Source organism: Ahaetulla prasina, chromosome 8 (assembly GCF_028640845.1).
Source record: "Ahaetulla prasina isolate Xishuangbanna chromosome 8, ASM2864084v1, whole genome shotgun sequence".
Lineage (NCBI taxonomy): Eukaryota > Metazoa > Chordata > Lepidosauria > Squamata > Colubridae > Ahaetulla > Ahaetulla prasina.
Genome location: NC_080546.1, coordinates 56,498,869 through 56,643,047, shown reverse-complemented (window position 1 = coordinate 56,643,047; position 144,179 = coordinate 56,498,869). Strand labels below are relative to the sequence as shown.

At 40.3% G+C, this 144,179-nt stretch overlaps 1 protein-coding gene and 1 long non-coding RNA gene across 5 annotated transcripts; one reads left to right on the top strand and one right to left on the bottom strand.

The window, feature by feature from the left end:
- Positions 1-47,014: 47,014 nt before the first annotated feature.
- Positions 47,015-81,350, bottom strand: LOC131202975 (uncharacterized). Of its 3 annotated transcripts, none has more exons than XR_009156265.1 (4): positions 81,227-81,350; positions 53,209-53,240; positions 51,701-51,824; positions 47,015-48,166 (listed from the first exon to the last, which is right to left on the bottom strand). It is a non-coding gene; the product is annotated as an uncharacterized LOC131202975 (long non-coding RNA). The 3 variants fall into 3 exon arrangements; XR_009156264.1 differs by having other exon boundaries at positions 51,701-51,821; XR_009156266.1 differs by lacking the exons at positions 47,015-48,166; positions 51,701-51,824; positions 53,209-53,240 and adding exons at positions 66,776-68,270; positions 74,833-74,912 and having other exon boundaries at positions 81,227-81,276.
- Positions 81,315-102,063, top strand: NEIL3 (nei like DNA glycosylase 3). 2 transcript variants are annotated; one of them, XM_058192704.1, is made up of 10 exons: positions 81,316-81,561; positions 87,907-88,025; positions 88,846-88,980; positions 90,747-90,960; positions 91,551-91,625; positions 92,310-92,476; positions 93,591-93,757; positions 97,246-97,612; positions 99,880-100,054; positions 101,423-102,063. In XM_058192704.1, exons 1-10 carry the CDS (start codon positions 81,415-81,417, stop codon positions 101,603-101,605), a joined length of 1,749 nt encoding a protein of 582 aa, XP_058048687.1. In that variant the 5' UTR covers positions 81,316-81,414; the 3' UTR covers positions 101,606-102,063. The 2 variants fall into 2 exon arrangements, with proteins under 2 accessions (XP_058048688.1, XP_058048687.1); XM_058192705.1 differs by lacking the exon at positions 88,846-88,980 and having other exon boundaries at positions 81,315-81,561.
- Positions 102,064-144,179: the final 42,116 nt, after the last annotated feature.

Here is a 144,179-nt window from a genome sequence, read left to right as displayed (position 1 = left end):
GCATTTTCTAAAATGGATTATTTTTGACAAGAAACAGTCAAGTGCATATTTTATTCCTAGCTGTAAAAATTTCCACTTAGCCATATTAATTACATGTATTTTTCATCGTGTAAAATTATAATAAAACACTGTGTTATGAAGACATTTTAATAAACCAAAAATAATGTATTGATTTATGTACCAATCTAACATTGTTTATCTATTTCTTTTGCAATTCCTCAGACATGTGACCTGTTATTTATTTAATAGTTTGCCCATTTTGACAAACACTTTAACCTTTTAAGCTTTTTTTTTTCAGATTTATTAAGCGGCTTCCTCTATTTGGGTTTATTAATTTATTCCAGCTGTTTTTTTTGTTCACTGACAGAGACTGAATGGAAAGAATTTTAAGGTTCGGAGCAGTTCAAATGATATAGGAATAAATATTTTATTATATTATTTTACAATCTCACTGTCAAATGAGTCTGAGAGGCTTATAAAGATCATAAAAACAAAGGTACAAAATATAAAAACATTAAATATTAAATTTGTTGTTGTTAGCTGTGAAGTCGTGTCCGACTGATCGCGACGCCATGGACAATGTTCCTCCAGGCCTTCCTGTCCTCTACCATCCTCCGGAGTCCATTTAAACTCATGCCTACTGCTTCAGTGACTCCATCCAGCCACCTCGTTCTCTGTCGTCCCCTTCCTCTTTTGCCCTCAATCTTTCCCAGCATTAGGCTCTTCTCCAGTGAGTCCTTCCTTCTCATTAGGTGGCCAAAGTATTTGAGTTTCATCTTCAGGATCTGGCCTTCTAAAGATCAGTCAGAGTTGATCTCCTCTAGGACTGACCAGTTTGATCGTCTTGCAGTCCAAGGGACTTGCAGGAATCAAATATTAAAATAAGAGAGATTAAATAAGTTAAGAACTAGAGATGGGATCGTCTTCCATGTTCACAATAACCACTTTCAACACGGAATGCCCCATTGAGGTCCCATTGATGTTCAGCAGATCTCATCCTATGTGACAAAAGCCGTCCCTCTAGGACCTACCAGCTGGAATTCCTGGACCAATGGGATATGTGGCATGCTCCTTCTGCTGGAATGAGTGAGGCAGGGCCAATTCCATTGCAGTAAGATGGTTCCCCATGTAACCTATACCCATGCTTTAAAGGTAATAACCAGCACCTTCAATTGGACCCAGAAACAAACCAGCAATCAGTACAGCTGCACAAGAGAGATTTTTCATGGGCCACCCTATGAGGCCCTAGTACCGCTGCAACTGCATTCTGTGCCAGCTGTAGCTTTCAAATATTCTTCAAGAGTAGTTCCATGTGAAAAACAGTGCAGTAATTCAAATTTGAGATGAACAGGAAACGAATGACAGAGTACAGGACTCACATTTAAGGAAAAGGTACAACTGACACACAACACAAATTTCTACAAAGATTCTCCTAATCATGACTGACACCTGCTCTGAAAAGAAGTTGTGAATCTAAGAAGACACCAAGCTGCACACACAGACTCTCTGGGGCAATGCAACCCCATCTAAAACTAAAGTTATGAGTCCTGGAAGCCCAACATACCTATAACCACTTGGTTTTACCAAGATTCAGCTCAACCCTGGTTTCCACATGCAGATCTGCAAAAGAGTGGCTGTGGACTGGACTTTTCACTCCCTATTAACACTGATGGGGATCAGCCTTGGAAAAAGTAGGCAAATAGTGCAAGATTGCACTGCCCAGCCCAAAGATGCAGCCAACTGGAGTCCTTATATGGATTAGTTCTTCATTATCATTATCTGGTCCAGTTAACATCTGGACTACAGATTAACCAACATGAAAGAAGTTTATATTCCTGAATACAGATAGTCTTCCCTTACTGATTATTCTTTAGGCAACTGTTCAAAGTTATGAAGTCACCTAAATAATCACTGAAAAATAACTTTATGGCCCATTTACAACCTTCACAGCATCCCGTAGTCACATGATCACCATTATAGTCCTCTCCTCTGCCTGATCTGTTTTTTTCTTCTCTTTTCTTCTCCCCTTCCCTTTCCTTGCAGCAGATTGTTTGGAAAGAAAGGGATTTCAAGAAAACAAGTTGTTGGCTCTTCTACAAATCAAAAGCAATGTGATTGGGCTGGGAGCCAAGGGTGCATTCCATATACAAATTATTCTCTTGACATCCCTTCCTTACCAGTCTCTCTGTTCTGCTTTTGGGATGTGGGGTAAGAGAAAGAAGATTAATTTCTATAGAGTCTTTCCTTTGTCTGACCTCTTGTCCTCCCTGGGATGTGGCATGATCACATTGCTTTCAATGCATGCAAGGCAGTAAGCAAACACTAGAGTACTCCAAATGATGGGGGAGTGATTGGGAAGCAAACAAAAGTCATAAATGTGAAACAATGTGTCTTGTCTCTTTCCAGATAGGAAGCACAACTGTAGTCAGATGATTTCTCACTTAGCAACGGCTTGCTTTGTGCTAGAGTTGCTGGTCCCAATCAGGATCATTAAACGAAGACTACCTTGACTTTTTCATTTAACATCACCTTTAAAAATAATCTAATCTATTTAAATGACTATAGAAATATACCTGTTATTTTTCTCATCAACATCCCTCTTCCTCACAGAACCATAAAGGTAATCAGCCTAAACAGATATATGTGTAAGCTATTTTTTCATAATCTAACTTCCCCAACTTTAATATATTTAGATAGGTGAACTTTAACACTCAGAATTCACTAGTCTGCCATTGTTAAGAACTTTGGCAAGTTCACATACCTAGAACAAACCAGATGGAAAAGGCTGCCATGGCATAAAGAATCCTAGAACTCCATAGGAGAAATAAATAAACACTTCTCTAGGCCAACATTAGTGATAGAAATCTTATTCTTATTCTGGAGCTTTTCACATCTAATGATTCTTATGGAATTATTTGGCTTGTTGTTTAAATCAGTTAGCAAAAAGTTAAAAATTAACTAAAAGAAAATAGGCTATTCAAAAGAAAATATTCTATGTGGCCATGGTTTATTGCTTTACTAATATTATGATACCTATGATAACCATGGTTATTGCTTTACTAATATTATGATATCTATGATAACCATGAAATGATAGTTCACTTGAATTAACTGAACAAAAAAAAAGATACTAAAAATGCATTATTTTAAAAGGCTTACGGAATTGTATCCAATTGGTTTCACAATGCATAATTATTTACATGCTGCAGTGTTATTTTTTTAAATTTGAAATATGGTATAATAAAAATAATTATTCTGAACAAGGCACATTCAAAAAGAAATCTGGTGTGGTAAACAAAATACCACACGTATGCTTAAATATCTAAAGATTTAAAATATTTTAAAATATTAATCAATTAAGATACAGTCATATAACTGCCAAATAAACAAATCTTTATTTAGTCTTTAATCCATCAATATACTCTAAGAATTCAGCTTATGACTTGGCTTCGTTGTTAGGAAGGGAATTTGCTTCTTAAGGCTTTTGGTGGGACTGAAGCAATCCAGTTGTAGATATTGGCTCCAGTGCTTTGACAATTTAGCCAATTGTTAAAATTCTGTATCAGTGATTTGTTTTTAATCAATTCATTCTACTTACTCCATCCTTTATCCAAGAACTCAGTTGTTTAAGATAATACAGACAGTAAGTCTTTCCATGTAACTTAATGCTTGTTATGCTTTTATGCTTGTTAACCACATTCCAATCACGGGTATTTGTTTTTGCAACCATAGTGACAACATATATTTATTGGCTGCAGATATAAGGGATTCTAAACAAGTATCTGTCTTTGTTTAATTTCAGTAAACTAGGACATTTTCCTAACACCATGGTAATATGAATTTGAACATTATGTCTGTGAAATAAATTATTCCCCAGTATTCTAATGACAGGCTAGAATGTTTTCAGATAGGTATTACCCACATATATTAAACCAGATTTTCCCCACTCTTGAATACTATACCTATCAACTTTTTGTTTTACATTATTTCACTTAGTATGCTGGTTTAGAGCAGGAACATATTTTGAAATTGTACAACTAATGGGGTACTTTAGAGTGCTATCCCTTAGAATTTGTAAATCAAGCTATTCTTTATATGGACTTCTGGAAATGGGATTTGATTTGTCTTTTGTAACTTCTAAGAAAGCACGCCTTCCACAGTATGAAGCTGTCTTAATATCATATCCAATGCATACACAATTATGTATTGCATATATCAAGGAGGAATAAGGAATTAACTTAATTTTTACAGAGAAATACAAGTAATTTTCTTTCTATGTCACTATTCCTTGTTTCTAATTTTGATTTCAAATTGATGAAAACTATGCCTCAACAATGGAAAGATGGAATGAAGACTGGCAAAAACAATTTCTTTTCAATTTGCTCTTTTTGCTGTTAATTACAACCTAATCATTACTAAACACATGTTTATTCCTTGATGCCTAACCTAGCTTTCTTTTATAATTTAACAAAAAAGGGAGAAATGTTCATTAAATGTTCATTGTTTCTTGCATTTGTTCTCTCTCACTTTAACTTCATCAGACATAATTTTATTATGCAGCACAGCTTGCTATTAGGGAATGTCCAGCCATTTACTACTGTCAATGTAACAGGATACTAACTGAAGCCTTTTGGCATTTTCTTAACGGAAATCTGAAGGCCAACAATGAGAGCAGAACAACAACAAAAAAGGGTAATTATAAAAGCATTATTATCACTGGGAAAAAATGTATCACTAAACAAAGTTTGCTACAGTAAAAGAATCCCCCAATCTTCTTGTATAGCTTTCCAAGTTAGATCTGGCAGCTTTTCAGGTCTTATATTTCAAGGATGGGATAGATGCTGTAATCCATATTGGATTTCATGGGACATTGCTCTTGGAAAAAACAATAGGCCAAGTAAAAGTCTTCATTTATTAATCCAAATTGAAATGAATTAACCTTAGCTTCTAAATTTTACCCAATGAAGATGCAATCCATTCAAACCTTTAGTAAAGTGATGGTTAAGAATCTGTCTAAGCAAGATAATATGTTTGTCATAGCAAGCATGAAATTTGAGGATCACATCATTTTAACCTGTTTCACACTTAGTTTTGTAAGCTGCAGTGAGAAAAACTTGGGAGGGGGGAATTGCATCTTTAATATAGATGAAATAATATTATTCCCCACTTTTCTTTCAAGATTAGGAATTCTGACTTTATTAAAGATGGGATGTTTTTCCTGAAAAACTTCAACTCCAAAGAATAAATTATGTGCTACCTTTGAAGCCTAATGAGTTGCAGGTGTTTTTTTTACAGATGTGTTGTAAAAGTAGAATCTTTTCTTCTTCTCTTATATAAAATCTTTCTCCGTGTCCCATTTTACTACTACTAGGTATAAGGAGAAGAGCACATTTTTGCCCCAAACTCTTCATGGTTTTTAGGCTGTGTGGAAGAAGGCAAGAGCATCCATTCTGAGAGCAATTAGGGATGAATGAATTTGCCAATCCGATATCATTCTGCCTCTCACTTTTCCAATGTTAAATTTATTCAGACCAGTTTTCTCCTCGGTTTGTACATTTTAAGCAATCTTCATGAAAGCTGGGTAAAATTTTGTGCATACTTTTTTTAAATTTGCATTTATATCCCGCCCTTCTCCGAAGACTCAGGGCAGCTTACACTATGTTAGCAATAGTCTTCATTCTATTTGTATATTTATATACAAAGTCAACTTATTGCCCCCAACAATCTGGGTCCTCATTTTACCTACCTTATAAAGGATGGAAGGCTGAGTCAACCTTGGGCCTGGTGGGACTAGAACCTGCAGTAATTGCAGGCAGCTGCTGTTAATAACAGACTGCATTAGCAGTCTGAGCCACAGAGGCCCTAATATATAAATTGTTTTAGGTTCACATAGAAATTAAGAAAGTTTCCATTGCAATGCAAATTGAAAACAATTCTTGACTCTAATAACAATAGTACAAAAATTGGAAAAAGAAATATCACTAACCTGTGTTGTGCTGATGACACTGCTCTGTTAACTAGAAATGCAAAAGATCTGTAAGCTGTAGTAGTAAAAGTCAAAGACTACAGTGATAAAAATGGAACCAAATTAAACACAAAAAGACCAAACTAATGACAATTATTACAACTTCCTTACAACTGAAAATGTAGATCAGAGGTGGGATTCACTTACTTTCCCTACCAGTTCACAAATGTGAGCATGCACATATGCATGCATACTTCACTTGAACTACCTCTGTGCATGTGCACAGCCTTCTACGCATGCACAGTAGTTGCGCATTAGTCCGGGTGAGTGGGCGGAGCCTCCTGCAGTTATCGCTACCATTTGTGCGATCCGGAGAGAACAGCCTGGATCTCACCACTGATGTAGATACTAAAATAGTGGATAGCTTCTGCCTTTTAGGATCAACCTTAATAGAAAAGAAACAAGCAGTCAAGAAATACAGTGCAATCAAGTGCCCTGATGCTTTTAAACTTTGTGCAGGAGAAAACTCCTGAGAATATTATGGAAACCAAGAAAAAAATAGATCATTGTACAAATCAATCCATTTGAGCTACACATTACATGACTTGAATTATCTACTTGGGAAACTTTATATGAAGATCTAGCTCTCTATAGAATACTCTAATACTAGGGAAAGTGGAAGCAAATGTATTTATTTATTTATTTATTTATTTATTTATTTATTTATTTATTTTGTTGAATACATATTAAATAATATATATAAGTATAAGCATGAATTGAACATATAAAATGAATACAATTAAAGGGAACATTAGGACAGGGATAGTAGGCACACTGGTGCTGTTATGCACGCCCCTTACAGACCTCTTAGGAATGGGGTGAGGTCAACTGTAAACAGTCTTAGGTTAAAGTTTTGGGGATTTTGGGATGAGACCACAGAGTCTGATAGTGCATTCCAGGCATTAACAACTCTGTTACTGAAGTCATATTTTCTGCAATCGAGATTGGAGCGGTTCACTTTAAGTTTAAATCTATTGTGTGCTCGTTTATTGTTGTGGTTGAAGCTGAAGTAGTCATTGACAGGAAGGACATTGTAGCAGATGATTTTATGAGCTATGCTCAGATCATACCAAAGGCGGCATAGTTCTAAATTTTCTAAACCCAGAATTTCAAGTCTGGTGGCAAAAGGTATTTTGTTGCGAGCAGAGGAGTGGAGGACTCTTCTTGTGAAATATTTCTGGACGTGCTCAATTGTATTAATGTCTGATATGCAGTGTGGGTTCCAGACAGATGAGCTGTATTTGAGAATTGGTCTAGCAAATGTTTTGTATGCTCTGGTTAGAACATATGAACAGGACAACCAGTAAAAAAGTAGATGGATTCAGTTCAGTAGTCACGGTTCCATTATTCTAAAGCCTGAAAGAGCAGGTTAGGGGCAGATCATCATGGAAAATATCTATGTGGCTGCTAAGAGTCATAAGAATCATAAAGTTGGAAGAGATCATCAAGTGCAGTTCCTTACACATTTGTATGATTCACTATACCAGTGTTGGTGAACCTTTCGCATTCTCGCGTGCCGCCAGAAGTGGCACGCGAAACCGTCACATGGCAAATGCGCGGCCTCACCGGCTCCCATCGCGTTCCTGCGCTGGCGAGCCCGGAAGTGCAGCGGTCCATCATGCATGCATGTTGGCAAACCTCTGGCACGTGTGCTGCCTCGCGCATGCGTGTTGGCGAACCTCTGGCATGTGTGCCGCCTCGCGCATGTGCGGTCCGCCGACATCGCATGTGCATGACGGCCAGCTGACCAGCGTGCATTTGAGCACAGGAATGTGACGAGGAGCCGGCGAGGGCGTGCATTTTCCTCGGGATGGTTTCGCGTGCCGCTTCCAGCACGCCTGCCATAGGTTCACCAACACTGCACTATACCATCCCCAATAATAACTTTCTTGCCTTTGTTAGAAAACATTCAATGAATGAGAAGAAATCACTTCCTCTGGTAACCAATTTCACTGATTGATATCTGTTATGCCAAAATAATGTGTAATCTATATTAATATTTTTGAAATGTCATCCCGTTAGTTCAAATTGTATCCTCTGGACCAAGTGAGAATAAGACTCATTCTTCTACAATATGCTTTTCAGATATTTGAATATGCTTTTCAGATATTTTCAGATATATGTCCTCTTAGCCTTCTCTTCTGCAAAATAAATATTCTTGGGTCTTTTAGCTATAGGACTTGCTTATCAGTCCTTGCATCATCTTGACAGCCTTTTTCTTTTTAAAACTCGTTATACAGAACTCAACACAATGCTCCAAGTGAAGCTTAACCAAACGAGTAAAGGATAATTACTTCTTGTGATTGGGACTCTGTGTACCTCTAGATCAGTGGTAGTCAACCTGGTCCCTACCGCCCACTAGTGGGCATTCCAGCTTTCATGGTGGGCGGTAGAGGTTTTGTCCGATACTGAAGCACTTTCCTTTTTTTTTTATTTAATTGACTTTTAAAAAAAATTTATAGCATTATTTAAAAATGTTTTCATTAGGTGTTCATAAAATTCTCTGTGACAATTTAAATTTCTAAAAATATACTATTTGTATCGCCCATGTTAATTCACTTTACATAAGTGACACTAAATGGCGCTATAGTGCGACCGCAAACAAAACAGCCTCGTCCCAGAATAGCTCACGCATCTCCCCCCACACCACCCACCTGTAACAGACAAGCAGAGCTGGTAGCCGGCGTCTCCCCCCCAGCCCAATCCACGATGCGCGAGAGGCATGCGCAGATGACGATACACTTTATAAATCACCATTACTGTGGAACTGGTGGGCGGTTAGAAAATTTTACTACTCACAGAGATGCAAAAGTGGGCAGTATGTATAAAAAGGTTGACTACCCCTGCTCTAGATATTCATCAAGATGTTGTTGGCCTTCTTTATACCTGCATTGTACTGTTAAGACATGCTGAGCTTGTTTTCATCAAAACACCCAAGTTTTTCTCTGTTGGTTTTGTGCCAGATTATCTACATCCTATACTTTTGTTTTACTTAGATGCTTGATTTTATATTTCTTCCTTTAAAATGTCATTCAATTTGTTTCTGTTCACTGTTGTAAATCTTTTTGAATGTTTTTCTCGACTTCAAAATTATAATCCATCTTGCTAGCTTTTTTTAATTGAAAAAGTTTTACAAGATTTTTTCCCCATACATCCCCCCCTCCCCCCAACCCTAACCCTTCCCCTCCCTCCTTCCCCCATCCCCTCTCCCCCCCCCCGACTTCCCAGAGCAAATATAGGGTATCGTATCTAACAATCATAAACTAAAATATGCTAATTAACATAAACTTCCATCCCTCTTCTTGAACTTCAACTCCCCTTTTCCATAAAAAAGAAGAAAAAGGAAAATATTAATAGTAATACAATTACCTTCTATTCATTTAAAAGCTATTTAGTATTTTGTTATTTCAATCTCCATTATATATATCTTTCAAAAATAATCTTTCAAATATGGTGATAATTCTACCTTAAATTTAAATTTAAAGTCCAATCTTCTGTAATAAACAATATCCCATCTTCCAATGTTGTAATATCAAAAATTATTCCTCAGTATACCTTATAATCCATCATATTTATATCTCCATCATACTTAATAATAAACATCATCTTTCCTTATATGAATTTAACATTTACCTCATATTCGTCCCCATATTCCCCATACCATAACTTTCTAAACAATTTACACCCCATTTATCATACAATCCATAACTTCTTTCTATTTTTTCTATTCAGAAATATCGCTTATAATTTATCCTATCCCATGAAAGGAAAGTCTTTCATTTGAAAATATTACTTCTTTACTCCTTGCTGTTTACATTTAGTAGTTACAATCATACTTTGATTCTTCCCTACAGCTTTCTGTGTTTCTTCTCCCAAATTTACAGCCCCAATTTTAGGTTGTATTTGCTTTGCTTCCTTTTCCCCGTTTTTAAGCATTCCCACCTCTCCTTTCATCTTAACTTCTAACAATGACAAACTTCCAACCTTCAATACTTTAGTATAAAAATCTCTTGCTTTAAAAACTGTATTAAGACAATATCTCCCTCCCTTATAGTTTACTGTTAATCCAGCTGGTACATACTGTATCTGGAGATTTCTAAGCTGATCCACCAAAAAAGCATATTCTTTTCTATTGCTTAACATTTTAGGAGGAATTTCTTTCAGTACCAATACCTCTTGTCCCAATATTTGAATTTTATTTTTATAAGAAACTTATGAAATCTCATTCCTAATCTTCCTAGATGTAAAATAAATTACTAATTACTTGGCAAATGTCTCTGCTTTGCAACCCATGAATTAACACGGTAAATTTTTTCAATTTGGATTTCAAAGTCCACTGGTTTCTGTCCAATCAGCTGTGCAAAACCCTCTGCAAAAAATTTTTCAAGTCCTCTAGTTTATTTTCTTTCAAACCTCTTACTCTCAATGCAAATTCCATAACTCTGTATTGCAATATAACCTGCTCTTCTTCAGCTCTCTCTGCCTTAATCTGGAGCACCTCTATTTTATTTTTTAAGTTCAAATTCACTTGATTAATTTCTTCAACTCTATCATCCAACTGCTTTATATTCTCTGCCTTGGTCTGAAACTCCTCTATTTTGCTTTTTAAGTTCGAATTAACTTGATCCATCTCTTCCACTTTTTCACCCAATTGTTTTGTGTATTCAACCAGAGTCTTAAATGCTGCCAGCACTTCTTCTCTTATCTCTTCATCCTCAGCTGCAACAAAGTCTTTAATATTTTCTCCTCAATTTCCTTAATTTTTTTATCCCGAACAGAAATTTGAGCCTTCAGAAATTCCTTCAGCTCCTCTTGTAATTCATATAATTGAACTAACGGCACTCTAACTTCCTTGAAAACAGCAGGTTGTATTTGTACAGAAGCCATCTTACTTTAATTTTATAATTTGAAACAAAGTCAATGTCTTTCCATAGACACAGTAGTTAAAATAAATTAGATCAGTTGTATAATCCTTCCAGCTTTCACTTTATAGTTTCTTCATATAAAAGTATAATCCAGCAAGTTTAAGCAAAGTTACAAACAGTAACAATGTTAATAAACACCTCTTTGTCTTTCACTTTCACACCCTTTATACTCAGACGCCATTTCTTTTCTTCTCAAACAGAATCCACACAGGGGGTTGATGTCTGGTACTTACATCTACCTTGCTTCCTGACATTGCTCTGTCTGGTTAAGTCAAAAATCCATTTAAATTCATTATTAATCACAGATGTGGATGTGGCGTTTTGCTCTGCCAAAAAAAAAGACAGAGGCGTCCTGGATCCGGAGCTCTTCGGGCTACCAAGGGAGCTCTTCCCTTCAAGCCTCCAGGATCATTCCTGGAGCTTTGGGGGGAGCTCTACCTCCACCCGATCGCTCACCTTTCCCTCTTCACCCGAGGGAAAGGTTTCCAAGCTGCTAGACAGCTGATTTTCACTGTCTTAGCGGCTCTATTCAATCCAGGGCTGGCGGTCTAAAAAGACCATCCTCAATGACCAGTGGAGCCACAGGAAGTCACCCATTTTACTATCTTTTTAATGTCACCCTTGGCTTCCTCATGCATATTGATAAAAACTTTGAATAGCCCCAGAATTAGGACATAGCTCTGTGACACCCAATTTAGGATGTCTGTCAAGGTAGATTTGATGCTACTTATAGTACCATTTGAATAGGATCCTTGAGCCAACTGTTGTTTCACCTAATGGTTGTGACCATCTTGTTAACAAGGATGTTGTGAACGACTTTGTCAAAAGCTTTGCTGAAGTCAAAATAAGCTATATCCACATCATTTTCCCAGTCTTCCAAGCTAATAATTCTATTATAAAATGAAATCAGGTAACTTTGCCATGGCATGTTGTTCCTTATAAATCCATGTTGGATGTTAATTAATTAATTCCTAATCAGAGTACCACAGAAATGCTGATTCATAATCCGCCCAATTACCTTCCCCATTAGGCTTACAGGCCTGTAGTTTTCTGGGTTCTGCTTATTTCCTTTTTTAAAAATAGGAATAATGTTAGTTTATTCCAATCCTGGGACATTGCCTGTTCTGCAGTGATAAGGGACCCCAATATCTATACAACCCTAAAATACCAATAAATTCTGTATGTACCTTTCCTGCTCATATGATTCTGTAAGGATTTTATAATGCTGATGGAAAAATTACTTCTATGTGAAAGCAGAAGTTATCTTGCTTGGCGGAGGCGTGTGTTGCAAACTTAGGGGAATATTTCTACATATTGTAATGTTTACTTCTTAACTTTTTAACCCTGAAATGTACTGAACAAGAATAGGATACTGGAAGTGACTAATGACACGTGTCAGAAGATGTCTCATGTCATGAAAGGTGACATAAGGTGTAAGATAATTGCCATATATGTATATATATATGTTAACTGTAAACCAATTATGTACCATTTCGTATTTTCCTGCTTTCTACTTTCTGTACCTGAAGCTATAAAAGTATAGGCTTGGGTGGTGCCAGGTGTTCAGACTTTGTTTTTCCACGCAAGTGGAGGTCTGTGCCTATTTGTGCAAATAATTAAATAAATACTTCCTGTTTCTCTAATCCTTTGTGGTATTTTCTCCTTCACCGGAAAAGGTGGGCGTCGCCCCATATCAGCAGGACTTTTCAAAGGTTACAAAGGCTCAAGTAGTTCTACAAGCATCTGCTAGTTCAATACCCTAGGGTGTAGTTCATCTGATCCTAGAGACTTTAACTCATTTGCTCTTTGCTTATTTGGAGCCAAAATTCACTCCCCACCCCACCCCAGTGGCACAATGGAGTCAATCAATGGAGGGTTCATTTGCCTTTTGAAAGAAAATGGATGCAAAGTAGGAATTAAGAATTTCTCCCTTTTTATTATCCTCCTTAAGCATTTTACCATTCTCTTTCTGCAGTAAACTTACGATCTCTTTAACTTTCCTTTTGCTTCTGACAGACCAACAATTCTGACAACAGTTCTGACAAGGATGATAATGCGTCTGAAGGTTAATCCATACAATGGATGGTTGCGGAAACTAAGTTGTCTAACCAAATGAAAAAAAAGATTAGGGGTGGTTTTAAGTTTTGTTTTAATGTGTATATTGTGGGGTTTTTACTATGTTGGCTGTACACCGCCCTGAGTCCTTCGGGAGAAGGGCGGTATAAAAATCTAATAAAATAAATAAATAAAAATAAATGAGAGCAGTCCTCCAATACTTGAAAGGATCTCACAAAGAAGAGGAAGTCGACTTATTTTCCAAAACACCTGAGGGCAGATCAAGAAGTAATGAGTGGAAGATCATTATGGAGAGATCCAATTTATAACTAAAAAGTAATCTCCTGACAATAAGGAATTAATCAGTGGAGTGGCTTGCCTCCAGAAGTTGTGGGTGCTCCATCACTGCAGGTTTGAAGAAGAGGTTGGACATCCACTTGTCTGGAATAGTATAATACAGGGGTGAAATCTAAAAATTTTCCCTACCGGTTCTGTGGGCATGGCTTAATTGGTGGGCGTGGCTTGGTGGTAAGATGACTGGGTGGGCGTGGCCAATAACAATAAATAATAAAAATAATTAATGAAGTATACAAAACAATAAGAGGTACCAAAAACCAACTTTCACACTTTACACACACACAACACAACACAACACAACTGACTCACACACAATGTAAAAGCAGCTGCACTTCACCCAAAATGGCACCTGCAACAAGCAGGAACCTCACACTTTCACATTTTACACACACACAACAAAACACAACTGACACACACACACACACAAAATGCCACATGCAGCTTTGTGAGATTTTGTGTGTTTGTGTAGAGTAAAACACTACAGGAACACACCAAATCTCAGAAAGCTGCACAAATTTTATTGTATTGTACTGTATTATATTGTATTGTATTGTATTGTGGACTTCAAATCCCAGAGTTCCTCAGCCAGCAAAGCAGGAAGTCAAAGCAAGCTTTTTTTTTTCCTCTATGAAGAAAGCATAGTGTTGCCAGCCCAAAAGAGCTGTAATTATAGGTAAGTGAGGAGGGGGAATTGGCTGGGCATGGGTGGGGGCTCTTGTAAGTGGGGGCTGTTAAAAAGTGAGTTTAAAAGCCTGCTAGGATCAGGAAACTCCTCTGGGATCGCCAGAGGAAAAAAGTTTTAAAGTCAGCTCCTCTGATGATCTCAGCTGAAGTTCCCTCATAGCAGCCCAGAACCTATTAAAATAATTGTTTTAACATGTAGAAAACATGTTTTTAAGGTTCTGATGATGAGGAACTCAGCTGGGATGGCCAGAGGAGCTTTTTAAAGCCCCCCCTTTTCCTTTTTTCCCCCTTCGGCTGAAGAGGTTTTTTTAAAAAAAACTTTTAAAGTGTTTTGATGATCCCTGCTCAGCCCCTTGATCATCAGAGGTTTTGTTTTTTTTACTTTTAAAGATATGTTTTCGGCTGAAGAAAAACTTTTAAAAGTAAAAAAAAACCCTCTACTCAGTGCGGCTCAGCAGAGGCGGGGGGCGGGGCCAGGGATTTTTGCTACCAGTCCTCCGAACCATCAGCTACCATCGCTACCTAATTGGGAGAGCCGGGAGCATTTCACTCCGGTATAATACCTCCTGCTTGAACAGATGGTTGGACTAGAGGACATCCAATGACTCTTCTAATGCTGTTCAGACCTTTAAAAAGTTTTGTTACTATTTTGGTAGCCTAACCTCGTACTGGACTTTAGCTTTTCTCATGCTAAACTTGCATTTATTGTAAAGTGCTTTGTATTCTTTTTTGGATATACTCCCATTTCTTGGGCGTACATGTGTCATACGCCCGTTGAAGTCTGAACCTGTGGAGGAAGATGAGCTGGAACAAGAGGCGACAGAGACCAAGAGGGCGACTCCGTTGGCCTTGGAGGAAACTGGGGAAGGGCAGAGTCAGTCCGGGCAAGGCTTTTCAGGATTAGAAAGGCTTGCAGACAGGGAGGAGCAGAGAGACAGAGCTCAGGTAAAGAGCAAGGACCACCCCTTCCTGATCCTAGAACATGGAGAGAAGAGAGAAGGTGAGACCAGTGCAGAATGAGCTGGCTATGAGGGAGGAGAGTGCCCCTCCCCCATCACAAGGCACACCTGGGGACTGAGATGTAAGGAGGTGTCGGTGGGAGGGGCATTTGTCAGGAACATGTGTTGAATTTGTGTAGCCTTGTGTGCACTTTCTGATGCCTGGAGATTACTATGCTGTCTTGTTGGGCTTGCCTAGTTTTCCTGGCTTACTGGACTGCTGGTCCTGGTTACTGTTTGGCTAACCTGTCTTACTGGCTGCTGATCCTGGTTCAGAGGTGAGGTTCAGCAGGTTCTGACCAGTTCTGGAGAACCAGTAGCGGAAATTTTGAGTAGTTTGGAGAACCAGTAGTAAAAATTCTGACTGCCCCCACCACCATCTATTTTCTGCCTCCCAAGTCCCCGCTGACCGGGATGAAATAGGGATTTTGCAGTAACCTTCCCCTGGATTGAGGAGGGAATGGAGATTTTACAGTATCCTTCCCCTGCCACGCCTACCAAGCCATGCTCACAGAACCAGTAGTAAAATGTTTTTGAAATCCACCACTGCCCAGGTTACTGTTTAGCTAATCTTGCTCACTGGACTACTTGCAGCCAGAGGCTGCTGAAGGTGTGTGAGAGAGCTTTGCTCCAGGACTTGTAAACGTGGGGATATTTGGGGACAAAGTTGGAGCAATAAGAGGGAGTTAGACATGTTCTCTGGCTGTGTTGCTTTCATGCCACGCCCCGGGTCATCACACGTTTTTTCCAGTGAACTGGTCTATCAGGGCAACATGATCTACCCAAATACGGGATGGAGCATAGTGCTTCCGCCAAATAACTTGAAATAGATCTATACTAGTCTCTGTTTATTTCTTTGTTGGTAAATACAAATTCAACACTTTTTCTTGTATATTTCTTTAAAAAAATCTATGTATTAAGTTGATTAAAGCTGATTGTGAATTCAGTTTACTTTACTTAGATGTTTTCCATTCTTCCTTCTTGTATAAATTGTTTAAACTTGTGCTTCAATTGCCTCGTTTCACCAGAAACAAGCCTTCTTTCAGCCTTCTTGGAAATTTTCTCCTTTAGGATATCAAGCCATTGGAATATTCCTATTATTCTTCTGAGTCCATCAAAGTCTGCTTTTCTTTTCTTTTCTTTTTTTGGTTATAACATTTGTTTTATTAATATACAAGGACATGATCATTTTCAACATCTTTCTGAAGTCTAATATTGAAGTCTGAGTGTTTTCACTTTCTCTTCTCCATGCTATCTGAAATTCTAACTTTGTGGTTGTTTCCCAGGCTTCCAGTTACTTTTACTTTTTCAATCATTTCCTCCAGGATTAGGACCACAATCATCTGATTATATTAACACCAATGTGATGGCACGTAATTGATTTTCTATATAATCAACATTCACAAATCCTGTCATCCTCTGTGATACACCATTCAACATTCCTGTTCTTTGCAACCCTGATCAGATACATTTTAACAAATTGTTGTTTGCTACCTATGATAGCAGTGCTGTTTAGTTTTTTAATAAATCAGTCATCTGTCTTTTGTTATGGTCAGGAACCAGTAACCAGAATTCAACTTAAGTAAGGAAGAAAAATAAAAACATGCAAAATAAGATAAAAATCAACAATAACTAACAAATTAATGATTGGTTATAGCGGATTTTACAAGCAATAAAACAAAATTTGTCCACATTTAAACAAACTGCATCATATTGACTGGCTAAAAGCAACTGTAGACAAAATAAATTCAGATGACCCGTACATTCAATTCATAAAAGGGAGGGATAAATATTTAACCATATGAAGACATTGCAGGAGCCAAGTGGAGGTAATTTGTAATTCAATCAATTTGGGGTGATTATTATGGAGTTTAAACCTAATATACCTGGTTACATGGTATATAGAAATGGTTACATCATAGCTCTATTAAATTCAAAATGCAGATGGGTTAGGGCTCATAAGACGTCTCCAGGGTCATGTGGCTGGCATCACTAAACACCAAAGGCCCACAGAACACTGTTACCTTCCCACCAAAGGTAGTCCCTATTTTTCTACTTGCATTTTTTTTATATGCTTTTGAACTGCTAGGTTGGCAGAAGCTGGAACAAGTAACAGGAGTTCACCCTGTTACGTGGCACTAGGGATTCGAACCACTGAACTGCTAACCTTTCAATCAACAAGCTGGCTCAGTGTCTAAGATTGACATTGTGTGCTCAGCCCCCTCAGTAGACTAGGTCTCTGGGTTGGCCGATAAAGCAGATCTTGCTTAATGTCAAGCCTGCCTCCATTCAAAACCCAAGAAAGAAAACCCCTGACTCCATTGAAGAAGAGATGTCAGCTCTGGAGACCAACTTTTTCTTTTGCTCTTCATATCATATCATATCATATCATATCATATCATATCATATCATATCATATCATAACATAACATAACATAACAACAGAGTTGGAAGGGACCTTGGAGGTCTTCTAGTCCAACCCCCTGCTCAGGCAGGAGACCCTACACCATTTCAGACAAATGGTTATCATTTTCTTAAAAATTTCCAATGTTGGAGCATTCACAACTTCTGCAGGCAAGTTGTTCCACTTATTGATTGTTCTAACTGTCATGAAATTTCTCCTTAGTTCTAAGTTGCTTCTCTCCTTGATTAGTTTCCATCCATTGCTTCTTGTTCTACCCTCAGGTGCTTTGGAGAATAGTTTGACTCCCTCTTCTTTGTGGCAACCCCTGAGATATTGGAACACTGCTATCATGTCTCCCCTAGTTCTTCTTTTTATTAAACTAGACATACCGAGTTCCTGCAACCATTCTTCATATGTTTTAGCCTCCAGTCCTCTAATCATCTTTGTTGCTCTTCTCTGCACTCTTTCTAGAGTCTCAACATCTTTTTTACATTGTGGCAACCAAAACTGAATGCAATATTCCAAGTGTGGCCTTACCAAGGCATTATAAAGTGGCACTAACACTTCACGTGATCTTGATTCTATCCCTCTATTTATGCAGCCCAGAACTGTGTTGGCTTTTTTGGCAGCTGCTGCACACTGCTGGCTCATATCTAAATGGTTGTCCACTAGGACTCCAAGATCCCTCTCACAGTTACTAATATTGAGCAAGGTACCACATATACGGTACCGGTGCATTTTGTTTTTTTGGCCTAAATGTAGAACCTTACTTTTTTCACTGTTGAATGTCATTTTGTTAGTTAGCGCCCAATGTTCAAGTCTGTCAAGATCCTTCTGTATCTTGAGCCTATCTCCTGGAGTGTTGGCTATTCCTGCCAGCTTGGTGTCATCTGAAAATTTGATGAGTTCCCCATCTATCCCCTTGTCCAAGTCATTGATGAAGATGTTGAAGAGTACTGGGCCTAAAACAGAGCCTTGGGGTACTCCACTGCATACTTTCCTCCATGTGGATGTAGTTCCGTTGAGGACTACACGTTGAGTTCAGTTGGTCAGCCAGTTGCGAATCCATCTGGTGGTGCTGCTGTCTAACCCACATTTTTCTACAATATCTAGTAGTAAGTTATGGTCTACTTTATCAAATGCTTTGCTGAAGTCCAAGTTAATTATATCGACAGCATTCCTCTGGTCCACTAATTTTGTCATTTTGTCAAAGAATGCAGTGAGATTAGTCTGGCATGATCTGTTTTTGACAAACCCATATTGGCTTTTGGTTATTACTTTGTTTGCTTCTAGGTGTTCAATGATTCATTGCTTGATTATCTTTTCCAGAATCTTCCCTGGTATTGAGGTCAGGCTGATAGATCTGTAGTTTCCTGGATCTGTTTTTTTCCCCCTTTTTGAAGATGGGAACTACATCAGCTCTCTTCCAGTCCTCTGGCAGTTCTCCTGTGCTCCAGGATCTTTATTATTTATTTTATTATTTTGATTTTTATACCGCCCTTCTCCCGAAGGACTTAGGGCGGTGTACAGGCAAAAATAAAACAGGCAATAAAATGTACAATTTAAAATGCAAATTAAAAAACTTATTTTATAATTAGCCTAAAAAGTTTAAAATATATAATAAACTAAAACCCCATTTAAAATTATTAATAAAAAATTTAAAATCAATAAAATTTAAGCCAGCCCCGCGCGAATGAAAAGATGTGTCTTCAGTTCGCGACGGAAGGTCCGAAGGTCAGGTATTTGGCGTAAACCCGGGGGAAGCTCGTTCCAGAGTGTGGGAGCCCCCACAGAGAAGGACCTTCCCCTGGGGGCCGCCAGCCGACATTGCTTGGCGGACGGCACCCTGAGAAGTCCCTCTCTGTGAGAGCGTACGGGTCGGTGGGAGGCATGTGGTAACAGCAGGCGGTCCCGTAAGTACCCAGGCCCTAAGCCATGGAGCGCTTTAAAGGTCGTAACCAAAACCTTAAAGTGCACTCGAAAGGCCACAGGTAGCCAGTGCTGTCTGCGCAGGAGCGGTGTTACGTGGGAGCTACGAGTAGCTCCCTCTATCACCCGCGCAGCTGCATTCTGGACTAACTGAAGCCTCCGAGTGCACCTCAAGGGGAGCCCCATGTAGAGAGCATTACAATAATCCAAGTGAGAGGTAATGAGCGCATGAGTGACTGTGCACAAGGCATCCCGATCAAGGAAGGGGTGCAACTGCCGAACCAGGCGAACCTGGTGGAAGGCCCTCCTGGAGACGGCCGTCAAATGATCCTCAAACGACAGCCGTTCATCCAGGAGGACACCTAAGTTGCGCACCCTATCCTTTGGGGCCAGGAACTCGCCTCCAACAGCCAGCCGCGGCTGCAGCTGACTGAATCGGGATGCCGGCATCCACAGCCACTCCGTCTTGGAGGGATTAAGCTTGAGCCTGTTTCTCCCCATCCAGACCCGTACGGCTTCCAAACACCGGGACAGCACTTCAACAACTTCATTGGGGTAGCCCGGGGTGGAAAAGTACAGCTGGGTGTCATCAGCGTACAGCTGGTATCTCACCCCGAAGCCACTGATGATCTCACCCAACGGCTCCATATAGATGTTGAACAGAAGGGGCGAGAGAACCGACCCCTGCGGCACCCCACAAGTGAGGCACCTCGCGGTCGACCTCTGCCCCCCTGTCAAAACCGTCTGCGACCGGTCGGAGAGATAGGAGGAGAACCACCGATACACGGTGCCTCCCACTCCCAATCCCCCCAACCGGCGCAGCAAGATACCATGGTCGATGGTATCAAAAGCCGCTGAGAGGTCTAATAGGACCAGGGCAGAGGAGTAACCCCTATCCCTGGCCCTCCAGAGATCATCCACCAATGCGACCAAAGCTGTCTCCGTGCTGTATCCGGGTCGGAAGCCGGACTGGAACGGGTCTAGATAGACGGCTTCATCCAGGTATTGGGATAGCTGTCGCGCCACAGCACTCTCTACAACCTTCGCAACAAAGCGAAGGTTGGAGACTGGACGATAATTGCCCAAAATAGTTGGGTCCAGGGAGGGCTTCTTGAGGAGGGGTCTCACCACCGCATCTTTCAAGGCGGCAGGGAAAACCCCTTCCAACAAAGAAGCGTTGATAATCCTCTGGAGCCAGCCTCGTGTCACCTCCTGAGTGGCCAGTACCAGCCAGGAAGGGCACGGGTCCAGTAAACATGTCGTGGCGTGAAGCCTCCCCAACAACCTGTCCACGTCCTCGGGAGCCACAGGGTCAAATTCATCCCAAACAGACTCGACAAGACGTGCCTCCTCTCCCTCGCTTGGATCATCCCAATTTCGGTCCAGGCTGTCCCGGAGCTGAGCGATTTTATCGTATAGATAACCACTAAACTCCTCGGCACGTCCCTGCAAAGGGTCATCCCGCACCTCCTGATGAAGGAGGGAGCGGGTCACCCGAAACAGGGCGGCCGGGCGGTTATCTGCCGACACAATGAGGGTGGAGGCGTAAGAACGCCTCGCCTCCCTCATTGCCACTAGGTAGGTCCTAGAATAGGACCTAACTAGTGTCCGATCAGCTTTGGAACGACTGGACCTCCAGGTGCTCTCTAGACGTCTTCTCCGGCGTTTCATCTCCCTCAGCCCCTCGGAGAACCAAGGGGCCGGACGAGATCTGCGCCGGGTTAGAGGCCGCAAAGGCGCGACACGGTCCAAGGCCCAGCCGCAGCCCGTTCCCAGGCCACGACTAGTTCCTCAGTCGTGCCGTGGGCCAGATCCTCATGGAATGGCCCAAGCTCCGTCAGGAACCTCTATATCTTTGAAAGATATAGTTCAGTGGTTCTGAGATCTCGTTTGCCAGTTCCTTCAGAACCTTGGAGTGTAATCCATCTGGTCCTGGTGATTTGAACTCGTCTAGGGTAGACAGATGTTCACTTACCATTTTTTTCCTATTTTAACTTGTGTTCCTAATCTGTTTTTTGTGGTGCTGTTTTTGATAGGTTGGATTGTTTTTTCCTTTTGTGTAAAGACAGATGCAGAAAATGAGTTAAGTAGATCTGCTTTCTCCCTGTTGCTTGCCACCTTCTTGCCACTTTCTCCCAGCAATGGGTCAATTGTTTCCTTGACTTTTTTCTTGCTTTTAACATGTTGAAAGAAGCTTTTTTTGTTATTTTTTACTTTTGTCGCTAGCCTTTGTTCGTTGTGGCAAACCACACTTGGTGCTGTCGGAAATTGGGAGGGGGATTGCATGGAGCTATAGAGATATCTAGCCATAACAACATTCTTTTTTCTGGGAGTCAAGGATGTTCAACTTGCACTTGGAGAGGCATGACTGGGAGGCATCTCCAGTTCAGACAGTGTATTGATTGGACCATGTAATGAACATGTGGGTACAGGGGAAGGGACTTTGACTTTCTTTTGAGTGGGGAAAACCCGGAAGCTTTCAGATTCGGGTTTTCGCAGATATGCCAATATGACATCTCTAATAAAGTGGAACTTTGAGGAAACTTCTAGCCTCGGAATCCTTTTTTGTTGGGGGTGTTACATGGAACCCTGACAAGAAAAGAAATACTTTTACTGAGTTTGAAATGATAGCAGCAAAAGAAAAGCAAGATTTGAGCCAAAAGGCACAAAAGTTACCCAAATCCCTCCCCCCCAGGGATCCTGGCTGAATGTCCAATCCATGTCCCCCATAGAGTCATGTGGGAGACATCTTCAGGTGTTTTCGTCCATCTGGAGTTCTAGGATGGTTAGCCTTGACTAGGTGTAAACAACTCCATTCAGGAGCACAGTAATTCTTGAAAGCAACATTCACATGGACCTTTATCACACCAGCACACTTCCCAAATCCCAATGTCATGCCCCCTGTAATGTATTTGAATTTCAGGAGGGAAAATTGGGCGGGAAATTGCACGTTGCTGATTGGTTGATGCCTCAGCCTAAATACTATATAAAGAGAGGTTTTTGCCTGTTGGCTTTTGCTGGGATTCACAATAAACTAAAGAGCTGTTGTCACTTGAATCGTCTCCTGTCTCTTCATTGCCCAAACTTAACATTGGCGACGAAGGTGGGATATTGAAGGCAGTGAGACTAGGAAAAGAGCTGAAGGAGCAACTTAGTTTCAAACCCAGCCAGTCATCCAGAGCGGATACATAGCGATGTCTAGCTATACGCCGTCAGCGCCAGTCGACCCAGCCAAGGAGAAATGGGGGTTGTACATGGCTCGTTTCGAGTGTTTCCTCGAAGCCAACGAACTGCAAGGAGTATCGGATAATCAGAAGCGCGCTTACTTCCTGAGCCACTGTGGGCCAGAAGTCTTCGATACCGCCGAATTGCTGTCGGAACCAACGCCTGTCCAGTCAGTGCCATGGCCAGTGCTACAGACAATGCTACAAGCACACAAGCACACTATGCGCCGGTGCCATCGAAGTTCGTACAACATTTCGAGCTAAGGCAAAGAGTTCAGCGAGAGGGCGAATCAAGAAGCGTGAACATGGCCGCATTAAGGAAAGCCGCAACCCACTGTGAGTATAGGGACTTGGAGGACACTTTATTAGAACAACTCATTTGTGGGGTCAGGGACATCTGACTTGTAGACTGCTGTCAAAAAGCAACCTAACCCTGGCGATAGCCCTGGATGAGGCCAGGGCGCACGAGATGTCCACCAAAGCGGCGGAAACCTTACAGAAGCCGAACGCACCAAATTCCTCAGCGAAAGCAACGCCTGTCCACAGCGAAGAGATCTAGGCAGAATGGGAAGATGAAGAAGAGGAAGAGGCCAGAAAGAGGTGACTGTGATGAGTGCGTGAGTTGCGGAGGCCAACACCAACGACAGAATTGCAGGTTCAAGGACGCAATTTGTCGGCGGTGTGAAAAGAAAGGACATATAGCTCAGGCCTGCCGAGCCTCCCAACCTTCCCGCCAAAAATTCAAACCGGCCAATCAACAGGGTGCCGGTTCCGCGAAGCAGCCAGGGATTGGCCAGTTCAAATAAGGCGCGAAGTCAAATCACACCACTGTGCGAATGGGCCACGCATCGACACGGCTAGAAAAGAAAATATTCACTCCTACATCGAAGGAGTGCAGTTTAAAATGGAGGTGGATACCAGCTCATCAATCACAATTATGTCTTGGCACACAATCGCGAGGGATCTGCCAGAAGTCGCGAAACGCCAGCTGCAACCCCAAAAGCTGAGAGTGCAAGACTACCAAGGAAACCGAATCCCTGTTCGAGGAGTCACGTCGGTCAGAGTGAGATATGGACATTTCAAGAAAACCCTGCCGATCACCATCGTAGATGGAAACCTGCCCAGCTTACTAGGTCTGGACTGGTTCCGAGCCTTGGGAATGGGCATAACTGGAGTTCACAGAAGTGGCGTCAACCTGAAGGACGAATTGCTGAGGGAATTTGAAGACATTTTTCAAGACAGCCTGGGCAAGTACGTGGGGACCCCCATTTCATTCAATTTAGACCCCCAGGTAGCTCCCATTAGATTAAAAGCTAGGAGGGTTCCGTTCGCTCTCAAACCCAAGATTGACAGGGAACTAGATAAATTAGTAAGCCAGGGAATATTAGTCCCCGTCGACCATGCAAAACGGGAGACACCAATAGTGACCCCAGTCAAACCGGACGGATCAGTCCGTATTTGTGCTGACTATAAGGCAACGCTTAACAAAGCATTGCAAAAGAGTGCTTACCCCATCCCCATAGTGCAACATTTGTTGCACTCGTTAGGGCAGGGACAGGTCTTTGCCAAACTCGACCTGGCTCAAGCCTACCAACAATTACCAGTTGACAACGAAACAGCCGAAGCACAGACGATTGTCACACACCGGGGCACTTTTAAATGCACTCGACTTCAGTTCGGAGTTAGTGTAGCCCCTGGGTTATTCCAAAACCTCATGGAACGGCTCCTACAGGGTCTACCGGGAGTAGTCCCATATTTTGACGATGTACTGATATCAGCAGAAAACTTGGAAGAATTAGGGGTCAAATTGCGGAAGGTTTTGGGCATTTTCAGGTCTGCGGGCTTAAGGTTAAATTCAACAAATGCCAGATAGAAGTTGAATCTGTAGAATTCTTGGGTTACCGGATAGATAAGGAAGGCATCCACCCAACTGAGAGCAAAGTGTGAGCCATTAGAAAGGCTCCAACCCCAAAAAACAAAGCAGAATTACAAGCATTTTTGGGGCTTGTAAACTTCTATGCGGTATTTTTAAAAAATAAGGCAACGGTAGCCAACCACTACATAAACTGCTAGCGAAAAAATCTCTATGGACTTGGGGCAGGGTTGAAGCTAAGGCATTTGAAGGCGTTAAGAAACTTTTGTCCAGCGATAGCCTTTTAATTCAGTATAATGGGACATTGCCATTAGTACTAGTTTGTGATGCATCACCCTACGGGGTAGGGGCTGTCCTCAGCCACAAGTTACCGAACGGTTCGGAAGCCCCTATCGCATATTTTTCCCGCACGATGTCCGCAACGGAAAGGAACTATAGCCAACTAGACCGGGAAGCGCTTGCTATAGTCTCTGGGGTTAAAAAATTCCACGAGTATCTGTTTGGGTGGCGATTTGAAATAGTCACAGACCACAGACCTTTATTGGGACTCTTGGCAGGGGACTGTCCAACACCGGTTGCATTATCACCCAGGCTGACCCGTTGGACTATTTTCCTGGCAGCATATTCGTACCAACTGTCTCACCGACCGGGCAAGGACTTGGGACATGCGGACGCTTTAAGTAGATGCCCATTGCCAGAGACTATTGAAGACCCGACCCCACGGACACCTGTCTTGTTAATTGACTCTTTCGACTCTGGCCCGGTCACATCCACGGAAGTGACTAGGGCATCCTACAAAGATATTATTGTAAGGACTGTGATTGGTTGGGTGCAGAGGGGATGGCCCACTGCACCGGGGGATCGTTTTAAAGAGTTTACAAAGAAGCGTTCGGAACTGTCGGTACAAGGGGGTTGTCTGTTATGGGGGGCGGTTGTGATTAAAGAAAGTCTGGAGCTGAGGGAGTCCACTGTTCCTCAGATAGCTGGTTGTGAATCCCTCCTTGTGAAGTGGGGCCACCGGAATCAGATGGGGCTGTTGATCACGTACCTGGCTCCTTGCTGCGTGACTACAGCCGTACCTGAGCTACTAGAGGTGCTTGCTGGCGTGGCGGTTGAGATTCCCAGACTTCTGGTCTTGGGGGATTTCAACTTGCCATCGGCCGGCTTGTCATCAACGGTGGTTCAGGAGTTCCAGGCCTCCATGATGGCCTTGGACCTGATTCAAGTAACTGATGGCCCTACACACATCGGGGGAGGCGCGCTAGACTTGATTTTTATCTCTGGTCAGTGGGTTAATGATCTGGTTTTAGGAGATATAGTGAAGGAACCGGTGTCATGGTCAGATCATTTTCTTCTTCGCCTAGACTTTCAGACCGCCGCTCACCACCGCAGGGAGACGGAACCAATGCGTTGGTTCCATCCCAGGCGCCTGATGGACCCGGAGAGGTTCCTGAGGGAGCTTGGGCCGTTTCCTGAGGATCTTACCCACAGCACGACTGAAGAACTGGTTGCGGCCTGGGAACGGGCCGCGGCTGGGGCTTTGGACCATGTCGTGCCTTTGCAGCCTCTGACCCGGCGTAGACCTCAATTGGCTTCCTGGTTTTCCGAGGAGCTGAGAGAGATGAAACACCGGAGTAGACGTCTAGAGAGCACCTGGAGGTCCAGCCGTTCCGAGGCTGATCGGACACTAGTGAGGTCTTTTATTAAGACCTACCTAGTGGCAAAGAGGGAGGCGAAACGTTCTTACGTTTCCACCCTCATTGCATCGGCAGATAACCGCCCGGCTGCCTCGTTTCGGGTGACCCGTTTCCTCCTTCATCAAGAGGGACGGGATGACCCCTTACAGGGACGAGCTGAGGAGTTTAACGGTTATCTATATGATAAAATCGTTCAGCTTCGGGATAGTTTGGACCAAGACTGCGGCGATCCAACCGAGATGACAGAGACACGTCTTGCTGATGTTATTTGGGATGAGTTTGATTCTGTGGCTCTCGAGGACGTGGACAGGTTGCTGGGGAGGTTGCATGCAACTACATGTTTACTGGACCCGTGTCCTTCCTGGTTAGTGCTGGCTGCTCAGGAAGTGACACGAGGCTGGCTCCAGGGGATTATAAATGCTTCTTTGGTGGAAGGGGTTTTCCCCGCCGCTTTGAAAGAGGCGGTGATGAGACCCCTCCTCAAGAAGCCTTCCCTGGACCCAGCTATTTTGGGAAATTATCGTCCAGTCTCCAACCTTCGCTTTGTGGCGAAGGTTGTAGGGAGTGTGGTTGCATCTGGAGGAAACTGTCTATCTAGACCCGTTCCAGTCCGGCTTCCGACCCGGTTATAGCACGGAGACGGTTTTGGTCGCATTGGTGGATGACCTCTGGAGGGCCAGGGAGAGGGGTTGCTCCTCTGCCTTGGTCCTATTAGATCTCTCAGCAGCTTTTGATACCATCGGCCATGGTATCCTGCTGCGCCGGTTGGAGGATTGGGAGTGGGGGGCACCGTTTATCGGTGGTTCTCCTCCTATCTCTCCGACGGTCGCAGACGGTGTTGACAGGGGGGCAGAGGTCGTCCTCGAGGCGCCTCACTTGTGGGGTGCCTCAGGGGTCGATTCTCTCGCCTACCCTGTTCAACATCTATATGAAGCCGCTGGGTGAGGTCATCAGTGGTTTCGGGGTGAGTTATCATCTGTACGCTGATGATACTCAGCTGTACTTTTCCACCCCAGACCACCCCAACGAAGCGGTCGAAGTGCTGTCCCGGTGCCTGGAAGCTGTACGGGTCTGGATGGGGAGAAACAGACTCAAGCTCAATCCCTCCAAGACGGAGTGGCTGTGGATGCCGGCACCCCGGTACAGTCAGCTGCATCCGCAGCTGACTGTTGGGGGCGAGTTAGTGGCCCCAAAGGAGGTGGTTCGCAACTTGGGCGTCCTCCTGTCCTTTGATGAACATCTGGCGGCTGTCTCCAGGAGGGCCTTTTACCAAGTTCGCTTGGTCCGCCAGTTGCGTCCCTTCCTTGACCGGGATGCCTTATGCACGGTCACTCACGCTCTGGTTACATCTAGGTTGGATTACTGCAATGCTCTCTACATGGGGCTGCCCTTGAGGTGCACCCGGAGGCTACAGTTAGTCCAGAATGCGGCTGCGCGAGTGGTAACGGGAGCCGCTCGTGGCTCCCACGTAACACCACTACTCCGTAGCCTGCACTGGCTTCCTGTGGTTTTTCGGGTGCGCTTCAAGATTTTGGTTACCACCTTCAAAGCGCTCCATGGCTTAGGACCCGGGTACTTACGAGACCGCCTGCTGTTACCACATGCCTCCCACCGACCCATACGCTCTCACAGAGAGGGTCTCCTCAGGGTGCCGTCCGCCAAACAGTGTTGGCTGGCGGCCCCCAGGAGTAGGGCCTTCTCTGTGGGGGCATCGACGCTCTGGAACGAACTTCCCCCTGGCTTACGTCAAGTGCCTGATCTTCGGACCTTCCATCGTGAGCTAAAAACACACTTATTTATTCAAGCGGGACTGGCACAATAGTGTTAAATTTTAATTCGGGGTTTTATTAATATTTCTAAAATTTTAAAACTAAATTTTTAATTATCAGCCTTTTTGTAATTTGCTATGTTTTAAATGTTTTAATTGTATATATTTCGTGTTTTATCTTTGGCTGTACACCGCCCTGAGTCCTTCGGGAGAAGGGCGGTATAAAAATTTAATAAAATAAATAAATAAATAAATAAATAAATAGAGTGGTTATTCCGGAGAAATTATGAGGGCATGTTTTGGAACTATTGCATGTGGGCCACCCAGGGATCGTGAGGATGAAAAGCCTGGCGAGAAGTTATGTGTGGTAGCCACAAATGGATAAAGACATTAGCGACCGGGTAGGGAAATGCCAAGCTTGCCAGGAATCAAGGCCACTACCCCCAACAGCCCCCATAAGGGATTGGAAAAACCCCAGGGTCCTTAGTCCAGGATCCACATAGATTTTGCCGGGCCGTTCCATGGGCAGACCTTCTTAATTGTGGTAGACACCTACTCGAAGTGGTTAGAAATTATACTCATGAAAACCACAACAGCTGAAGCTGTAATCACAGTTTTGAGGCATTTATTTGTGACACACGGGTTGCCCGATACCATAGTGTCTGATAACAGCCCACAATTCACGGCCACCCAGTTTGAGGGGTACTTGGCCAGAGAGGGCATCTGGCATGTCCTCTCGGCACCTTTCCACCCGGCGACGAACAGACTTGCAGAACGTTTCGTGCCAAGGAAGCGCTATCTAGAATTAGCCCAGGAGATTGGCAATCCAAAATTGACACCTTCCTGGCAATCCAACATAGAACTCCCTGTGTGACCACTGGCCGCAGCCCATCGGAGTTATTAATGGGTAGAAGACTCCGGTGCCCCCTAGATCGCTTAAACCCAACATACTCCCCTGATGGGTACCAGAGCATGAAAGGAAAAATCAGAACAATGACAACAGGTGACCCGGTATGGGCACATAACTATAATGAGGGCCCAGCGTGGCTAAGGGGAACAATTGTAGGACTGACGGGCCCAAAGTCATACTTAGTGGACCTGGGGGATGGCCGAGTGTGGAGACGCCACATAGATCAATTACGAAAAAGAATGCAAAACGATCCAGAAACCAAACAGCCAGACCCTGACTTCCAAATATGTGAACCAACAGCTAGCTCAATCCCGAGGCGATTGGAGGACTTAGCTGATTCAGAGGAAGTCCAGCGACGCCAACCGGCTCCTCCAGAGGACAGCAAGGACGACTCTGCCAATAATCCAGGGCCGGAGGTCCCAGAGGAGGAGCTGGGAGGAACAAACAGTCCCTCCGACCAGCTCGACTCACTCCCAGGGAATGATTTGCGCAGGTCAGAAAGAGTTAGGAGACGCCCTGTCTACCTGCGTGACTACGTGGAAAAATAACATGCAAATTTTATGTAAATATGGCTAAATGTGTTCTGTGAGGGGAGGAGTGTAATGTATTTGAATTTCAGGAGGGAAAATTGGGCGGGAAATTGCACGTTGCTGATTGGTTGATGCCTCAGCCTAAATACTATATAAAGAGAGGTTTTTGCCTGTTGGCTTTTGCTGGGATTCACAATAAACTAAAGAGCTGTTGTCACTTGAATCGTCTCCTGCCTCTTCATTGCCCAAACTTAACATCCCCCTTCCCCATTACTATGGCAGTGGATAGCAAGCAAGCATCAAAGGGAAACCCCATGCTGGAAATCTGGTTTACAGGCAATCTGGTATAGTGGTTAAGGCATTAAACCAAAACCAAGAGACTATGAGTTCTAGTCCTGGTCTAGGCACAAAGCCAGCTGGGTAACCTTGGCCCAGTCACTCTCTGCCCTAGGAAAAAGGCAATGACAAAACATTCCCTAAAATTCTGATAAGAAAACTGTAAGGATTAGTCCAGGCAGTTGTCAGGAGACTATATTGAGCCAAAGATATTCCCTCCACCCAAAAAAGTTATTTAATAAGTAGTGCAAACTTAGTCATGCAAATGCAAAGCAGAACTGTTTCTGTAGCAATATTTCTCTTACTCTTATTTGGATTTTCACTTGGGGGTCTTTTTCCAAACAAAAGGCCTGGCAGAAGTACCACAGTAACCTTCTCCAGCCATACATGGTTATTCCACTCACATTTTATACACACACATACACAGATACACACACACACACACACACACACACACACACACACACACCCCTGCGAAAAAAAGGTAGCCAGAGTACCTTTAAAATTGATTTGAAACCAACTGAAAAGGAAGATAATCATGGGTTATATTATCTAACTTAGGTGACTGCCTTAACCAGGATAAACATTAAATCAGTGTTAAAATACCATAGCATCCTTGTTCTCACATAACACCAACCATGAAGCATGCTTTAAAAACTCCAATGCATGATTTTCACTTTAATTAAGCCAAAATCAAATAAACAATATTATGACCTAGCACAATACATGAACCCAGCCAATAGGTTGTGCTATAGCAGGGGTAGTCAACCTTTTTATACCTATTGCCCACTTTTGTATCTCTGTTAGTAGTAAAATTTTCTAACCGCCCACCGGTTCCACAGTAATGTGCCGTGTATCGTCGTCTGTACATGCCTCTCACGCATCATGATTTGGGGGCGGCGGTTACCAACTCTGCTTATTGGTTAAAGCTGGATGGTGTGGGGGGAGATGCGCAAGCTATTCTGGGATGAGGCTCTTTTATTTGCAGTTTCACTATAACGCCATTTAGTTTCACTTACATAACGTGAACTAAACTTATGTGTGGGTATTTAGTATTTATTTAGTATTTATTGAATTTTTATACCGCCCTTCTCCCGAAGGACTCAGGGCGGTTCACAGCCAAGATAAAAACAAAGATAATATACAGATAAAACAATAATTAAAAAACTTATTAGATGTATGGCCAAATTAAAACATTTAAAACCTTAAAAACCCCATAAAATTTGTATCAAATATTAAAATATTAAAAATATTAAAAACTATTTAAAATTCCTATGCCAGTCCTGCGCGAATAAACAAATAGGTCTTCAGCTCACGGTGGAAGGTCCGAAGGTCAGGCAGTTGACGACATCCAGGGGGAAGTTCGTTCCAGAGGGTGGGAGCCCCCACAGAGAAGGCCCTTCCCCTGGGGGCCGCCAGCCGACATTGCTTGGCGGATGGCACCCTGAGAAGTCCCTCTCTGTGTGAGTGTACGGGTCGGTGGGAGGCATTCGGTAGCAGCAGGCGGACCCATAAGTACCCTGGCCCTAAGCCATGGAGCGCTTTAAAGGTAGTAACCAAAACCTTAAAGTGCACCCGAAAGACCACAGGTAGCCAGTGCAGCCTGTGCAGGAGTGGTGTTACATGGGAGCCACGTGCGGCTCCCTCTATCACCCGCGCAGCTGGATGATACAAATAGTATATTTTCAGAAATTTAAATTGTCACAGGGAATTTTATGAAAACTTAATGAAAATGTTTTTAAATAATGCTATGAAATTTTTTTAAAAAGTCAATTAAATTAAAAAAAAGGAAAGTGCTTCAGTATTGGACAAAACCCCTACCGCCCACCATGAAAGCTGGAATGCCCACTAGTGGGTGGTAGGGACCAGTTTGACTACCACTGTGCTATAGGACCCCTTGTAACTTTAACTTGTCAGTACACTGCATACAATTTGCCAAAGTGTATGGAAAACTGAAGGCGAACAAACAAGTCAGTCCTAGAGGAGATCAACCCTGACTGCTCTTTAGAAGGCCAGATCCTGATGGTGAAACTGAAATACTTTGGCCACCTAATGAGAAAGAAGGACTCACTAGAGAAGAGCCTAATGCTGGGAAAGATTGAGGGCAAAAGAAGAAGGGGACGACAGAGAATGAGGTGGCTAACTGGAGTCACTGAAGCAGTAGGTGTGAGTTTAAATGGACTCCAAAGAATGGTAGAGGATAGGAAGGCCTGGAGGAACGTTGTCCATGGGGTCGCGATGGGTCGGACACGACTTCACAACTAACAACAAATGGAAAGCTGGTCAGTGGCCAAAAGAATGGAGAATGGAGAAGGTTAATATTTATCTCAATACCAAAGAATGGTACAGCCTTGATATCACGTGTGAGTAAAAGTCTGGCTGTGAAACCTGGACTCTAAAAAAAGCAAATAGGAAAAGAGTGGACCCTTTGAACTGTGGAGCTGGAGGAAACTACTACTATGCATCCAATGGACTGCAAAATAACAAACAAAGAAGTTCCAGACTGAACTTCATCAAAAGTATCACTTGAAGCCAAGATTGCCAAACAGAGGCTATCATATTTTGGTCATGTCATGAGAGCTGACTCACTAGAAAATTCTATCATGCTGGGAGTGATCAGCAGAAAAAGGAGAAAGGGCTGATCTTACATCCACTGGCTGTAAAGGATGACACCGGAATTACCATGGTGGATCTGAGGGAGTGATGTGAGACAGAGGGGCATGGAAGTGCTTATCCCTAGAATGGCTGAGGGTCAGACATGACTGAATGGCTGACAATGATGACACTGCATATACTTCATGTTGTAAGTGAAGGAAAATAGGATACTAGGATGCAAGGTATTGAGAGATTGTAACATGCAAAGAATACTATGAAGGTCCTGAAGTTCGCAGATGACACAACAGTGATCGGTCTCATTCGAGACAATGATAAATCCGCATACAGATGGGAGGATGAATGATAGCCTCGTGGTGCGACCAGAACTATCTGGAACTGAACACACTCAAAACCGTAGAAATGGTGGTAGACTTTAGAAGAAACCCTTCCATACTTCCATGTCTCACAATATTAGACAACACAGTATCAACAGTAGAAACCTTCAAATTTCTAGGTTCTACCATATCTCAAGATCTGAAATGGACAGCTAACATCAAAAACGTCATCAAAAAAGGACAACAAAGAATGTTCTTCCTGAGCCAACTCAGAAAGTTCAAACTGCCCAAGGAGCTGCTGATCCAGTTCTACAGAGGAATTATTGAGTCTGTCATCTGCACCTCTATAACTGTCTGGTTTGGTTCTGCAACCCAACAAGACAGACACAGACTTCAGAGGATAATTAGAACTGCAGAAAAAAACAATTGCTACCAACCTGCCTTCCATTGAGGATCTGTATACTGCACGAATTAAAAAGAGAGCTGTGGAAATATTTACAGACTCCTCACATCATGGACATAAATTGTTTCAACTCCTACCCGCAAAACAATGCTATAGAGCATGGCACACCAGGACAACTAGACACAAGAACAGTTTTTTCCCAAACGCCATTACTCTGCTGAACAAATAATTCCCTCAACACTGTCAAACTATTTACTAAGTCTGCACTACTATTAATCTTCTCATCATTCCCATCACCCATCTCCTTCCACTTATGACTGTAACTTTTCTGCTTGTATCCTTATGATTTATACTGATATTGTTTCCTGATTGCTTATTTGTACCCTATGACTATCATTAAGTGTTGTATCATTAAGTGTTAAATCCGTACCCTATGACTATCATTAAGTGTTGTAAGTGTTGTACCTTGATGAAGGTATCTTTTCTTTTATGTACACTGAGAGCATATGCACCGAGACAAATTCCTTGTGTGTCCAATCACACTTGGCCAATAAAAATTCTATTCTATTCTATTTAATATTGCCAAAAATTAGAGGACACTACTGTATGTCATTAAGAACAGAAAGTAGGAATGAATAGGTTTGTGAAATTACATTTCAGTGAAATGCATCCAAAACTGCAACGACTTGATAATATTCTGAATGACTATAATCCAAGGGAAGGAAGCAGAGTTTCATGAATGAATCAATTGAGATGAAAAAGTATACAGTATAGTCAGGGATCCAAGAATGGATGACAATTGTAATTATTTGATGAAAATCTACTTCATCTATTCCAACGATATGATTTAAAGATTCATGAGTAGTCTTGGGGGGAGGAGTGAATGATTCCAAAAGCATGGTTGATTCAATTGTTTACAAGAAAGGCTGAAATAATTATAAAAGTGAGATAAGAATTTCTGAATATAAGACTGATAGCTTGATAGTATCAGGAGGGCAACTTGGAAAAAAGAGGTCATGGAAGAAAGAAGTAGTAGACACAAGAAAAATGTTTTTCTAAAGGTGAGAAAACAGATGAAGACATTTAAGTCACATAAAATAATACTCCTCACAAGAGGAAGAAGAATATGTATAGGAAGAATATGTACTCAAAACAAAACGCATACATATTAGAAGTTTTAAGAGGCTGGACTTTTAGCATATTTCTGTGACAAGTGACAACATAGTTTGTATAGCCACTGGTTGCATTCACACAGAGTTACTGGAAGTTTGGTGGCATACAAATTGAATAAATAATAATGCTAAATCAGGATATCCTAATCTAGATTTATTTAATAAATCATAGAATTTGGTTCACTTGAAATCCCAAAACACAAAATTTGTACATTAGTGTAATTTGTGAAAGAAGCTACTAGAGCAAATGTCAAACATGCAAAAATATATAAAGCTGCAGCCCTATGAAGGCTTATATAGAAATAGGTCCTACTGAATTCCATTCCGATTTCCTTATTCACTTAAACTATTGTCATGTTGTTATAAAGATATTGAAATATTAGTTTTTCAAAAAGTAGGCTTTAAATTTTAATTTGCCATCAGAGTAATGAGAACAAGAGAAGTCCCAAGGGGATAGAAGAAGATGAAGAAATCAAACTAAATCTAGTGCAGAACAAATTATTAATTATATTTCTCTATATTTTTCTATAGTTGCAAATTATCTTTGCTTCCACTACATTTACTGTATGCGCCACTTCAAACATTTTCTCCTCATGTACCTCTCTATCAATTCCAGCTACCTATCACTGTTTCAGTTTTATTCTTCTCAACTTATTCGCTCGTTATATATTTAAGGACTGGATTTTTATTTATTATCTTTGGTATATATGACCAAATACTTAAATAATTGGTAACTACCCTTTGGATTCAATGCATATTCATTTTGTTATATATTCTTGATCTTACCTTTTCTTTTTTGACTACATATATCTTAACTAATCCAGTGTCACTGTTTTTCATTTGCTTTTTACCTTTTCCCTGACATATTGAAATCTTAGTTCCATATAGCAAGGTGAATTTAGCTTTTTGTTTCTATTGGCACCTTAGCATCTGATTTCCACTTTCTTTCATAGTAGATCTTTTAATGAACCAATGTTTATAACGCTATCATACCTCACCGAGTTTAATGGCTATAGTTCCATAAAAATACATATAGGATTCCAATCTCATACTGCCATTTCTAATTAGATGCATCTCTCATTTAAATCAATGGAAATTTGTCCTAGATAAGTATATGATTACAGTCTTAGACACTTTGCTTCCCTTGTATCTAAATTCCAAAATTCCCAGGCATTTCCTGAACTATAGTGTTTTAAGATTTGAGTTATGTTTAGCAATTCTCAAAGGGTCATTGTAGAGTCCCACTGTACTTCAAGTGAAGAGTGTTGATGTACAGCTTATAATAATATGTAATTTTATCCATTTGTCCATATTAACAACTTCACACATGGTTGCAAGTTGCTCAAATAGGAAAATATAATATTTCTTAGGTCATTTGTTTCTCCTAAAGAAATATTTGTATTTCGCAACTAGTATTTTTCTTTGGTAAAGAATACTCTCTAGGTGCTTAAGCATTTGTCAATATAATTCAACAGGGTTTTTCTACTAGTGTAGCAAAATGCCAAGGCAAAAAGTCACACAAGCTGCCACAGTCACCACAGGTTCTTTGTTGAGTACATTTTCTTTGCTGCGTTCTATAAAGATGAAGAGGTTTTCTTCCCCAGCGATGTAAGGAAATGCTAAATGACAAGTCTTTCATTTTGCTCTGTCAAATTGAGAAAGAGTGGGTCATTTTTGTGCATCCTATCTGGTTAATGTTTCTCTGTCATTATAAAAAGTTAAAATGAATGATGTTGCATCTAAATGTCTTCTATAAATCATTAGAATTGTCTGTTTTATGTACATTTTATGTACATTCATTCACACTTGATCACTTAGAGTTGATGTTAGAAATCAAGACAATGTATGTAAAAATTGGGCAAATAAAATACATCAAGAGCAGATTCTCCACCTTCATTCAACTTAACATTCCAAAAGGCTTTGCAACCTGCTATTTTTTCCCTGTTTCAAATAAAAAAGTTTATCTTTGAAAGGAAGAGGATGGCAGCAGGTCAAGGGCTCTCAAATAGAGAAGAAAGTTGAAGGTACTATACTGTTTAAAAATAAGGAGGTTATTCAAGATTTTTATTTTTTTTTATTCATGCTTTGTTTTCTTGCTGCTGGTGCTCAGGGTACTCAGTATAACTGCTTGCTGTCTTTCCATCCAACTGTATCTTTAAAAACAGGACAAAACACTGCTCTATTTCACAGCAAGACACAAAATAAGGGGGTGGTAAGCAAGATCACCTACATTGTTCCTACTGTATACAATTATATGAAATCCCTAGAAGCACTTCTAAAACGGCATTCTGTCTCAGTTCAAATGCATTTATTTTTATTTATTTATTTATTATTCAAATTTTTATACCGCCCTATCTCCCGAAGGACTCAGGGCGGTTTACAGCCTTATAAAAACATAAAAAACATAAGAATAAATACAAGTTAAAACAACATTTAAAAAAACTTATTACATTAGGCCAAATTTAAAAATATCGATTAAAATAGTTCAAAACCCCATTTAAAACTAATTTTTAAAAACTAAACCCTAGGCCAGCCCCGCACAAATAAATAGATGTGTCTTAAGCTCGCGGCGGAAGGTTCGAAGGTCAGGAAGTTGGCGCAGTCCTGGGGGGAGCTCGTTCCAGAGGGTGGGAGCCCAAGTAATCCAAGTGAGATGTGACGAGCGCATGAGTGACTGTGCATAGGGCACCTCGGTCTAGGAAGGGGCGCAACTGGTGAACCAGGTGAACCTGGTAAAAAGCTTTCCTGGAGACGGCCGTCAAATGATCTTCAAAAGACAGCCGTCCATCCAGGAGGATGCCCACGTTGCACACCCTTTCCACTGGGGCCAATAACTCACCCCCAACAGTCAGCTGCGGCTGCAACCGACTGTATCGGGCTGCCGGCATCCACAGCCACTCGGTCTTGGTGGGATTGAGCCTGAGTCTGTTTCTCCCCATCCAGACCCGTACGGCCTCCAGACACCGGGACAGCACTTCGATAGCTTCATTGGGGTGGCCCGGGGTGGAAAAGTACAGCAGAGTATCATCAGCGTACAGATGATACCTCACCCCAAAGCCACTGATGATCTCACCCAGTGGCTTCATATAGATGTTGAACAGGAGGGGCGAGAGAATCGACCCCTGCGGCACCCCACAAGTGAGGTGCCTCGGGGACGACCTCTGCCACCCCATCAACACCGTCTGCGACCGATTGGAGAGATAGGAGGAGAACCACCGATAGACGGTGCCTCCCACTCCCAATCCCTCCAACTGGTGCAGCAGGATACCATGGTCGATGGTATCAAAAGCCGCTGAGAGGTCTAATAGGACCAGGGCAGAGGAAAAACCCCTATCCCTGGCCCTCCAGAGATCATCCACCAACGCGACCAAAGCCGTCTCCGTGCTATAACCGGGCCGAAAGCCGGACTGGAACGGGTCCAGATAGACAGTTTCCTCCAGGTACCGGGGTAATTGACATGCCACCACACTCTCTACAACTTCGCCACAAAGCGAAAGTTGGAGACTGGACGATAATTTCCTAAAACAGCTGGATCCAGGGAAGGCTTCTTGAGGAGGGGTCTCACCACCGCCTCTTTCAAGGAGGCAGGGACGACCCCCTCCATCAAAGAAGCATTTATAATCCCCCAGAGCCAGCCTCGTGTCACCTCCTGTGCGGCCAGCACCAACCAGGAGGGGCACGGATCCAGTAAACATGTGGTGGCATTCAACCTCCCCAGTAACCTGTCCATGTCCTCGGGAGCCACAGGATCAAATCCATCCCAAACAGTCTCGACAAGACGGGTCTCTGACATCTCACTTGGATTCACCCAATTTTGATCCAAACCATCCCGAAACTGAGCGATTTTATCGTATAGCTAACCACTAAACTCCTCGGCACGCCCTTGTAACGGGTCATCCCACACACCCTGTTGAAGTAGGGAGCGGGTCACCCGAAACAGGGCGGCCGGGCGGTTATCTGCCGACGCAATGAGGGAGGAGATGTAAGAATGCCTCGCTTCCCTCAGTGCCACTAGGTAGGTCCTACTAAAAGACCTAAGTAGTGTCCGATCAGCTTCCGAATGGCTGGATCTCCAGACACTCTCTAGGCGTCTTCTCCGGCGTTTCATCTCCCTCAGCTCCTCAGAAAACCAAGGAGCTGGTTGAGACCTACACCGGTTGAGACCTACGCCAAGAAATGCATCTCTTGATCTTTGTAATCCTGCAGCCTGACTAACTTTGGCAACTAGGCAACTTCCAGCTCAACTAAGGTAGACAAAATTGTATTTTTGCAGAGTTTGCACACTTTATTCCTTTCTTGAGGAAAATCTTGTCTCACACCTCTTCCTAGAGGTGTGTCACTCTAGAACCCTTTAAGTGGGATTCTGCCTTGACTCAGCAGGATGCAATTAGAAAAAGATCTGTTTCCCTCTTTTTCCCAACAGAGGATAATTGGTATGCATCAGACCAGACCAACATTGTTATTCTTTCATTTTTTGTAGATTGGTGGTTGAGGGAATTTGGGATTTTCCAGTGCACTGGGAAAAGCAGAATACCAGTGCTATAGCAATTGATTTCAGTTCCAGTAGCTATGCATTTGCTTGCAATGTCTTCCCTCCCTTCAGCTACTGTTATAAACTGTAATCATGGTTAGACATGTTAGAAAAAACATCTGGTTTTCAAATAATGACACAATATCATTTAATATTTATAGATCTTGCAAAACAGGTGAAATTGTTATTTTATAGGCTCATCCTACTTCAAGTGATTATATACAAGGTAGTCCTCAACTTATAACCATTCATTTAGACCATGGGTGTCAAGCTCAATCACGTCACAGGCCAAATCATGACATTTTTGCCTTGCGAAGCCAGGGTGGGCGTGGCCTGCACGTGATGTATCCGGCCTGCAGGCCGCCAGTTTTACCAGCCTGATTTAGAAGTGACAATAGCATTGGGGAAAAAAATGATTTATGATCGTTTTTCACACAGCTTTTGCAGCATCCCCATATTCGTGATCAAAATTCAGGCACTTGTCAACTGGCATATATTTACGACAGTTGCATGGTGCAGAGATCATGTGATCCCCATTTGTAACCTTTTAAGACAGTTTTCAACAAGCAAATGAGGGAAGCTGGATTCATTTAACAATGTGATTCACTTATCAACTGCAGCTTAACAACTTTGGTAAAAAGGTTGTAAAATGGGGCAAAACTCATTTAACAACTGCCTTGTTCAGTAACAAATTTTGGGCTCAATTTTGGCCATAAGTCGAGAACTATTTGTAATTTGCAAGTTAACAAATGCACCAAAGTTGTGTTGAAAACTTAGAAGAAGAATAATCAGTAATTTCTTTTTGTCTGAAATGATATAGGGTCTCCTGCTTGAGCAGGGGTTGGGTTAGAAGACCTCCAAGGTCCCTTCCAATTGTATTCTTTTGTTTTTTGTATGGAATAGAGAAGAAGGACTTGATTCAGACTGCACTGACTGAATGAAATTTCTGTATCCTTCTATTGGCACTGATTCATTCATGGTGTTCTCAGCAATTGTAAGGGGTGTGCAGAAGAGCACAAGCGTGCCTACCGTTCCTGTCCTATTGTTTCTATTCATTATATCCAATTAATATAGTTATTACATACTTATGCTTATATATATGCTTATATATTGTATAATTATTTCATGCTTATGCTTATATATACTGTGTGACAAAATAAATAAATAAAATAAATAAATTGTAAGATTATCAGGAAAAAGATTGTACTGTCCACTTCATGCTGTTTAGAGAAACTGGAAATACCATAAAAAATAACCTCCCTCAATGGAAACCTGCAAGGACAAATTTATTAGATAGCAAATAATTTTTGAAACGTAAATTTTTATTCAGTTTTTTTCTGCGCCTTCTGAACTATTTTATTTGGTGATGGGAATATTTTAACCCAGGAACATAGGTTAGTGTTCTATGGTTAAATAATTTGAAGAGTAATCCAATGTACAATTTAGTTTCCTACTAAAATGAAATGGCAAATAAAGATAATTATTTAAACTCCAGCAATCATGCATGTATTATTTAGTATATCACCTAGGAGTAATTAATTGGCACTTGTCATACAAATGTTTCATAGATGTATACTGAGTTCTGTTGGAACTGTAAGAATAACACTAGTATATATTATTTTTTCTTTCCAGTGTAACTCCTACATATTTAGTCTTTGTCAGAAATGTGAGAGACAAACTTGGTTCAAAGCTAATAATTACTCTTATTTTTAAAATGGGAATGATATTAAAATGAAATTTAATTAATGTTTTATTAAAACCTACCATCTGAGAATATATTTGCATGGTCTTACAAATCACAATCAATATTATGATATTGATTTATTCAATCTGTATTATGCACGAGCATCAGAGTAGATACCTGTAAGTCAAAGGTTGTCAAATTATTTGTATTATCAAATCAAATAAAACCTTTATTATAATAATAGACCAGTGTATTTTGTGTATTATGAATCTGAAGATTGACATTTAGAATATTATGGACTGTAATAGTACTAAATAGAAGCTTATTGTGCCTTTGAAGGGATGAATAACAAAGAAAAGCATGCAAGCACTGGGGATGTAATGCAAGATGATGAGGGATTAAAAACAATGTTGGCAGAGTTGGAAAAAAGTATAAGAAAGGCCAGTAAATTGGATAAGGTTCATGTATGGGACCAATGAGTTCATATGGAGGTCTTAGAAGAGATAGAACATTATTGCTGGAAACATTGCAATGACAAGCTTTTGTACATGCGGACAGCTAGGGATCAAATCCAACTCAGTAGCATCTCACTAAGCTAGACATACATTGGAATTTCTCCAACAAAAATACACCTTCAACTGTCAATTCCCAAGTTTAGAAGTTGTTGGGAAAGGGACTTCCTGAAAATCAAATCCCAACCATGTCCTGAAAATTAAGGTCCAAAAGGATAAATTTATTTCTAATGAAGTGCAGTTTATTTCTTTCTTGATTTGTACAAGGTCAATGGATCAGTGACATAAGCCAAACTTAAAACATGTTTTTAGAATTCCTTCCTCCTTTCTTTACATAATTAATGGAAAGTCAGGAGGTATAAACATTAGTTTAAAGAAGTGGTTCTAAATATTTCACACTTTGTGTAAACCTGAAGTAGCCCTGGGAAACTGTCTCCAGTAACTGATAGTAGAATCAGACTCAAAGTCATTTCCTCCTATTAATGATGATCTCTTCTCTCACATCTCCTTTTAAACATTTAAGATTTACATATTTGCATTCTCTCTAAACACTCTTGAGAGGGAGAAAGTAAGCAGATCATCCTAATCATTACATGGGGGACAAAGGTTCTGCTCATTATAATCATTTTCTAAATAAAACGTTTTTAATCCTTGGTTAAAACGAGCAAGTTAACTGCATACAAATGATATTCCTTCCAGCTGTGAACCAAGTAGATGCTACTCTTTTTACAGAACTCAAGGGTTAGCATAATTATGCTGGAGAGACTCTGGGTCACATCCACTAATTAACTCTGTTAATGTAACCAACATGTCTAAATGATGCTTCTGGGCAGCCAAAATATTCTCTCCATCTGATTCTTCATATCCCAGAAATAATGAATTGGTGGCTTGCTATAGTGTCTCATTTCTCTTTTGTACTTATCATCATTAAAATAAACAGCCTATTCAGATCCATCTTTGTAAAGAAAAAGCATGTAAATAAAAGACATTGATGAAGACAGCCAGATACTAATTTGTCCTAGAGCTCTCTAAACCTGCTTTTCAATACAGTTCAGGCATGCTTAATCCAATTGTTTTCAATAGGCTTGGATGTCTCACACAAGCTATAAAACTACTAAACTGCTACTTATTCTTTTGTGAGTATTAATTTATGTGTTAGATCAAAGAATAATGGGGATGCATATCTTAGAATTACCTTCCTCATCAGTTATTTCTGATGGGAGAAGCTTACAGCTTCTATAATGTTACTCTGTGATAAAACTATCTTGTGACTATATAGTGGAATTCTACTGAAATAAGTGAGATGATAAGCCAATCTTCCCAGAACATTGATCAATAAATACCTCATGCTTTCATTATCTATATGGTAATTTATTCTAGGTTAGTATGTTTTCCATCCACTATGAAGGCAGGGGTGATATATGCTACCCAAGCTCTTCTAAGAAGTGTATTTATTTAGAAATAACATAAATCAACAATGAAATCTAAGTATAATAAACTTGCTATAATAAACATGATTTGGTTCCCTTAAGTATAATAAATGTGGTTTGGTACCTTCTCCAAGATAAAAGCTTAGATCTAATTCAGCTCTGTAGACAAGAGTTCTGAACATAATATAATAATTTGCCTGCCTTGAATGCTGAAAGGGTATATCCCTCTCCCCCGTTACATGGAATCAGATCGTATGTCTGGAATACTGTTTAGCAAACATGAAACTGCAATTTTTGCACCATCTACAAGTATTATCCATAATTTGACTCTAATCCACCTTATATTTCTTTTATAAAAGCATAGGTAGCAACATACTGCATATCTAAATCAATAGCTAAAACACAGATGTTTTGTTGCAACAGCTTGTCTTAAGGTATTTTTCTTTCATCCTTTCTTGTATCTTATTGCTGCTCAAATAATCACACTTTCAGGAATAAAAAATAGCCTAGCCTTTTTTTTTTAAGTTTGTTTTTGTTTTTGTACTGGAAGTGGATAATCACAGATACTGACATAGCCTTTCTAAAATAAGTCTAACATTTCTGTTAAGATGGTGTAGAGCAAGGCTGTTAAACTCCTGGCCCATGGGCCGGATGCTTCACGTGCTGGCCACACCCCTGCCCAGTTTAGTGAAGGGGGGGAAAGTCCCAATATGTCACATGATGCTGCCGTGATGTTTGACACACCTGGTGTAGAGAGCAGGGACATGAATGGATTGTCTTCTTAGTTTGATTGGCACTAACCTGAATTAAAAATGTATTTGATTGGCCTGAAGTCATCCATCACCATGGTGTAAGATGTAATCAGTATGCTCATGAATCCTAATTACATACCTAAGCCTGTGGCAAATTAAACAATGCTGACAGCATTTAATCCTGGTGCTTGGAGTCTATGAAGGTCTGGATCCTGATAAGACTGAGTAGCTTTGAGTTTGGGACTCTGTTGGCTCTATGACTATGCCATCTTTGGGGCTGGATAGGTCTATATTGCCCCAAATAGATTTTTTGTGCAATCTAGAGGCTCTCCTTGACTCACAACTCATACTCAACAGCAGGGGGAAGACATGGCTTGAAGAGCTTTTGCAATAACTTCAAGTTGAACTAGATCAGGGAGTTCACTTACAGTCATTCATGTCCTAATCACCACCAGGTTGAACTAGGGCAGAGTTTCTCAATTGTGACAACTTGAAGAGGTGTGGACTTCAACTCCCAGAATTCCCCAGCCAGCTGTGCTGGCTGGGGAATTCTGGGAATTGAAGTCCATACCTCTTCAAGTTGTCACAATTGAGAAACACTGAACTAGGGTAATATGCTCTACATGGGGTTTCCCTTGAAAACTATCCAGAAACTTCAGATGGTGCAAATGCATAGGGAGTTATGCGTGTTTCTAAAACAACACACATTACCCCTTTGCTTCATTACAAGCTGGTAACAAGCTTCATTAGGTACCAGTCTGGGTCAAGTTCAAGATGCTGTTTTTGACCTTTAAAGCCTTACATGAATGACATGGAGCCAGGTTATCTGAGGGACTGCCTCTCCATTTACATCTGCATTAGATCAAGCAGAAAAAAGTACCCTACAGGTCCCATTGGCTAGGGAACTGCATTTGGCAGGTCCTAGGTAGCAGGCCATTCATGCTATGGTGCCACTGTATAGAACATTTTCCCTCTTGAAGCAAGGATGGCTCTATCCCTGTTGATTTTCTGGTGCCATCAGGCCCAGGAACCCCAGGGATCTGGTGAGATATTGAGGTGGGTCCATTGTTATTAATTTCTGCTGTTCACCTAATATTTTTTTCCATTTTTTAGATATGTTTTTTTAAAAGTTATTTAAAGTTTTTAATAATAAGATCCTATAACAGTACTTTTAACACCATCAAACATCAACACTTACTTATTCTAGAACCTTAAAAAGGACTCGATAGGTGGATAATAATGCCAAATCTAGTCTAAACATCTGGCTAACATGGCAATGAACTATAATGTATCAATATTCTATTATATTAACAGTATATTGTAATAATATCAATTGTAATAGGCATATTAGATGCAATCCCAAAATAACTGAAGCACTACTTGAATATATCAGCATTGACAAGATCACCCCAGTCAACTGCAAAAGGCAGCTTTACGTAGAACAGCTTACATGCTGTGACATTACCTTTAACACTATCACACTATCATCAGATATCCAGAGTCTTTGAGAAAGACTGAATAGATGGATAAAACTGCCAAATCCAGGCTAAACTTGGATGTGCGACCAACCATAATATTTGTGTGTGTGTGTGTGTGTGTGTGTGTGTGTGTGTGTGTATATATATATATATATATATATATATATATATATATATATATATATATATATATATATATATATGTCTTTGGTTATATATATATGTCTTTGGTTATTCGGGTTTTCTCCCGTGTAAAATTAGAAGTGTCTTGGCGACGTTTCAATGAAGTCTCATTCGTCATCTTCAGGCTTCAGCTTCGTGCCTCTAGGAGCAATGTGTGATCGCAGCTGTTTCTTCCTTTTAACTGCTAGTGGGGGTTTGAACTGATTGGGTGGGAGCTTGGCTGTGCTCTGATTGGATGGGGTTTTTGTGCTCTGATTGGCTGGGGTGTGTCCTGTTTGGGTGGGGGCTTGGTTGTGCTCAAATTAGACTGAGTTGCAGGGGGATTTGAGCTGGTGAGCTGCACTGCTGCTGTTTGGCTTCGTGTTCGTGGTCGTGCTACATCTTCATAGTGGGTGTCAGTCTGTTGCATGTATGGATTGGAGGGGTTTGAAATGGCTAATGTTGCAGCTGCGGTCTGGCTTCTGGTCCTTGGTCGTGCTTCCTGATCAGTGTGGGTTTGGGTCTGCTTTCTGGGTGGATGTGTGGTGACATCCTGTGTGGACCTCGTGAGTGTGGGTCTGGTGTCATTCCTCGTGTTAGGGACTCGTTTGTCAATAAGGGCAGGTTTCAAATGGCTGGTAGGCGGGAGGTATCATCTCGTTTGTTCATGCTGTGTGGGCGTTTTCTATCTCGATGGCTTCTCTGATTATTCTGTTGTTAAAGTGTTCAGTTTTGGCGATAGTTCTGGTCTTTTAAAGTCAATATCGTGTCCTGTGACTTTAAAGTGTTGGACCAGGGAAGAAGTTGGTTCCTCTTTTTGAATGAGTTCTTGTGTTCTTCAATCGTGCACTTATTCTTCTGTTGGTTTGTCCGATGTATGTGGTGGGGCAGGCGGTGCATGGGATTTCATATACTCCTTGATTTTCTAACTCAATTTTGTCTTTGGGGTTTCTTAGGATGGTGGATATTTTTTGGTTTGTGCAGAATGCTGTCTTGATGTTATGTTTGTGGAGGATCTTGCTGATTCTGTCTGTGGTGCCTTTTATATATGGGAGGAGAGCTGTGCCGTTTTCTTGTTCTCTGTCTTGGGTTTTAGTGGGGGGTTCTTTTTGGATTAGTTTGGTAATCTTATTTCTCTGGAATCCATTGGATGTTAGTACGTTTGTGAGGGTGCGTAGTTCGGTTTTTAGGTGTTGTTCGTCAGCTAAGCGTTTTGTTCTAGAGACGAGTGTCTTGGCTACGGAGTTGATCTGTGCTGGGTGGTGGTGTGAGAGTGCGTGCAGATAGCGGTTTGTGTGTGTTTTCTTCTGGTAGATGGTGTGTCCTAGGGAGCCATTGGGTTTCTTGTAGACTAAGACATCTAGGAAGGGAAGTTGGTTGTTAACTTCTGTTTCCATGGTGAACTGTATTTTGGGGTGTAGGCTATTGAGGTGTGTGAGGAAGTTGTCAAGTTTTTCTTTCCCGTGTGGCCAGATTATGAGGTGTGTGAGGAAGTTGTCAAGTTTTTCTTTCCCGTGTGGCCAGATTACGTATTTGAGCCAGAGTTTGGGTTTGTGATCAGATTTTTCTAGTGCTTGGGATTCAAAGTGTTCCATGTAGAGGTTGGCAATGACAGGTGAGAGGGGTGATCCCATGGGTGCGCCTTCTATTTGTTTGTATTTTTGTCCGTTATAGATGAAGTATGTGTTGGATAGGCAGTGGTTGGTCAGATCTAGGATGTGCTTGGGGGGGTCCAATTGGACCCCCCAATTGGACCCCCCCAAGCACAATCGATTGGATTGGGGGGGTCCCCCATCCAATCAGAGCACAGCCAAGTTCCCACCCAATCAGTTCAAACCCCCACTAGCAGTTAAAAAGGAAGAAACAGCTGCAATCACACATTGCTCCCAGAAGCACGAAGCTGAAGCCTGAAGATGACGAATGAGACTTTATCGAAACGTCGCCAAGACACTTCCAATTTTACGCGGGAGAAAACCCGAATAACCAAAGACCTACATACAAACACCCGTGAAAACCTCAGAAAACATATATATATATATATATATATATATATATATATATATATATATATATATAAATATATATATATATATATATATATATATATATATATATATATATTAGCCTTGTACATGGGACCCACAGTCCCGTGCATTGTGAAATGAACAGCCATATAAGATTCACAATAAATATATAAAAATACACTTGCAAACAGTTTTATTCATTGTGCAGTTGTGGATAGCAGTTCAGAGTAACAATCAATTTAATTAATAGGCTTACTGATTGAAATACAACAGAAATATAAGAAGAAAGAGGTACTCTAAGGAAAACTTCCAGAATGATTGAAGATGAATATTTATGTAGGAAGTTCCCAACCAACAAGAGAGCACTGTGAGAGATTTATGTACAAGCATCACACTTGAGAAGCAGAATTAAAATTATCTTTAACATCTGAAGGGTTACAAAATCTATTCTAGGCAGCTCAAAGGCAATCTTCTCCCTCTTTTAGAAGAGAAAGAGCCATTAGCTCTGGGAAAGGGTCACCACTCCCTTAGGGATGTGGTATTTTTGCAAAATTTTCTCCTGACAACATGCCTCTATGAGGAACATGTTTGAGTTTGGGTATATGCCAGTCATTGTTCACTTTGGAATAAATTAGTTTTGTGGCATTGAGATAATGGATTCTCTTTTCAAAGAAAAACATATCAATGAGAAAATGATTCCATCCTTCTGAAATTATGATTAAATGCAAATGTATTAACCATCTAAAATTAATCAATAACTTTGTAGCAATACAGAATTTAAGAGCTGATAAAACACATCTATAAAAAGCACATAGAAAAACAGCATGGTTTTCTATTTGAATCTTAAAGGGACCATTTTTCCCCCAAGCAGAAAATTTTGGGACCTGTAATCCAACAGAGCAGCATGGATGAAAATGGATCATTAAATAGAAAAATGAAAGAGCATCTCAGCTGGATCAGGCTAAAGCCTATGTCATCAGTTGGCAATACACAGCCAATGGGCCATTAATAGCTCTAGCACAGCCACCCCTGAGATTATACGCTTGAAATTCAATAGCAAAATGTAGAAAATCAGTGTTGTGAAATTTAAAATACTTTTCAAAAGGAGGTTCAACATATTTTCTTCTTTCAAAAGCCCCTGACAACCCATATCTAGCTTAAAAAAATCTAAGGCTGAAAATGAATGTCACTGCCAGACACCCTGCAATATCTGGAATAGTTCCTGCCGCCCTCAACAAAATTTTTTTTTGAAAAAAATGCAAAATGTTTTGCCACAGAAAGCCGGGTTGCCCATTCTTTTTGCACTCACAGTGGCCAATCCGATGTCCACAAAAGCCTCCAAATGCAAAAGTCTTCTCAATCTGTCTCAGATCCTAAAAGAACAAGCTGTCATGATTATGTGGCATTGTTTCTAGTTTCTATTGACATTTGGCACAATTAATGCCTAAGTGATTATCATGCAATATACTTGTGCTTCCCCCAACATCTATTATTCATTATGTATCAATTTACTCCTGTTTATGTTAATAGTACAGACTAAAATTCAAAAAAGCTGCTTAGCATTTTGAGAATGTCCCCCAAATGATCAGTTCTTCAGAGAGCCAGTTGTACATTCAATTTTCAATTACAATTAATTCATCCTAAAAATGCCCAATATGTGGTAGTTTTTCTGAAATATAGCCTATATGAAGGTGTATTGATATTGGAATAGAGGCTATATTCCAACCAATAGAGCGAGCATTCCATCCATTTTCAAGCAAGTCTGGAATAATATTTTGCAGATTTGAATTCTGTAAGAAATTTATATAGTATTTGCTACATGCTCTGTTTTTTACTGAGAGCTGAAGAAAACAAACGCTGGTAAAACAGAGATCTTCATGAAATCAAATACACAGCTGTTATATATTTATGCATAGCTGATAAAAGAATATGCAAAACAAATATATTTATCCCCAAGCATACATTAGGCTTTTTGGAGTATTATAACAATATCTACAATATTTCTGGAATTGAGGGAGGGAGGGAGGGAGGAAGGGAGGGAGGAAGGAAGGAAGGAAGGAAGGAAGGAAGGAAGGAAGGAAGGAAGGAAGGAAGGAAGGAAGGAAGGAAGGAAGGAAGGAAGACTTAGACTTTGCCAAGATTAGTTTTATGCTATTGTGTATGCTATTTTAGGATGGTTGTTTGAAATCAGGAATGCTTATTGAGACAATTGCTTTACCAAAAAAAAAAAAAGAGAGAGAGAGAGAGAGAGAGAGAGAGGAAATTTTCAAATCTGAAGCAAGAGCTCCCTCTGTCTTTATTCTGCTGCCTTTTCAAATAATTCTAGGAAAACATGAAGATATAGGTTAATATTCTTTAAAAATGTTATTATAAATGTCTTGCATGGTCTAAATGGTCTAAAGACAAGCATGGTAAAGATACTACACAGAACAGCTGCATTGAACTTGGTGGGAAGTAGACATAGGTGGAAAGAGACAACTCAGAATATTTTTGAATGACAGCTGCTGGTATCCCTAACTGCTTGAAGTTGATGAGAGTTCAGAAAATTCTGGCAAAGTTAAGTTTCTAAGGGATCATATCACTATTTTGATTAATATAAAAAGAATGAATATCAAGTATTTGGAGGACATCCACCAAATAATATATTGGGATTTAAATGTAGCAAGAACCACTGGCATCAGGTTAAGATTTTGGAAAATTTCAAGTTGAAAAGATTTTGAAAAAAGATTTTAGGACTAAGATCTTATAGGACTTTAAGTGTCGAAGCATCTTGAAACACAATCCAGTAAAGTGAATTGAGCTGAGAGAAAGTGACTGAACTAAAGTTACCCAACTGACATTTACTCAGTTTCCTGGTTTCTCGACCACTACACCAAACTGGGTCACATTTGTTGATAGTTCAAAGTTATCTGCTATATCATGGGTGTCAAACTTGCAACATCATGTCATCACGTGATATATCACAACTTTTCCCCCTTCCGCTATACTGGAGGTGGGCATAGCCAGCATGAGGCACATCCGGATCATACGCTGCAAGTTTAATATCCCTGTTCTATATAGTTTTACCTAACACGTCAAATAGCATCTTGAAAAATTGTTTATTAATCTTAGTCTGGTAATGCTGCTGCAAATCTTGATCTCTAGTTTTCTTTCTGACAAAATACACAAGAATATATTTTGGTATATTTCTTAACTTTGCAAATTGCATATTTATTCTATTAACTTTTTCAATTTCTACCTCCCTATCACTTTCACCCAATTCCTGTTCTCAAATTATTGAGATTAAGATGGATTAAGAACATTGAATGCTATTACATATTTCTGAGACCTTAACAAACTAAATATTAACCACTATCATTTTTAAGTCCAAAACATTGGGCCAGTTGTTATATCAATTACAGTTGGCCTATTAGTTAATAGTTTATAGTTCCACAGACATCTTTTCTTTTGTACATTAAAGTCGGTGTTAACTCCTGGTTACTATCTGGGCTACTCCCTGCAGTTTTTTCAGGAAGTGGCTTACCATTACCTTCTTCCCAGGGCCACAACATCCGTTTCTATACAGGTGATTACCAGTATAAGGTAAAGGCTCCCCTCGCACATATGTGCTAGTTGTTCCCGACTCTAAGGGGGGGTGCTCATCTCCTTTTCAAAGCTGAAGAGCCAGCGCTGTCCAAAGACATCTCCATGGTCATGAGGCCGGCATGACTAAATGCCAAAGGCGCATGGAACGCTGTTACCTTCCCACTGAAGGTGGTCCCTATTTTTCTATTTGCATTTTTTATGTGCTTTCGAACTGCTAAGGTTGGCAGAAGTATTACCAGTATACTACAAGGCTATAAGAATCTATAGTGAAAAAAGGAATGTAAACTAAGCACAGAATATAAACGAAGCTGATGTTGGCCTATAAAGTTTGCTTAGAGAATCGGAGCATGCCAAAGAATTGTCCAAATTCAATCTAAGGTTTTAGTGTGAGTCAAGGTTGTCAGTCAGTCCAAAGGAAGAATCTACATTTGAAGGTCCTGCATGTCAAATGTTTTCAGCAAAAAGAACAGACACAGAGCAGATTCTTATATAAGCTGTAACCAGCTGTCATTAGCCAGGTTTATTCCTTTGCTTGATGAGAAGCCTAACAGATCTTTCCTGTTCCGATTTCCTTTCTACTCATGTGGGTTGGAGGTTTTACATGTGTTCTTCTGACTCTTACAGCTGCTCAGGTATTGCCTGTGTTTAATCATCATCATATGATTTCTCCTGAGGCTGATGTTCCACAGGTTCAGTTGGATCTTCTTTTTCAGCATCAGATTCAGACTCAGAATCTAAAGTAATAAGCCTTGGCCATAACAATTACACTAAGCACCTGGAAGCACCTTCTCCTCTTCTTAATGGATGATATAATAAAACATATAATAAAATGAAAGTCTATATATGTGATTCCAGAGAAATACAAATAGTCAAACATGTTTTCCTTTAATGTATTTGCTATAGAGATTTCCAAAAGTACATATAGCATTAATCCTCCAGTAATTCCCAGGTAAAAATGATATGATTTATACTAAACTATTTTAGCAGACACAAACAACATATAAGAAGATTCTACTTGTTGGGTGATGGTAGAGACAACATTATCAGCTGACTGCTTCAATTAATTTTAATTTTGCTCTATTATTTATATTTTAAACTTTAATTTTCTGATCTATGATCATAGTAAACATATTTATTGGTTTGGTTACTTCAGGAAGAAATATACCTAATGGAATAATTAGTTGTATTAGACATATTATGTATAATCTTATACAGCACTTTCAAAAGAAAACTCCTTATAAATGGAATAACATAAAGACTGCTTATCAACTCAGCTGTTCCTTTTTATTTTTTTATGTACAATTAAAAAAAATTAAACTCACCTTCAACATGGAAGCTATCACTGACGTATTTTTTCCCACGAATTCTACTTTTGACTGCAATATGTCCATAATTCTTATGACCTGGACTTCTTTGCTTTTGAACTCAACAGGTTCCAGTGGTCTGCTTTTAAAGAAGGTAAGAAATGTTTGATATTTAATTGGGCTTTTTGTAGATATTTGTGTTTTAAAATTATCTGTGATTCTGTTAAACTTTATAATTTTAGGGTTGGAGGTGATATTGAAGTCCTGGAAAAACTATATTAAAATCCTGGAAGAAAAAGATGTCAACATTCTTGAGTTAGCTGAAAATGTTTCAAAAACCAATTATAAAGACTATTCACAAGAACTGGTGCCATGGAAATGATTTAAAATGAAGATTCTTAGACTTATAGAGTTGGGATGGCTTATTTAAGGCATTGAATTTATCCCCTGATCAGTACATGAATCAAAACAAAATAATTCCCTATAGATGGCAGTGCAGCCTCTCCAGAGAACAGGAACTTATTCTACTGTCAACCTGTCCTAACACAGAGAATCTTCCTTTCTGTAATTTAAGAGCAGTATTTCTTGGTGTCCCAATTGTCTGAATTACTGGACCACATACAAAGAACTTTATTGTATCTGCTAACTTCATGAATTCAGATTACAATTTTCTGAAAATAAACTCTGACTTTAGACATGACCTTAATACAACTGCACAATTTCATTACATCACAAATACCAATATCTGTGCAAACTAAAAAATGTGTAGTAGATGAGCCTTGTCTCTCTAGGTTACATTGGAATTAGAAAGAGTCAGTCTGTAAGGTCTTGCTTCTACTCCCCAAATCAAGACAGTACGGACTCTTGAAACAGCAGCATTTCAAAAGGAACCTTTTAATTCTGTTAGGATAAAGGCGTTAGAAACCACTCCCCTCAGTCCGATGTTGAATGAGCCAATCCACAGGTGTGAAGATGTTGTGAAAACATCATCCTGGGAAGGAGATAAGAGACTGTTCCCAGGCGCTTCTTTCAGGAGGCTTCAGAACTGAGACAAAATAAATGGCCCTCCCCCCTTACACATTCCCCAAAGGTAAATCAAAGCATAGAGAAGATAGGTGTCAGAGCTAGAGTTATAAACTAAGGGATTACAGGATATGTGGGAAACAGGAAGAGGGTAATAAGTGAATAAATGATTCAGGCCCCCCTCTCCACAGAAATGGCAGTATCATGATCTGATACAGTCTCATAAATTTTGGAGGAGTAGAGCTTATTACCACATGGGGTCTAGAAATGGTAGTAGCATTTATATTCTTCTTAAAATCAAGAAAGACATTCTCAAATCATCCAGGTCATTTTGTCCCAAAGGTGCATTTCCAAAAAGCAACTGGATTTTCTTGGGGTTTTTTTCTTTGAAAGCATTTCACTGTGAGATATGAAGTGCAACACAGTTAGACATGTACAGATCTGTACATTGGGCAAACGAAACAACTGCTTCATAAATGCATGGCACAACACAGGAGACTTACCACAACAAACTCATCAGGACAGGATTCAGCATCTGAAAGACAAAGACGACTCTTATGAAGACAACAAAGCTCATATTCTGTACAGAAAGGACCACTATTTGAAAGAGGGGTCAAATAGGCCAGCTATGTTAAAATTGGGAAGGATACAACACCACCTATCTCCTGTCTATAACACATCCTTTCAGAAGTCCCAAGAAGGTTCCATACGCATTTGCAGTCTGATTCAGGTGACTCTGAATCTAAACCTCCAAGTGGTCTCAACAATTCTCAGAGAACTGATGAGAACAATTCTCAGAGAACCTTTAGAGTGATAACGACCAGATTACTGCTAAGGAATATAAATCCTTTCATTTCCCACCAGTCAAGTAGAGCTGAAGAAGCTTCTTGGATGAGTAGCAAAATATTTTCAAAGAAAAGAAACCAAGAAAGTCCAGTTGTCTTTTAGAAAAGCACCTTTGGGACAGGTAAATTGAATATTGTGGCAACACTTTCTTCTATAGGGGTCTGTAGTGGACAACAACTGTAAGCAAATGAACAAAGCTAAATAAATTACCATAATTGACTAACTCATACTTGCTTTCATCTATTAATTTCCATTTCATTTTTAAATAATGAAGACTTTATATAGAGTATGTCAAATCTATTTTTCCACTCTTTTCATAATCTTTTGTGCCAATATCTATTAGCATATTTTCAGACTACACACACCTATTTGCCACATTAAAGATTCCTTGATAATGTAATTGTAAATGCTTATCTGCACTTTCTGTCATTAAATCAATGTTACTGTATATTAAGCCATTTATTACTTTGTGGATTAGATAATAGTATTGAAAGTTTAAATAAATATGAATTCAAAGGATACTACAGTTGTCCTATGTGATTTTATTTAGTATGTATCTCTAGAAACACAGGGATTGCCAGTTATCACACCAAATCATCGTTTAAAAATGATAATTACTCCAAACTCCTAGCTTCATCTGGTTTTCATTTTAATCCATTGTAGCATATGAAAATATGACTAGACAAAAGTTCACATTTTTAATAGGAAGACAAAAATTAACCCTGCAGCTTATATTAAATCACATGCCAATTAAATTAATAAGCCAGATAGTTTGCTTCACACATTTCTTTCTTCAGAAATGTGTAAATCACCAACTGTCTCAGGCTAAGTTCCCGATCCCGGGGATTCTTTGAAAAACAGTTTTATGTTCATAAATTACTGACTTGTGGAGGAGTTTATAAATCATTTATAGGATATCTGTTTATAGAAATATATGAAAAAATAAAACCTCAATGAATTCTGCTAATCTATGATTATGATATTTTGATTATACATAAATGTGGTGATATAGAAAATAAGTTAAATGTATTTTCATGAATTAAATATAAAATTAAAATCTCAATCAGTTAAAATGACAAATGTCCACAATTGTTCAGATAAAAATACTTTGTATGTGGGTTTAAGATATAGATAATTATAATAGTTGGTCAGAGAAGGATGTTATTAGGAAAAATAAGCATATTCCAAAATATACCTATGTGTACAGTATTTTTTAGTAATGACAAATATTTCATTCATGTCATATCTAATGCATATTTTTCTGTTCTGTGTCTTAGAGTGAATAACGAAGTGTTATTGACATATTTATTGCTGTTACATTGACTGGTGTCTTTAACAAACAAACAAAACCAAATATTCTATGTTTTTTCCTTACATTTATAATGGTTTGGAATTTATACTTCTAGTATTTTGGAATCCTGTTTTTAGTTGCTTGGACTCAGCTGCCTGAATGGCCCCTTTCAAAAAATGACTGTATTTTCAATTTCATATAATGATTAAATAAAAAACATTTCAACACATTGTCTCTCTTCAGTTAAAATCATTAAAATAAGAACTTAAGACAGGACAAGTATTGCACACATCAGCTATTATTGATTTCAGTGAGGCTTAAGCAACTTGGATCATAGCCTTTGTATCCTACAGTGATTTAGTTTTCTGCTGGGTTTTATTGTAATTCATAGAATTCCGATATTTTGGGGGGCTGCCAAGTTTTCTAAAGAGCAGCTGACATAAAATATATTGAGCAATTGCACTGATTAACAAGGCAGTTGTGTTTCTTGATAATTCCTTTCCAATTTAAATGTGTTTATTAACCAGATCTATTTTGCTCATAACTGCCTCACAAATATATGCACTGAACAGTTTCAGCAGATACCCAACTGTATGATCTGAAATTAAAAAGAACAGTTTTATCATTGTTTAGGAATACAAGGCCACTGATGTAAAATTCCTAGCTGCCCTGAAGGACTACCACAGAATCATAATGTTGGAAAGACCAGTTAAGCTAATTCTCCATTCAGTGAACAAATCTAGGATTAAAGCAACTCAGACAGATGGCTCTGTAGCCTTCACTTGAATGCATCAAATGAAAGGATCCCATTAACTCTCTGAATAACACCTGTCCATTTGTCAGCTGCTCTTTAAGGTCTCTTATAATACATACTCAAGTAACACTAATTATAAAAGACTAGTATTAATGGATTTTTTTCAAACTCTGGATCACATATACAATCCCATAGAAATTTTGAGAATATAGGGTTCCCCCATATGCAGCCTCATCCAACTAATACGGTTTTGTTGGGTACACCTACATAGAAGTTTAAGCTTAATACAAATAAAAAGGCCCTACTTGAACTATGGTTGTGTACTGCTATTAATAATATTAAATTTTTCACTTGAAAAATTAATATAAGAGATGCTGAGCTTGTCGATCGAAAGGTTGGCAGTTCAGTGGTTTGAATCTCTAGTGCCACGCAACAGGATGAGCTGCCATTACGTGTCCCAGCTTCTGCCAACCTAGCAGTTTGAAAGCATGTAAAAAATGCAAGTAGAAAAAATAGAGACCACCTTTGATGGGAAGGTAATAGTGTTCCATGCGCCTTTGGCGTTTAGTCATCCAGCCACATGACCACAGAGACATCTTCGGACAGCTTTGGCTTTGAAACGGAGATGAGCATCACCCCTTAGAGTCGGGAACAACTACCACATATGTGCAAGGGAGACCTTTACCTTTAGAATAGAATATAATTTTTTATTGGCAAAGTGTGATTGGACACACAAGGAATTTGTCTTGGTGCATATGCTCTCAGTGTACATAAAAGAAAAGATACGTTCATCAAGATACAACATTTACAACACAAATGATGGTCAATATATCAATATAAATCATAAGGATTGCCAGCAACAAAGTTACAGTCATACAGTCATAAGTGGAAAGAGATTGGTGATGGGAACGATGAGAAGATTAATAGTAGTGCAGATTTAGTAAATAGTTTGACAGTGTTGAGGGAATTATTTGTTTAGCAGAGTGATGGCCTTCGGGAAAAAACTGTTCTTGTGTCTAGTTGTTCTGGTGTGCGGTGCTCTATAGCGTCGTTTTCAGGGTAGGAGTTAAAACAGTTTATGTTCTGGATGTGAGGGATCTGTAAATATTTTCACGGCCCTCTTCTTGATTTGTGCAGTATACAGGTCCTCAATGGAAGGCAGGTTGGTAGCAATTATTTTTTCTGCATCTCTAATTATCCTCTGAAGTCTGTGTTTTTCTTGTTGGGTTGCAGAACCGAACCAGACAGTTATAGAGGTGCAAATGACAGACTCAATAATTCCTTTACCTTTATAACACTATGGATAAAATTCTAATAAGTGAGTTTGAAAAGTTTTAGCCTTGCAATTCAGATATGGATCAAGATGTGATTATGGTTTCAGAGGTTTTTAGCTACTGAAGACAGCATAAATATCAGAATACTGTAAATATTAATAGTAGGTTGTAAAGCTTATTTTAATTAGGACCTAAGTAATAATGAACACTTATAAAGCAACCAATATATATTTTCCACTCAAGACATTTCATAAGGAAGCTTCCCCTTTATAAAACAAGGATCAGACAGAATCAGTTCAAATGTGCATCTATAAATTCATACATAAAAAATTAATTGCACCAAATCTTTTATCTCTCGGTCATGTTATTCCTTCAGTTCTATAGATCATCTCCAAAAGTAATGCCATTTCCCCTTTAAAATTATATCTATCTGCCATGTCTTGAGCAGAATACTCATTTGTAAACAAAATGGTGATTCATTATTGAAGCTGAAGGGCATCGTTTTACCTAGATGTAAATTTATCATTTTTAATGCCTCACAGCTTGATGCCTGAAAATCTCATCAAGTACTCGGAAAGCTTCCTTGACACAGATTAATGATCCAAACAATTAACTTAATAAAGGAAATGAACCAGCAAGTACAGGTTGGAATCAAGTATAAGGAAACCGTGGGCCAAAAGTGATCCTTAATGCAAATAAAATTTTAAAAGAGTTATATGCAGGATCTGTCATTTCATTTGCTTTGTAGAAAATGATGACTTAAAGACTACTATGCCCATGTTAAGATTATATTTTCCTTAATATATTCATATTTTGGAGGTAACTCCATTCTCTAAACTCTTGTTCCTAAAATTGTAGAAATGTTGCACAAGCCCACCAAGCATTTAAAATGGAAACATAATTTCAGGTATTATTTAGCGCAGTCAGAAGTAAATTCACTCTGATACTAAACCATATAAATCCAGAGCTGATTATGGGGTACCACAAAGTTCCAGTGTGGAAGGGCCCCAAGAGGCTGAGAGAGACTCACTGGCCCAAAGTCCTCCAGCTGGCTTTCATGGCTAAGGCAGGACTTGAACTCACAGTGTCCTGGTTTCTAGCCTGGTATCTTAACCACTATATATCATAGTATCTTCTACCTTCAAGAGACAGAAAATTACTTTAAATTGGTAAAAATGAAGCCCACAGTCTGTCTGTCAGACCTGGAAGCCATTTTTCTACATTTGTGCCTTCAGGCTTCAGGCCTGCCACAAATCCTACTGTGCGAAATTGGGAGGGGGGATTGCACAGAAGGAAGAAGATACGTAGTCAAAATAAAATTCTTTATAGAAATTCAAGGCTAAGGTACCCTGCAGCTGTGTTGAGAAGAATGGGAAGGTATCTTCTGTTCTGGACAGCACCTGATGGAATGTGTGGTCGACATGTGGGAGAAGGGCAAAATCTTGAACTTTCTTTTGGGTGTGGAAAACCTGGAAGCTCTCAGATGCGGGTTTTCCCAGATGTACCAATATGACATCTCTAATAAAGTTAGCTTTGAGGAATTTCAAGCCTCAGAGTTTGATTTCATTGGGGGTGTTACTTGGATCCCTGACACTATCTTCTGTTGGAGAAACTTGATCATGGAATTTTAATAATGGGAATGAGATACACTTTTTCAATGTAGCAAAAATTGTTTGTTATGGTGTGGGTGGCAGCTGAAGCAAACCTAAAAAGGTTACAACTTCTTTATAGACTTAATGTAACTAAAATATGCATTGGATTAAGTAGAGCAAAACTAATGGTTGAATATAAAAACGCAAGTTGATTGGATATGCCTGCTAATTATGATAAGATAGTAATTAAAGTGGAACTACAAAAAATATTGACAAAGATAGTGTTTCTTTTAATAAAAAATACTATTTTATATTGTTTTCTGTATTAACTCCCAGTGGCTTTTCTTCCCAGGGTTCTGATCTCCTGTTATCCCTATTTATCCCTAATATCCCCATCCACTTGTTTAAAAGTGTTATCCAGGAGCTGACAACTTTTTTTGGGGGGGGGGGCTGAATTTGGAAAGGTGTAATTTATTTTATTAATTACATTAATTAATTAATGCCATTTCCCCTTCACTTCCAAATGATTAGGAAGAAGATGCAGTCTCTACTATTTTCAATATCTTGTAAAACTGCACATTGAAGCAGCTGGAATCATTCATCCTTCTTAGACACCACCCCCACAGGTGCCTAGTATTATGATGTGCAGGAATACCATGCAAACTATGAAAAAGTCAAGATCATCTTCCTGCCACATTCCAAGCAAAATCAACTTTCAAGATAACCAAAGCTAGATTTGAAGCTGGACTGAAATAGATATTAAAATATCTGCATCATTTAAAAATTCCTGGAGCTAAGATGCTGTCAGTTATTATTATTACTTCCTAATAATAAAGTCTGGAAATTGATTAACAGTATGCTGATGATCAGTAAAGATGCGTTCATCATTGTTCTTATGCATTCTGCCACTCGTTTTGTGTTTACATTTAGAAGCCAGAAAGGGCAACTCTATATATACACAGTATAAGAGCCAAATACCACTCACTCATCACGAAATCTCCAGAATGCTAAAGCCTACAAGCTTGAAATTTGGCACATATGTTCCTCTTGGCTTCTAGGTGCTCGCTAAGAAAGGATTTTTAAAAATGACCATCAGATCATTAGTATTTCATATACAGTATTACATTCACACACTCTGATGCTAAGGAGTTAGACGTTCTACTCCCTCTCCCCACCTGAAAGGAACTGTGTCGCAACTGCCAGTTGCCTCACATTCCGTTACCTGTTCCACTCCTTCACTCAGGGGCTCCTTACAATACTAAATGACACTACCTTGCCAAAATATCTATGCCTTCCACCTATGGAACTGCTTCTGAACTCAAGGTGGTAGGAGAAATATTCCCTTATGAGTTTCAATCACCGACCACCACTGAGCCAATGGATTGTGAATTGAATTTCTCCTGCATAGTGTCCCAGTCCCAAATCATTTCTTACACTGACCTCCTCTGTTCAGAAAAATCTGCTCCTTCTACTGTAACAACAGTTAAAGAGAAAAGAGGGAAAAAATGCAGGAAAAGATTTACAGATGTGATTAGGAAAACACAAGTATTTATTTATTTATTTATTTATTTATTTATTTATTTATTTATTTATTTATTTATTTATTTATTTATCTAACTAATTAATTAATTAATTAATTAATTAATTAGATTTTTATACCGCCCTTCTCCCGAAGGACTCAGGGCGGTGTACAGCCAATATTAAAAAAGCCCACAATGTACACATTTAAAAACAAAACTAAAACAAGCATATTACAAATGGCCGAGAATTTAAACAATTTAAAATTTTAAAATTATAAATAGCCCCAATTAAAATTAATAAAACATTTAAAACTCTCAAGCCAGTCCCGCTTGAATAAATAGGTGCGTTTTCAGCTCACGGCGAAAAGTCCGAAGATCAGGTAAGGGAAGAAGTAAGGGAAGCTGCAAAAAAGTATCATCAAAGTCATCCTGAAGTCAACAGAAAGACTGTAAAAAAGTATGCATTTAATAACCTCTATGTTAATCAGGCAGCTACAGCTAAATATAATGAAAAGATCAATGCCTTGGACTAATAAGTATTTGACTGGTTTTAAATATGAACCTCAGATTGATTACTCCAGGGAAAAGGTTGTTGATCTCGGACCTCAGTTACCGTGCTTGGTGCTGTGCCCTGAAGTGGTGGGATGAGACTCCCGGGATGTGCTACAGTGACGGTAAAGTCCAGCTCCCTCCCCTTGAGACCTACCCTGAACCTTTACACGGCCTTCTCATCCATCAGCATCCAATGGCAGAGCACTTTTTCTGCTGTCCGGAAGTATAATGGATGCTTCCAAATGACGTCTTTTGGAGCCAGAGAGGTGAAGGACGGAAATTTTATGCCAACATTCAAAGTGCAGGGGCAGGACTACCACAGGATAGGGAGTATCATGGCGGGGCCTCAGCAGCAGCCTTCATTTCTCCAGATATACTTTGTCAATGATGATGACAATGAGAGGGACATCCATAGTGTAATCTGCCCTGTCGTTAATCCAGAACTGATTAGCCAACTGCAGAAGTTTCTGCGTGAACACAAGAAGTATCTTCTAGAACTTAAGGCTGCTGTTGATTCTGTTCCTAAGGGCCACAAGGCCTTCCAAGTGGTGATTAACAGCTATAGGAAGCCTTCTGCAGAGCACCAAGGTCGTTTCAATGCACCCATGACTACAGAAGTAGTATGATTATGCCCGTTCGTAACTATGCATTCATTTTCAAGCTTTAAGTGTCGTTTTATGAAGCCTGATCATATAGTTTCGTAGCGAAGCACAGATATCCAGCTACTTTTCTTCTTTTCTTCTGCGCATGCGCGTTATGGCGGCGTTTTGAAACTCGCGGAGACCGCGGCTGGAAAATCCTTGGGCCGCGATGCCGTTCTGCCGCTTGCCTAGCTGCCTGCACTCTGGCCCCGGTTTTGTGATCTTCCCGGCCACCGAGAGCGAGGTCTTCAGGCTTCATTGAACTCTCGGCTGCCGAGTACGGAGCCGGAGGATGTTTCCGAGCAGCGAACGGCGGCGGCCATGTTGGGGGGGTTATGAGGAGACGCCCGGCATGATTCAGCTGTTTTTCCAGTCGTTTGACCGTGGATACTAACGGATACCTACAAAGGATACCAACGAAGGCTGAGGAGCGTCCCGAACACCGACGGAGGGCATCGAAGGTGGTATGCTGGATACCGGGTGTTTTTGGGTCGCTGTTAATTTTGGTTGCTGGGGCGGAACTTGGATGGACATGAACATCGCCCCCCCTCCCTCCCTTCATGGACTGGAACATCGTTTTCTCCCCACTGCTGACTTTTGCCATGGCCTGCCAAAATACCGCAATTGCCATCAGCAGCTTACCTCTCTTTGAGTTGCTCTTTCCATCAGCGATGGAGAGGTGGCTTGGCCTAGACAATTTTAACAGCGGCATAGCGGCACGCTGGGGCCATATTGGGCCCAGAGGTTTAATTTGCCAGCTTAGTGGTGGAGGCATGGACGGCATGAGGGCACCGGCGGTGTCGTTTCAATTATCGGACTACACGGGTTGTTGTCCCGTGAATGGTGCGTTCGAGGGCGTTCGAATGGGAATTCGAGGGAGACCTTTTTTATCCTGTGGTCCCACGGACTCCTACGGACTAGGACCCACATGGTTGACCATCTAATGTTGGGTCTTGGCGATCTTTGGACACGATGGTAACATCTCCGACGGCTAAGGATGGACATTTTTACCGCGATTGTACGGACTATTTCTCCATGAGATATTCATTTGCCGAACTACTACGACTGTGAGGTTCCCCTGCCTCGCAGGAATGGCCCTCCAAGCTATCGAGGGCTTACCTTAACGAAGGGTCTTGGGACCCAGAGAGGTGGCATGTGGCCAAGAAGAATTTGTGGGGCTTTTTAAATAGATTTTTAAATAAGGGTTTTTTAAGGGGGGGGAGGGATTTGACGGGTGGGGGTGAGAACCCGTCGGGGAGGGATCCAGCCCCTGCGCTAGTTCGCGACACTATTCTATCTTGTCCGAAGGCAGGGGGGGAGGACGTTGTTCCAGGATTAGAGGGTTGTTCAATCTGTACGGTAAGTGGGAGAGGCAGATATGGCGGGGGGGCCGTATCGAGTTTTGGGAGCACGTGTTCGATGTCTGAAAGCGATCACGTGCTCCGGCCCCTCAGTCCCTACCCGTTCCTCGGGTGGCCATGATCCTCAGAGCTTGGATCTTCGGCTGATGTTATGTAATGCCCGGTCCGTGGTTAACAAGGCTCCCCTGATTTGCGATCTTATTCAGGGGGAGTCTGCGGACCTTATGGGCATTACGGAGACCTGGTTGGGCCCAGATGGGGGGGTCCCCCTTGTTGAGATGTGCCCTCCAGGTTTCCGAGCATTTCATCAGCCGAGGCCCCAAGGTAGGGGTGGGGGGTGGCGGTTGTTATTAAGGAAGATCTAGAGCCGAGGGAGACCACTGTTCCTCAGATTGCCGGCTGTGAATCCCTCTATGTGCGGTGGGGCCATAGGAATCAGTTGGGCTTGGTGATCGCGTACCTGGCTCCTTGCTGCGTGACCACAGCCCTGCCTGAGCTGTTGGAGGTACTTGCCGCTGTGGCGGTTGAGACCCCCAGACTTATAGTCATGGGGGATTTCAACCTGCCATCAGTTGGCTTGTTATCGACGGCAGCTCGGGAGTTCCAGGCTTCCATGACGGCCTTGGACCTGATTCGAGTAAATGATGGCCCTACGCACATGGGGGGAGGCACGCTGGATCTGATTTATATCTCTGGACAGTGGTTAAATGATCTGGTGTTAGATGATTTAGTAACAGAACCAATGTCATGGTCGGATCATTTTCTCCTTCGCCTAGACTTCCGAACCGCCATTCACCATTGCAGGGAGACGGAACCTATACGTTGGTTCCGTCCCAGGCGCCTGATGGACCCTGAGAGGTTCCTGACGGAGCTTGGGCCATTCCCTGAGGATCTGGCCCACGGCACGACTGAGGAACTGGTCGTGGCCTGGGAACAGGCCGCGGCCGGGGCCTTGGACCGTGTCGCGCCTTTGCGGCCTCTGACCCGGCGCAGGTCTCGTCCGGCCCCTTGGTTCTCCGAGGGGCTGAGGGAGATGAAACGTCGGAGAAGATGCCTAGAGAGCACCTGGAGGTCCAGTCGCTCCGAAGCTGATTGGACACTAGTTAGGTCCTATTCTAGGACCTACCTAGTGGCAATGAGGGAAGCGAGGCGTTCTTACGCCTCCACCCTCATTGCGTCGGCAGATAACCGCCCGGCCTCCCTGTTTCGGGTGACCCGCTCTCTCCTACATCAGGAGGTGCGGGAAGACCCTTGCAGGGACGAGCCAAGGAGTTTAGTGGTTATCTATACAATAAAATCGCTCAGCTGAGGGACGGTCTGGACCGAATTTGGGATGATCCAAGCGAGGGAGAGGAGGCACGTCTTGTTGAGTCCATTTGGGATGAGTTTGACCCTGTGGCTCCCGAGGACGTGGACAGGTTGTTGGGGAGACTTCACGCCACGACATGTTTACTGGACCCGTGCCCTTCCTGGCTGGTACTGGCCACCCAGGAGGTGACACGAGGCTGGCTCCAGAGGATTATCAACGCTTCTTTGTTGGAAGGGGTTTTCCCTGCCGCCTTGAAAGAGGCGGTGGTGAGACCCCTCCTTAAGAAGCCCTCCCTGGACCAAGCTATTTTGGGTAATTATCGTCCAGTCTCCAACCTTCGCTTTGTTGCGAAGGTTGTAGAGAGTGCTGTGGCACGACAGCTACCCCAATACCTGGATGAAGATGTCTATCTAGACCCGTTCCAGTCCGGCTTCCGACCCGGAGACAGCACGGAGACAGCTTTGGTCGCATTGGTGGATGATCTCTGGAGGGACAGGGACAGGGGTTATTCCTCTGCCCTGGTCCTATTAGACCTCTCAGTGGCGTTCGATACCATCGACCATGGTATCTTGCTGCGCCGGTTGGGGGGATTGGGAGTGGGAGGCACCGTATATCGGTGGTTCTCCTCCTATCTCTCCGACAGTCGCAGACGGTGTTGACAGGGGGGCAGAGGTCGACCGCGAGGGGCCTCACTTGTGGGGTCCCACAGGGGTCGATTCTCTCGCCCCTGCTGTTCAACATCTACATGAAGCCGTTGGGTGAGATCATCAGTGGTTTCGGGGTGAGAAACCAGCAGTACGCTGATGACACTCAGCTGTACTTTTCCACCCCGGGCTACCCCAATGAAGTTGTTGAAGTGCTGTCCCGGTGTTTGGAAGCCGTACGGGTCTGGATGGGGAGAAACAGGCTCAAGCTTAATCCCTCCAAGACGGAGTGGCTGTGGATGCCGGCATCCCGATTCAGTCAGCTGCAGCCGCGGCTGGCTGTTGGAGGCGAGTTCCTGGCCCCAAAGGATAGGGTGCGCAACTTAGGTGTTCTCCTGGATGATCGGCTGTCGTTTGAAGATAATTTGACAGCCGTCTCCAGGAGGGCCTTCCACCAGGTTCGCCTGGTTCGGCAGTTGCGCCCCTTCCTTGATCGGGATGCCTTATGCACAGTCACTCATGCGCTCGTTACCTCTCGCTTGGATTATTGTAATGCTCTCTACATGGGGCTCCCCTTAAAGTGCACTCGGAGGCTTCAGTTAGTCCAGAATGCAGCTGCGCGGGTGATAGAGGGAGCTACGCGTAGCTCCCACGTAACACCACTCCTGCGCAGACTGCACTGGCTACCTGTGGCCTTCCGAGTGCACTTTAAGTGTTGGTTACGACCTTTAAAGCGCTCCATGGCTTAGGACCTGGGTACTTATGGGACCGCCTGCTGTTACCACATGCCTCCCACCGACCCGTACACTCTCACAGAGAGGGACTTCTCAGGGTCCATCCGCCAAGCAATGTCGGCTGGCGGCCCCCAGGGGAAGGGCCTTCTCTGTGGGGGCTCCCACACTCTGGAACGAGCTTCCCCCGGTTTACGCCAAATACCTGACCTTCGGACATTCCGTCGCGAACTGAAGACACACCTTTTTATCCGCGCGGGGCTGGCTTAAATTGAATTTTAATGTTAAATTTTAATAATTTTAAATGGGGTTTTTAGTTCATGGCAAATTTTAATTTTCAGGCTAATTTAAATAAGTTTTTAAATTGCATTTTAAACTGTATATTATATTGTTGGTTTTATCTTGCCTGTACACCGCCCTGAGTCCTTCGGGAGAAGGGCGGTATAAAAATCAAATAAATAAATAAAATAAATACTATAAAAGATATAGCAGGTCTCACCATACCAAGGAGGCTATCCACTTTGTGACTATGAAAAATAGGTAAAATAGATACCAAAGTTACATCTACTGAAACTATCAATTTTGGAATCCAGATTTGAATGTATATTAAGCAATGTAAGCATTTCTTTCATTCAGAAATTATTGTCCTCCAATAGACATTTAAGATAACAAGACACCCTGGAATTGGTAGAAATCCATTAAGCATACAGTATATTATCATTCAACAATTAATCATTTGAACTGTCCATCATCATAAAGGATACTGAACATATTATAGCATAATTAGTATACAACTGGGCTGGTACAATTTTTGGAAATTGAAAATCAAAGTGAAATAATGTAGAATGTCACATACTTTCATCTAGAAAGGAAATATGGAGTGATAAATACTTGGCACCTAACTGATAGCACTCAGGAGATTCTTCAACAGATGTTTCTGCAAGCAAATATATACTTTGTCTAGTCTAATTATACTGATCTTGAGAATTTCTGATTAAATTTGATACTATGACTGTTACATTAAAAAGAACGCAACAGTTCTGAATGTTTCTTTATAGTTGAAATTTGCCCATATTGTAGATTTTTTAGTAAAACTACATTCCAGAATTCTTGTATTCAGACACTAAACTGTAATTAAGTGGATAATAATATCTCTTTAATTGCTTCAAAGATACTATCACATTTTTCTGTCACTGAGAAAGCCAATTTTGTTGAACTGGCCACAAGCCATTGTAAATAATTTTCTATGTACCCAGTTGCAATGATTTATGACAAATCACTTTCACACTTATTTTATTAGACAAGAAGTAGAATGGTATTTATTAGTTTTGGATACTTTAATATGAGATACTCTTGCTAGACGAGTACCTCTATGTGAAGATTGATAGCATTAATCGATATGTTCTAACATAGACTTTCTAATTTTGCACTTTTAGCAAAGATGCAAATCCAGTGGAGAATATTGGATGAGAGCTTATTATATATAAGGTGTTTTTTCACTGATATTGTCCATATTGGAAAGTTCCATTCAATATTAATAAAGGACCAACAAATCTCAACTTCTGTATGCCATAAAGATTTCCTGCAGTACCTAAGCTAACAATTTCTCGGTTGAGTAATAGTATGGATTGAATTACAAATAACAGCACTGAGGCTATATTTTTGTTTTGGAACCAAGAATGATGGATAAATTGGATGGGAAGTGAAAGTGTATGTTGCTCATTCCTACTTGGACTCTCTCAAATTCTTCTGTATTAAAAATATAAAACTAGGGAAAATATTATGAATGGCTTAACACTTTTTAAAATTGCACAAATACTTCACATATTTAGGATATGAACTTAGAAATATTTCTCCTATAATACATGAATTAGGGAAATGCCCATGGTTAACTGTAGACAACATAGTTACATTTGGTCAATGACTTCATTTCATTTGGCTTAATTATTATATGCAGTAGTATGTCATGAAAAGCTCATTATTAATCTATGTATCTTATTTTTTTAAATTAGGAAATTATCAAACTTTCCTTGCTTTATAATAGAGCTGTTTTCCCAAAACTTGCATAAAGTGAATTTGCATAAAGCAAGACACTGAATTGGTAGAAAAAGGGGATTATGAAGAATACACTGACAAATGTGCTTGTAAATTCCAAAAACTTATGTTCTTCAAATGTATTTCTGTCATGTTGTAGATTCTATGAGTGAAATTATTGTCTCCATCTTTTTTCATATCCAATATGCATGGTTATCATGGCAGATAGGCAGTTAGAATGCATCACAACACTATGATTTTTTGCTCAGCTTTCAATATAAGCTCATCCGAGGGTGAGGTTCTTTCACCAAGGTCATGATTAGAGAGATCCTTTTCTTTTTAAGTATGGTGTTTACACAAAATGTTGATGCCCATTTTGATATCATGGCTATTACAGGTTCAGATATGGAAGAGGATATACAATTGGCACAAGCACAGTAAATAAGGATAGTGAGGGCAGAAAAGCGATTTTGTACAAGAAAAATATTCAACATATTCAACATATTCATTTTTTATGGAAGAAGTTTTGACATGTTTCTGCACACCCATACAGAATTATTGGATGAAATAATAAATTGCCATATTGAATTTGCATAAAGCAAATTTGTATAAAGTGTAGCGAATTTATGTCATCTAAAGTCAGTCCACCTTTTCTTTACTTAAAAGACATAGCTTCTCTTTGAAGGGTTTTTCCTCTAGCATAACTGCAAATTTGGAAAATGTGTGGTGTTCCAAAAAGGCATGAGGAAGACCAAATTTTGATAGGATGCTGCTAGCTATCTGAGGCCTGACAGGATCAGATGTGAGTTGGAGTTTAACATTTGAAATATCACATATCACAAATATTACTCTTCCCTTTACAGATATGTATATGACAATTTTCCATTTTTAAATGATTGCTAGTCTCCAAAGTGCTGGAACAGACAGAAAGATCTCTGTAAACAGGGAAAACCTTCTAGTGAGGTTGGGTTTCTTTGTGGACTCAACATTGGAGGAAGAAATGTATAATTGAAGTTCTGAAAGATAAGAATGATATATCATAAATAAATAAAGCAAGCAGACAAGCAATTTTTAAATGTTTCATAAAATACTAAAGTACTCTCCTGTTGTGCATCCATCAGGCTAATCTGTTTTTTAGATCAGATATTTCTTTATTAATATCTTACTTAGTGACATTAATACTGGAAAGTGTTCCAAGTATGTTCCAGATCAGTAAGTTTCTAGCTTGAGCATAGTGAAGCCAATGATACAATCAACAGATAAAATAGTCAATAAGCAAGAAATCTCACAGAAAAAGAGCAAGCAGCCTAAGATTTAAAGAGGAATCAGAGAAGAAAATTCTTAATTCATTACCCATTTCCCCTTGTGGTCAGTAGACTATGAAGAAGTGACACTATTAAAACTTACTTTTAATTGGATGAAAAGTACTGTTTAGTTAGTATTATAGCTGGCAGCTACAATTAGGAACAGCTACCGTATATACTCGAGTATAAGCCGAGTTTTTCAGCACATTTTTTGTGCTGAAAAACGTCCCCTCGGCTTATACTCGGGTCTATACGGCTTATACTCAAGGTTGTTTTTTTTTAAGCCCCTCGGCTTATACTCGAGTATATACGGCTTATACTCGAGTTTTTTTTTTTCACATTTTACGGACTGAAGCCCTGCGGTGCAGTGAGAGGGCGGGCGGGGAGCCGCCAGCCTTCTCAGCTGAGGGAGGAGGGTTTCAACCGGTAGGTGCCTCATTTCCCACCCTCGGCTTATACTCGAGTCCCCAGTTTACCCCAGTTTTTGGGGTAAAATTGGGGACCTCGGCTTATACTCGGATCGGCTTATATTCGAGTATATACGGTATTTGAAAATCATACTGATCATTCTTTACTATTATGAAATCCATCAGTATTAATGTAAGTAATTAAGAACTGGAAATCTAAGATTGTGTTATTAAACATGACTCAGTTTAGAAAGCTACAATTAGTTTTAATGCCTGATTCAAGTTAACAGATATGAACTTATCCTAAAATAAAGAATCATGATCTTAAATTTCAGAAAAGCATTTTCTGGTGGACTATCCAGAGCAGTTTGAAAGCACAATCAATTATTTAGAGCAGATGGGGCCATTCTTTTGCTAGATGTGTTCAAAGCAGAGGCTGGACAGACATTACCCAAGGATAATTTAATCTATACCCAAGGATAATTTAATCTGATATTCTTCATGGAGTAAGTAATTTGATTCACTGCATAATAACCTGTTCCAGTTCTATGATTCCATGATTATATTGAATATGTAGAACTTTAGTACCGGTACATTGTATGACAGGAACGCATATAATCATATGGGTTCAGTTTTCTGCAAGTATCTGTATACTTTGGATAGACATTTATATAATATTTATAATTTGATAAATATTTGGCATTTAAATAAAAAGTAAGAAATTAGTGTTTGAGGAAGGTAAAACTAACAGAACTGCAGCACCATTACCATTATCTAGTTTGTGAGCTTCTCCCAAAGTCTTAAATTACACAAATTACACCCATTCTGTATCTAATTCATTTGGTGTCATTCTGATTTAACAATCAATACTTGCTGGCATCATTAACTCAATTTATATTATGCCATTTCTCTTGGCATGATCACTGACATTTCATTTTTTTTACAGTTTCCCCCCTTTTTATGGATATCTTGATTACTAAATATCATAGTATTTTCACTTTCCCAGTTTCCATAGTTTTTTCCATAGGCCATGCTATAATATTAATCTCCTCTTGAGGGTGCTGCTGCATTATTTTGCACTTGTGTTTTTTTAAAAAATAAAATAAATGCCACTGTTTGCTTCCAAGTTTACCACACATGCATGCTTGAATGTTAGTTTACTCTGGAGAATGTAGATATTTGTTATCTGAACAAAAGACATTTCACTTTACTGTATAACAGCAATATACCACAGTTTGGTGCCATGATTTCTCCCTTGCAAAGAATTTAGTTTAAAAATATGAATATTATATAATGAATGTTAAACACAAACATACATACAGATAGACAAAATCTTCACTGTCACATTATCAGTCATTGTGAACCTGAGACTTCCATATTTCATAGAATCGTAAATGCGAAGCAGTCAGAAAACTTTCAATTGTATCTTAAAGAAGGCATGAGTCTGAATTTCACAGCTGCCAAAAATTTACACCTCTAGTTGAGGCAAAGGAGTGAAAAAATAAAAATCCCCACTCTGCATTTGTTTCTCACAAGATTCCCAATAGAGTTCATATTTAATGCTTTTTGACATTCTGCTTTTTTGAAATTAAATAATTAAGGCCATAATTGAACGACCTAGGAATAATAACTTGGTTGAACTGAGTGAATAAGGCATTTTCCCTTTAAGTAAAGGGCATTTATAATTATAGTTAGATATAACTAGCTGAATAGCAAGCTAGCTAGTTAGCTAGCTATAGACAGATGCCAAAAAGGATTTAATGATAAAACAAAAATTGTGCATGCCATTACTGTTTCAATAAACATTTTTTGCAGTGGCGGGGGAAGATATAGCAATTCATCAAATCTCACATTCTCTGATGTTTAGCACTTTGCTTGCTTCTATGCACAAGAAGAATGTTTTCGTCCATAGGTCTCCAATTATTTCACAAGAGGAACTATATCTGTTTCTGTTGTGAAATAAAAGGGAGGAAATCAAAGATTTTGGAGCTCCAAATGTACACAAAATATAATGCAGGTAGTCCTCATCTTACAATCACAACTGAGCCCAAAATCTGTTGCCAAGTGAGAAATTTGTTAAGTAAATTTTGCCCTATTTTACAACTTTTCTCACCACATTTATTAGGTGAATCACTGCAGTTCTTACGATAGTAACACAGTTGTTAAGTGAATCTAGTTTCCCCATTGACTTTGTCAGAAGGTTGTAAAAGGGGATCACATGACTGCAACCATCATAAATGTGAGTCAGCTGTCAAGCATCCAAATTTAAATCACGTGATCCTGGAGATGCTGCAATGGTCATAAGTGTGAAAAATGATTATAAGTCATCTTTTTCAGTGCCTTTGTAACTGAACATTAAAGAACTACATGACTACCTGTATAGGGTTAGTGCACTAGATCATATAATTTTCTGAATGGCAAATATATTTGAATTGCTGGATATCAGTAATATTTGGACACACATGATGTTTAAGAGAACAATATTTAATACTACAAAAACATATTTTGTATTCATCCTGTTCCTCTGGAATTTGGGCCTTACTTCTCTAAGAATATACCAACTTAACAGATCTTACGGGACCTAATCTCGCTTTTAGACTATTAATGAATCTGTTAAGCAAGACTATCATTAATAATGACACCTCTTGATCTTTCTGTCAGGAAACAAAGACTCATTGTTTGAAAATTATTTGGTACAGTTGATACACAGCAAGCCAGCCAACTTACTTGCTTAGCTGTAGGTGCCATATCGTACCAATTATTTAAAAAATTCCCCATATTTTTATTTCTTGAGGGCTACAATTCAGACTACTTGGATTGATAACAATGAATTATAGGTCTTTCTCTCCTGTTTTAGGAGAGAGAGGAGTTTTTTCTCCTATTTATTTAAATGGTTAAATTTAGCTTTTTTGTTAGACATCAAATAAACAAGCACCCCTTCAATGTCTAAAAAAGAACATAAACTAAGTTTTGGATCATAAAACTTTTCTGTGAACCAAAAATAGAAGCATTTTCAAAAAGATAGACAAGTTAGACCACGAGTCTCCAACCTTGGCAACTTTAAGATTGTGGACTTCAAGCTTTGCTGGCTGAGGAATTCTGGGAGTTGAAGTCCACAAGTCTTAAAGTTGCCAAGGTTGGAGACCCCTGAACTAGACAGATGTTTATATGAAATTTAATAAAACAAAACTGCTTATTGTTAATCCATATTTAGAACATTTTTGTCAACCTTACAAAGTAGGCCAGACAAGAAGTGCACCCAGAAGAACTAGCTCTACCTTAAAAGAATCTTGCAAGTCTGAAAGATTCCCCCTTTATAGTCCAAGAAACTAACAAGGGTACCATATGAGACTTTGCACCTTCCATTCCTTCTGCAGCTGCCTCTTATTTGACTGTTGTCCAATCTGCAGATCTTCCTCCTGCCTTCCAAGGTCATTCACATATCATAATGTTTTTTCAGATTTAACAGTCACACATGTAACCTTGGGCCCTGCTACAATTATTTAAAAATATATATAGATGGGAGATGCCACACTGAGCAAAAGTTGGGTTTTATTATCTCAATGGATCTTTCCAATTCTATGATTCAGTGATTCTGTCCTATTCCATACCTTTGCTATAACATTAATGATCCTCTAGTAGTAAAGAACAATACTAAATGCATTTGTTATCCTTCAACTGCCAGAATTCTTAAGTGGCTATTGCTGAGAAATCTAGGAGTTAAAACATATACAACTGCAGGTGCCATGTGGATGAAAACTAAGAGTTTTAGTCACTGTCCTGAGCAGTGAGATGGAATGTCAGGCATTACTGGAGGTAAAAGAACAACTGAATACTTTAATTCTAACCATTTTGAATTATCTTATATTAGGCAACAAGAGTAATAGTCATGTGGCTTCTCTCTGTCCTTGACAGTCCTTGCAATTTCCCAACATACTTTGTTTAGCAATACTTCTCACTTCATATAAAAACTGAAGGTTGCTGAACAAAATGGATGGAAGTAGTCTTAAAATTTTAATTTGCTCCATTAAAAAGGAAGAGGTGATGATTTTAAAATACAGGTAGTCCTCGATTTACAACAATATATTTAGTGACCATTCAAAGTTACAACAGCACTGAAAAAAGTGACTTATGACCGTTTTTCACATTTATGATCATTGCAGCATCTCTACAATCATGTTATCAAAATTCAGATGATTGGCAACTGATTTATGTTTATGACAGTTGCAGTGTCCCAGGGTCATGTGACCAATGTTTGCCACCTGACAAGCAAAGTCAATGGGGAAGCCAGATTCACTTAACAACCATGTTACTAATGTAACATCTGCAGTGGTTCACTTAACAACTGTGGCAAGAAAGTCGTAAAGTGGGGCTAAACTCAATAAATGTTTCACTTATGTTGTGAAACATTTTGGCTCAATTGTGGTTGAAACTCTAGTACTAACTGTATACTGTACCAAGGAATCTCATACAATGATAAACAATACAATACAAAAATGAGAAGAAAGAAAGAAAGAAAGAAAGAAAGAAAGAAAGAAAGAAAGAAAGAAAGAAAGAAAGAGGGAGAGAGGGAGGGGAGAGAGGAAGGGAGGAAGGAAGGGAAAGAAAGAGATCTTAATTAATTCTGTGCATTTGACACCATTGTCTTTTATGGCAGCACATGGACAAAAGGCTTGAATTACAGTTTCAGATAAGCTTCAGCTGGACTAATCAGAATGCATGACTTGAATACAATCCAGGCTACTCATTATTTTTATTGTTAGAGGGTTACATATCTTAATGGAGGGATTCTTGAAAACTTACTCCTTACTATTAAATATTGATATTCAACACATGCTTTCTGACAGGCAATCTATTACAGATATTGGCATGTTTCTGGCAGTGAATGTATGATCCCTATGTACAGAGCTGAGTATTAGCTTCTTTTCCTATTACTATGGTGCATCTGTTGGCAATATGGCTATTAGATAATACTAAGGTCATTCATGCAGCTTTACATTTTAGATTGCTAATAAAAATGAAGATAAATTAAAATTACCTATAGAAATGTGCTTCAACAGTTTCTTTTACAACGACTACATATAGTGTCAGAAATAATAAAAAATTTCCAGATCTCTGACATTTTTCTTATGAAAAGCTGAGCCTAGTTTTAAAAATATTTTAAGTGCAATGAGAATTAAGACATGATTACATTTGAATTTCCCATCATAATAGAAATGGATTAAAGTAATAGGACAACCACATTTGACCAAATATGGATACACTGCTTTGCATAATCAGATATCCCTGAAATAAGTTAGATGGGATTAAAATCAGATCTTTTCCACAAACAAAGTATAGGAATAAGGAAAGATTAAAATTCACATCTTCATTACTATTCACACTTGCAAGTTTTAAGACCTACAGAGGATTTTTCTTCAAAGTACTAACAATGGCTAACGGTTTAGAAATTCATTATCAATTACATCACTTCAATTCCTATTTACTTCCAAGATCTTTCAAGACCCTGTGTCAAGTCCAGTCTTTGCATCTAAAATTAAAATTATGGCATGTCCTTTATTTGAAAATTTGATCTACTTATAATGAACCACTATCACATGGGCAGAGGCTTTAATACTCAATTTCTCAAAGCTCTGAAAAATAATTAATTTTTTAGTGTTTAATTTAGCCACAATTCTTTCTCACTGGCACACTTGCTAAAAGAATGGATAAGTTCATTTCCTTACCCTGCCAGTAAAAGTAGAAAAATGGATTGATCTTTCATTTATGTCATTTTAAGTACTTTTAACTTCTGTGAAAAATAGATACTATGTTTGTAACCAGGTTGGCATATGTAGTTTAAGATATAGACTTTCAGGTACACTTACCCGGAATAAATCCTAGTGATCCCAATGGGATTTACTTCCAGGTAAGAATGTTGAGGACTGAGCTATCACCATAAAATATCCTAAAATAAGAAGAAAAAATTTTCTTGTGTACACCTATTTCATGTTTTCCATGATGATCACATATTTCATTTTAGCTTGCAAGTATTATTGGCTTTCATGCTCCTCTAGATTAGAAAATATGTATAAGGAGCAAACTAAACAGCTTATACAGTTATACATACTCCACAGACACTGGTTCTAAAACAGGTGTGTGTAAAAAATAAAATATTTACAGATATTGATATAGACATTCTGCCAGATTAGCAAAATGGAAAAACATTGCCTCTCCAATTTTCAACCACAGTTAAAAGTTCACAAGAGAAAAGTAAGGACTCAAGAAAGCTTATTTATAGCATCTGATGCCAAAATGTGCACATTCCATAATTATGTTCTTTCAAAGAGACATTCCTCTGTTATAGAGTAACAGACCACATATTAGAAGATATGTGGTCTGTTACCAGAAGTGAACAGTGAAGATGTATTCACACTGCAACAATGTTGGGGAGGTTGCTGATATGTCATTGGCTACATGGTCATAATGTATTGAGTACTACAGACATCATGACGGATTGTCAGCTATGCTGGTAGACTACTGAGGCAGCAGGGTTGTAGGGTATTCTCCTGCCCATTGCAGTCCAGCTTGTAAAGATAGAGGGTATCTTCATCTTTTGAGCCCATTACACAACTAGGCAACACTTTTAAAAATTACTAATGTCTCAAAAATATGATTCATAAACTTGTTTCATAAATAACCTTATAATTCTAATAGATATGTTACATGTATGATATCAGATATATCTTTGAAAGACAGAACAGACTTACAGTGTGTAAAATCAGTCAAAATGTTTTATAAACACAAACCACTAAAACTAATTTGAGATCTGGGGGAAGTTTTTTTAAAAAATAATTTCCTTATCTCTCATTTTCTCAGCTATTCTTCTTAATTGTACTACTGGCCTCTGACAGCTTAATGCCTTATGCATTCCTCATTTTCTGGGCAGATCACTAATTTGTGATGATAATTAGGGACCCCTGCTATTCCATCTGAGACTTAGATCTTGAGGCTAATTAAAATGAAGTGTTGCACATATGCAAGCAGCTGATAAAGTGTTGCAACCAGGCACCTGGAATCTAGGCATTTGGATGGCATCAGAAAACAAAAAGAGAGAGAAAATATATTGCTGAGCAACAATGTAAAGAGAACAGGCAGTAAGCCCGTCATGAATGGAAGGTTTCTATCACTACTTACAGACTGGGAATTCTTAACTACCCTCAATGATTGCTTTTCTGGTAATGGTTTGCTCTGATTTTCATAAGACTATATATATATATATCCTACTACAGGTAGTCCTCACTTAGCAGCCACAATTGGAATCAGGAGTCATTAAGTGACGTGGTTGCTAAGTGAAACCACAACAGTGCTTCTGATCATATTTCAGCTTTTCTTTGCTTTACAAACCTCTGAATATTGATTGCAAAGTTATTTTTTCATCAACGTTGTAGCTGCATATGGTTGGTGTATAAGATAATCCTTAAACACATCTATAGCTCCTGAGGACATGGACAGGATACTGGGGAGACTGAATGCGACCACATGTTTATTGGACCCGTGTCTCTCCTGGTTGGTGCTGGCCACCCGGGAAGTGACACGAGGCTGGCTCCAGGGAATTGTCAATGCTTCTTTGATGGAGGGTGTCTTCCCTACCGCCCTGAAAGAGGCGGTGGTGAGGCCCCTCCTCAAGAAGCCCTCCCTGGATCCAGTAATTTTAGCAAATTACCGTCCTGTCTCCTGTCTTTGTTGAGAGTGTGGTGGCACGACAGTTCCCTTGGTACCTGGATGAAACTGTCTATCTTGACCCGTTCCAGTCCGGCTTCCGGCCTGGGCACAGCATAGAGATGGCCTTGGTCGCATTGGTAGATGATCTCTGGAGGGCCCGGGACAGAGGTTGTTCCTCTGTCCTGGTCCTTCTAGATCTTTCAGTGGCTTTTGATACCATCGACCATGGTATCTTGCTGCGGCAGCTCGGGGGGCTTGGAGTGGGGGGCACCGTTTTTCGGTGGTTCTCCTCCTACCTCTTGGACCGTTCGCAGATGGTGTTGGCAGGGGGGCAGAGATCGGCCCCGAGGCGCCTCCTGTGTGGGGTGCCACAGGGGTCGGTTCTTTCGCCCCTTCTGTTCAACATCTATATGAAGCCGCTGGCCGAGATCATCCGTGGTTTTGGGGTGGGGTGTCATCTGTACGCTGATGATACTCAGCTATACATCTCCACGCCTAACCACCCCAACGAGGCCGTTGAAGTGATGTCCCCGTGTCTGGAGGCCGTACGGGTCTGGATGGGGAGAAACAGGCTCCAACTAAACCCTTCCAAGACCGAGTGGCTGTGGGTGCCGGCATCACGGTACAGCCAGCTGACTCCATCGCTGACTGTTGGGGGCGAGTCGTTGGCCCCCACGGAGAGGGTTCGCAATCTGGGTGCCCTCCTGGATGCACGGCTGTCGTTTGAAGATCATTTGACAGCTGTCGCCAGGGGAGCTTTTTATCAGGTTTGCCTGATACACCAGTTGTGTCCCTTTCTAGACCGGGCTTCCCTCTGCACAGTCACTCATGCCCTTGTTACGTCCCGCCTAGACTACTGCAACGATCTCTACATGGGACTCCCCTTGAAAAGCACCCGGAGGCTCCAACTGGTCCAGAATGCGGCTGCGCGGGTGATAGAGGGAGCACCTCGTAGCTCCCATGTGACACCTCTCCTGCGCGGTCTGCACTGGCTTCCGGTGATCTTTCGGGTGCAATTCAAGGTACTGGTCACCACCTTTAAATCGCTCCATGGCAGAGGACCGGTGTATCTATGGGACCACCTACCACCGGTAGCCTCCCATCGACCTTTGCGCTCCCACAGGGAGGGCCTCCTCAGGGTGCCGTTGGTTAAGCAGTGCCGGCTGGCGACCCCCAAGGGGAGGGCCTTCTCTGTGGGGGCTCCTGCCCTCTGGAACGAGCTGCCTCCGGGGCTTCGTCAACTCCCCGACCTCCAGACCTTCCGCCGCGACTCTTTTATTCTATCGTGCAGGGCTAGTTTTAACATGATTTTAAATTTTTAAATGGGGTTTTATTTCTTTTTAAATCTTATGCCACATATTGAATTAGTTTTTAAATGGTTTTTTGTTATATGTGTTTTATTGGCTGTAAACCACCCTGAGTCCTTTGGGAGAAGGGCGGTATAAAAATCTAATAAATCTAATCTAATCTAATCTATAGACAGTGGATAGGGAATTTTTTAATTTCCCTGAGCAATTATTTGAAATTAGCATGTTTACTGTAATTTCAATTACAGACACATTTTTATAATCAATGTCTTTTAAAAAGTTGTAATATAGTAGAATATCTCTGGAGCGTACCATGTGTCTTTCCATATTCAGTTTAATTGACTTACATCAGAATCACAGTTCTAGGTTTAAATAGAGAAAGCCAGTCAAAGGCTAGAAAAGGTCATATTTGGGATGTCACAAAAGAGTGGTTAACTGAATTTGTATGTAATTGTTGTAGATACCTTTGGGATTCACAACCTCATGTGTACCAAGAGAAGGCTGATTTTGAATGGCATACACTTCTGGGTGAGGACTGGGGGTACAATTTTTTGTTGTGAAATTATCTCTGTTGCATCAAATATGAAATAGGGTATGCTTCGTTGACCTTTTAGTGATCAAAAGATCATGCAGTGGACAGATTCACAATTACAGCTATATATAAATACCATGGGGACCATTGTAAATCAGGAATATGAGATTGCAATTATTTTGCTATTAGCAAAAGTAAATTCAGTTGAGGAAAATCAACTCAACTTATTATACAATGATTGTTTCTACATATCTATATATCACCATATATATACGTTAGTGATATCAGTAAAAGATAATAACACAGCTATAAAGTGACCTTTGTCCTTCTGGGATATTTATTAATTCAAAAATATGTATTGCAGCAATTTCTGGAGGACAGTTTTGTTCATCTCCTGCAGCAAAACAATGGATGACTGACATCCTAAATATTGTTTCATTTTATTTATTTATTTATTTAATTTTGTCATAACAATATACACAAGCATCACACAAAAAGATTATATAATATATAAACATATATATGAGGAGAAACAAGGAAGTATAAGCATATATATATATATATATATAGAAAGAAACAATAGGACAGGAAAGGTAGGCACATTTGTGCTCTTATGCACGACCCTTAAAGTCCTCTTAGGAATGGGGTGAGGGTTATTGTGCTCACGGAATGTGAAATGGACGCAGACAACATTATCTTCTGTCTGTAAGCTTTCCAAGTTATCCTACTTTTTCCATTTCACACACATGTGAGTTGTAAAGCACATTTTAACTGATAGCACTACTAGCTATCAATTTAGAAGCATCCATAAGTTTTTTTGGACATTCTGGAAAAGCAGAGGCACTTTTTCTTTGTCCATGTAGCAACTATTTGTGAGGGATCTGTGAGGAGGTACAAGCATATAGTCTAAATTTTCTTGAAGAGCATCATAACAAGTATGCAGAGAAGGACAGCTGTTCAATTATTCTAAGATTAGATTTAGTGCACATTTGAACACAATAGAGTCACATTTGATGGGATGAGATTACAGTACTATTTCTACAAATGCTACTTCTCATACTTATGACCCAAGGCATATTGGAATATTGCTGGTGACAGTCAGGTTTCTAATAATCTTTGGGGGCAACTTGAGATCTCTTTGTTTCCAACATCCCAATATAATAAATCTTCTGTAAGAAACAGAATACTCCGATTTTCCACCATATATGTATAATATCTAGGAAAGTGATTTTATGATCTTATTTCAGAAACAATAAGAAACGTGATCAAAACAGTACATTATAACTATACTCACATATACAATGAATTGCATTACATGACATTCAGCCCAAAATTTCTGTTGCTAAGCAAGATAGTTTTATGTTCCATTTTATGAACTTATTTGCCAAGTTAAGTGAATCACTGCAGATATTTAGAAACATGGTTGATTGAATCTGGATTCTCAATTGACTTTGCTTGTCAAAAAAAAATCACAAAAGGTGATCACATAACTGGAGACACTGAAATCATCAGAAATATGAATTAAGCATCTGAATTTTGATCATGTAATCATGGAGATCTGCAACAATTGTAAGTGTGAAAACGGTCATAAATAACTTTTTTCAGTGGCATTGTAACTTCGAATGGTAACTAAATGAATGGTTGTGAGTTGAGGACTATCTGTAATCTAAAAAATAAAACATGAAATATGCTGTGTTGACAGTTTATCTGGAAACTCTCCCATTTTTTGTTCCATCCTAGGGCCTTGAGATAGGAGCATCAGTCAGTATGACCAGAAAGGTTCAGAGTAATTTAAATGAAGTAGGTTGGGGAGACTGATCTAACAAATGCAAAGGAGAAATGAAATTGGACGTTTTACAAAATGTAAAGCTTGGACTTCTTTTTCCTACAATCTGATCCCAATTAAAATAGCCAGCTTCAATTGCTCCTCTTTTAAAATGTAATTGTGATGACGCTACATATTTTCATATTTGGTGGACTTGTAAGAATACTAAGGCTTTTTGGATAAGAATTTGGTGGATTCTACAAAACGTTCTGAAAAAGAAGATAAAGTTCCTGCCGCAATCTTTTCTGCTGGGAATTATCAGGGACTGTACAGTAACTGAGACTAAACTGATTTTAAACCTAATAACAGCAGCAAGATTACTGATAGGACAGTATTGGAAGAAAAAAGAAGTACCCACAATAGAAGAATGGATATTGAAAGTTGCCAATTTGGCCGAGATGACAAAAATCTCAGCCTTTTTGAAAGACAATACACAAGAAAGATATTTAAACGAATGGAAAAAATGGATTGACTATATTCAAACCAGATATCAGTCTAGAGTTATCAGACTGCCTTTGAATGATTAGGATGTATTATTTCTGATTGTTTTTGGGGGAGGTTAGGATTTGATGAGAATTGTAGGAGTATAACTGAGTTAGGAGGGAAAATTTTTTAGCATATGTTTGTTTTATTTTTTAACTATACCTTGTGTTTGTTCCGGGAAGTCGGGAGGGGGAGGGGGGTTTGTGAAGGGAGGGGGAAGGGGGAAAAATTTGTAAAACTTTTTCAATTAAAAAAAAAGTTTTAACCTGAAGCAGTCCAAAACTTGGATGCAGGGAGAAATTATTTTCGTTTTCTTACTGGCAGAAAAGGAGTTCGACTATTTACATTGCCCATGAACTTCGAATGAGAAGGAGTACGTATTATGGTTCCGAAAGGAAAATAAAACTCACATCCGGAACCTGCAGTTCAAAACCTCTTTTCAGGCCAGACTCCCACGCGCTCTCTGCTAGTGTTTGTGAGATCACCAAAAGCAATTACGAAAGAGGGGCGGCCTCGGCTTGGGCGGAACACCCGAGCAGGAGCGGCAGCATGAAATTTGAACGAAGCTTCGTCAGACGTTTTTCCTTTTTCTTCCAATATGGTGGAAGGTCCCCGTTGCAAGCTGAATGGGGAGAAAATCAGTAGTCGAATTGCCTCGGGTCAAACCGTGAGGTGTGTGCTGGTCCCTTCTGTGCCGCAACCTGCAACCTTAAAGAGAAGAGCCGCTGACGGCGTCTCCGACAGGGTTAGTAGCGCCGGAGGTTCTTCCACGGCGGGGCGTGCAAGAACCTCACATTCCACCCCACGAGCTGTTGGGTTGCTATTAGGTAGGCCAGAGCTGGATGGGGCAACTTCCCTTTCTGCGCTCTTCCCTGACACAAGGGCAGCAAAGTACACGGAGTGCCTGTTGAATGATGTAATCTTTCAAAGCATGTTCTTTTTTGTGCGGAATTGTAAATATGAAATTAATAGCATTGGCTAGGACCACGAATCCATGTTGTTTAATTGCCCTAACTCATTATTTACATGAGGAAACCTGGTTGTGGCAATCATGCTCTGGGATTGGACCTTCCAGAGTTTGGGTTCAGGCTCTGGGATGAAGACTGTGGAGAGTAGGAAGTATTTGTAAGTAGCAGGTTGGTTCCCATACCATTCAGAGACAGGATCACAAATACTGTTAATGACTAAAATCCAGAGTAGCAGAAATAAACTATTATTTATTTATTTATTTATTTTGTCATAACAATATATGTAGGTATCATACAAAAAGATTATATAATATATAAACACATATATGAGTAAATATAAGGAGGTATAAGCATATATGTATATAGGAAGAAGAAAAGAAAAACAATAGGACAGGAACGGTAGGCACGTTTGTGCACTTATGCACGCCCCTTAACTGCTAGGATTCCTGTCCAAATCATTTCTGCCAAGATATCAGTGCCATTCAATAGACAATAGGTAACCCATTTAAATAGCTAGTCTAATCCTTAGTATTTGTTTTATGGTTGGATTAAACCTATTAATTATTGAATCCAAGCTACTTTGCAATTTACAGTATAAAGTGGAAAAGGAGTAACTCTAATTTTAGGCATTCCTGTTGGTTCTTTCATTAATAATTGCATGACATGCCTGGCCTGAATTTAATCTACATCTGATTGGCAATGTTGTGCAGTGCTGTGCAGGCTACTATGGGGTTTGACAGTCTCTATGCCAGTGTCCTGTTCTTAAAGATTAAGCATATGCAAGCTGCCCAGTTACTAAATAATCCTTTATCATAAGAGTTCTTTGCATATTAGAATTGCGAAAGACCTAACTGATTGATATGAGGTTAACATAAGCGACACAGTCATCTCATTCTCAGTAATCATACCTTTTGACTATCAGAATTTTTCTGGCAAGGTTTTTTTGTGTGGCTTTTTTCTCTCCTTGCACAAAACACTTAAAAAGAAATAACCAACATCTGTCATATATTCCTGCCATTAACATAATAAATCAACCATAACAAGTCTGATTAATATGAAGAGTTGGAAGAACTCCTGCAAACATTGAACACATGTAAGAAATAATGAGGAAAGTGTCCTCCAGTCACTCAGTCTAATTAGAAAGATGGCAATTTTATTATATTTGTTTATTATAAAGAAGTCAGTTACATAACATCCACTATAGTTATCTGTCGTTAGCATGCGGAAAGATCACATTCAGAAATTGGCATAGATCTATATCTATATTATGTATATAAATTGGATGGGTGGACTTGTTTATTTGTTCTAAAACATGCTAATGAGGAATACTATTGGTATTAAGGCTTAGGACAAGAGGGTTTTTTTTCTTTGCTTCCCATGTACACAGCATGCCACTTCTCTGCAAGTTTTGATCACTAGTGTTGCCAGCATAAAATTACCCTGTTGGGGCTTGTGGAACTTTATAGGGGAAAAGATGTTGGAATATAAATGAGCAGCTTGGATTAATGAGCTGTGAAGAGCTAAAACTAAATTCTGGTTGGTGGGATGAATATACCAAGAGAATTGCTGCCTCTGTCTTTGTTTGAATGCAGGCAAAGAAGTGTCATTAGTGGGAGCATGATCCACAAAGTGTTCATGGATTTTTAACTAGGGGAAAATATTTGGTATATTCTATATTTTGGTTTGTTGATTGTAGCTGAAGGTCATGTTTGGCATCCATTTTAAATACCTCGGTGCTACTACTTTGTAGATAATTTACAAGTACGTTTACATTAAATGTGTCCTGATATTGCTCTCTTGCCTCACAGATAGTCCTCTGACTGGGTCCAATGCTAGATATCAAATTCCTAGAACACTGGATATTTAGCTAGATTTAGCCAGAGATCAGTCTGCACATATATCAGCTTGTCCAGTAAAATTCTTCCTGGTCCACTTAAAATTCTTCTTTAATATTCAGAATACCTATGGTATTCTGGTCATAGTTAAGAGTATGGTTCAACAAAGAGTGGATTATAAACTTTCATTTTTTGTGGATTGGGTGGTTTTTCCTTATTGTAGCAGCAAGAAAGCATGAAATTCTACCATTTTCACTTTGTAGAAATATATAATTCAGGAACATTTTTATATCATCAATCTACTGTTTGTTTAAAAGTGAGCTTCACTCATACGTAACATTCACAGCAAGAAAACCCTGTCATATTTTTCTAGTCTGCTTTATTGAGTGCCTGAATATTCATGGTTAAGTCAGTTGTGAGATGTGTTCCCACCTGATCACCACTTGCTGGGAAGGGAAGCTCTTATAGGGATCAAAGAGGCTGCGGAAGTGGATGCAACTAAAAAAACAAAAAAGAAAGCAATGATCTATCATACCACTTAAGAGGAAAATACTAAAAAGCTATTCCTGTGATATTCCATTGATTTACATCTAGCTATTCACAGCTGATTCTGGAACTGAAAAATTATATTCAAGAAAGCTTAAAATTATCCCTATTCACTTTCTGCTTTCATGAACCCAATGCCAATGCCTAATCGTGTCTGAAATAATCAACGTATACCATGACCTTCAGTTTACAACATGTTTATTTCACAAAGGCATTTAAAAATTCAAAAGGAAATTAGCAACTGCGAAAACAGCAATCTTGAGTCTTTTAATTATTTACTATTGTGTATGTAGCTGGGAAGATATTTCATAAAGAATGTCAGCATATTATAGTAGAATGGCAAATACTGCTAAAATATTGCTAAATGAGTTGCTAAATGTCATGAAATTTGGGTTCTGCTTTTAAAATACATTTTCAAATGTTTTTTTCCTTTAAATAATTTCTGAAGGATTAAGAAAAATATATCTGCATTTTGTATATATGGAATCTTTGCCTAACACTCTTACCTCACAATTGCAATTTTGATATTAGAAAACAAAGTTTCCCTTGTTGTTGTTGTTAGTTGCAAAGTCGTGTCCGACCCATCGCGACCCCATGGACAATATTCCTCCAGGCCTTCCTGGCCTCTACCATCCTCTGAAGTCCATTTAAGCTCACACCTACTGCTTCAGTGACTCCATCCAGCCACCTCATTCTCTGTCGTCCCATTCTTCTTTTGCCCTCAATCTTTCCCAGCATTAGACTCTTCTCCAGTGAGTCCTTCCTTCTCATTAGGTGGCCAAAGTATTTCAGTTTCATCTTCAGGATCTGGCCTTCTAAAGAGAAGTCAGAGTTGATTTCCTCTAGGACTGACCAGTTTGATCGCCTTGCAGTCCAAGGGACTCGCAGGAGTCTTCCCCAGCACCAGAGTTCAAAGGCCTCAATTCTTTCTTATGGTCCAACTTTCACAGCCATACACTGCAACTGGGAAAACCATAGCCTTGACTATACACAGTTTTGTTGGCAGGGTGATTTCTCTACTTTTTAGTACGCTGTCTAGATTTGCCATAGCTTTCCTCCCCAGGAGCAAGTGTCTTTTAATTTCTTGGCTGCAGTCCCCATCTGCGGTGATCTTGGAGCCCAGGAAATAAAATCTGTCACTACCGCCATTTCTACTCCAAGTTTCCCTATAGTCCATTAAAATCAACCTAAAACTTAAATAAGCAGTATTATTTAGTTATTTGAGTTTTTAGACTTTCTGTCAATAATGGTAATTGCTCTGAGTGAATGGATAAATTTCCTTTCCTTTCTCCTATGTTTATGAGTTTCATAGGCAATTAGCAAATAAATATTAATATAGTTCACTACCAAGATATGTTTACATATTTATATAGGTATTCAATTATAAAAATAGGTTATGAAAGAATAAGTTAGAATCTATTGCATCTGAAAACATCTTTAAATTTCATATTTTTTTCTGGAATTTTCTGTCTGAATTGCTTGGGATAAAGATTTTTTTCCCTTGTCTCAGATATAGAACTACAACACTTGAGAATAGTATTTAAATATGGTTTCTTTAACAATTCCAGAACTACTTGATTCATTGATATCCAGCTTCTAAACTATGAGTATAGCTGCGTATAGCATTTATTTTAGCACTTTTATCAAAACTTGTTACTTATTAAAGTATTAATGAATCGCCTTTCAAGCCATATATTTCTATAGGATACAATATTAAATATATATCTCCTACACAATAGTCACATATAAAACAATAGCCAGTGTTTATAATAGGACAATAGTTTTCGGATTCTGCATAATTTGAATTTGGGTTACCACATGAAAATTTTCCACAGAGTGGACATTACAATGGAAAAGGTCTTGGTCTTGGTCTTAGAGTACACAAAAATAACATTCCGGACAGTACTTGCATAGGAGGGCCTCACCTGATGAACATAAAAGACAGACTAATCGATATTATAGGATCTATATTGAATGATATGAATACTGTGGCTCTTTCATTACTTGCACTTACCTACGACTCAATGATGCTTTGATCTTAGCAATTCCTATGATATGCCATTATCATTTGCAGCCATCACTAAGATTTTTTTTAATAGAAGCTATAATATTGACATCAACATGTTTCCAGGCTTCCAGCTAGATAGTTGACAGGTCAACAGACCCCCAACTCTTTCATTTGAAGAAAAAAGAGGAGACAAATTTGCACTTGTTTGCCAAGTCTCTCTATTCAGTCACGAGAGGCTTGGCAAGCCTCTCTTGCCAAGCATGAAATCCTGTTCCTCAAAAGCTAGCCAGCTTCAGTTATTCCTGCTTTCCTGGATAGAAATAATTATATAGCCATAATGGGCCTATTCTGCCCTGAAGTCTTTCCATATGTTTTGTAGTTCTTAATTATTACAATGTTAATTATTTTAACTTCGGTGATACCCAAATGGGATATGGAAGAAGGGATACATGCCAGCCAAGCGGAGCTTAAGCAGAGTTTCAGTGAGACCTTTTGGATTCCTGCTGTAAAGTACTGGATGGTGTTTTCCATGATAACTGTGATGTATTGAAAAGTAATGGCAGCAAAACCAGAGACACAAACCAATCATTTTGGCAATGACTTAGAATAGATGGAATAGGAATTGACAAAGAAAACATCAACTATTTTGTCAGCGTTGTTTTGTACTGATTCAGACTTAGGCAACCATTTAGTAACCGTTCAAAGTTACACCACCACTGAAAAAAGTGATTTATGACCATTTTTTCACACGACTGTTGCAGCATACCCATGGTCATGTGATCAAAATTTGGGTGCTTGGCAACTGGCATGTACCCTATTTTTCGGTGTATAAGACACAATTCCCTCCCCCAAACAAAGTGGGTCGAAATGTCTGTGTTTTATAGTGAATGTTGCCAAAGCTGCACCCTCCTGCCGGCCCCCACCCTTCAGCCTCAGCCTCCCAGAATACTGCCTATCAGCTGTTCCAGGCTGTGGGGATCGCTGCTGCCCATCACTGCCTCCGCGCTTCCCACTTTCGGCCTCCCCGTATTCTGTTTTGGCCTCCACATGCCCCATTTTTGGCCCCTTCCAGGCGGTGAGGAGAGGCGGCAGCGGGGGATCCCCGCCGCCTCGAACAGGCCAGAAACAAGGTGTACAGAGGCCTAAAATGGAGTGTTCGGAGGCAGCGATAGGTGGCAGGGATCCCCGCAGCCTGGAACAGCTGGTAGGCTGATCTAACTGCCAATCAGCTGCTCGTGCTAAATCAGGCTGTGCTGAAGCTGACCAGGCTGTTTGCCATTAGCTGCAAGGAAGCAAATTGCTAGGAGGCAGAGGCAGATTTTTTTTTCTTGTTTTCCTCTCCAAAAGCTAGGTGCATTTTATAATCCGGAGCATGTTATAGTCCGAAAAATATGGTATATGACAGTTGCACTGTCCTGAGTTCATGGGATCACTATTTCTAACCTTCCAGTCAGCTTCTGACAAGAAAAATAAAAGGGGGAAACCAGATTCACTTAGTGACCATATGATTCAGTTAACTGCAGTGATTTTACTTAATACTTGTGACACAAAGGGTCATGGAATAAGGCCAATTAACAATTGCCTTGCTTAGCAACAAACATTTTGGACTCTATTGTTTATCGTATATTGAGAACTACCTGTAATGAATTATGTCTCATAAATGGATAAATGTGAAACCAAAGTTTAAACTTCTTTACTAACATTTATTTTGTTAATATTTTCAAACTGTTTAGATTATCAGAAATGAGAATTTGTGCCAAAGTTTCTTAAAGGTGCTTAATGGAAGTGTGTACTGTGGCGTGGAAACTTTGGGGAAGGAACTTTTCATATACTTTGGAGAGAAAGCCTTAAGGTGAGAAAGATATATTCTTAACTTGTATGATTCAAAGCAATTATTGTGACTTATTTATCCTTCTCAGAAAATTATTTTCTTCTTGCCCAGATACAAAGTAAACATTTGATCATACCAGCTATACTAAAGACTATGAACTTCATAAGTATTAACATGACTTAGCATAAAATTGTAGTTCTACAGTAAGCAAATAGATGCCTCTTTCACCATTTTGTGGGTCATGAGCCAAACAAACCTATAGTATTTTAGACCCACTAAAATCATATGTGAATGTTTAAATCTTCCAGTAAATAAATTTTTAGTTTAGCTGTCCCACACTTAGATATTTATATGAATTAGCTTAAATCAAACAATTTCTAGAACTAAGATAAGATTGACATTATATATCTCATACAAAGTGACTTTTCAGACACATTCTTGCAGGCATGGTTTGTTGAATCACATGCCAATGTTGAGGGTACTTTAGTGTTTGGGATCTAATGGTTACCTTTTGTTCCCTGCTATCACTCCACTTTAAAAAAAAATCAGGCATCTCTTTTTTAAAATAGTTAAGAGAAAGAGAACAAGAGAGAGAGAGGGGAAGGAAGGAAGGAAGGAAGGAAGGAAGGAAGGAAGGAAGGAAGGAAGGAAGGAGGAAGGAAAGAAAGAAGGGTGGTGGCAATAGTGGTATTAGGCTGAAGGCCATATGAAATTAGAGCAACAATTATAGCATGTTATTAATCACAACCAGGATAATTTATGATTATCATTGTATTTGAGTAGTCATAAAGCTAGAAGTAGTTCTGAATAAAATATATTTTAAAATACATTTCTCTTGTAGGATCCACTTTGGCATGAATGGTTCTTTGCGTATAAATCCAGATGCAAGCCAAAACAGAAGTGTAGCACTAACAGCCTTAGAAATACAATTTACTACTGATTTGATTTGTTTCTACGATGCAACTGTAGAGCTTAGGTAAAGCAACATATGTTTTACTGGAATATCTTTCATGCAGGAAGGAAAATATTGCCATTCTAAGTCAAGGAGTGGGGAGCTTGCTTAAATCTACTGAAAATATGCTTAATTCTAGTAGTTCACTTCATTTGCTTTATATAGATTGATAGTGACTGGATGGAGAAAAGAGGTTTTTAAAATCCCAGTGCATGTTTAAATTGTATATTTAATGACAAAAAGCCACTCCCTTGATTCATACTTGGCAATCTCTATCATAAGTTACAATCCCCTTTTACTCATAAATGTTTGTATGTATTAAGCTCTAGTGTTGTATTCATAAAAAAGTTGGAGTAATTGATTTTTAAAACATGTTTGATTAAAAATGCACCTAAAAATCAGCCAGCAGAGATTTTGTTTAAGCTATTAATATTTAGCATGAGTATTATAAAAATGAGCAGGTGGCAAATATTCTTTATAGATGCATGCCTTACTTCTGTGTCTCTCTAAATCCCCTATATGTTGATTAACAGCTTGCTCTTGATCATGCTTGTTAAGAAATCATTCCTACTGAGTTCTTTGCAAGCATATTTCGGAGTAAGTCCCATTCACTTATATCCTGTTATGTTTTATGGGGTTAATTATTTTTAATTTACCACAGCTTATATATTTACATATGACATGATTTCTGCTTTAGGCATTATGGTTAATTGAAAACAAGAGCTAAAACTGATTTCTCTGTGGTTCCAACAAAGTAGGAAAAATAGGAAATCTGTGAGAATCCAAGACCCATTATTATTATTATTGTATTATTACTGATAAACTATTGTTTACTGAATTATCTTTAAATTTAGCTATTCTATGATTGAGAGATCTGCTGTTCTGAGAACACCCAAGTATTTGCTAAATCTTGTCCTCTTGACCCATTTTTCATTTTCTGGTCCAGAAAGTAAAAGCTAAAACAAACAAAAAGTAATCATTCCCCTCTGCCCACCACTTATTTTAGTTTAAGGCTCTTGCTGTTTTCTCCTCAATTCAGCTTGGTTTTGATAGTTTTAATCATTTTTACAATAGCCTTACCTACTTCTTAATTCTTTAACGTGTTCAGAAAACCACAAAGGGATGATATCTGTCGGTTTGGATTCTGCCAATGCTCAGTGGCTGTATCAATTTGTATCCCTGTTTCCAGGGACTTTCTTTAATCTTGAATTGGTTTATACTACTCCACTTGGGCCTGGTATGAACCCCATGGAGTCATTTTGGATTCATAGCTCTAGCTTGATGTTGTGGCTGAAGCACCACAGAAACTTATGTACCGGTAGTCTATCTGTAAAGATTCTTCAGACAGACGCTTATTCTCTAGTCACCTCACAATGGGCTCTTGCAATGTGTTTTGCATAGATTGCCCATGAAAACCTTTTGGAAGCTACAGCAGGCAGTGATGGGTATATAGTGTTATGCCAGTGTGGTGCAATTGAGCAATCACTGTTTATGCCTGACCAGTGAAGTCGGGCAGAGTAAGTATGCTTCAGATCCTTTAAAATAGACTCATTTATTAGCACTCAGAAAGCCTGCCTTCGCTGTTGCAATCCTGATCTCTGGAATGGCATTCATCCAAAGACCCGTGCAGGTATTATCTGATAATATCAAGAAAGTCAGTGAAAATTTGGGTGTTCTCTGAGACCATGTGGGAAAGTGGTGGTTAGTCCCCATAGGATATTATATTTTAGGCAGAGTTTGCCTTCTGGGCAGTTATGATCTGACAATCATTTTTATTTTTAATCCTACAGAAACACAGCTGAATGTAAAGAAAAAATTAGAATGCTTGGAGATTTAGATGTCTGCAGTTTAAAATTTAGCTTCCGAAGAGCAGAAAGTGAGATTAAGAAACAAAAGGGCCGTATGTTATGTGATGTACTGCTTGATCAGGGAATCCTGCCTGGAGTGGGAAATATCATAAAGAATGAAGCACTTTATGACAGTGGTCTACACCCAATTGTTAAAGTATGTAAAATATTTCTAGCTGCTTTCACTTGTATTTTACATTTTACTTACAATGATTTAGGTCTTGAGCTCCTAAAAGAAAATTGTAAAGTGCACAATGTCTGTTACATTACATTGTAAATAAAATATTTCCATAAGGAATTAATTTAAACCTTACCTTCCATAGATAATCCCAATAGATAATTTATATTCAGAATCAAAATCATATGGTCTTTGACCAGTGATTACAAATTTCATAACCAAAAGTTAACAAATGTGAGTATTATACAAGAAAGTCAGTTATATTTTCCATAATCGTGAGTCCATTGTGGATGTCTAGTACCTACTACATAGCTGCTAAAAACTTTTCCATAAATGAAGCCTTAATCATATTAATAGAGCAATTCTATACATAGTGGTTCAAAGGTTAGTTTCATGTATAGGATTGCTGTATTAAAATCCAAGTAGCTTGTTATTGTCAGTGTTTCCTGTATTGTTAAGTTAGGTTCATGTATCATCTGGTCATCAAAATCTCTTTAATGAAAGACACTTTATAAAGCAAAGAACCCAGGCTTCACTGTACTTTTTAAAACCAATGTTACAAATTACAGGTTTGTCAATTAACAGATGAGCAAATATGCCATTTGGTGAAAATGACTCGGGATTTCTCACTTCTCTTTTATAAGGTAGGAAAAAAATTCTTTTCTAAGAGTTTGGCAAAAAACAAAAACAAGCTGAACATGTAGCCTTAAGGTAACTGTTACTTAAAATTTTTAGTATTATTCCACCAACTGATAAAAGGATTTTTTTTGTCTCTTGTACATTGTTAAATACAATCCTGTTTTAAAAATGTGTGAACCTATTCATTGAAAAATAGTGAAAGTAGCCTTTTTGGAACTTTGGATACCAGACAGAAGAATCCTATGATATAATATTCCAAATAATCAAAAATTATCTTTCTGAAGAAAAGTTTGCACTTCCAGATGAAGGATTCTAATCTAGTCTGAAATATGATGTTTTATGTTTAACTTTTATTAGAGGAAAGATATGTAATTTTTAAAAACCTTTGCGGGCTGCACATGCTCCATTAAATTTGGTTAATTGGAGAAATGCTACTTAACCCATCATCTCCTGGACAATGTTTAGAAGATTTTAATGCAGCTAAGAGATATCACTAGAGAACCTCTTCCCCTGAAAGAAGAAAAGAAAAGAATAAATAATTTATTTATTTTGTCCAATACACCTAAAAATAAAAGAAAGTTTTTCAATTTATTTGTAAGTTCTTTCCAGTTATTACAAAACAAATATGATTTGAGGTGAACTTCATCTTTGGCTTTTGAAGACACATAAATAATAATTGTCTGTTCCAGTGTTGCAAGATGGGATTGGCAATAAGTAAACACTACAGAGTGTATAAATGCCCCACTTGCCGCCAATGCAGCGGAAAGATCACAGTATGTCGATTAGGAGAGAACAACAGAATGACCTATTTCTGCTCACAGTGCCAAAATGACAAACCTCAGCCTGGGGATTTGAGGTAAGTCTTTACAGGTAGTTCACTTAGTGACCGTTCAAAGCTATAATGGTACTGAAAAAATGACTTATGACCGTTTTTCACACTTATGACTGTTGCAGCATCCCCATGATCAAAATTCAAACCCTTGGCAACTGACTCATATTTATTACGGTTCCAGTGTTCCTGGATCAACCTTTTGTGACTTTCTGACAAGCAAAATCAATGGGAAAACCAGATTCACTTAACCGTGTTAAGTGAACGTAACAACTACAGTGATTCACTTAACTACGGCATGAAAGTTCGTAAAATGGGGCAAAACTTAACTGTCTTGCTTAGAAACAGAAATTTGGAGCTTCAGTTGTGGTCTTATGTCAAGGACTACCTTATTACCTTTAAAAGCATTTCATAATTTATCTCAGTACAATTTAATGTTTGGATTTTAAGGTGGATTTCTTTTCTTGTTTTTCTCCCTCTTCCCATATTACTTGAGTTGTCTGCTCAACCAGTGAAATCCCAGCAGTTTATATTGAACCATTACAACTGGATGGAATAGGAACGGAACAGAAAGGAATGGAACAGAACAGAACAGAACAGAATTCTATATTGGCCAAGTGTGATTAGACACACAATGAATTTGCTTCCAGTGCATAATCTGTAGAACAGTAGACAATTCTCAATTTGCCAAGATAGAGCCATAAATATTCAATGATAATTTTGATAATGCAAGTTTTGGATTTTTTTTTCCTTAAAAAAAAAAATCAAGTGAGCTCTGTGGAATAACACTAGTCAGTTCCTTTCACTGAAAATCCAAGCAGGTGAACTTAGCAGCAGACCATTTTTCTTACAAATGGCCAAATCACACAAAGAGCAAAATCTACCTGTATTTGTTGGGAAGGGTCCATTGCAAGGCTATTAAAATCTTTCCGACTTTCCCTGAGGTGTTAGACATTTCTTATAGTTACTCATATAAGTAATTATAAAAATGTTGACAATCACCAGGCCAAGAACAGAACCTCAAGTACACTGCATATTTCTTTCCATGTAAAATTGATCCATTAAGGACCATTCACTGAATATGGTTGTTCAACCAACTGAATCTAACTGGCAGTAAATTTCTCTTTCCTTCATCCCACAGTAGACAGCCAAGAAGAAATAGTTTAAGTGGCTGGGCAGTCAGCAGGGAGTTTTGTTCTAGAGAAGTTGCTCAGAAGTCAGAAGAGGAGTGGGCCTGCATATTCTGTACTCTAATAAACAAACCTTCTGTGAAAAGATGTGATGCGTGCCTGACAACACGGCCCGAAGGTATTATGTGCTTTATGACTGTCTGCGTCTCTATGGATAACCAATAACCTGAAGATTATTTTTATTCTCACATGTAATGTGTGTAATATGAATTAACACATTAGAATTTCAGTTCTACATTGTGATTGTGTTGTTTTAACTGATAGTTCAGTCTGAAATCTTACATCAATGGACACATATATCATTAATTTGCTGTGTGTGCAGCTCCATATAATTTATTGTTGATATATGGTGTTTCTTTTTGCTGCAAATGCTTTCTAATATATATGTACTGCATTTTGTATTTTTATTACAACAAACTTTGGCCCAATATTACTGCTATTCTGCATGCCATTAGCAACATGAAGTTCTTATTGTTAATTTTAATTAACAATAAAACGGCAAATGTCTGCTTATGGATCTTGTAAAAGAGCAGCATAGGGATATAATCTTGTTTCATAAGGAAGAAAATTTAGAAGAAATTCTATTTGGAACAAACCATGATGGGGAAAAATAAGGTATTTTGAGCAGAGACTTGTGCTTAAAGTCTGAATTATAAACCCAGACACTAGTCACTTTAGAGAACAATTGTTTGCGTTAAAATGGAATGTTCTTTTTGTAACTCAAATCTATACTTTCACAGCTGGTCTATGATCCTCTGCTGAATGAATTATTCACTTGAACCTTCTGTACTTTTTGTATGTCTCAGCACTTTCTGAATTGCCAAACCAAATGTTTCATATATTTGAAAAGGAATAAATTTGCAGGAAGGAAGAAAATTTTCCTTTTATAGCTAGAAAGGGGCCATAACTGTATTTCACTTTATTGATATTTCTGGGATACTGGAGTCTGCGCACTGAGAAGTCTTTAATCCTAGCAATAAAATATTTGAGATTTTAAATTTCAATCCATAAAATGCTTAAGATTCTGGAGCACTGAGATTCTGAAGCATTGAGATTCTGAGTGGAGATAAGTTCAGACTGTCTTTGCCATTTGTAGTATATCCCACTCTCTTCGCAATAGCTGTGTCCAATATTGCCTTCCACTACCTGGGGCAATATTCAGCAGTAGTCTTAAGCTTCTAATCTTCAAAGCACACTCCTTTTTTATTCTGATTTTGCTTCATCTACTTTCTTCTAATAGTTTTCTCCATTTGCTTTTTTTTTAGTTTGTTCTTTTCTTTCCAAAGTTTTAAATGCCAAGTCATTTTCTTTAAGATATTTTTGTTTAAAATATGTTGCCCTTTTTACTTGTATATTTTCAATTAAATTCTTTCCAGCCTTTTCTTTCTACTGTAGGTGACTTTCTTTCTGCCTTAATGATGCTGAAATAGTCTGTGGGCTTCGAGAAGAATGCCTCCAATGAATGCTATTGGGAAAATATTTGATAAGGAATAAGCAACTTTGGGTTTGTGGTCATCAGTCCGTTACAAATACCTCATCAGAAATATCTGTCAAGAAACCACTAAGTTATTTTTAAAAATTATTTAAAAATTATAAATAGGAAGTTGGCACGCTGTGAAGCACAAGGAGTCTATCGAGTTTATCTTAAAGAACAACTCTATTGGCATTTTTTGAATATAATAGTGGCTAATCAAAAACAGGTCATGTTGGATAGTATAGGTAATGTACACCCATGAAATGGAAAAAAATCTTTGGAAGTGCTGTGGGGACACTTGATGTACTTGTCAATACTTCTTTTGAAGAAGGGGTGTTTTTTCCTGGCTTGCAAAGCAGCCAGATAGTCCCATGGAAATATGTGTTGGAGATAAGGAGACATTAAGGAAATAATCTCAAGAGTACAATGATTTTCTTCTCTCCTTTTTCTGCCTCCTTTAACTCAAACATGTATTTCGCCATGTCTGTAAAATAAAGCTGCTTTGGAGGCAGGGGAAAAAAATGCAGATTCTTTCTAAATCTCCGGACCTTTAAGCGCGAGCTCAAGACTTTCTTTTTTCACCAAGCGGGGCTGGCCTGATTGATTTTAGTATGGGGGTTTTAGTGGGTTTTAATAGGGTTTTACCAAGGTTTTAGTTTTGATAAATTTTAGCTAATATTTTAAGTTACAGCGATTGAATCAGTTTTTTAAATTTGATATTTTATTTTAAATTTGTTGGGATTCTTGTTGTTTTACTGGCTGTACACTGCCCTGAGTCTTCGGAGAAGGGCGGTATAAAAATATGAATGAATGAATGAATGAATGAATGAATGAATGAATGAATGAATGAATGAATGAATGAATGGTGTTTAGGGATGTGGCAGGTGCAAACCAAACACCTTTTTCTGCTCTGGATTCATGTCCCTAAATAATGTGAAGCTTTGGGAGTCAATCATGAGGAATGGTTTCACTATTTGCCAAAAGGTGTTTGTGAATAGTAGGTGTCTGATGAATAGGCTACCTTATGACATACTCTCAATATTCTAAATGTGTCCTAGCAACCCACCCAATTATCCCTGATTTAAGCTGTTGCATAAACAACAACAATGTTACTACTGGTAAAATTATTACATTGAAATTATTTCATAAAATCCATTGTTCCAAAATGTAGTAAAAATGCTCCTAGTTTACATATGTAATATTACATAAGGATATTACAGAAGGCATTCACAACTGAATTTATAAAATCCAATGACTGGCATGAAAAAAAATGCTGATATAGTCTTTCTGTAGTCAATGCAGTGTTGGGCCTAAGAGCATGAAGGACTTATCCACTCTGTATTTGTATCCGCTGCAAAGTATGTTCTTGTTGATTCTTTAGCCAGCCTCAGGATTAAAGATTTTAGTCCCTTCAGAAAGCCAAATTCATCAATTAAATTATCCCCTGGAATTTATGTGCCCAGCTGGTGATCTAGAAACTGAAGCAAATACTGTGCAGCAAAGGCAGTACAGTTTAGGGCTTTAGAACAAAATCACAATAATGCTCTTTTCATTCTTGCATTTTAGTTGTCATCTGAAGACTTCTTTACAGTGTTTCAATAAAGCAACTTTATCCTCTTCTTCACGCCCCAAATAGCATTCAGTATTTTAGGGGGTATTGTGTGCCAAACACTTTGCTCCGTTTATAATTAATATCATCTTATCTTTATTCTTACAAATATTTCTCTTGCTTTGTCTTTGCTTCTTAGTTGGTTAGCAGTTGTTAAAATCAGCTTTGTACAAGAAAAGACCAAAAAAAACTGCCACCAAGATTAATATCATTTCTCATGTCTTCAGTTCAATTAATGTCTATGGGGATGTTCATGACCATAATAGTGGAGTGCTCTTCTGAGACCCATTGTACTACTTTAATGCATATCTTTATATAAATGGGAATAAGCATTTCTATGCAGAATTATGACTATAACTATTTCTGTATTGCTACAGTAGATTACTTGAACTATCAGGATCATAAATTGAAGCACTATGTAGCGTGTTATTGTTGGAGTTACACAATTTAGGGAGACACGGAAACAGTTGATTCGTTAATGATAACCAGGATATTTTTTATCTTTTTCAACTTAAAAAAATAGGAAAAAATGGAAGTTTAACAACAAATAATAGCTCCTTAGTCAAATACCCATGTAACAACTTCAGAAAATCAAGAATGGAAATTAAGATAAATAGGAAGACGGCATTTGGGACAGCAACTCTAGTATTGACAGATTTTGCTGGTAAAGACATTCTACTGGAACATAACAGAAGTGAAAGTCGAACTCCAGATGGAGGCTCTCTGCATGATCCTTCAAGAAACGATTTTAACAGTACCAACCACTATGAAGTAAATTCATCAATAGCTTTTCCCCATCAACCTAATTCTTTAAAGCCAGCATCAAAGAAACAGAAAATTGATTGTTCAACTTCATCTGTTGGAAGCCTTACTGAGAAATTTGTAAACAGGTTTGTTAATTTCAACTACATATTGAGGAGTAAAATTGTTCATATGAAAAACTGTTTGTATTATATTTTTGGTTTGAAATGTGCAATGTTACTTATATTTTGGCAGATATGGTCCATGAAACAACTTTGTCTGCAGCTGTGTCCTAAAGTGCTGTAGGCTTGTGGCTAGATCCAAAGAAATTGTTAGAAATGGTTGTTTGCCAGGTGCAGAAAGATTAAAGCATATACAGTATATATCTGGGATGTACTTGTAGAATGGAAACATTTGAAAAATATTTGAAGTCTGCAGTCACCAATCACTTAAGCAAGGGAGAACAGAGTTGGTAGGCATAATGGAAGGATGATTAGGAATTGTAGCCTCACTTCCTTCTTAAAATGTAGAATAGTTCTCACAAACTGACAGGAAATGCACAAGAAACCTTAGAATAGAATAGTATTTTTAAAATACATTTCTATAACCTGTTTAAACAAATTGAAATTTTCAGGCTTCCAATAATAACCACTCTCATATGACAAAATTAATTTTTGTATCTGCATTCTGTTGACCAGCAGCCTTATTTAAGGTAATTTGGTCCCTCTTGGAGAAAGAGAAACTAGAAGAACCTCCACATAGCTCTATAGAGGAATATTCTAGACAGCTGGTGGATCTGTTCACAGCTGGGCTCCAGCTGTGCAATTTTCCCTCAGATTCCTGAATGTCAGGGAAAGCAGGGACATTTTACACAGGCAACATCAGTAGAATGCTTGTCATTCATTATGCAAAGTTGAGAATCTGGGTGAAGAGGACCAGTATTGCTTGCACTGTTCTAGTTTTCACAAGTTACCTGAAGAAGGTTCCAAATTCCCTCCCAAGTTTTACAGTATAAAATTTGCTCATGTTTTGGTTCAGTAGTGGAGTACAAGGAGGTTGCTTCTGAAATATTATTTGATTAGGTATGGTGACCTTTAGATCTTATACAAAACATTAGGTTAGGATTGGAGTATTTGATTTCTGAATATGATCATTTTTAATCTGTGATTTGTGTCCATTCCTTGTGAAGTCTCATTGACCTGTCTGGCCATATGTAAATGGCAGAAGGATGATGTTGCCAGGTAGCATAAATCATGTTGGGAAATGGACAGATGAGTCACTCCTTAATGGTATCACTGCAGATGAGAGATGGGAGAATGCCAAATTCAGCTGTATGAGCTTCAGTTTCCTAAGAATAATGAAAGATAAAAAGAGATACTGTAAAAAAAATAATTGTACTTTACACTATTACAATTATTAGAGGCAGTCTTATAAGATAGCTCTTAGATGCCATAGTATAATGATTGGGGGCTGCATTTTATTGCATTTGTTAACAGTGCATACTGTAGGCCGTCTAATGGCATATAGGCTGTGTTCTAGAAGCTTCTGCCAAGCTTGGTCTAGAGAGGAAACTACATAAAAAGCTATCGGGTTGCACTAATACTAGGGAGAAATGCTGCTTACATATTCATGTACCCTAGAGTAGAATTACCTAATTCCTTTTGAGCTTGACTAGTAACATATTTGCCAAAAACCCTGCCTGCTGCTAAACCTAAGAAACAAGAAGCAATCTAACCTTGTTTAAACATTAACAGTCAAGGCAGATGCCCTTGTGCATTGTAAACAGAGACTATCCAGCTATTCTGGTGATGCTAACATCAGAGGAGAGCAAAGCTTTCCTATCACCTTCATAAAATACACTTTTCTGCTCTGCCAGTCAGATTTCCTCCTCTCTGGTATATGATGGGGATCATTAAAGTAGCTTTGATCAAAGAGCATGGAAAATTGTCTTGAAGCAGACAAGTAGATAGATATCCCCATGGTCTGGTCTAAGACACGTGTAATAACTTTCCAGAGGGGAAGAATATAATTGGAAGGAATTGGTTTTCTAGTACATCTTGCTGTTGCCAATTCAGGATGCCTTTTAAACTACATGAAAGTACAAAATTTATGCTAGCAATGCCAGAATGGTACAGTTTACTTATTTTAAAAAGCAGCAAGATAACTTTTTTAAAAATTGCTGCTTCCATTTCATTTCAGTAGAATGGATTTTTGACATGGAGTCCTTCAATTTCATTTTAAAGAGAAAGTAAAAAAGATAAAATTGCTAGGTGCTCTGTTTGATCAGATGTATCATGGAAGCAGAAGAGTTTATATGGACTTTGGAGCTGTGGTATTGAGACTGAAGATGCTGGTTTTGCTGTAACTAATCTCCTTAACTTTATGCAGGTTTTTATCTTGTTACCTGTCATTACAGAGCACCTCCAGATAATATGACAGATGGCTCTTGCACATTAAATGCTGGCAGTCCTCGCTGCAGTAAACACAGTCGCTTCTGTGTTCTTCGCATCGTGAGGAAGGACGGAGAAAACAAGGGCAGGCAATTTTATGCTTGTCCTTTGCCAAGAGAAGCCCGGTGTAACTATTTTGAAGTATGTGAGCTTGTATAGTAGCATACATCCTTGAAAAAGATAAATTGGTTTCTCAAACACCTGTGATTACTTATGGATTTCACTTATTCTTTAATTTTAGCATAGTGGGAAATGAATTGCTGTGATTATAGCTTTATCTAAAGAGGTTCTCAGTGCATTTTGAGAAGAATAAATGGGTTCTCTGGTCTCTACAAAATTATTTTCTGTATCACAGTGACACTGTTAGGCTTTGAGTTAGTTGTTTACACTAAAGTTAAAATAATGGTGTTCTTTATAACGATACTGTTTTATTAATTATTCCATTTCTATCTTGGATTTCTTTCTTACTGATGTACCTCCCCAGCTGTATTTGAGTGATTAAAAGAGGACTTTGGAAAATAATTATTGGGTTTCATTTTCATATTCTTTTAAAAATAATTGAAGTTCTAAAAACAAGTGACTTTATGACTTTAATCTATTGATGCTTACTATCCTCTAAGCAAACTTAATTTTCTTTCTTGCCTAGCTAATTTATTCTGAACATTTCATCTAAATCATATTGTTATGTTTTCTTCCTTCTTTTTAGGTGCTTTTTAGATTACTGTTGTCAGGTAGTAACTTAACAATAGTACAGTAAGCAAAGACAAGTAGGAAAAAGAACAATGAAAATTGCAGAATTAGCCAAACACTAGGAATACATTTACCATAATCAAAATGATTCAAACTCAGTATGAGTGAATCAAACTCATATGTTCATACTTCCTTTAATCTTTTATAAGCTAGAAGGAATAACACTGTTAGGCAACATAAAGCAAGAACCTTCAAAGGAGACACAATTCTAGTGTAAGAATGCTTAATCAAGTGTGCAAAGATTCTAGGGCAAAATTAATGTAATAAAACAGCACAACTGAATCTGAGTTCATATTTTCTCTAATGACCTTGACAGCATAAAATGAGTGCTGGTGTTTTTCTTGTATTTATTCTCTTCAAGCTCAGCTTTGATAATAGATTCTGTTCCACCATATGGTAACTAATGCAATGCAGTGTCATTTTGACCTTCAGATTTTCCAAGGGAGAGAGACATTAGAGCTTGGGGAAGTGAGATCTATTGCTTTGAAGCCATAAGCTATCAAGAGTTTTACTTGGATAAATTAAATCTATGTTTCCTCCAAAAGTCAGATAAGGCTTTTTACAACTGTCCTCCCACAAAGTCAAACAAGTAGAGTTCAGGTAGTGGAGCAAACTGGAATTTTAGAGAAAGTTGCTTAGCTTGATTACTGTTAGTTACCACCTACCTTGCAGAATTAACAGGGAGTTTGTTGCTTCCCGTTTAAAACAGGAATTTGGCTTCAGCATCTGGTGTTAACAGAAAATGATTTTTCTCTGCAGTGGGCAGACCTGCATTTTCCTTTCTGCAATCATGGGAATCGCTGCATTATGAGGACAGTGCTGAAGATTGGCCCTAATAATGGAAAGCATTTCTTTGTGTGTCCTCTTGGGAAGGATAAACAGTGTGACTTCTTTCAATGGGCTGAAAATGGTCTAGGAATGAAGATTATCCCAGGATGCTGAGCTATTCATCTGCACTGGATTGTCTGGTGCTAATCTTCTCAAACTGTGTGTGCTATACTGTTCTTCTGTAGGAGATATTTTAGGATGGTTATGATCAAGTGGCATTTTGTGATTACAAAGCCATTTGTGTTATATATTTGAACGTGTCTTCTCATACCCTTCTTTGTATTTCTGCTATTTTCTGTTCATTATTTGTTTCATTTTACCTAATACTAGAAAATTTCAGATTTAATATCTGAACAATAGGTAGTCTTTTTCTTATTTTGGTTGTTTCCTCACGCATGCACACACATAAACTTGGATATTGTTGTTCGTTCATGCCATTTACCCTTCAATATTTTTTCCTCTTTGTTGTTATATAAAATTTTTATTTCAATGCATTTAATATGAATAGATTGTATTACATCTTTTAATCAGTTATGAAAGATTAATATTGTTAATAAAATGTTTCAAACAGTGATGAGTGTTTGTTTGTTCTTAAGGATAAACAGTATGAGATTGTTGTCAGAACAGAAAAATAGTTTAGATCTATTTATTTACATAGCTGCCCATGCCACAGTTGTGACTAAGTGGTACACAGAAATTTAAACAGAAAAAAAACCCCAGCAATTTCATATGCAACATAAACATCCTGAGAACTAATCAGAAATAACAGTAATGCTAGTATGACATATATTCTGAGTCCAAACATCTACTCATTTTCAAACCGTGTAGACCAAAAACTGCGGGGGGTGGGGAACCACCAAAAGGGCTAGTTTAATCTTCTCCTCCAAATATCTGAAGAAACATACAGATCTTTAATATCATATGAAAGCCCAAATGTTTGTGGGCTACCCAGATTCTGGGCGGACCGTGATTCATAAGTGGTGAATTTATGCTGATGGTTCTTATAAAATTGATTTGAAAATAATAGACATTAATAAGTAACATTAAAAATAAATCAATCTGCACTAAAAATAATACAACTGAACTCCATTTTTAGATAATGTCAAATCAAATTCGGTTTTAAGCAAGTTAAATTTGGTGCATAATTAGAAAATAAAATTAATTTCAGTATAATTATATCTAAAATTGTCATAAAAGCTGAAATTTTGTCTTTTTAAAATGATGTATATTTTATCTAAATTACATCAAAACCATCATTTCAGTGGTATTGCTAATTAATTTTGGACTTCAAATCCATCAACCCATTCTTGAGGAAAAAACAATCAGGCTTAGTAAATGTGGCACCCATGGATACTGCTCTTGACATTATGCAGCTCCTGCCTTACCTTTTCATTCTTACTGAATATGTCTAATTAAAAGCAAAATAAAACCTGGAATACTAATAAGCCAAAGATGAACTTTTCTCTCCTCCTCATAGTCTTACAAAAATATTTTTGAGCTTTGTGCTCAAATAAAACTTCCTTTGCAAATAAAACCGAGAAGACATTGTGGCCTGGTTCATTGCTTAGTATGTTGACCAATCATTTAATTTTATTGTGTATAGAAATGCAAAATTCATTTTTCAAGGATGGGATATTCTGAAATTATCCTCAGTGATTTTTACATGCAACTATTGTGAGGGTATATTATATCTGACCCTGGAATATCTACTACCTTTTTGTAGCTGATCAAGGAGGGATGAAGTGTGATTTTCAAGTTTTAGTTTCTTTGATCCTCTGCTCTGCAGTTTCTTAGTGTGAACTTCTTTTGCCATAATTAAATTACAATTAATCCTTATGGTTGCTTGTTTATTGGTGGTTTAAAGTTATGAGTGTTTCAGGAAAAGATTTATGAACCATTTTTGAAGTTCTGACTGTTGCATTACCATCACCACCATGGCCACATGATTGCAATTTGGGTGCTTGGCAATTGGCTCACATACAGTGGCTGCAGTCTTGCTGATACGGGATCATGATTTGAGACCTTCCCAGACGGCTTCCAACATGTAGTCAACTGGAGAAGCCAGATTTCCTTAACCACTGTGGTGATTCACTTAACAATCATGGTAAAAATTGTCATAAAGTCAGGTCTGGTGACATGATGCTTAATGATTGTATTGCTTAGCAACTCAAATTCTGGTTGCAATTGTCATTTGTTGAGTACTACTTACATAACTTTAATTTTTCATTGTAAGCTCACTAGCCTTGTGGTGCAACCAAAACAATCTGGAACTGAACACACTCAAAACCGTAGAAATGGTGGTAGACTTTAGGAGAAACCCTTCCATACTTCCACCTCTCACAATACTTGACAACACAGTATCAACAGTAGAAACCTTCAAATTTCTGGGTTCTATCATATCGCAAGATCTCAAATGGACAGCTAACATCAAAAACATCATTAAAAAAGGACAACAAAGAATGTTCTTTCTGCGCCAACTCAGTAAGCTCAAACTGCCCAAGGAGCTGCTGATCCAGTTCTACAGAGGAATTATTGAGTCTGTCATTTGCACCTCTATAACTGTCTGGTTCGGTTCTGCAACCCAACAAGAAAAACACAGACTTCAGAGGATAATTAGAACTGCAGAAAAAATAATTGCTACCAACCTGCCTTCCATTGAGGACCTGTATACTGCACGAATCAAGAAGAGGGCCGTGAAAATATTTGCAGATCCCTCGCATCCTGGACATAAACTGTTTCAACTCCTACCCTCAAAACGATGCTATAGAGCACTGCACACCAGAACAACTAGACACAAGAACAGTTTTTCCCCGAAGGTCATCACTCTGCTAAACAAATAATTCCCTCAACACTGTCAGACTATTTACTGAATCTGCACTACTATTAATCGTTTCATAGTTCCCATCACCAATCTCTTTCCACTTATGACTGTATGACTATAACTTGTTGCTGGCAATCCTTATGATTTATATTGATATATTGACCATCAATTGTGTTGTAAATGTTGTACCTTGATGAACGTATCTTTTCTTTTATGTACACTGAGAGCATATGCACCAAGACAAATTCCTTGTGTGTCCAATCACACTTGGCCAATAAAATTCTATTCTATTCTATTCTATTCTATTTCTATTTCTATTTCTATTTCTATTCTATTCTATTCTATTCTATTCTATTCTATTCTATTCTATTCTATTCTATTCTATTCACTACTTACAGCACTTGATGGATTGAGGTTCTTGAATATCCTTGAAGTCTTATGTCTGCATTCACTATTTTAAGTGCACTTTTATGCAGTCTGAATTAAAGTTCAAGATGTTCTAAGCAATTCTAAGGATGCGGCTCTTAAAATCAGCAACAGAGCTTTTACAAAAAAAAATCTACATGTTTCACTATCAATCACATTTGTTTTGCTTAAAAAGAATTTGTTTTCTTGATTTCTTTTAAAGGACGAGAATTTCAGGGAATTTCCCAAATTAAAGTATGATGTTCTCATGCTGTTACAATGTGGTCATGTGCTGTATATGAATACCTGTCTTTGAACAATAATATCTTCAGCTTCCTGGAATCTCACATTTCAATCAACTCCTGTGGGAACTCTTCCCATGTATTTCTTTAGACAAGAAGCATGTCAGCAGAAAGCAGTGATTGAAAGATGTACCGGTATAACAGGAAACAAAAGTAGGAATAGCAATCTCAGCACTATCTCGAACAGAAAACAGTCTGAAGAGAATTTTGAAATTCTTAGATATCCTGAAAATTAGAAATCTAGAATCTTCTTTTGCATAGAAAGACTACTTTTGAAAAACTGCACGTCCTGTTTTGGCACAACATTACATTAAATATATATCCAGTAAAGGAGAGAAAGAAGCTGTGGGGAACCCACATTATCTGCCCTCTGTGTATTTTTTTCCCTTATAATTTGTGCTAAAGATTTTGGTTATAAAATCAAAAGATTCATTTTGTAACTTTAGTAAAATGAAGATAATACTGAAGATTATTATGCTGATAGACAGTCAATTACTATAGAAATTTCTGTTTTCAAAAGCCTCAATATTAATAATGTGTTTCCATATACAGGTATTCCTTGTTTTATCAATCACAATTGGGACTGGCAAGTCAGTTAAGTGAAATGGTCACTAAGTGAACCTCTCCCCCTGCACTTTTGATTCTATTTCAGCTTTACTTTGCTTTATAGACCTGCAAAAGCTATAAATGTGACAACTGGTTCATAGTGGGTTTCAATTATGGCCGCTACCGGTTTGCTCGTGAGCATGCGCAGAAGCTTTTGCATATGCACAGACACGTCCAAGTGGGTGGGTGGAGTCATCCACCACCACCACTACTAGTTCGCCCGATCTGGGGCAGACCGATAGCAACCCCCCACTGAACTGGTTGTAAAATTACTTTTTCATCACCACTGTAACTTTAGACCATTGTTGAATGAGAACTACCTGTATAAAATTGCTCATTCAATATTTTCAGACCACTTTCTTCAATCAGAACTCATCTATTTAGTGCAGGAGTGAGGAACTATGGCCCTTTTTGTTCCTTCTTGCTTCAAACGCTCTACTGTCATCCCAGTCCTGAAGAAGCCCACCATCAAGGAACTGAATGACTACAGACCTGTTGCTCTAACATCTGTAGTTATGAAAACCTTTGAAAGGCTAGTGCTGTCCCACTTTAAAACCATCACAGATCCTCTGTTAGACCCCCTGCAATTTGCATACTGAGCAAATAAATCAATAGAGATGCTGTTAATATGGCTCTGCACTACATCCTACAACATCTTGAATCTCCAAAGACCTATGCAAGGGTCCTCTTTGTAGACTTTAGTTCAGCATTCAACACCATCATTCCAGACATTTTTCTAACTAAGCTAAACCAGCTAGCAATACCTGAACCCACTTGAAGTGGATCATAAGCTTCCTAACAGACAGGAAGCAGCAGGTGAAGCTAAGCAGAATCACATCAGATACCTGTAAAATTAGCACAGGCGCCCCACAAGGCTGTGTGCTCTCTCCACTTCTCTCTATATACCAATGACTGCATCTCAAATGATCCATCTGTTAAACTACTGAAGTTTGCAGATGACACAACAGTGATTGGTCTAATTCGAGACAATGATAAATCTGCATAAAGACAGGAGGTTGAACAACTAGCCTCGTGGTACGACCAGAACAATTTGGAACTGAACACACTCAAAACCGTAGAAATGGTGGTAGATTTTAGGAGAAACCCTCCCCATACTACCACCTCTTACAATACTAGACAACATAGTATCAACAGTAGAGACCTTCAAATTTCTAGGTTCTACCATATTTCATGACCTAAAATGGTCATCCAACATCAAAAACGTCAACAAAAAAGCACAACAAAGAATCTTCTTTCTACACCATCTCAAAAAGCTCAAACTGCCCAAGGAGCTGCTGATCCAGTTTTAAGAGGGATTATTGCAGGGGTGAAATCTAAAATTTTTTGCTGTGGGTGTGGCTTGGTGGGTGGGTATGTCCTGCAACTGAGTGGGCATGGCCAACTCAATGTCCCTCACAGCCATGCCCATTCAGCCACAGCTCCGCCCACAAGCCACGCCCACAGAACCCAGTAGGAATTTTTTTTTAATTTCTATCCTTTTTCCTTTTTGTGAGATGCCTGCAGCTGCAGTCTCTCCACCCGCTTCCCACCCACTCACCACCTGTTCTCCCTTCACCTTGGGTCGGGGACTGGGGCCCAGAGATGCACCATTTCCCGAGGCCCTGGAGCCGCCACCTGCATCAACCAGGTCGGGGAATGCACCATTCTCCAACTCTGGCCTTTAACCGGAGCTGCCGCCCACTCACCACCCACTCGCCGCCTGCTTGCCCTTCGCCTTTGGTCAGGGGCTGGGGCCCAGGGATGCCCCATTCCCTGAGACCCTGGAGTCGGCACCTGCTCACCGCCTGCCTCAACCAGGTCGGGGAATGCACCATTCCCCGACACCAGCCTTGTCCCGGAACTGCCGCCCACTCTTCCTTCGCCACACAGCATATACTTACTTTCCTCCAGTGGATGGCTGCCAGGAAAGGCAAGGGTCCAAAAGTTACTGGAGTTGCTCTCCTTGAATATGCCGCCTTGTTCTATGCGCTGGCTGTGCAAGCGCATACCCAACCTGCCGCTGATAAATAAATGAAATAAACGGTGTGCGCTTGCATAGCAATGGCAGCGGCATATTTAAGGAGAGGGACTCCAGTAACTTTTGGATGCTTGCCTTTCCTGGCAGCCAGCCGCTGGAGGAAAGTAAGTATACACCACGTGGCGAAGGAAGAGTTCCAAATGGAGCTTGGGCCATTCCCTGAGGAATTGGCCCACGGCTCGGCTGGAGCTCTAGTCGCCGCCTGGGATCGGGCGGCTGCTGGTGTTCTAGATCGCGTCATGCCTTTGCGGCCTCTGACCCGGTGCCGATCTCGATTAGCCCCTTGGTATTCCGAGGGGCTGAGAGAGATGAAGCACCGAAGAAGATGCCTAGAGAGTATCTGGAGGGCCATCCGCTCCGAATCTGACCGGACACTAGTTAGGTCTCAAATTCGGACCTATCTAGTGGCGATGAGGGTGGCAAAATGGGAATATTTTTCCACTCTCATTGCATCAGCAGACAACCACCCGGCCGCCCTGTTTAGGGTGACCTGCTCGCTCCTTCACCAGGGAGCAGTGGAGGATCCCTTACAGGGATGTGCTGAGGAGTTTGGACAGTATCTGTTTGATAAAATCGCTCAGATTCGGGAAGGTTTGGACACAGATTGGGTAGATCCGGGCGGGGTGGAAGAGGCAGGTCTTGGGATTACTATCTTGGATGAGTTTGATTCTGTGGCTCCTGAGGACATGTACAGGATGCTGGGGGGACTGAATGCGACCACATATTTACTGGACTCGTGTCCCTCCTGGCTGGTATTGGCCACCTGGGAGGTTACACGAGGCTGGCTCCAGGGAATTGTTAATGCTTCTTTGATGGAGGGTATCTTCCCTGCCACCTTGAAAGAGGCAGTGGTGAGGCTCCTCCTCAAGAAGCCTTCCCTGGATCCAGCTGTTTTGGCAAATTATCATCCTGTCTCCAACCTTCGTTTTGTGGCGAAGGTTGTTGAGAGTGTGGTTGCTCGACAGTTACCCTAGTACCTGGATGAAACTGTCTATCTAGATCCGTTCCAGTCCGGCTTCCGGCCTGGTTACAGCACGGAAACGGCCTTGGTCATGTTGGTCAATGATCTCTGGAGGGCTCAGGACAGGGGTTGTTCCTCTGTCCTGGTCCTACTAGATCTCTCAGCGGCTTTCGATACCATCGACCATGGTATCCTGCTGCTCTGGCTCGGAGGACTTGGAGTAGGGGGCACCGTTTATCGGTGGTTCTCTTCCTACCTCTCCGACCGGTCGCAGACGGTGTTGACAGGAGGGCCCGAGGCACCGAGGCGCCTCTTATGTGGGGTGCCGCAAGGGTCGGTTCTCTCGCCTCTTCTGTTCAACATCTATATGAAGCCGCAGGGTGAGATCATCCGTGGTTTTGGGGTGAGTTGTCATCTATACACTGATGATACACAGCTGTATATTTCCACCCTTAACCACCCCAACGAGGCTGTTGAAGTGATGTCCCAGTGTCTGGAGGCCGTACGGGTCTGGATGGGGAGAAACAGACTCAGGCTCAATCCCACCAAGACCGAGTGGCTGTGGATGCCGGCAGCCCGATACAGTCAGCTAACTCCATCGCTGACCATTGGGGGCGAGTCATTGGCCCCCACAGAGAGGGCTAGAATCTGGGCATCCTCCTGGATGTACGGCTGTCTTTAGAAGAACATATGATGGCCGTCGCCAGGGGGGCTTTTTATCAGGTTCGCTTGATATGCCAGTTGCGCCCCTTTCTGGACCGGGCTTCCTTGTGCACGGTCACTCATGCCCTTGTTACATCCAGCCTGGACTACTGTAATGCTCTCTACATGGGGTTCCCCTTGAAGGGTACCCGGAGGCTTCAACTGGTCCAGAATGCGGCTGCGCGGGTGATAGAGAGAGCACCTCGTGGCTCCCATGCGTAGTCTGCACTGGCTCCCAGTGATCTTCCGGGTCCAATTCAAGGTGCTTGTTATCACCTTTAAAGCACTCCATGGCTTAGGACCGGGGTATTTACGGGACTGCCTACTGCCACCAGTAGCCTCCCACCGACCAGTGCGCTCTCACAGAGAGGGCCTCCTTCGGATACTGTCAGCCAGACAATGTCGACTGGCGACCTCCAGGGGGAGGGCCTTCTCTGTGGGGGCTCCTGCCCTCTGGAATGAGCTGCCTCCGGGGCTCCGTCAACTCCCCAACCTCCGGACCTTCCACCGCGAACTGAAGACGTTGTTGTTTCGACGTGCAGGACTAGCTTAAATGTAGTTTTAAATTGGGGTTTTTGATTGTATTTAAAACTTTTTAGGCTAATTTTAGGCTAATTTTAGGCTAACTTTTGAATTAGTTTTTTATACTGTTTTTAATTTGTACTATATGTATTGTGGTTTTATCGGGAGAAGGGCGGTATACAAATTTAATAAATAAATAAATAAATAAATAAATAAATAAATAAATAAATAAATAAATAAATAAAAGTGGGCGGCGGCTCCGGGGCAAGACTGGTGTTGGGGAATGGTGCATTCCCTGACCCAGTTGAGGCAGGCGGCAAGCAGGTGGTGGCTTGGGGGTCTCAGGGGAATGACGCATCCCTGGGCCCTGACCAAAGGCAAACGGCGAACGGGCGGCGAGTGGACAGCGAGTAGGCAGCAGCTCTGGGGAAAGGCCGGAGTCGGGGAATGGAGCATTCCCTGACCCAGTTGGGGCAGGCGGCAGCTCCGGGGCCTTGGGGAATGGGCCCTGGCCCCTTACCGAAGGGCAAGCAGGTGGCGAACTGCCTTCCTGGTGTCCCGGTGTCCAGCTTGCGAAGGCTGGAATGTGGGCCGTGGACTGGTTCGGGGGCGTGGCCAGCCAGCGATTGCTACTGGATCAGTGAACCAGACCCAGTCTCTGCTACCTACTCGCCTGATCCGGTCTGATCCGGTAACATTTCACCCCTGAATTATTGAGTCTGTCATCTGCACCTCTATAAACTGTCTGGTTTGGTTCTGCAACCCAACAAGACAGACATAGATTTCAGATTCTGCAGTTAATTAGAACTGCAGAAAAAACAATTACTACCAACCTCCCTTCCATTGAGGACCTGTATACTGCTTGAGTCAAAAAGAGGGATGTGAAATTATTTACAGACCCCTTGCATGTGGACATAAACTATTTCAACTCCTACCCTCAAAACGACGCTATAGAGCACTGCACATCAGAACGAATAGACACAAGAACAGTTTTTCCCCAAATGCCATCACTGTTACACAAATAATTCCCTCAACACTGTCAAACTAGTTACTAAGTCTGCATTATTATTAAGCTTCTCATAGTTCCCATCACTCATCTCCTCTCACTTATGACTGTATGACTATAAACTTGTTGCTGTATCCTTAAGATTTATATTGACTGTTTCCCTATGATTATCATTAAGTGTTGTATCTTATGATTCTTGATGAATGCATCTTTTCTTTTATGTACACAAAGAGAGTATGCACCAAGACAAATTTCTTGTGTGTCCAATCACACTTGATTAATAAAGAATTCTATTCTATTCTATTCTATTCTATTCTATTCTATTCTATTCTATTCTATTCTATTCTATTCTATTCTATTATGACCTGTGGACTTCAACTCTTAGAATTTGTGAGCCAGCCATGCTGGCTCAGGAATTCTTGGAGTTGAAGTCTACAAGTCACAAAGGAGTGCATGATTGAGTGCAACTAGTGCAGTTTACATTAACAATAATTAATCTGGAAAATATTTGTATTTTTCAGAGTTTAACTTTCCAGGCAAGATGACCTTGGTTGAGATATGCAGGAATTGTACTTAAGCAAAAGGAGCTGAAGGATTTTTGAAAGTCCATTCAGATAGCTTCCTGATTCACTGACATGTAAGAAGGAAGAAGTACAGAACAATACCTTCAGGATGCTGTTATGAAAGCCAATCTCAATAAAAGTTTTAGTCTTCCAATAGTTTATTTTTATTGTCTAGTCCATCTAATGGACTACATAGTTGTCTTAGATACATCTCAATTAAAATCAATGAGGATTATATCTGAATAGATAGGTATTGACCTGCAGATTTCTAGAGTTGTTAACATAAGTAAACAATCTTGTGACCAAAATTCTTAGATATTTTTTAACGAAGAACAGACAAAGTCCATTTTTCCTATTATATGAAGCAAAGCAAGCAAAATATACAATAATCAGATTCATTAAGCTAATAAATACAAATCTCCCTGGCTAACTAGAAAATATGGAAAAGTTATAGATTAAAAAAGCTTGTTGACAGCTATGCTTACCAAAAATACAATGCTCTATGCTTTTACATTATATTTATGCTACATTTTCACTATATCTTACAGCACAGAATGACTCAAAATCTTAATGCCTTTGTAGTTTTAGTAAGGATATCAGAGGATCAAAAGACTGGGAACATTAGGTTATCTAGAGGACATATTTGCAAAAGAAAAACAGATTAACAATCATGTCACATTTAGATTTGTTTTTCTGCAATCAATTTGAAAGGGATAAAGAAAGTAAATATGATAAACATGACAGAAAGATTTAAAATAGATATAAAGCGCCGAAAACCTATGAATCTTGGATTTATGGTACATTGAAGAATTGTTCATTTTAATATTCTCCAAATAAGAAATTAGACACATCTACCAAATACAAATCTCTTCTTTTTCCTGAAAAAGCATGCAGAAAAGGTTTCTTCTCTTTCAGCAATCAATCAGTCATGGTCATTGACCAAGATAAGAGTGGGATACAAATAGTTTTAAAAGCTAAAAAGTATAAAATATTGTATTTCAGCATTATTTGAACCCTGGCAAGTGATGCTGATTAGTGCACTGAAACACAATTGTAGTGTAAGAACAATTACATTGTTCTTGGGCATCCTCTCCAAAAGAGTATAGAAGAAAAGAATTCAAGAGGCGTTCACACTCATGGCACAAAGTTAATATTTATATAATCAATCATGTTATGATAGAAATCTTAATAGACTTGTTTAAAAGGGTGTTTGGAAAAAAAAAAACCCTAGGATGTTCCTATAAATATATTGTAGGTTCCAGGATCAGTTCTAGAGACATTTGTAAAAGGCTGTTAAGAATTACCTATGACAAGTTGAAAATCACATTGACATCATTGCCTGCAGTTTCCACATATTAAAAAAGAATTCAGATGAAACAAGAACAAACTGCTGAATGGTTTAAAACCAACCAGGCATCTATAACAATGATCATTGGCTTTGAAATGATCAACATATCTGGGAGACCAAAGCCTCACCTCTCTTTATTGTGTGTTACACACATTCCATGTATGTACGAAGGGACAAGTTTACAATCAGTTAACTATGGACCCCTGTGGAACCAGGGAAAAATATTGCAAACATAGACAAACAATAATCACTGGAATTCTAATAAACAGAAAAAAAAACCCATGCTGTTGCAACTCTTGAAAATAACATGTTGTCTATTTTGTATTGCATTTGGTTGCTTTAGATTTCTTCTGGATCTATCCGGCTTGTGCAAACCAGTAGAGCCAGCAGCAGGGGGCTCCACCCACCTGCTGGGATGTCATTATGTCCCATTTTTCACTCTCTGTGCATGTGCAGAAGAGGCACATACGTTCACATTTCTGAACCAGTAGCGAAGGTAAGTGCATTTCACCGCTGGTTCTACCTATAGATTAGAAATGGATAGGGAACCTGAAGCCTTGCCTAGCCCAGGAAGGTAGCCAGGCCAATGTCAAGAGATTGTGAATTGTAGTTTAAAACCTTTCTAGAGACTCAAGTAGCCTAATTCCTGTGTTAACAACATACATCAAAAAGTAAGTCTGTCTAATGGGAAAAGATTTGGGCTGGTAGCCAATTATGTTAATTTTGTCACGAGGCGTTAATAGAGCAACAAGAATCTATTTCTAATATTAGCATAATTGTAACAATAAATACATAGTAGAATTTATATAGCACAACCTTTAAATGGGTCTCTGCAAGTAAATATAAAGGTTACTGTATACAGCCATAGCAAACTGAGTTTATGTCTTTCTATAATCTCATATGCAGTAAACTCCATAAGAAAAATCTTTAACTTTTAGCTTTTTCGCATTTAAACAAATTTGCTTATGGCATACGGTCATGCTGGTCTATCTCATATTTTTGAATTCTTCAATTCCACTCCATAATAAAAACTGGAATTAAAAAAATAATCAGAAATAAAAACAAGTATGCATTGGCAGTTTAAAATAGATGATGACCAAGTGTTGGAATGAGAAAGGTATAAGTGCAACTTAGGCAACAATTGTAAGCATTAGATTTTAGGATGTAAACAGTTGAGAGATGGAAGCTTTTATGGCTAAAACCACAAAAGCCTTTTAGCTGGATGATATAGCCATTCATCTTGTTCGGGCTTCTAGGAGATGATGGGGGGGAAAAGAGGTGAATATAATGACTATAGCATATTAATAGTCAATTGTGGTTTGTTCTGAAAAAAGAAAAGGCACTTAGGATTGAGGAAAATACGTATTTAAAAGCTTTTTGTTGTAATTAGAATGTACCACTGCTAGTTTTAAAGGGTTTTGTTATACCTCTTATTCACCTCATTTACTGGAAGGTTTCATTAGATGTTTTTAGGCCAAATATCTACAAAATTGCCAAGTTCAAAATAAGTGAGGATCTGTTTTAATAGTTCAGTATGAAAGGAGATTCCTTTGCGTACTCCCTTTCTCTCTTTCTTTATATCTATATACCATCTATCTATCTATCTATCTATCTATCTATCTATCTATCTATCTATCTATCTATCTATCTATCTATCTATCTATCTATATCTTCCTAAATACTCCTTTCTAAATGACTTCAAACATTGTATTATATTATCCCATTGAACTGTGCAACTATTACAAGAAAATAATGTACGGTATATACAGAATATCCCAGGTTTAAGGCTCCTGGCTGGAAATTTTGCAATACACTTCTAATTAATTTGGACATTAAGTTTATAGAGGGTAACGTGCAAACTTTATTACTCAGCTTGTTGACCCTGGTACCCTTCCAACCACATTTACCTAAAGTCAGTGAACAAGTTCTGTTTAAAGTATAGAATACTTGCAATGTAAGCCCTAAAATAGGTCTAACACTGACTTTAAAAAAACAACCACCACCACCCTAGGACTTCTCCATAATAAAAGCTCAGCAATTAAAGTCTTTGCTATGGGGAGGACAAACACATCATCACATCCCTCTATATACTACATCCTGTCATTATCATTAACTGGACAAACAGTGGATCAAAGGGTAACAATGGTCTAATGCAGTGATGGGATTCAGCCAGTTCGCACCACTTCGGGAGAACCGTTTGTTAACTTTCTGAACAGTTTGGCAAACTGGTTGTTGGAAGAAATCATTAGGGCAGAGAACCGGTTGTTAAATTACTTGAATCCCACAACTGGTCTAATGTACCTAATGTGTACAAAATTAAGGATCCATGACTTCTGAAGGAATGAAATTTGGGGAAGTTGTGGCTGCTTCAGCCTGCTGAGTTCGATACTGACTGGCTTAAGGTTGACTCAGCCTTCCATCCTTCTGAGTTTGGTAAAATGAGGATCTAAATTGTTGGGGGCAATATGCTGCCTCTGTAAACTGTTTAGAGAGTACTGTAAAGCACTATGAAACAGCATATAACTCTCAGTGCTATTGCTATTTTTAGATTGACAGCTTCATACAACTCAATGGAGAAGCTGACAGAAATTTACACAGTAAAAAATATTTAAATTATCATCAGCATAATTATGTCATATTGAAAGAAACAGGAAAATGTGATAGACAAGCGATGACACCAAACATAATCAGAATGTGGCACAAGGAAGAGATATGAACAAATGGAGGATGAAAGATCTGCACATCTCCAGAATCACAAGGAACAGTAGAAAAAGAAGATATAAGAAAAATGGAAGAAAAAAGGGAAGTAAAAAATTATTGAAAATTACTGAAGAACCTTTTATTTCAGTAGCCACGTTTATTTAAGATAAGGATTCATTATAAATCAACATGCAATTCCCTCCTGACAGCCCCTTTTTAAAGGAAACTGTCAGCCTTTAACTAATAACCTTAAAATATGTCCCACACTTTCACAGGCGAAGGAAAAGTCTTTGCTCGTAGACATAACATTACACATGACCCAACTATTTATTTAGCTGCACCTAGACCAGAATTTCAGTTCAGTAAATTTCCTGATCTCAATGTCTATCCAGCCAGTGGCACAATTTTATTTTTTTATTTTATTTTTTTATTTTGTCATACAGTATATATAAGCATAAGCATGAAATAACTATACAATATATAAGCATATATATAAGCATAAGTATGTAATAATTATATTAATTGGATATAACGAAAGGAAAAAATAGGACAAGGATGGTAGGCACGCTTGTGCTCTTATGCACGCACCTTACAGACCTCTTAGAAATGGGATGAGGTCAATAGTAGACAGTTTTTGGTTGAAGCTTTTGGGATTTTGGGAAGAGACCACAGAGTCAGGTAGTGTATTCCAAGTATTAATAACTCTTTTACTGAAGTCATATTTTCTGCAATCAAGATTGGAGCGGTTAACATTAAGCTTAAATCTATTGTGTGCTCGTGTATTGTTGCAATTGAAGCTGAAGTAGTCTTCAACAGGAAGGACATTGTAATAGATTCATATCAAAGGTGGCGTAGTTCTAAATTTTCTAAACCCAGGATTTCAAGTCTGGTGGCATAAGGTATTTTGTTGTATTCAGAGGAGTGGAGAACTCTTCTTGTAAAATATTTCTGGACACATTCAAATGTATTGATGTCAGAAATGTGGTATGGGTTCCAGACAGTGTAGCTGTATTCAAGAACTGGTCTAGCAAATGTTTTATATGCTCTGGTTAGTAGTGTAGTGTTTTTGGGGAAGAAGCTACGCAAGATTAGGTTTACAACTCTTAAAGCCTTTTTTGCGATGTAGTTGCAGTGGGCTTTGGCACTTAGATCATTTGATATGAAAACTCCAAGGTCTTTAACAGGGTGGGGGTCATCTGTAAGGTAATGTCCATCAAGCTTGTACTTAGTATTTAGATTATTTTTTCTAATATGTAAGACTGAGCATTTGCTGGATGAGATTTGGAGTTGCCAAGTTTTAGACCATTCAGACACAAAGTCAAGGTCTTTTTGAAGGGTAGCTGTATTGTTGGTGGTGTTAAATAGTTTGACATCGTCAGCAAAGAGAACACAATACTTGTAATATGGTCACAGAGATCATTAATGTATAATATGAAGAGTGTTTGTCCAAGAACGCTGCCTTGGGGAACGCCACTTTTGACAGGAACAGGATTTGATAGAGCATTGCCAATTTTGACCACTTGTTGTCTGTTTGACAGGAAAGCTGTTATCCAATTGTGGAGGGGTCCTGAGATGCCATAGGATTTTAGTTTTAGGAGAAGTTTATCATGTACTACTGAGTCAAAAGCTTTACAGAAGTCTATGAAAATTGCATCTATTGCTTTGCCTTGATCAAGATTTGTAGTCCATATGTTTTTGCAGTGGAGAAGTTGTAAATTACATGATAAATTTTTACTGAAACCAAATTGTTTATTAGAGAGTAGGTTGTTTGTTTCTAGGTAGAGGGTAATGGATTGATTGATGATAGATTCCATTACTTTTCAGGTGACGCAACATAGAGAGATTGGTCTGTAATTTTCAACTAGGCTGTGGTCTCCTCTTTTGAAGACTGGGATGACCGTGGCTAGTGACCGAAGTTTGGGAAGGGAACTGGTCATGAAAACTTTTTCAAAGACTATGCTTAGGGGTTCTGCTATATTAGTGGAAACCTTTTTTAAGAAGTATGTACATAGTCCATCAGAGTCCAATAGATAGGGATGGTTTCAGTTTGCGAAGAGCTTTTCCAACATTAACTTCTGTGAAATCTATTTGTGTTAGCTTGTTGTACTCATTGTTGGTACGATTGGGGAATGTCTGGTATGAGCCATTACTGTTAACAAAGACTGAGCCAAAGAATGTGTTAACGATGTTTGCTTTAGCTGTTTCATCATTATATTCTTTGCTGTTAGATTCTTTTAGTGGAGGGATGGATCTCGAGTCTTTAAGTTTGTTGTTTATAAAATTATAAAAAGCACAATTGGAATTTGTGCGCAGAAGGTCTTCTTGCTTGGTGTGGTAAATGTTACATTCTGTTTTTATTTGGTTGCAAATATTTCTGTAGCGGTTTTTGAAGTTTGCTACATAACCCGTTTTGTTTTTTTTCCAGAGGGATTTTATTTTTGATTGAAGCTTTTTTATTGATATGGGTAATTTGTTTTTTCTTTTGATTTTGGTGGTGATTTCTGGTACGTATAGTTTGATGATTTTATTGATTTCAAGTAGGAATATTTTATAGTGGTCTTCTGCAGTGATACAGGTTGAGAATAGATTTTGCCAGTCAAGAGATGAGAGGTTGATGTTTATAAGCTTGTAGTTGGCTTTTTTGAAATTGTAGTTAGGAATACTATTATTACGATTTTTGTAAGGGCGTATATTGAGACAAAAGTCTATCATGTTGTGGTCGCTGTTCGAAAAGGATTCTTTTATTTGTAGTCCATAAATTGAGTTTGTGTTATTGCAGAAGATGAGGTCAAGGCAGTTGTTGAGTCTTGTATTGTTAGTTATTAGTTGTTCAAGACCTAGGTTTGTAACAGCGTTGTATAGGGTAGTATGGATGGGTTCAGTTGTACGTTCATTTGTTATCCAGTTACCCAGGAAGATGAGAGAATATGGGCAAGAGGTAGCCCATGTTATTAGTGTGATTAACATGTTCGCATGAGCGATATCGTAGTCAGGAGCTCTGTAGCATAGTAAGAATCGAAGTGTGATGTTAAGGGACAGGTCGCATACAATAGTTTCAGGAAGAGCAAGTTTATGTGCAACTTGAATATTTTTTAGATTCAGTGACTTTTTGTAAAAGATAGCCACTCCATCTCTGCGGGTTTCACAATCTGAAGAAGGCGCACCCATGGGATCACCCCTCTCACCTGTCATTGCCAACCTCTACATGGAACACTTTGAAACCCAAGCTCTAGAAAAATCTGATCATAAACCCAAACTCTGGCTCAGATACGCAGACGACACCTTCATAATCTGGCCACACGGGAAAGAAAAACTTGACAAGTTCCTCACACACCTCAATAGCCTACACCCCAAAATACAGTTCACCATGGAAACAGAAGCTAACAACCAACTTCCCTTCCTAGATGTCTTAATCTACAGGAAACCCAATGGCTCCCTAGGACACACCATCTACCAGAAGAAAACACACACAAACCGCTATCTGCACGCACTCTCACACCATCACCCTGCACAGATCAACTCCGTAGCCAAGACACTCATCTCCAGAACAAAACGCTTAGCTGACGAACAACACCTAAAAACCGAACTACACACTCTCACTAACGTACTAACATCCAATGGATTCCAGAGAAATAAGATTACCAAACTAATCCAAAAAGAACCTCCCACTAAAATCCAAGACAGAGAACAAGAAAACGGCACAGCCCTCCTCCCATATATAAAAGGCACCACAGACAGAATTAGCAAGATCCTCCACAAACACAACATCAAGGCAGCATTCTGCACAAACCAAAAAAAAATCCACCATCCTAAGAAACCCCAAAGACAAAATTGAGTTAGAAAATCAAGGAGTATATGAAATCCCATGCACCGCCTGCCCCACCACATACATTGGACAAACCAACAGAAGAATAAGTGCACGCATTGAAGAACACAAGAACTCAGTCAAAAAAGAGGAACCAACTTCTTCCTTGGTCCAACACCTCAAAGCCACAGGACATGATATTGACTTTAAAAAGACCAGAACTATCGCCAAAACTGAACACTTTAACAACAGAATAATCAGAGAAGCCATCGAGATAGAAAAACGCCCACACAGCATGAACAAACGAGATGATACCTCCCGCCTACCAGCCATTTGGAAACCCGCCCTTATTGACAAACGAGTCCCTAACATGAGGAATGACACCAGACCCACACTCACGAGGTCCACACAGGATGTCACCATCACACATCCACCCAGAAAGCAGACCCAAACCCACACTGATCATGAAGCACGACCAAGGACCAGAAGCCACACCACAGCTGCAACATTAGCCATTTCAAACCCCTCCAATCCATACATGCAGCAGACTGACACCCAGTATGAACATGTAGCACGACCACGACCACGAAGCCAAACAGCAGCAGTGCAGCTCACCAGCTCAAATCCCCCAGCAACTCAGACTAATCTGAGCACAACCAAGCCCCCACCCAAACAGGACACACCCCCATCCAATCAGAGCACAACCCCCCCATCCAATCAGAGCACAGCCAAGCTCCCACCCAATCAGTTCAAACCCCCACTAGCAGTTAAAAAGGAAGAAACAGCTGCAATCACACATTGCTCTCAGAAGCACGAAGCTGAAGCTTGAAGATGACGAATGAGACTTCGTCGAAACGTCGCCAAGACACTTCCAATTTTACGCGGGAGAAAACCCGAATAACCAAAGACCTACATATATATATATATATATGTGTGTGTGTGTGTGTGTGTGTGTGTGTGTGTGTGTAATAATATATATTATATTATTACAATATATGTACCTACAATTAATTTTGGGAGATTTATAAGGATGCTTATTTGAATGAAATTTAATAACTTTTAACGAGCTTATATAATTGATTGTGAAGGCTAGTAAATATCCTATTTAAATGCTCAAGCTATCAATACATTCTAAATATAGATCTACAGAATATTTTGACTGTAACTACCAATGTTGTATATGATTACCCACAGTGCACAATTGGATTTCCTTTTATGAAAATCAAACCTTGAATATGTTTTAAATATCATTTCAAAGCATTGAAATTAGCTATAATAGTTTCTTCGGATATGAAAAAGACTTTGATGGGATAGATCTCCCTTTGGGTCTCTATTATGAGAGTGTTTCATCAGGAACCAATAGGAGATCTTTTTCATTTCTATCCTATTTTGTACTACTTCGTTCCCTATTTAAGACTAGAGTAGCATTAACTATTCCAGAATGTACTTTGGAATGTAACTGATGTATTTGATTTTTCTCCTGCTTTTGGATTATTCCTCAGCATAGTAGGATGTGGCATATCCTGCTTGCTTATCTTTATGTTTATTGTTGTAATTTTTATAGTGGAATTGCAAGTATATGCTGCTTGGAGTTAGTCATAAGTGAAATAAATCTAAGAAAGTAAATAAAAAACATCATCGGGTTATTCAATTAGAGTAAATCTTGCCTACTACTTGTAGGCTTTACCGTTTCTATGGAAATTGGTTTTCTTTACTCAAACTTTTAAAAACTATCTCAAAATAATTATTCCAAGGAAAATTTTGTCATCTGTACAGGGGTAGTTTGCTGTAGTTTTTAATGGGACCAGTCTAGAAATTAGGACACTGAATTCTAAACTTGCATAAAGCCAGCTGGATGTTTCTTGGGTATCTAAAAGACCAATTTCCATTCTGTCTGTATACTTAAGAAGTGTGCTGCATATGTTCTCTGCTGGCTGGAATAATTCCAGTACTAAAGGAAAAAAACTCTTCCTCCATGGAGCAACTCTTTGCTGCAATTTCACCAGGCCAGAATGTTTGGTCTGTCTGTCATTGGACAAATGCTCAACTGCTTCCAATTTTCATACTCATGGCTGCCAATCTATGCCCAACCTTCCTATGTTTTTCTCTCCCATCCTTCTTGTACTGAAAATAGATGTAATTAATGAAGGCAAATATACATCTGCCAGGATAATGTTGCAGGGGACCAGAAGGTTTGTCTTCTGGGCTTTCAGACTCATACTGGAGCCCTTCTTCAAAGAACCTCTCTGTTCTGTGTGTGGTATTTGTATGATGACAGTCTGTGTAGCTTTTTAGTTGTAGATTGGTATGTTGATGGTTATTAAGTTGTTGGCTGTTGTTTCCTTGTGCTACCAAGCCTCAGATGCAAGTACTTAATAAGCTTGAGGGGTAAATCAGTACCACTGATTGAAGAAAAGCCTGTTTCCCCAGCTTCAATCACCTCCCTGGCTGTTTTTGTGCCTGCTCTCATCCAACGATCTTAATAGCTGCAAAATTGAATGTAGGTCCTTGTTTATTGCAATGTGAGGCTACCAATGAGTTTGGGTCTCCTTGTCTGATGGCTCATTTGTGTTCTTGCAGTCTGGTGGTTAGCTTCCTCTCCATTTGCCCTACATATTGTTGAAAGTTAGCACCCACCCCTCTCCTAGAAAAATGAAATATTCTAGGAAATATTAAAAAGGCAGAATATTTCCCCTAAAAGAGAAATAGAAATCTGTAGACAGAAACTCAGCCCCAGCTCCCAGTCCCCAGCAGATACTTTGGTTATTTACAAGACAAAAGGCTTGGGCAGCTTATCTACAACACAAAAGACATGGCCCTCAGGAAATGTTAGGATTAGCCCTCACTCAAGATCCAAACCAGGACAAAGCCATTAAGCCATAATAGGAATTGGCCAAAGCCCCTTCATTACATCATCACCCAGCAAGATTCAACAAGCCTGGGACACAGACAGAGCTACAAAGTTAGCGAAACCTCCTGCCCCCTGGGAGTCTGACAGCCAATGGGATACATTTCTTGTACAGGAACAGGAAACTCTAAGGCAGGGCCCAAGACAGTATATAAATATATCCCTTCTCTCCACTCCATGTGCTCTTTTTTGCCCAGCACCCAAAAACCCCATGTGGTCCTGTCCACCATTAAACCATCTTTCCAAGCAGTCTCCATGTTTCCAGTGTCTTTCTTCCCACTTGGAACTGAACCCAGATGGACATTTCTTTCAACAATTGTCACAGGGCCAACCCACGAAGGGGATCCAGTAGATTATATTGGAAGTATCTCCCACCTTTAAATAATATTTACAGTGCATAATTTGTCCTTGTATGGTAGCTATACATAAATGCTATTGAAGGATTTTTTATTTTTATTTATTTTATTATTTTTATTTTATTAAATTTTTATACCGCCCTTCTCCCGAAGGACTCAGGGCGATGTACAGCCAAAATAAAATACAGAATATATACAATTAAAAGAATTTAAAATGAACTATTACTAAACGGCCGATAATTTAAAAAATTTAAAAATTTAAAATATTACTAAAACCCCAATTTAAAATCAACTATTTATGCCAGTCCTACTTTTTATTATTATTATTATTATTATTATTTTGTACAGGCAAAAGTAAAAAACAGGCAATACAATGTACAATTTAAAATGCAAATTAAAAAACTTATTTTATAATTGGCCTAAAAAGTTTAAAATATATAATAAACTAAAACCCCATTTAAAATTATTAATAGAAAATTTAAAATCGATAAAATTTAAGCCAGCCCCACGCGAGTGAAAAGATGTGTCTTCAGTTCGCGACGGAAGGTCCGAAGGTCAGGTATTTGGCGTAAACCCGGGGGAAGCTCGTTCCAGAGTGTGGGAGCCCCCACAGAGAAGGACCTTCCCCTGGGGGCCGCCAGCTGACATTGTTTGGCGGACGGCACCCTGAGAAGGCCCTCTCTGTGAGAGCGTACGGGTCGGTGGGAGGCATAAGGTAACAGCAGGCGGTCTCGTAAGTACCCGGGTCCTAAGCCATGGAGCGCTTTAAAGGTGGTAACCAGGATCTTGAAGCGTACCCGAAAGACTACAGGAAGCCAGTGCGGAGTCAGTACGGAGCAGTGGTGTTATGTGGGAGCCACGAAAATATTTTTTAAAATATTTTAAAAATATTTTGAGGCAGTTGCACAACCATTTGAAATATAGTGGCCTGTCAAAAACTATGTAAAATAAACTTATGATTTAGATTGAATAAAGTTAATAAAACAAATATGATTTTGTTCCATGTATTCAGTATTTCTATATTATTAAAATAAGTTTTATAACAATTTTTAGAAGGATTGGGAGCAATTTTCAAAGTTTTTCAAGGCTCATGGAGTCCTGGTGGTATTTGGGTTATATATTGTGGCTTAAAAGCAGAAAAATGCATGCTGATCATTTTTAAACTCCATTGGTAGAAAAGCAGGTTGCAAGGAAGAGTATTTACTTATATTCAAATTGTTTTAGACACATCATTTTCTTTTAGGAAGGAAAATCTAAGAAGGGTAATAATACATATACAGCATACCTTGAAGACAAATCAATTTGCTTTAACAACTTTTTCTCCAGGGTAGGGACTGGTTTTCATTTTACTTGCACATCCATTTTAGTATTTGTTTTATGCAGAGTTCAAATGCTTACAGACCAAATTTGCAAAAATGCTTGACATTATCCTAAATCATTTTTGACAGTTGACAAAATAATTTAAAACAACCATAAATCCCTGAGTATTGTCTTTGTATCAAACAGACAAACTTCAGAAATTGTTAGAGCATCTTAAATGCTCATATTGGTCTATCATACAGGTGATCATCTATTTACAACCACAATTGGCATTAGAATTTCCATCATAATTTGTTGCACCATTGTAAGTTAAGTCAGATCAATTTTGTAAACATTTTACAAAATTGATAGTGGCCATTAAGCAAATCGCCATTGTCATTAAGCCATTCCAGCTTCTTCTCGATGAGTGGTTTGTGCTGTTTTTTGTTAGAAATAAGCAAAATAGGTTACAAATCAGCTGACAACAGGATGCTGTAGCTTGTTGTAATGCAAGTTGGTTGTTAAGCATCCAAATTGCAATCATGTAACCACAGAGGTGGTGCAGTGGTCATTAAGTGCAAGTATAGATCATAAATAACTTTTTCCAAGGCGTCATAATTTTAAACTGTTAAATGGCCATAAGTTGAGGACTATCAGTACCTGAATTTCCAAATTACACCCTTGAGGCTTTTTAAGTCCAATTACTGTAAATAACTTGAATTTAAAACAAATATCAGAATTTTACAAATATATATTTTAGGTGGAACTATTTTAGTTTCAAGGACAACAGTATCTTATTTTTGTACAATCAACCTGTGCATTCTGTCCACAATGGGGCATACCAGTATGATTAAAATACCAGTATGGTTTTAACCATGGCTACCCAAATAGTAAGAATCTCTGCTAGAAATGAAATCCCTGGCATGAAATATAACCACTACCTTTTGTGCTTAAAATGCCTGTTGAGCTATGCTAAATGGTTGATTCAATTATAATTTAGAGTATTTCTAGCCTTTTCCTTCATTTAGTTTTTTTCCCTGTGAAGGAAACTATTGCTGAGAATATTAAGCTTGTCTCCCTAAATTGCTATTTTAAATGTGATAAAACTATTATAAATGAAAAACACTCAGCAAGTGTTATTAAAAATGTGATTAAGACATGCTACTATGCATGCCGTCCATCCATAAGTGCAGTTTATACTAACAAGGAAACCACTGTGAAGTCCCTTCCAATTTTCTAGGAACAAGTTGAATTTAAGCTCCTACAATTTCTGTACTATAGGTCTATATTATGCCTAATAAAGGACAACCATGCCAGTAAAAGGTTTATTAATTTCAAGTTCATTTTGCAGCTATGTAATTTAGAAAAGCTACCCAAAACTAGAGGTAGGAAGGAGTAAGATTTTATCCAGTGATGTAACTTATTTTTTTAATGAATCGTAGCTTATGGAGGCTGCCTGTTAAAACACCTTTCTTCAATTTTAAGGGCTGGATAGAATAGAATCTCTGGTAAAGACATAGAAGTTACAATTGACAAAACATCTTTTTTGCTTCAATATTGAAAGGTACAAGGCAATTAAAATACATACCGGTTCTTGCATCCCAAGACTATGCCTTTAAATTGAAGAGAGATCTGAGAGAACGATGTCATTCCTTCAATAGCATACATACAATTGCATTTCATAATATCTAGCCATTCAGGGTCTCCAGAAATATAAGTGAGACAATTTGGTGGAGTTGTTAAAACACATTAGTCAGGAGAACATGAGTCCTGCCTTGAAACTTGCCTTCCTTGCTTGACCAGGCTGAAGGAAATCAGCAACTGGCAGATGACCCGAAGGTGTTTTACTGCAGGTTTGAAAGAAAACTACAGCCACCTATCTCCACAACCGCCATCTCAGACACACCAACTACAGCCAAGCCTCCTACAACTGACCTCATCCCATTGGGTTCACAACCCCTAGTGATCACAGAAAAGGAAGTGCAGGACCTATTTCACAGACAAAAGCCAGGAAAAGCTCCAGGCTCAGACAAGATAACTCCTTCTTGCTTAAAAGTCTGTGCTGACCAATTGGCCCCCATCTTCACCCATATCTTCAATAAATCACTAGAGATGTGCTATGTTCCTTCTTGCTTCAAATGCTCTACTATCATCCCAGTGCCGAAGAAGCCCACCATCAAGGAACTGAATGACTACAGACCAGTTGTGTTGTGACCCAGGTTCCTGGACCCGGACTCCTGGACTTGGATGATTCAGAAAGTGAGGGAGAAGACCTGGCAAGCCCTGCTTCTCTTGAGCCCTTTCCCTCCCTGGCACCCACTCAAAGGGAGGAGGAGGGGCCGGCAAAGCCTGATTCCCTGGAGCCTTCTTCTGATTTGGCAACGCCCCAAGAACAGTTTTGGAGTGATGCAAGACTGCGCAGGCGTGACCGGCGCGCGCAGCAGAGGAAGCGCTGGGACAAAGCCAAGTCATAATTGTCATGCAGTGACATCTGCAGAGACTATAAATAGGAGGCGGGACTTCCTGGTTTTTTTGTCTTGGACAAAGCAATGAATTTGCGCGGGCAAACTGTATCAATGGAGGGAAGAATATATTTGTGAGTAATTCTGGCCTTATCTGTAATTTCCTTGTTATCTCCAGAAACTTGGCAGGCCCGTGGGTAGACGTGGCCAGGACATTTATATATATGTAAATAAATCAGAAAAGGAGGCCTCTGACTGACTCTTTGCTGGGAGTATTGGGGGAAGGGAAACAGAACAAGTTGCTCTAACATCTGCAGTCATGAAAACCTTTGAAAGGCTAGTGCTGTCCCACTTTAAAACCATCACGGATCCGCTATTAGACCCCCTGCAATTTGCATACCAAGCAAATAGATCAACAGATGATGCTGTTAATATGGCTTTGCACTACATCCTACAACATCTTGAATCTCCAAAGACCTATGCAAGGGTCTCTTTGTAGACTTTAGCTCAGCATTCAATGCTATCATTCCAGACACTCTTCTAACTAAACTAAACCAGTTAGAGGTACCTGAACACACTTGTAAGTGGATCATAAGCTTCCTAACAAACAGGAAGCAGCAGGTGAAGCTAAGCAGAATCACATCAGATACCTGTACAATTAGCATAGGCTGCCCCCCAAGGCTGTGTACTCTCCCCACTTCTCTTCTCTCTGTATACCAATGACTGCATTTTTAATGATCCATCTGTTAAGCTACTGAAGTTCGCAGATGACAGAACAGTGATAGGTTTCATTCGAGATAATGATAAATCTGCATACAGACAGGAGGTTGAACAACTAGCTTTGTGGTGCGACCAGAACAATTTGGAATTGAACACACTCAAAACCGTAGAAATGGTGGTAGACTTTAGGAGAAACCCTTCCATATTTCCACCTCTTGCAATACTAGACAACACAGTATCAACAGTAGAGACCTTCAAATTTCTAGGTTCTACCATATCACAAGATCTAAAATGGACAGCTAACATCTGTGGCTCAGACTGGTAAGACAGTCTGTTATTAACAGCAGCTGTCTGCAATTACTGCAGGTTCAAGCCCCACCAGGCCCAAGGTTGACTCAGCCTTCCATCCTTTATAAGGTAGGTAAAATGAGGACCCAGATTGTTGGGGGCAATAAGTTGACTTTGTATATAATATACAAATGGATGAAGACTATTGCTTGATATAGTGTAAGCTGCCCTGAGTCTTCGGAGAAGGGCGGGGTATAAATGCAAATAAAAAAAAACATCATCAAAAAATCACAACAAAGAATGTTCTTTCTGTGCCAACTCAGAAAGCTCAAACTGGCTAAGGAGCTGCTGATCCAGTTCTACAGAGGAATTATTGAGTCTGTCATCTGCACCTCTATAGCTATCTGGTTTGGTTCTGCAACCCAACAAGACAGACACAGACTTTAGAGGATAATTAGAACTGCAGAAAAAACAATTGTTACCAACCTGCCTTCCATTGAAGACCTGTATACTGCATGAGTCAAAAAGATCTGTGAAAATATTTACAGATCCCTCACATCCTGGACATAAACTGTTTCAACTCCTACTGTTCTGTTTCCCTTCCCCCAATACTCCCAGCAAAGAGTCCGTCAGAGGCCTTCCTTTTTTTTCCTTTTATTTACATAGATACATGTCCTGGCCACGTCTACCCACGGGCCTGCCAAGTTTCTGGAGATAACGAGGAAATTATAGATAAGGCCAGAATTACTCACGAATATATTCTTCCCTCCATTGAAACAGTTAGCTCGCGCCAATTCATTAGCTCGCGCCAACTCATTACTCGCGCCAACTCATTACTTTGTCCAAGACAAAAAACCAGGAAGTCCCGCCTCCTATTTATAGTCTCTGCAGATGTCACTGCATGACAATTATGACTTGGCTTTGTCCCAACTCTTCCGCTGCTGCGCACGGCGATTACGTCTACGTAACCTTGCATCGCTCCAAAACTGTTCTTGGGGCGTTGCCAAATCAGAAGGAGGCTCCATGGAATCAGGCTGTGCCGGCCCCTCCTCCTCCCTTTGAGTGGGTGCCAGGGAGGGAAAGGGCTCAAGAGAAGCAGGGCTGGCCAGGTCTTCTCCCTCACTTTCTGAATCATCCGAGTCCAGGAGTCCGGGTCCAGGAACCTGGGTCACAACACTATCCCTCACCGCAGGGCCCTTCCCCCGGGGCTGACGATCGGGATGCGGTCGGGCTGGGTTCTGCTCATGGAAGGCCTGCACCAGGTCAGGGGCATGAACGTCGGAGGCATCTACCCAGGAGAAATCAGTCCCGTATCCCTTCCACGCGATCAAATATTGGAAACGACCTTCAGCCAGCGGGAGTCTCGACGCTGTGGACTTCAGATTCCTCCGATCCGCCCTCGGCGACAGTGACGGGTGCTGTTGGGCACCGAAGGGGACTCGTGTGGCCTCAGGAACCAGAAGGGACCGGTGAAAACGGGTGGATCCGCATGGATCGTGGCAGGGTCAGTCGGTAGGCTACCGGGTTGATGACTGCCTCGACAGGGAACGGGCCGATGAATCGGTGGTCCAACTTCTTTACCGGGCGGTCGGACGGGAGGTGTTTGGTGGAGAGCCACACCGGTCTCCAACTGCCAGCGGGGCGTTGCCCGTCGGGAGCGGTCGGCGGACCGTTGTAATCCTCCTTTGCCCGATTCAGCTGCTGACGTACCAACTGTTGGACCGCATGCAATTCCGTCAGGAAGGTCTTATAAACCCTACTAACGAGTCCCTTTAGCCCAATTTCATCTTTCATAATCCGAGATACTAAATATTCAAATTCAGTTTCACATCTATTTATCGAATAATTTTCCTTAGTTTTTTGTCCATTTTCTATCTGTATTTTTCAAACCAACTTAACCCTAATTTTTCAATAATTTCTTTATTCCTCCTTTTCATTTCCATAACTTTTATCCAATCTTTAATAATTTCTATATTTTCCTCTTTAATCACTTCATTACGTTTTATATTATTTTTAATCGCCAAATTCAGTTGTCTCCCCAAAAGATTATATCCGAATTAAAATTTTAACAAATTTGTTCCACATTTTACTTAATCCCTTTAACCAATAACTTCTACTTACACATTTTAAATTTGCTTTATCTAAAACCACCTTGATCCAAATTTCTATATCCCTTAACTCTAAATCTCTCAATAATTATCTTCACCTTTAAGTATTTTTACCACTATCCGGATACCATACGCACAGTAATAATTAAATAATTTGGGGATTCCTAATCCGCCTTCCTTTTGATTTTGATACCACATTTTCTTCACTAATCTGGGTCTTTTGCTACCATTGCAAAATTTATCCAGTTTTTTCTGATATCCTTCAATATCTTTCTCTGTCAGATTTAGTGGTAGCATCTCGAAGAAAAAGTTGACCTTGGGCAGCAGCATCATCTTACACATTGCAATTCTACCAAACCAAGACAACTTTAAAATTTTATATTTATCTATCTTCTTCTCAATTTCGTTAATCACCACATCATAATTAAGTTTTTTCAATTCTTTAACCTTAAGTGAAAGCACTATACCCAAATATTTCAATGTGTTTTAATCCTTATCCCAAATTGCTCTTGCATATTCTCAGACTCATTACCATTACTATCCATCAATAATTCTGACTTTGACCAATTTACTTTCAATCCTGTCATTTCTTCAAATTCTATCAAATGCTTATATATCTTTTCAAATCTTTCTCTACATTTTCAAAATAATTAAAGTATCATCCATACAAATTTATCTTATACCCTTATATCCTTCTAATTCTTCATCTTTTCTATCATTTTGTCAATATTTCCATAGCCAATAAAAATAATGTTGGGGACAGGGACATCCTTGTCTCGTACCAGCTTCTAATTTTATCTCTTCAGTTAATATTCCATTCACCTTCACTCTTGCACTGCTCTTTTGGTACAATTTTGAAATAACATGTATAAACTTATTACCAAAGCCTAAAGCCTCCACAATTACTTTAATTGTTTCCCATTGTACAGAATCAAAAGCTTTAAAAATATCCAATGATACTATACCAATTTTATCACCATTATATTCAGCTACATCTATAATATTTAATACTCTTCTAACAATATCACTCATGTATCTACCCTTCACAAACCTACTTGATTATAACTTATATATCTATCTATAAATCTATTTAATCTATTACTTATAATAGCAGTAAATATCTTTGCATCCTGATTAATTAAAGAAATGGGCGATAGGACTCAATCCTTTCTAAATCTTTATCTGGTTTAGGAATTAGGGATATCACCGTTCTATTCCATGACGAAGGTACTTCCCACCATGTAATATTCCATTGAATAATTTTGCAGTCTTGGTATTATTAATTCTTTAAATTCTTTATAAAACTCAACAGGTAATCCATCCTCACCTGGAGCTTTCCTAATTTTAATTTTGTATTATTCCATTAATCTCATCTTGTGTTATATCTTCTTCCATCAATTCCTTATATGTTTGATCAATTTTCACCACATACTTTTCTAAATAACTTTGCAATTTTCCCCGATTAATTGGTTTCTTTGAATATAGATTCTGAAAAAAGTTTCTAACCACTTCACATTTCTCTAATTTTTTATAACATCTTATACCTCTATCATCTATCAAAACTCCAATTTCTCTCTTCTCTCTTTTATCTTTCGCCATCTTTGCCAATAATTTAGAATTTCTTTTACTAAATTCAAAAAATTCCTATTTAAAATCTCAAATTTCTTTTACTAACTCTGTATCTTCTTCTATCATTTTATTTCTTAACATATTAAGCTCCTGAAGAATTTTTTTCTTTAGTAAGCAAAATTGATTTTCCAATTCTTTAATCTTATTTTTATCTCTTTCCATTTTAATTTTATAATTTTTATATTTCCTACTTGATAATTTAATACTCTCCCCTCTAAACACCGCTTTCATCGCATCCCAAACAATTTCAAATTTAACCTCCCCGTTGTCATTTAATCTCCAACTTTCCTCCAATTTTTAAGTATCCATTTTTATCCTTTTCATTTTATACAATTTCTCGTCATATCTCCAATAGCTTCTTTTTCTCAAAATTAAAATCTAAGTCCACCATAACTTCTGCATGATCAGAATCTTTAAATTCCCATCTACCTTATCCACATTATTCAACAAATCTTTAGAAAGAAAAATATAATCAATTCTAGAATATGTATTATATATCTTAGAAAAAAGTGTATACTCTCTCAATTCCTTTAACCTCTCTCCACACATCAACCACGCTGTTTCGAAGCATCCACATATTTAAAATCCCCACTTTATTTACTCCTCCACAGCGGGTAGGATTAGTACTGTCTATTTTATCTCTGATTAATTAAAATCCCCAGCCACAATTACTTTCCCTACACTTTCATTCTCCAAATTTTTGTTATTTTTCAAGAAATTCTCTTTGTTTTCATTCGGTAAATATAAATTAACAAGTGTCACTTTTTCCTCATTAAGATTTCCAACAATTATTACATATCTTCCATCTTCATCCAAAATTACCTTATGTCCACCACCACCAGCACCGTGGTGAACCCAGAGGACGGCGGCAGGTCTGTCAGGAAGTCCATAGAGATCGCCCCCCAGGGTCTGTCGGGTGTCGGCAAGGGCTGGAGGAGCCCGGGCGGGGCCCCCGTGGCGGCCTTGGCTTGCCGGCACGGTACACAGGATGTCACATAGGCATGTATATCATGCCGCACTCGGGGCCACCAAAAGGTCCGTGTCACCAGGTGGAGGGTCTTGAAGAACCCAAAATGTCCTGCTGCAGGGTTGTCGTGGCACTGGGTCATGACGAGGGCTCGGAGTGGTCCTGTGGGCACATATAATCGCCCCCGAAACTTGAGTAAGTCCTCCTCCAAGGTCCAAGGAGACGGGGCCCACCTCCGCTCTCCTTTGCTGCGACCAGGCGTCCTGGCGCTGCGCCTCGCACCTGGGCCCGCAAGTCCACTGGCTCCCGTGCTGCGGCCAAGGCTTCTGCCGCAGCACTGTCCGTGGAGGAAGGGGGTCCTGGCGCAGAGGTACTCTGGCTTGGACAGGGCATCCGCCCTCCGGTTGTGACCGCTGGGAATGTACGTCACGCGGAAGTTGAACCGGGCAAAAAACAACGACCACCGGATCTGCCGCTGGTTCAACTTCCGAGCTGTGGTGAGGTGCTCGAGATTCCGATGGTCCGCTCGACCTCCACCTGATGTCGGGCCCCTCCAGATGGTGTCGCCAAGCCTCGAATGCAGCCTTGATAGCCAGCAACTCTTTTCCCAGATAGTGTAGTTGCGCTCGGAAGGATTGAGTTTCCGGGAGTAGTAAGCGCAGGGAAAAGTGTGCCACCATTCGCCGGAGCCTGTAGCAGCACCGCCCCAGAGCCACATTGACGCGTCTGTTTCCACCACAAAAGGCCGGAGCGGGTCGGGATGCCTCAGGACGGGTTCTGTGACGAAGGCTTTCTTGAGGGCTGTGAATGCTTCTTGCTGCGGGGGACCCCACTGGAACGCAACCTTCTTCCTGAGGAGCTGGGTAAGTGGAGCCGTCAGTGTGGCGAAGCCCGGGATGAAGGTCCGGTAGTAGTTGGCGGAGCCCAGCAAGCGCTGGACATCCTTCACCCGACGAGGGCTTCCCAGCTACACAAAGCTTCTACTTTACATGGGTCCATGGCTATGCCTCGGGCGAGATGATATGCCCGAGGAATTCTATGGAAGTCCGGAAGAAGACACATTTCTCCAGCCGCATTGAGTTGTTGCTCCATAGCGTTGCAGAACCAGACCGACGTGTCGAAGGTGGCTTTCCTGGACCGGGAGTAAATCAGGATGTCGCCAGGTAGATAACCACGAACCGATCCAACATGTCTCGAACACGCTGCTCATGAAGTGCTGGAAAACGGCGGAGCGTTGGTCAACCCAAATGGCATGACAGTGTATTCGTAGTGTCCGTATCGGGTGCGAATGCCGTCTTCCATTCGTCTCCTTCTCGCATCCGCACCAGGTTGTAGGCCCCGGAGATCGAGCTTGGTGAAGATCGTGGCCTCCGCAACCTCTCCAGTAGCTCCGGGATGAGTGGCAGGGGTAGCGATTCCGCACCGTAATGGCGTTAGCCGCGGTAATCACAGCATAGGCGCAAGTCCCTGTCTTCTTCTTCACGAAGAGGACCGGGGCCGAGAGGGGACTTTGAAGGCGGATGAACCCTCGGGCCAGGTTTTTGTCCAGGAAGTCCCTGAGGCGCCAACTCGGGCTCCGACATGGAATACAGGCGTCCCACAGGCAGTGGTGCGTTGGGCATAAGGTCCACGGGCAATCGTGGGGCCGATGCGGGTAGTCGGTCCGCCTCCTTCGCTGAACACGCCGGCAAAGTCCGCCAGCTCAGGAGGCAAGGTGATGGCAGCGGTGGGGACGTTCTGGCCGGCACAGGTGTGGCGGATGTGATCGACGCACTGCAGACTCGGGAAAGAGATGGTGTTCCGCGACCAGGCCACCTGAGGATCGTGGGTCCGGCCAGGCCATCCCAAGGACCACAGGAAAATGAAGGTCCGCCGTGACATAAACTGGATCCCCATTTTATTTGCTCCTCCACAGCGGTGGGATTAGTACTGTCTATTTTATCTCTGATTAAATTAAAATCCCCAGCCACAATTACTTTCCTACACTTTCATTCTCCAAAATTTTTGTTATTTTTCAAGAAATTCTCTTTGTTTTCATTCGGTAAATATAAATTAACAAGTGTCACTTTTTCCTCATTAAGATTTCCAACAATTATTACATATCTTCCATCTTCATCCAAAATTACCTTATGTTTTCAAAGTACACCCTATCTGATATCAGTGTTGCAACTCCTCTAGCTTTTGAAGTTCCAAATGCTTTTCATATATTTGCATACCAAGCAAATAGATCAACAGATGATGTTAATATGGCTTTGCACTACATCCTACAACATCTTGAATCTCCAAAGACCTATGCAAGGGTCTCTTTGTAGACTTTAGCTCAGCATTCAATGCTATCATTCCAGACACTCTTCTAACTAAACTAAACCAGTTAGAGGTACCTGAACACACTTGTAAGTGGATCATAAGCTTCCTAACAAACAGGAAGCAGCAGGTGAAGCTAAGCAGAATCACATCAGATACCTGTACAATTAGCATAGGCTGCCCCCCAAGGCTGTGTACTCTCCCCACTTCTCTTCTCTCTGTATACCAATGACTGCATTTTTAATGATCCATCTGTTAAGCTACTGAAGTTCGCAGATGACAGAACAGTGATAGGTTTCATTCGAGATAATGATAAATCTGCATACAGACAGGAGGTTGAACAACTAGCTTTGTGGTGCGACCAGAACAATTTGGAATTGAACACACTCAAAACCGTAGAAATGGTGGTAGACTTTAGGAGAAACCCTTCCATATTTCCACCTCTTGCAATACTAGACAACACAGTATCAACAGTAGAGACCTTCAAATTTCTAGGTTCTACCATATCACAAGATCTAAAATGGACAGCTAACATCTGTGGCTCAGACTGGTAAGACAGTCTGTTATTAACAGCAGCTGTCTGCAATTACTGCAGGTTCAAGCCCCACCAGGCCCAAGGTTGACTCAGCCTTCCATCCTTTATAAGGTAGGTAAAATGAGGACCCAGATTGTTGGGGGCAATAAGTTGACTTTGTATATAATATACAAATGGATGAAGACTATTGCTTGATATAGTGTAAGCTGCCCTGAGTCTTCGGAGAAGGGCGGGGTATAAATGCAAATAAAAAAAAACATCATCAAAAAATCACAACAAAGAATGTTCTTTCTGTGCCAACTCAGAAAGCTCAAACTGGCTAAGGAGCTGCTGATCCAGTTCTACAGAGGAATTATTGAGTCTGTCATCTGCACCTCTATAGCTATCTGGTTTGGTTCTGCAACCCAACAAGACAGACACAGACTTTAGAGGATAATTAGAACTGCAGAAAAAACAATTGTTACCAACCTGCCTTCCATTGAAGACCTGTATACTGCATGAGTCAAAAAGATCTGTGAAAATATTTACAGATCCCTCACATCCTGGACATAAACTGTTTCAACTCCTACTGTTCTGTTTCCCTTCCCCCAATACTCCCAGCAAAGAGTCCGTCAGAGGCCTTCCTTTTTTTTCCTTTTATTTACATAGATACATGTCCTGGCCACGTCTACCCACGGGCCTGCCAAGTTTCTGGAGATAACGAGGAAATTATAGATAAGGCCAGAATTACTCACGAATATATTCTTCCCTCCATTGAAACAGTTAGCTCGCGCCAATTCATTAGCTCGCGCCAACTCATTACTCGCGCCAACTCATTACTTTGTCCAAGACAAAAAACCAGGAAGTCCCGCCTCCTATTTATAGTCTCTGCAGATGTCACTGCATGACAATTATGACTTGGCTTTGTCCCAACTCTTCCGCTGCTGCAAAGACATTACGTGTAACCTTGCATCGCTCCAAAACTGTTCTTGGGCGTTGCCAAATCAGAAGGAGGCTCCATGGAATCAGGCTGTGCGGCCCTCCTCCTCCCTTTGAGTGGGTGCCAGGGAGGAAAGGGCTCAAGAGAAGCAGGGCTGGCCAGGTCTTCTCCTCACTTTCTGAATCATCCGAGTCCAGGAGTCCGGGTCCAGGAACCTGGGTCACAACACTATCCTCACCGCAGGGCCCTTCCCCGGGCTGACGATCGGGATGCGGTCGGGCTGGGTTCTGCTCATGGAAGGCCTGCACCAGGTCAGGGCATGAACGCCGGAGGCATCTACCCAGGAGAAATCAGTCCCGTATCCCTTCCACGCGATCAAATATTGGAAACGACCTTCAGCCAGCGGGAGTCTCAGACGCTGTGGACTTCAGATTCCTCCGATCCGTCCTCGGCGACAGTGACGGGTGCTGTTGGGCACCGAAGGGGACTCGTGTGGCCTCAGGAACCAGAAGGGACCGGTGAAAACGGGGTGGATCCGCATGGATCGTGGCAGGGTCAGTCGGTAGGCTACCGGGTTGATGACTGCCTCGACAGGGAACGGGCCGATGAATCGGTGGTCCAACTTCTTTACCGGGCGGTCGGACGGGAGGTGTTTGGTGGAGAGCCACACCCGGTCTCCAACTGCCAGCGGGGGCGTTGCCCGTCGGGAGCGGTCGGCGGACCGTTTGTAATCCTCCTTTGCCCGATTCAGCTGCTGACGTACCAACTGTTGGACCGCATGCAATTCCGTCAGGAAGGTCTGCGTTTCGGGAACAGGAGAGTCCGGTGGTGCCAGAGGGAAGAGCCGCGGATGGTACCCACATTGGCAAAGAACGGGTCATCTGAGTAGAGGTGTGCTGAGAGTTGTTAAAAGCAAACTCCGCCAGGGACAGGTAGTCGGCCCAGTTGTCCTGTTGCTGGTTGATGAAGCAACGGAGATACTGTTCCAGTATACCGATGACCTTCTCTGTACCCCCGTCGGTCTCCGGATGGTGCGATGACGACAGACACACCTGCACCTCCAACGCGGCCATCAGGCTCTTCCAGAAGCGGGCTGTGAACTGAACTCCGCGGTCCGAAACCACCCTGTCCGGTAGACCATGGAGGTGGAAGATGTGCTGCAGAAAGAGACGGGCCGTTTTTGCGGCTGTGGGCAGTCCGCGGCATGGGATGAAGTGTGCCATCTTGGTGAGCATGTCCACCACCACCAGCACCGTGGTGACCCCAGAGGACGGCGGCAGGTCTGTCAGGAAGTCCATAGAGATCGCCCCCCAGGGTCTGTCGGGTGTCGGCAAGGGCTGGAGGAGCCCGGGAGGGGCCCCCGTGGCGGCCTTGGCTTGCCGGCACGGTACACAGGATGTCACGTAGGCATGTATATCATGCCGCACTCGGGGCCACCCAAAGGTCCGTGTCACCAGGTGGAGGGTCTTGAAGAATCCAAAATGTCCTGCTGCAGGGTTGTCGTGGCACTGGGTCATGACGAGGGCTCGGAGTGGTCCTGTGGGCACATATAATCGCCCAAACTTGAGTAAGTCCTCCTCCAAGGTCCAAGGAGACGGGGCCCACCTCCGCTCTCCTTTGCTGCGACCAGGCGTCCTGGCGCTGCGCCTCGCACCTGGGCCCGCAAGTCCACTGGCTCCCGTGCTGCGGCCAAGGCTTCTGCCGCAGCACTGTCCGTGGAGGAAGGGGTCCTTGGCGCAGAGGTACTCTGGCTTGCGGACAGGGCATCCGCCCTCCGGTTGTGACCGCTGGGAATGTACGTCACGCGGAAGTTGAACCGGGCAAAAAACAACGACCACCGGATCTGCCGCTGGTTCAACTTCCGAGCTGTGGTGAGGTGCTCGAGATTCCGATGGTCCGTTCGGACCTCCACCTGATGTCGGGCCCCCTCCAGATGATGTCGCCAAGTCTCGAATGCAGCCTTGATAGCCAGCAACTCTTTTCCCCAGATAGTGTAGTTGCGCTCGGAAGGATTGAGTTTCCGGGAGTAGTAAGCGCAGGGAAAAAGTGTGCCACCATTCGCCGGAGCCTGTAGCAGCACCGCTCCCAGAGCCACATTGGACGCGTCTGTTTCCACCACAAAAGGCCGGAGCGGGTCGGGATGCCTCAGGACGGGTTCCGTGACGAAGGCTTTCTTGAGGGCTGTGAATGCTTCTTGCTGCGGGGGACCCCACCGGAATGCAACCTTCTTCCTGAGGAGCTGGGTAAGTGGAGCTGTCAGTGTGGCGAAGCCCGGGATGAAGGTCCGGTAGTAGTTGGCGAAGCCCAGCAAGCGCTGAACATCCTTCGCCCGACGAGGGGCTTCCCAGCTACACAAAGCTTCTACTTTACATGGGTCCATGGCTATGCCTCTGGGCGAGATGATATGCCCGAGGAATTCTATGGAAGTCCGGAAGAAGACGCATTTCTCCAGCTTCGCATTGAGTTGTTGCTCCATAGCGTTGCAGAACCAGACCGACGTGTCGAAAGTGGCTTTCCCTGGACCGGGAGTAAATCAGGATGTCGCCAGGTAGATAACCACGAACCGATCCAACATGTCTCGGAACACGTCGTTCATGAAGTGCTGAAAAACGGCGGGAGCATTGGTCAACCCTAATGGCATGACAGTGTATTCGTAGGGTCCGTATCGGGTGCCGAATGCCGTCTTCCCTTCGTCTCCTTCTCGGATCCGCACCCGGTTGTAGGGCCCCAAGATCAAGCTTGGTGAAGATCGTGGCCTCCGCAACCTCTCCAGTAGCTCCGGATGAGTGGCAGGGGTAGCGATTCCGCACCGTAATGGCGTTTAGCCGGCGGTAATCACAGCATAGGCGCAAGTCCCTGTCTTCTTCTTCACGAAGAGGACCGGGGCCGAGAGGGACTTTGAAGGCGGATGAACCCTCGGGCCAGGTTTTTGTCCAGGAAGTCCCTGAGGCGCCAACTCGGGCTCCGACATGGAATACAGGCGTCCCACAGGCAGTGGTGCGTTGGGCAGAAGGTCCACGGGCAATCGTAGGGCCGATGCGGGTAGTCGGTCCGCCTCCTTCTCGCTGAACACGCCGGCAAAGTCCGTCAGCTCAGGAGGCAAGGTGATGGCAGCGGTGGGGACGTTCTGGCGGCACAGGTGTGGCGGATGTGATCGACGCACTGCAGACTCGGGAAAGAGATGGTGTTCCGCGACCAGGCCACCTGAGGATCGTGGGTCCGGCCAGGCCATCCCAAGGACCACAGGAAAATGAAGGTCCGCCGTGACATAAAACTGGATCGCCTCCTCATGGTCCCCAATAGCCAGGCGCAAAGGCTGGGTGGCAATTTAATGGGGCCGGACACCAGTTCTCGCCCATCAATTGTCTCTACCCGCATCGGAGGGTCCACGGAACCACGGGACCGCAAACTGGGTCACAAAGGCCTGGTCCATAAAGTTTGTTGTGGCCCCTGAGTCCACCAGCGCATGCGCCTGGAGCCCGTCCGACTGGTTCCCCAACCATATCCGTGTGTCCAGAATCAGATGCCGAGGGGGCCCAGAGTCTACTTCCGCAACGTCCAGTGGGGGCTTAGTACGTGCCCGACCTAGGGTTTCCCGAGGTCGGGCCTGCTCCGCTTCGATTGGTCACGCTGTGATTCGGGGACGGCGCGTGCCCCACCGCTTTCTGGGGCAAGAAGCGCGGCTGGCGGGCTCCCCACAGTACAGGCACAATCCCCCTTGGCGCCTCCGGTTCCGCTCCTGGGCTGTCAGGCGAGATCTGGCCGTTCCCAACTCCATGGGCTCTTCCGCAGCGGTTACAAAACGTGGGGCAACCCTGGGTGCTGGTGGTGCAGGAATTGGGGGCGCAGATGTCGACGGCGGGTCCCGGGGGGTGCGACGGGACGGTCGCCCGTTGCAGACGGGCATCGAGGCGGAGACAAAGGGCACCAAGTTGTCAAGGGTCCGCGCGCCTCCACGGGCCAGCTCGTCTTGCAATTCCTCTGAGAGTCCCTCCTGAACGCGTCCACCAGCGCTGCATCATTCCAGTCAGAGTCCTGGCACAAAAGACGAAATTCGGCGATGTACTCCTGCAGGGGGCGTTTCCCTTGACGGAGTTCCTTAAGGCGCCTGGTTGCCGCCAGCATTCGAACGGGGTCCTCATACATGGTGCGCAGGTGCTGCCAAAAACGCTGTTGGTCCGCCAGCAGGGGGCTGTCCTGGAGCAAGAGGGGCGTGGCCCATCGAGCAGCCGAGCCGGAAAGAAGGTTAATCACGAAGGCCACCTTAGCCCGGTCGTCTGGGAAATCCTCTGGCCTCATAGCCATGTAGAGCTGGCACTGTCCCAAGAAGGTCGGGAACATCTCAGGCTGCCCAGAAAACTTATCCGGCACAGTTATCGGACACTTGCGACGAGGAGGAGGAGGGGGAGGAGGAGGGGGGCTGCAGGCACATTCCTGGCAGCAAGTTGGCCTGCCAAGTGAGCCACTTGCTGCTGGAGCTGTTGATTAGCTGCTTGTAGCTGCTGTATCTGCTGCTGTACCTGCTGCTGATCCATCTTTGGTAGAAGATGTTTTAGTCAGGTCTTGGACAAAATGTTCTGTTTCCCTTCCCCCAATACTCCCAGCAAAGAGTCCGTCAGAGGCCTTCCTTTTTTTTCCTTTTATTTACATAGATACATGTCCTGGCCACGTCTACCCACGGGCCTGCCAAGTTTCTGGAGATAACGAGGAAATTATAGATAAGGCCAGAATTACTCACGAATATATTCTTCCCTCCATTGAAACAGTTAGCTCGCGCCAATTCATTAGCTCGCGCCAACTCATTACTCGCGCCAACTCATTACTTTGTCCAAGACAAAAAACCAGGAAGTCCCGCCTCCTATTTATAGTCTCTGCAGATGTCACTGCATGACAATTATGACTTGGCTTTGTCCCAACTCTTCCGCTGCTGCGCACGGCGATTACGTCTACGTAACCTTGCATCGCTCCAAAACTGTTCTTGGGGCGTTGCCAAATCAGAAGGAGGCTCCATGGAATCAGGCTGTGCCGGCCCCTCCTCCTCCCTTTGAGTGGGTGCCAGGGAGGGAAAGGGCTCAAGAGAAGCAGGGCTGGCCAGGTCTTCTCCCTCACTTTCTGAATCATCCGAGTCCAGGAGTCCGGGTCCAGGAACCTGGGTCACAACACCTACCCTCAAAATGACGCTATAGAGCACTGCACACCAGAACAACTAGACACAAGAACAGTTTCTTCCTGAATGTCATCACTCTGCTAAACAAATAATTCCCTCAACATTGTCAAACTATTACTAAATCTGCACTACTATTAATCTTTTCATCGTTCCCTTCACCCATCTCCTTCCATTTGACTGTATGACTGTAACTTTGTTGCTTGTATCCTCACGATTTATATTGATATTGATTGTTTCCTGATTGCTTATTTGTACCCTATGACTATCATTAAGTGTTGTACCTTAGAATTTTTGATGAAGGTATCTTTTCTTTTATGTACACTTAGAGCATATAATAATAATAATAATAATATTTTAATTTTTTTACTGCCCTTCTCCCGAAGGACTCAGGGCGGTGAACAGGCAAAATAAAAACAACAATCAAATACATACAGTAGAATAAAATATTAATTTAAAAACTTATTTAAATTAGCCCAATCTAAAAATACTTTTAAAATCCCAAAACCTAATTTAAAAATTTAAAACTCTAAAAACAACTAAAATTCTATGCCAGTCCCACGCGGATAAATAAATAGGTCTTAAGCTCGCGGCGAAAGGTCCGAAGGTCCGGAAGTTGGCGAAGTCCAGGGGGAAGCTTGTTCCATAGGGTAGGAGCCTGCACAGAGAAGGCCCTTCCCCTGGGGGCCGCCAGCTGACATTGCTTGGCTGAAGGCACCCTAAGGAGTCCCTCTCTGTGAGACCGCACGGGTTGGTGGGAGGCAGACGGTGGCAGTAGGCGGTCCCGTAAGTAACCTGGAGCGCTTTAAAGTAACCTAGCCATGGAGCGCTTTAAAGCTGGTAACCAACACCTTGAAGTGCACCCGGAAGACCACAGGTAGCCAGTGCAGTCTGCGCAGGATTGGTGTTATATGGGAGCTCCAACCAGCTCCCTCTATCAGCCGCGCAGCTGCATTCTGGACTAGCTGAAGTCTCCGGGTGCTCCTCAAGGGAAGCCCCATGTAGAGAGCATTGCAGTAGTCCAGGCGATATGCACCAAGATAAATTCCTTGTGTGTCCAATCACACTTGGCCAATAAAAAATTCTATTCTATTCTATTCTATTCTATTCTATTCTATTCTATTCTATTCTATTCTATTCTATTCTATTAACAAAGTCAGCTGGGTGAACTTGGGCTGCACTCTCTGGGTACCAAGGAGGCAATGGCAAGAAACTTCCAAAATCTTGCTTAAAAAACCTGCAAGGACTTGGCCAAGTTGTTGTCTGGAGTCAGCACTGATTTAAAGGTTCAATGAAACAAATAAACAAACAAAAATCTAAGGTTCCCTCTAGGATCTGAGACAGTTAGAATTGTTTTTGTTGAAATTCAATGATACATTTGCTTGCTTAACAGAGGCTTTATAAAGAGTACTGTCTAGAATAGGGGTGTCAAACTCAAGGCCCAGAGGCCGGATCCGGCCCACAAGATGCTTAGATCTGGCCAGTGAGGTAACCCTGGAAACAGTGAAGGACCAGCTTGCGGCGCCTCTGCCAGAAAAAAGAGTTCCGTTCTCACTGGCAGAGTGTTGCAGGAGGCTATCACAGCCGAAAACAGAGGTCAGGAACCTGTTTTCACTGGCAAAGCGCTTGGGCCACCACAGACACCCCTGATACAAGTGAGGTTGAACTGGACATGCCTACCCTGGCCACACACACCCCATCCCCCACAAGGTCAAAAACAACCCTGGTGCGGCCCTCAATGAAATCAAGTTTGAGACCCTTAATCTAGAAGATAGTAGTGGGATTATAAAGAATTACCGGTATATATTTTTTCCCATCAAAACCCTCCCACCCAATTCCTCAAATGGCAATGAAAAGTAGTTTAGAAATGTCAACAGCTTCAGAAAAAAACCAGTCTAAGGAAGATTCAATTTTTTTGAAGAAACATGTTATTTCAACTGGAGAAAAATCTTGTCTTTCTCTCATATTAATGATTTTACCTGCAGTCAATATGTGAAAGGATCCAGTATTACATTCCAAATACCTTGACTTCTCCAATTTTAGTCATGCATAATTGAAACCTTGTGTGTGGACCTTTTGTGTTTTTGTGTGTGGACCTTTTGTGTTGAACGTGCCTACCATTCCTGTTCTATTGTTTTCTTTCGTTTCCTTTCGGGTTCACAAGCTTTTCCAACACTTAAACCTCAGTCTCGCTGGATTCAAGGAAAATATATATAAGTAGGTATCACAGTGTTGAATACATGGAATTCAGAATCAGAACTGAATATAAAAGAAATTTGTGTGGCATTTTGCTTCATCAAATAACTCACTTTCTAAATTCAATTATACAGTATGATATATGCAGGGGTGAAATGCTCCCGGTTCAGACAGGATCGCACGATCCGGTAGCTATGGCTACGGGTGGTTCGGAGAACCAGTAGCAAAAATCCCTGGCCCCACCCCCTGCTCCTGCTGAGCCGCACCATCATCAGAGGTTTATGTTTTTTTACTTTTAAAAGCATTTTTTCTTCAGGCAAAAAAATGCTTTTATAAGTAAAAAAACAGCCGTTGATTATCGCTGCTCAGCTGGGATTGTCAGACGTTGTAAAAAAAAAGGGTTTTAAAAGGCTCCTCTGGCGATCCCAGCTGAGTTGCCTGATCACCAGAACCTTTAAAAAACATGTGTTCTACAAGCTCTTCGGCTGAAGAGGTTGTTAAAACAATCCTTTTAAGAGGTTCTGTCAATAAGGAAACTTTAGCTGGGATTGTCAGAGGAGCCTTTTAAAAGCTTTTTTTCCTCTGGCAATCCCAGCTGAGTTGCCTGATCATCACAGGCTTTTTAAATCATTTTTTTACAACCTCTTACAACAGCCCCCGCCCATGCACACCCAATCGCCCATCCTCACTTGCCTAATTCCTGCTGCTTTCAGGTTCGCTAAGCTTTGCTTTGCATCTGCTACTGCAATCAGTTGCATCAGCTAGCAACTGAATCTGCCTGCCTGCAATCCATATCCTCGGTGAGCAACGCAATCTGCCTTTGCTGGCTGAGGAAGTCTGGGAGTTGAAGTCCACAAATCTTAAAGTTACTAAGGTTGGAGACCCCTGATCTAAAAAATATAAATAAAATAAAATAATAAAGTAAAATATTTTTGCAGCTTTCTGAGATTTGGTGTGTTTCTTTAGTGTTTCACTCTAACTACACAAACACACAAAATCTCACAAAGCTGTATGTGGCATTTTGTGTGTGTGTGTGTGTGTGTATGTGTGTGTG

What these genes read in the sequence shown, in the direction of transcription:
- NEIL3 (XM_058192704.1), top strand. Translation starts at nt 81,415, where the DNA reads ATGGTGGAAGGTCCCCGTTGCAAGCTGAATGGGGAGAAAATCAGTAGT. An exon ending in TCTCACTTCTCTTTTATAAG is followed by an intron (nt 91,626 to 92,309) that starts GTAGGAAAAAAA and finishes TGTCTGTTCCAG; the next exon opens with TGTTGCAAGATGGGATTGGC. An exon ending in CCCGGTGTAACTATTTTGAA is followed by an intron (nt 100,055 to 101,422) that starts GTATGTGAGCTT and finishes TTTTCTCTGCAG; the next exon opens with TGGGCAGACCTGCATTTTCC.